We start from the raw sequence: 139,025 nt of genomic DNA, 5'->3' as shown, positions 1-139,025 counted from the left end.
CAGACTATTTCTACAAATAATTTTTCAGATACAATGATAAGTAAGCATATGAAACAATAAGAATTCACATGGGAACCAAGAAAGCTGAGTTCTAGTTGCTTGTTCTGTCAATAGATAGCTATGTTACTTTGAAAAAAAAAATCTCTTCAAGCCTCGACATCCTCAACTAAAAGTGGATTGGATAATATTATCTCTAAAGTCTTTCTTCACTTTGCCTCAGTTTCCTGTGAAGGCGTAAATAATAGGTACTGTGATAATATCTAAGTTATCATGAAGAACAAATAAAAGTGATCTGTGGTCCTGACAATGATGTAGAAAAAGCTTACGGATGTCTACATGGGTGCACCTGGGTCCCCTGTTGCTGGCCTCGACACTGATTCGTCATCAAGAATCAAACTTACATTGTTGTCTCTCATGTCCTTAGAAGCATAATAAATCAACCGTTGGACAATTGCATCATCCAAGATGTCAGTATTCTGAATAACAGAAGTGAGATGACTATAAATGTCTTCCTGTGAACACACAAGGGTATACATAGAAATTTCAGTTGCAAAACTAAAAGAATCAGATGAAGTCCAAATGAATAACACCATCAAACTAAACAATGCACCTCTACTACACAATGGATTTTACATATCTTTACTGGGGCTTCCTGAACATGGTATACATCATTAGGAGTCAAAGCCTTATATGTAAAGCAAAGTTTATTCTGACAACTATAAACTTGACTACATTTCTAAGACAAAATCTAATCGAAGGCAAGGGCAAACTACCTGACACATCAAAGTCTCTCGAAAATCACTGTTGTAGGGCACTGGGGGGAATGGAAATGGCCACCACCCTAATTGTTGCTCCTACACCAGGCAGAGACTATGGTATTAAGGAACACACTGTGATTCCCAAAGAGGCTGCTAAGCCATGCAAGTAGATCTTAAGGGAGATTTATAGGTCGTTGCTTCATTCCTGCCTTTGTGGAGAGAAAGCTGTGAATTCTTTTAGAGAAAGTTGCAGCCTCTGGGAATCGTGTGGCTTGACCAGACACTGCATGTGAGGGCCTCTTCTAAATCTTTTAGATGGCTACATGGCCTTGGAAGGTGAGAGACTGGTGATCTGAAATCTCCGTCAGCCTCAAGCTTGCTACCTCGAGGTCCTGTGCCCTTGTTCAAGGCATGAAATAACTCCCTTTGCGTAAGGGATCCCAATATGCAGTCAGCGTGGAGAACCACTGGATTAAGAGAGAAAAGTATAGGGAGCGTCGTTCAACTACATCAAATAATGAATGGGAGCATAATTTTGGAATCAGACAGGCTTATGTTTGGCTGTACTCCTGTATTCTTAGTTAATCAGTCATGTAACTTCTCTGTGCCTCACTTTTCTTAGTTGTCAAATGGAAATAGGGATACCTACCTCATAAAGTTGTGAGGAGTGAATATAACACAATGCACTCTTGTTTGGAAAGCTTCTAGCTCTCTACCTCCTAGATAAGTGTTCAATGAAGGGTAACTATTCTTATTTTACAGAAGATTGCTGAAAGCTTCAAATCCCAGAGAAAAAAGCTCTAATTGTGAAAGAGCGTTACAGATGAGAAGGGGAGATATTTTGGGATTTTTCCCCAGAGCCCTCAAATTATACAAGAGGACGGTCTAATCCACATGGTCGTAAGTCTGACATTCCCTCTCTTTCCACATCTGCCTGTATAACGTTGTGGAAAGGGACATTCTTTTGCTGCTTCTAGAACTGGATACTCGGATCCCTCAAATGTTAAATATCACTGCTTAAACATTATAATGACTTCCATTATAACTGCATTTTCTGCAAAATTGAGTGTCATGTAAGAAGCCAGAGACAAAAGAGCAAGTTGAAGCAAAGAAGGATGTATATGAAATGTTACGACAACCGTATCAGAAAAAGTGAATGGGAAAGAGGTTTTTTTCTCTGTTTCCCTTACCTTGCTAATATTATCTTCCTTGTTCAGTACGCTGAGAGTGAGGTTAATATCGCCAAAAGTCTCTAAAATGCACAGAAAAAGAATTGAGTATGTGCAGAAACGCCCTCCTGTTAATTACTATGCAATCGTTACAAAAAGTTTTTTCTTTTTAGCTCTCTCTCTCTCTCTCTCTCTTCCTCCCCCTCCTCTCTCCTTCTTTCTTTCTCCCATTCCTTCTTGACCTTTCCCCCTCTCCTCCTTAACTGCTAGCTCTTTGATGGCAGGAACCGTGTCTTATTTGTACTTCATATACTTGACATACTTGAAAAGAGCAGATGCTTAGTATGTTTTTCAAAATCTGAATTAAATTTGGAGGGGAAGATAAAAGATGCTAGGTTCCTATTTATCCCTCCAGTCATGTAGGCATCACCCTATACATATATCCTCTGTTGCAAGGCTCAGCTCTCAGAATCCATAAGCTGAATCCTTTCACCCGACTTGAGCATTTGAAGGCAAGGGTGTGATATTTATGTTTATTTCTACTTCTTCCTCAATGCCTCCTCCGTCCTCTTTTCCCACACCTTCTTTCCCTCCGTCTTCCCTTCTGGCTCTGCCAGGTCCCTCTTCTGGTCTCATGCTCATGGAATCTTGCTCTTTTCTGATAATGACCTAAATGTTTTTGACTTGCACTTTCCAGGAATGTTTGCATTTGAATAAAGCTCCCTGGAAAGCTGAAAAAAATACTTGAGTCAAAGGAATCGAGCAATTTCAGCCCACATGGTAAGTTGGTAAGAGATAATTTTGGAGGTGGTGATTTTCCACAAGCCTCCAAATCAAACAACATAGCCCCTTAGTACAGTCTCTTTCGGCAAAGCAGAAAGGCAACCATAAATGAAAATTGAGGGAAAATATTTCCAAAGGACTCTTCCAGTATTTAAGATTAAACGAGAAACTGCCTTTCTTTGTGTTGTAGCCACATTCTCCTCGGTCAGACTACACGTTTTTAAAGAAAGTAAGGCACAATCATCTGTCAGCCTCCTAGTCTATCATTGGTCCTTTACGATCAGTGTGATTTTATTTTTTGGAATAAAGGGAGAGTAGAGAGAAACAATCTTACTTCAGCATAGCTTTTCATTAAACTTTAAGGTGTACAGACCTCTCACAAGGACGCACACCGTCCGCCACCCGACTTATGCATATGATCACACAGACAAAACACCTAACTGCTCGGGATCTGATGATGCTTACCTATGGATTCCTCCATGTCCTGAGTTGTTGTTTTGGCTGTTTCAGGCTCTCTAAGAGACAGCACCTAAATATCAGTAATAGTAAGGCTAAAAAATCGAAGAAGCACGTTGGCAGTTTCTCATATAAGGTTCACATAAGGTTCTCTAGATGAAAATCCCTCCTCCACTTGATCGGCACAATGATCTGGAAGCTTCCAGCGATGGGCTGCTGTTGAGGAGGATGATGCTGTATTCTACCACTATGACATTTTCTTGCTTCTGAGCTCCTGCTGACCAACAAAATGGCTGCATCTCACCGAATATTGTCCCTTTGGTGGAGACCAGAGTATCTGAGAAGGAAGCAGTTAGAGACTGGGACTCAAACCATTTTTGTAAACCAAAGGAATTCCTCTCCCTAAACTTGGGTCCATTGAGAACAAATTTGGGAATGGTTTTCAGTGGTCACTTTACTGGCCTGGTGTTGGTAAAGCCTTTATGGTGATCTTATTGATTGTTCTACTTGGTGAAAGTCAGTCACACAAACTGGGCATGCTCAGTGGACTGGAATGCCTGCCAGGGGCAGTTGAGTGGAATGTCCAACTGACAGCAGCAAAGCAAAGCCTTGCCTGGCTTCGCTCCTGCTCTCCCCATCCAACCCTCATCATTGACTTGGCCTGGATCTTGACCTCACTCAGGCTCAGGCTTTTTCTCTGACTTCATTCTCTTTGTTTTCAAATCATTTTTTATCCAGACCTCTTGGCTATAAGGCTTTCAACTTTACAGACCTAAATGGACCTTATGGACCGAAATCTGGTCCCAATGCCCTCCTAACCCTTAATCTATATGACTGCAATTTCCAGTGTATGTCTAGATCCTATGTTAATGTGGTAGGTGTTAGAGGGAGTGGGAAGGGCTCCCTAGCAGTCTATAGGTTTGGATGTGAAAGGGGCTGAATGGAGGGGCATGTGATGACTCTCAGCTGTTGCTTCTTCTCCAGCTATCTTCCTTTCATTAGCGAAGTTTATTTCAGATTCATAGGCCAAATGTTTCCAACTAAATCTCTGAATTAATTTATCATTCTTTTCATAGACAGATATTTTTTCCCTGTATTTATTATAGAGGTCCTCAGCAGGCTGGTGGTCAAGAATATTTTCAGCTTCCCAAGTAGGCATCACTATTTTCCAGAGTGTGTCCACAAGTGCCTTGTAACAGGAATCACCTGTTGTCCTTGTTTAAAATGTCCACTCCCAGGTCCACCTCAGACCTGGTAAATTAGAGTGAGGGATAGTAATCTGTTTTTGTGGAGTACCCGTAGTGATTCTTAGGCTCGCTAAAGTCTGAGAAGGACTGGAGAAGATCCTTGCCCCATCACCCATTATGGGATAATTGAGAATTTAGCAGTTACCTGAAGGATGTTCACTGTGGTGGGGCAAGAACAGTAGGTGTTTCTCTCCAGCCCGGGACTCACCCATTGGAGGACAGGCCGAGAATTGGTGGGTCAGGGAGGTACTGAGGTGACGGGAGGCAGCCTGAAACTCTTAAGGTCTTACAGGGAAATAAAAACATTGGAAATTATGTGCTCTTAGAATCTTAAAGAACAACGTGCAATAGAATCAGTAGTAAGAAAGCTAGCCATTTAGGTAATTGTTATAATCAATTTCTTACTCTTTTTGTGAATGATGGCAAATGATTTTTCTGAATGTCTGTAGAGATTTCCTTGATTTCATAGAGAATAGGAAAGTTAGGAGATGATTGATTTATATTGACTTTGTAATTTATTCATCAGGGCACTCAAAACACATCTTTTGGCTAAATATTCTTTCAAATAAAGCACATTTACTCATTGATCTCTCTTTTCATACAGCAGTATTGCAGATAGATTAAAAAAGTCAAATTTCAAAACAGCAAATTTGCTGTCATTTTATTCCATTTTTCTGGGCCTACTTGTTGCATTTTCCTATTATTGCCCACTCTTCTCTTTACATGAGGCTAACACAATATGAGCTGGATTTCTCTGAAGCCCTAAGAGCATGCTAAACACTAATTCTCAGAGCTAATAGGATGGCATGTGCTAACTAATGAAGTATTGTTTCTAGATATTTGTTTCAAGGGAGCCTAAATTCAGCTTGCTAAAGAACTAAGAGTTCTCTCTGGGTATATGGTAACCATGCCCTTTCAGTGCAACTTGTCAAATGATACTGCCCCATCCCAGGAGTGCTAGGTTCCAAAGGAGGTGTTACCAGTAAGAATATTAATATGGCAGGAAAGGCAAAATATAAGGCTATGGGAGAATAGATATATGTAAAAATAATATCAAAATTTATAGAAGTTTAAATTTTTGTGTTCTTAATGGTTTTATTGTAAGTACAATTCATTTAAATTTTGACATGAGTCCTTTTATTCTTTAAGTGAAATGTTAGATTTTATAAAAAATATTAAAAATAAAATTAGGCCCTGTGTTTTTTTGAAAAAAGTCAATTTTAAAACATAAGCCTAATCCCTTATACTCTAGTATATGGAAAGGCAAGAAATATTAGACTGTAATTTCATGTCGAAGGAACTATGCCTCTGTTGCTAGTAGTCTCTCATTACCCTCTTTTTCTTTTCTCTTCCTTCTTCCTTCATCCTTCCGACCTCTGCTCTTTCCTGTCTTCTTCTCTCTTCTCCTGTTCTCTAGTCTCTCTTCTTGTTCCTGCTTCTCTTACTCTTTTTTTGCTTTCTCTACTTGTAGCAAACAATAACAACAAAAAGATAATTTCCAGTATAATTCACTTTAGTTCAAGTCATCACACATTTCCTGACTTCTTGTTAGGCCAGAAGCCCCATTATAGATGTGCTCGGATGTATCATGATGAAAGAGGCCACATCCTAACCTCCAGGAATTCACAGTCTATGGGGAGAAGCCAGTCCATTGGCACAACTAACTGAAAAATGGGTCACAGTAGTGATTGCTATGATAGAGGAGTAACAAAGAGCATGCAGGAGTTGTGAACTCTGTCCGCAGAGCACAGGGGTAGCATTTGAAGCGGTCCCTGAAAGCAGAGGCAAATCTTCTAAACCCTCAGGCAGAGAAACTCATCTTCTTCCTTCTCGAAGTAGAAGACAGCAGATCCCTAATTAACTTATTTCTTCATCAGCATAAATAAGGAGCATACACAATATTATTTTCTTGATCTTTTTCTATTTACTTACCAAGATTTATATTGTTATTGTGTCGCTGCAAATATACAGTGTTCAGCTATGTTATTATGATAAAATATATATTCAAGATCCTTTTTTTCGTGCCAGGGCAGGATTCATACATGAAGTAAAAGAGGAAAGAAGAATTAGCATGAGACTTGGAGTTCAGAAACTTGAATTATATCTCAGTTCTGCTTCAAACAAGCTGTATTAATCTGGGAAAATCAGTCTCTGGACTGAGTTTGAGTTCTCAATTGCAAAAACAGGAAGATGGGGTTAGTTGACATAAAGATCATTTTCTGCATGTGGCAACTTTGTTTTCACCTTCTTGGTAACACCCAAACCATTTGTAATGTTGTTCTTAATTCCTAAACAACAAATTTATAAATGGATTTTTTGTGTTGGGACCTTTTGTGGATGGGGAAGTTCTTAGACTCTTCCTGGAACAAACCCAGCATGGAGACTTTCTTCTTCCTTGCATTGATAGCAGCGGCCAGTGATGTACGGGGAGGAGGTTGTAGAAATGCCTCTGGACTGAAGGCAAGGCAATTGTCATGGTAGACAGCAAGGTAAGATACATGAAGACACCTCAAACTTAATATAATGAACCAGCCTCAATGAATGTTTCTTGGTTAATAATCCTCAGGAGATATTAGGCATGAATTGCTAATCTGAAACGTGTGTAAACAGCAGTTACTTTTCTGTATATTAAGCATGCTGCATTTAAAATTGAGACTATGGTTTCAAAGTCGTCTGATTAGGAATTCAGGAGGAGTTTGAGAATTTAATCTGGAGAAGGGATGAATTTATAAAATGGTTTCCCCCTCAAGTGATGGATGATTCAAGCCTCTGCAGATGAGTTAGTAATTTTCTAGCAAATTGTTTCCTAAACAAGTTTCATATTAGCATTTCTAGGTTCATTACAACAGGGGGCCAGGGGAACACAGCCTGACTTTATAATTTGGAGTAGGAAGAGAAACAACGGGAGCCCTTTACCTCTGAACACCGTGCCTAGTGGCCTGGCCTCATGGGATTTGACTTTCTGGAGCTCATTTGACCTTGGCCAGAGCTTTCAGAAGGACTAAATATTCACTGTCAGTTACCTCTTGGACGCTCAGGTCGTGTTAGTGAGAAATGAAACATCATCTTTTTGACCAAGGAATTTATCTTTGATGGTGGCTAGATAATTCAAAGTAGGATATTTTCATTATTTCACCTTTCCGTAATGAATTACTTGGGTTCTGTAACTGTCTAAATAAATAAATCTTAGAAAAAACAGTCGTCTGTGCTATATTTTTAAGAGTTAAAAGATATTTCCATTGCCTCTGGATGGTTATCTTACATTTAGAAAGAAAAATCTTCTCCATTTTTTTTATTAAAGAAAGAAACTGTCTCTGTTGTCTTTTGATTACTTTTGTAAGATTAAAAACATTTCTAATTCATGATTTTGGTGGTTTCAATGGTCTTCAGATGTGTCATAAAAATGTGTAAATTTTGGTGTTACACTGAGAATGTTTTAGAATTCTACAAATGTTCAATGAATTTTGTAAAAATAACTTATTAAATGAAACTGTTCAAAAGAATTTTAGTTAAGAAGTCATGGTAAAACTTCAAATAATAGGGCCTGGCCCAGTGGTGTAGTGGTTAAATTTGTGTGCTCTGCTTCGGTGGCCCAGGGTTTGTGGGTTTGGATCCCAAGAGTGGATATACACACCGCTCATCAACCCATGCTGTGGTGGTGTCCCACATACAAAATAGAGGAAGACTGGCACAGATGTTAGCTCAGTGACAATCTTCCTGAAGCAAAAAAGGAAGATTGGTAACAGATGTTAGCTTAGGACCAATCTTCCTCACCAAAAAAAAAAAAAGGAAAAATTCACATAATAAAATTCCTGGTTACCAGTAGCACTCAAATATGAGTAGAGATTTTTGCTGGAAAGAAGGTAAATTACAAACCCATACTCTGAACCGAGGATTGAGAAACAAAACATAACTTTCATGGCTGATCCTAGTGTTAGTATGTGTAAGTCTTTGGTGCTTCTGTGCACAGAGATGAGCACAGAAGTTCAAAAAGATGAACCTGGAAGGATGTTGCACTGAGTTATCATTAAGTTGTTGTTTTCTGTTATTTTGTGTGCATTGTTCTTGTTCTTGTATTTATAACTTAACCAAAAACAGACTAACCAGACCACATCCTTCCAGCAGCATTAAGCTAATTGAGGTCATAAGAGTATGGTTTCTGATTTGGGGAGGAAATGTTCTTCCAGGATTCTTTATGAAATACTCATACCCATGACATAATCAATGTAATGGTTAATTACTCAATTGTTAATTACCCACATATCAAAGTAATTGATTATGTTATCTGTTGCATTTCTCTTTTGTATTACATTTTGTAAAACAATATTCCTTAAATCCTCACTCTTCTTGATAGTATACTAATTCTATAAAAGCAAATATACTGATCATTTTTTTCTTGCTGTTTACAACCTAAAGTATGTAATTTCTAAGTCTGTTTCTATTTATTGATTCTTTTCCTCCTCTTACTGGTCATAGTTTCCCATTTCTTTGAGTGTTTTTTTTCCCACTGGATAGCAGACATTGTAAATGTTTTCTTGTCGGGTGTTGAATATTTTTGAGCTTTGCTCTGTCACACAGCTAAGCTACTTGGAAACAGTTGGGTCCTTTCCAAGATCGCTTTTAGGTTTTGTAAGGTGTAAGCACTGGCAGCCTTAATATGGGGCTAATTTGGCTTCACTTCTGAGATGCTATCCTTCTGAGTACTATCTGATGTCTCGTGGTTGAAAATATGGATTATTCTCAGGCCTGTGTGACCTTTGGGGACTATTACTTCTGTTCTTTTAGTGTTTTCCTCAGATGCCCTCCCTATTCTGTACTCAGCTGAAGACTGGAGGGGAATGCTCCGCAGATCTCTAGAACTTTCTCCCTTTGCAGCTCCCTCCTCTCCAGTAGTCTGCCATATAAACTCTATCCGCTTTGCCCTTCCTGAACTCCCAGCTCTGTAGCTTCAAGTCAGGGAGATCTCCAGGCTCCACCTGGTTTCCTCTGCTCTGTTCTGAGGCTTAGAAACTTTCTCTGGGAGGTCATCTTGGGCAATCACTGAGGCTAACCTCATATTCTTCCCCTCTCTCAGAGGTCAATGTCCTGCATTCACTGATGTTCAATGTCTGAAAACTGTTGTTTCTCATATTATGTCTATTGTTTTAGTTATTTTAGGTGGAAGGGTCAATCTAATCCCTGCTGCTTCATCTTTGCCAGCAGCAGGAGTCTGCCAACATTCTTACATATGTTTATGTTGTTTCTGTCTTCTGAACTCCTGCCACCTATTTTGCTGCCAGGAACACTAGTGTGTAAGTCAGGAATACATTTCCCTGAAAAAAAAAACAAAAACAAAACAGAAACCCAGAAAACGCTATTAACAGTGGCTTGTGTATATACAGTGTTTTATTGTTCTTATATAAAGATCCATCTGGGGACAGGTAGCCGGAAGTAAAGCAGCTGTTCACCGATCTTGTTCTGGATCCAGCCTCTTTCTCTTTTTCTGCTTTATTATCTTGAGCATGTGTTTTTGACCTCTTAGTTGCAAGATGGTTGCTATACCTCCAGACGTCATGTTTGTATTCCAAGAAGGAAAAAAGCAGAAGAGTACAAAGCTTTCTCCATGTAAGATTTTACATTTTTAATTTGAGAAGAGAAGACATCCACAGTGAATTCCATTTGCATTTTATTGGTAAGAATTTGGTCAGGTGGCTGTTCTTCACTGCATTGGAGTCTGGGAAATCATGTACTTTAGTTTCTAGGCCTCTCCAAAGAGAGAGGCAAGGGAAAAAAGGGGTTGTGAGGATCTTTTGGATAGATAGTCTAGAGTGTCTGCCAAAACAATAATCCTACTGTGTTCATTTAAGGATATACAATATTGCCAAGAGCCTAAATATGACTAGATCTGTGGGAACTAGACATAGTCACTTATTTCCTGTGTTTGGTAACATTTTCCTTCTGTGTTTGTCAGTTGGCCTTATGTAAATCATGAAGATTGAATAAAAGTAAAGGCAAGATGATAAAATTAGTTTAGGGCATAAAAGATAAATTCAAATGGAGACTATATCTTGTATCATTGTCCTAATTTGTTAGCTTTACTCTGATTTGATTTGTTTATTAATCTATTTAATTCAGAAGCTCTAAAAATTATTAATTTTCCTCTGGATCACACACATAGACAGAGATATACATGTACACGTATGTTTGCACAGATGCACACACACATGAACTTTGATGTTGTTGAGATGACAAAACTTAGGATAATACATTTTTCTTGCTTAAGAAATTCCAGTGTAATGATGTACAAGTGGAATCACACTTAGATTAGATGATTAAACAGATGTTTTGGCATAAGAAGCAAGACCTCAAGGGATAGACTCTAAGCATAATTAATGATCTTTAATATGCCCTCTAAGGGACTGGGTGTGGTTAGCTTCAAGGCTTTTGTTTTTCTCCTGGGGGATTGTAAATATGAGGTGAAAATTGAATTGCTTGAGAAAATACAGGAGTTTAAGAGAAAATGTAGTGAATGGGAAAATTTGATGGCTAGTGATTGAAGAAAGACTTTGGGAGAGAAAAGACATGTTAAATAAGATTTTATTTCATTTTTAAAAACGTGGAAAATACCAAACATATACAGAAGTAGAGATAATTGTATACTAAATGCTCATAGGCTTCCATCACCAGTTTCAGTAATTATTAAGATGTAGACCATCTTTCATTTATACCCCCTTCCACTTCCCCATTCATGGATTGTTCTAAAGCAAGTCCCAGACATCATATGATTTCATTCACAATTATTTTAGGATATTTCTCTAAAAGCTAAGGATTCAAAATTGTCCTTAAAGAAAAAGTAAGCATAATGTTATTACTATATTTTTAAAAATTAACAGGTGGCGTCCCACATGCCACAACTAGAAGGACCCACAACTAAGAATATACAACTATGTACCCGGGGGCTTTGGGGAGAAAAAGGAAAAAATAAAATCTTTAAAAGAAAAACAAGAAGGCATACTTTATTTGTTTATTTATTTTGGTGAGGAAGATTGGCCCTGAGCTAACATCTGTTGCCAATCTTCCTCTTTTATTTTTTTTCTTCCCAAAGCTCCAGTACATAGTTGCATATCCTACCTGTAAGTCCTTCTACTTCTGCTATGTGGGACGCCTGCCACAGCATGGCCTGATGAGTGGCATGTAGGTCTGTGTAGGGGATCTGAACCAGTGAACCCCGGGCCATCAAAGCAGAGTACGCAAACTTAACCACTACACACCACTGGGCCGGCCCCAGAAGGCAAACTTTAAAAAGCATGTGTGTGTGTGTTTCTGTCTGTGTATGCATGTATACGTATACCTTATTTGCATTATAAATTGGCAAAGTATCTCATTCACAAGTTATAGTACTTAGACAGATTTGTGGTTCTGAAGTTGGCACTTAAATATTTCCCTTGCCTGTCAAGAAGTGTCACTTTTAAGACTTATTAAATGAGTACCACATGCACATCTAAATTTAGACAGTTTTATTTAAGCAATTGAATTAGCAATTCTCACAAGGGTCATTTTATCTCAATTTGTGCTGGCTGCATTTATGTCTAGCATTCTCCATCGCAGGAGAGTCATCGGGTTTGTCTGAATATTTCTCTCATGCCTGGGAAGTCTCTCTCTCTCCTTGGGTGTGTGGTGGAGTAGTATGGATGGTGAGAGAAACTTAAAATTGGAGGACATGTTGGATGGTGGTAGAGGGTCACCTATGTCCTACTGTCCTAGGTCCTGCTGTCCTCCTCATACCCCCTTCAGTTCTTAGCAGGTGGCAACTTGGCCTCTGCTGGAAAACTTCCAGAGACAGGGACGCTACCATTTTCACACAATCAGACTATTCCCTTTTGACACAACTCCAATGATCAGAAAGCCCAACCTTATGAGCCAATTTCTTTCATTTTGGAAAGCCTTTGTTTGGCTGCAGATCTGTCCTTTGTAGTAGGAAGGTTCTATTCCTGTGTCCACATGATAGCACTTCAAGTATTTGAAAAGATTTCCAGAACCATTCTACCTTGCACAGACTTTTTCTTTTCTAGGAAAAAGTCTAAATGATCTCTTAATAGTTCCTCTAATAATTTGGTTTCCAGGTCTCTTACCGTCTTTCTCACTTTCCCCTGAATATTTTCTAGAGTTTAAAAGCCCCTCTATATTGAGAATAACCGATTACACTATTCCAGACTGTTGTGGACATTGAAGTTCTCTTAGTTCAGCCTAAGATTTAAGTCAGTTTGTTTTGTTTTTTTAGCAGCTCTATTACATTGGGTTTCTGTGCTCTGTTAATTCACAGATGCTTTTTGCTTGAACTGCCAACATACCAGATCTTCCCCAACTTATATTTGAGCAGAGGAGTTTTTAAAGCCAAATGAAAATGTATTACTCTGCTAAATTTTTTTTGGCTTATCATTCTGGTTTATTTTGATTGATTTGTCTTCTAATCTCCTAGTTTTTAGGAAAAATTCAAATAAAGTATATCTATCTTAAATGAGAGCAGAGAATTTAGCTTGTTTATTCATTTCTCTGTTTCCAGTTGTTAGAATAGTGCTAGACATACGCTGGAGGCTCAATAAATATTTGTCTAATGAACAAATTAAAAAAATAAACACTCTGAATAGTTTAGAGGCTGTAAATTGGGCAGTCTTAGCCATAATAATATTTAGGAGTTGGTAACATTGGCCAGCTAGTAGGGAGAGAATATGGGGGGATAGAGACATGTTTATTGAGGTGAAGAATAAATGTTTTCAGAGGGACTAAGAGAGTAGGCTTACGCTTACTCAGGAAGGTGGGCAAAGTTCTGAATCTTGGGATTTCAGGGAGGAGACACATACAGAACAAGTCATAGCTATGGATAACATGGGGAGAGAGATCTCTGTTCGGTAGAAGAAGTCAGTATGTGAGGACCAGGGAGTGTCCCAGAGAGGAGCACAGCAGGAGCTTGATAGTCTCCTACAACCCCAACCCAATGTGCAATTCAGCTACTAGAAGGAACAGAGCAGAATAACAATTAGTGGTCAACTACTTAAGATCACATAGGTTTACAGATGGGCCAATATAATCTGGAAGGGTAGGGGTTGGGGCTGGCACTGCAATTTGTGGATTACTACTCAGGTGCCCAAGATCTGCTCCTGGTGCATCAGATCTGAGTCTAATTGGCATGAAGAATACCTTGGGGGATGGGAGCGTCAGTGTTATGGACTGAATGTTTGTGTCCCCCCCAAAATTCATCTGTTGAAATCCTAATTCCCAACGTGATGGTATTAGGAAGTGGGGCATTTGGGAGGTAATTAGGTCATGAGGGTGGTGCCCTCATGAATGGGATTAGTGCCCCTATAAAAGAGACCCCAGAGAGCTCTCCCTCTCTTTCTGCCATGGGAGGACAAAAGAAGTCAGCAGTCTGCAACCTGGGAGAGGGTCCTCACCAGAACCCTACCATGCTGGCACCTTTATCGCAGACTTTCCCGCCCCCAGAACCGTGAGAAATAAATTTCTGTTGTCTACAACCACCCAGTGTATTGTACTTTGTTATAGCAGCCTGAATTGACTAAGAAAATCAGTAAAATAAAATTTTTCCCCAGGAATTGTGACTAGGAAACTGAGCTCCAGAACACAGGGAGGTTTTTATTGAGGTTATGATAGTTTACAACATTGTGACATTTCAGTTGTACATTATTATTTGTCAGTCATCATATAGGTTCACCCCTTCACCCTTTCTGCCCACCTCCCACCCCCAGCCTCCTGGTAGCCACTAAATAGTTCTCTTTGTGGGACAGGTAGATTTTTGATGTATATTCTGCTTTCATATTCTTCTTCCCAAGTCAAGATTGGCTTGGGAAAGGGGACTTGTTCAAGGCTGCACATAGGGAGAATTTGGAGAGTCAATTTCTAGAGATGGGGAAAATGGGGGCAAGGAAAATCAAGCAGGAATTGAAACCTGTAGCTGGACCCTAAATTATTGTGTCCTTATTGGCATTAATGAGCCAGCTATTTGAGTACTGATGCTCAATAAATTTACGAATTTTCTTTCTTATACATATCCGTCATAGAGTTCTCTCTCTTGACTACACAGGTGTGACAGTTTTTGTTAAATAATCTGTTGAAATAGAAACACACTTTTTATGGCACTCCTAATGAGTCTAAGAATCATATCAACAAAGGACATTCAGAGAGCCTAGAATGATGATCAGATTCTTGGCCATCATATCTTCCTTTTTCAAGATCTTACTAATTACATATTTACTAGTCTTCTTTAAACATCTTTGGGGGTATGAAACTATATTTTCATGATCCACCTTTCTCCCCTCCTTGAAAATTAGAACTTTTTCTCCCTGTAGCGTTTGTTTTGTTTTGCGTCTCTTTCATTCCCCCAAATTCCTAAAATGTTGAGGGTGGGTTCAGGACCACAGCTGCACTTTCTCTCAGTACACGGAAATGGGTCATCCTGCTTTATCCCTTTTATTTGATAACCTTGGAACTTCCAACAGCAGTGGGATCACTCTTTTGTATCCAGTTCTTTCCTTCAAGCATAGCCCTGAAAGCTCTGTGTTATTTCCTGCTTGCATGCCTCATTGTTTTCTGAGTTTTGACCATCTCTACACAATTTTTAGGGTATCTTATCTCTGTTTTGTATTTTCCTTTACTACGTGAACTACCTGAACTTTCTAGGTCTCGTAGTTCCCAACGAAGAGGAGAAAGGTCCCACCAAGGGGAGAATTTAAATGTTGCTCTCTCCCCTTTATGCCAATTCTTCCTCTGTACCCCTAATAAAAGCTTCATACAGTAAAATTTCACAAATAGGACAAGGGGAGAAAAGTCGTATTTATTGAGGACATGCTGTATTCCAGATACTGTATTTTAGTGCTTTTCGTTATTTTAGTATTTAATCTTCCAATAAAACTAGAAGGTGAGCATTGCTGTTCTTATTTCATAAGTAAGAAAACAAAGACTCCCAGAGGATGTGATGAAAGGGACTTGGAAAGAAAGATAATGAATTTTCACAGCCAAACTTGCTCCTCATTGTCTAGATTTGAGTCAAGTGGTTAAGAGGATGAAGTTTCTCTGTACTACTTGCCTCCACGTTTCCCTTTGGGGACCATTCTTAATTTCTATCCTCCTTGTGTTCTATCCAAGCCCATAAGTAGTTCAACTAAACTTGAATTTTCTTTATTCAGTCCAAATTTACTCCTGTTGTATCCCATGTTCTAAGGTAGCCCATCCATTTGGCAAGACAAAAATGGAGTAATCTGGTAAACTTCTCTCTGTCTGCCCTTGAGGTTCAATTGTTACCAATACTGGATAGATCTGTGTATTTTCAGAGGGACTTCTGGAAACCCAAGACCCAATCTAAAAGAACAAAGGTAAGAGTGCATACTCCAGCTATCATGATAAAATGGATTATATTGAGATTTCAGAGAGGAGTAAAGTCATGAAGACAGCAAGATTTTCAGGATCTTTAAAATATCCTGCATGCAGTGCCTTCAGGAGACACTCTGATTCTCTTGCCTTTGGCTTATATAGTCCATGTTGTCATCTTCAAAATGCTTTCATATACTTCATCTCATCAAAGCCGCACAAGGTAAAGGAGGACAGCTATTCTTAACTACATTTTACTGTTGAGGAGAAGAAGGCTTCCACAGACCTGGCAACTTGCTAATGTCTCCTGACTTTTTGCGTGTCTCTTGACTTCCTTTCCTGTTTTCCTTATTGAAACCAGCAGGTGCTCAATGTGTGTTGGAAAATGCAATTATTGAGTGTTTAAAAATTTTGTCGTTTGGCTGAACTCTGAGGAGTAGAACAAGATAAGGGCACTTCTGGGGGCTTAAAGGCGGAGATGAGAGTTGAGTGAATGTTATCTGAGAGCATCTAGATGTCATGTAGGAGGCAGCAGTGCACAAAGGGGGCACCTCACTCAGGAGGCAAGGGCGAATGAATGGGATATTGTAAGAGCAATAGTCATAAGATATTAACAATAATATAAGAAAAATATTAGTGTGTACAATGAAAAACACCCAAAATAGAAACTACAGTTCTCTAAAAAATCCTAGATGGTATATAATCCAGAGATGCGACTTTATTTTGTACCTTACTCTTCTGTCAAGAAAAACATGACCCTTTTAATTTACACCCAGCATCTTGGCAGAATAATGGCAATTTCCCAGCATCCCCCTCAGTTTCTGCTGAGCACTGACAGTTGGGATGCTTTTAATGAAGCTGATTATCATTTTGGCAGCTCAACAAGACTTCCATGAGAGAAGCAGAGTGTATGTCTTGGGACAAACACATCCCTGAGCTGTTTTCTCTTATTCATACAGACTACTCAACTTTTTTTGGTAGAAAACTAGACTAGAGTAAAAACCAATTGCTATATCAATAGAGCACTCTTAAGAGGTGTGACTGTGGTGCCTGGAAGCTGATAAGCTACATTTCCAGGTATCATATTCTTTGGGAGTCCCTTAGCTCTCCTCCCAAAACAAAAGATACGCAAAAAGCTAGAGTTGGTACTTGAGTGTGAATGTAGAAGATTTTGTGTCCTCTAAGGGCTTGTTTATTTTCATATTCCCTGTGCCTATATACCACCCTACACTCTGTATCAACTTTGATTGCACTTACTTCTATTTGTAATTATACTTCTATTTATTGCGTATGTGTTTGACACCTGTCTTCTCTCCATGAAGACAAGGACTATGTGTGCTTTGTTATCCATCTGTAGCCTTAATGCTAGCAAAGCACCTTGACTTGATTGTCCTTCAATAAATAGATAGCATTAACCAGTTAATGAATGAATATAGATTATCTGCCTGAGTATCATTTGTGAAATTCACTCCCCTTTATTTCAAAATCAAGTTTAACCAATATCAATCCAATGGTAAGCAAGGATAAGTCTTGATCAAATCCTCTAGACATTTCAGGCGGTCTAAAATTATGATCCTGTTTTAAATTTTATTTCCTTAAATATCTTCCTTCAACATTTACTTAGTGAAAATAAGCGGAAAAAGTGGTTTTTATTAAAGAAGTATAAATAGAAACAGATTTACTTATAAATTCACATGCATGACCAAAGCGAAATCAATGTTTAAAAATTTGTCAAAATGGGGGCTGGCCCCATGGCCGAGTGGTTAAGTTCATGCGCTCCGCAGCAGGCGGCCCAGTGTTTTGTTGGTTCGAATCCTGGGCGTGGACATGGCACCGTTCATCAAACCACGCTGAGGCAGCATCCCACATGCCACAACTAGAAGGACCCACAACGAAGAATATACAGCTATGTACCGGGGGGCTTTGGGGAGAAAAAGGAAAATAATAAAATCTTTGGGGAAAAAAAAATTTGTCAAAATGTTTTCTCTTTATCTGCATATTATAGAAACTGTTCATTTTCTCTTAAATGCATTTTCTCTTTTTCTATAGTAATTGAAGCTTTAGCTGGGTAGCAATATGCCCATAAAGACTACATTTCCCAGCCTTCCTTGCCACCAAGGAGTCATGTGACAATAATCTGGCCAATAGGATGTGAGCAGAAATGCCAGGATAATTCTTGGGTCATAATTTTAAAAGGAAAGGAGATTGACTCCTGTTTTCTTTCTCCTCCCTGTAGGCTGGAATTTGGGTATTGTGGTGAGTCCTTTTTGAGGAAAAGAGTGTCACCTAGGGATGCATAAAAGCATTGAAGGAGAGCCTGTCCCAGACTTTGCTGATTCTATGTACCAACCAGGACAGCCAAACAAAACCTATATGGAGAGAAATAAACTTCTCTGTGCATGACATCTTTAATTATCCAGGTTCAGGATTGCATCTCACTTTGAATTGTTAACTTGATGCTAAATGAGATTGCTCTTGTCTGTCTCAGATGTTCAAGAGAGCTTCGTCAGCACTGGAAGGCGTGTTTTCACATTTCTCTTCAAGAGTGCTATCCACTTTTGTAGGGTTTGTGTATGGAATGGTGTGTGGAAACACCAGTTTATTCTCGTGACGACTCAGCATCCTTTATAGATTGACCTTCCTATAATCTGACTCTGGGCAAGAAGATTCTATTTTTAAAAAGCAGAGATTTGACATAAAGTAGATTATTATCAAGTAAAAAATTACTTTTTTTACTCTGTAATAAATGACATTAGATGTTGCAATGATGGGGGACAGGGAATTTAAATGGAAATACAATCACTATGAATACCCCTCAAACAACTCCCAGTAATGGAGACTGAAAGCTACAGGCCTGTGAGCCAAACTTGGTTACCAGAGTGCTGTACAGTTTAATTTTTTTCTTTAAATTTATAGCCAAATATTTTGGTCAGATTTCAGATATAACAATGCTGTGTAAAATATAACCCTAGAAATCTCAGTGGCATGCAATCACAGACATCTATTTTTCTTGCTTGTGGGTCTACAGGTCAGCTGGAGTGGCTGTGCTGCAGGTCTCAGGCCAGCGGTGGGATCTGCTCCATGTGTCTCTCATTTGGGGATCAGAGGTTACAGTGGCAGATTTAAAGCTCTGGTTAGACACGGAGTTAGAGACATGAAGTACTTGTTCAAGCAAGTCATGTAGGCGACCATTTCTCAGTGGGGGAGGGAATTATACTCCGCCTCAAGGAAGTGGGTAATGAAATTCAGAACAGTAATGAAAACTCTACGCCAACAACATTTAAAAATGGGGATTTTCACATAAAGTTTGGAAATTTTACATAAAAAACTGGATTCTCAAATCTTAAAAATGGGAAGATTTATCACCTCTGAGCCCATATTCCCATATTTGCAAAAATTAGGTGGACTTGAGTATAGCTTTCTCCCTACGGATGAAACATGCTCTTTCAGTTAGCCAGAATCTCCACCACCCACGACTGCCATTTGTCAGCCCTCTTTACTCATCGTTACCCTTCTGGCTTCTAGAGGCAATTCAGTTTATGACCTGTTGTATAGCAGATGGGGCAAAATGCACAAAAATACCTCAAAACCCAACTGAAGAGTGTTAAGAGGCTATTAAACAAAGTGCAAATAAATTGCATGAGAGAACTGTGGGACAGAGATTATTTCTGGCTACTGGCAAGTCATTAGGATAGAATGAGAGAACAAATTATGGAACTCTTCGTTAAAGAGCGAAAATCAGGGTGGTATCTCAAAGCATGGGTAAAAGTTTGCTATAGAGCGAAAAAGTCTTCTTCTAAGAAGTGGTCTGTAGACACTAAAGAATATGCAAAATGGAGGCACATCCTGAGTGTCAGTACAAGGTTGATAATAAGAAACATGGGAAAATGTAGTTATAACTGATCTATTTTCACATTGTCATTTTTTCTCTTACTGAATGAGAATTAAGTTCTTTGGGAGAAGATAGCCTCTATATGAAACCGTAGGAATAAAAGATAAAAACTAGACAAACTTATCCCATGAGTTCTTTTAAAGTTGGTTTTCATAGGTTGAAATTTTTACATACCCCCTTCTTTCAGAGTCAGAGCTTGCCAGTCTCTTAAAAGCATGTCACCTTTGTCCCTAGAACGTCATCACCTTCTGTGAAGTCAAACAGCTGGTGATCTTAGGACTTATTATTTCATAGTTGCTTAACTGTGTAGAGTGGGGAACATTTTAATATTTCAAGAATTCTTACGAAACACTTCTAGGGTTAATTGTTTGACTGAAAAGTTTTTCTTCATTATGCACACAAGCAATATTCAATTTTTTTGTTAAGTTTTGCAATCTGTGGGATTAAATGAAAAAACACAGCCCAATTCCTGCATCATGCTGGGACACGTTGAGGGGTATGTTAGTCAGCTATTGCCGCAAAACTGTTGTGTAACAGGTCACCCCAAAGCTCAGTGGCTTAGAACAACAGCATTTATTTTCATTAATTTGCAGATTGTCTGAGAGCGGCTGACCTAGGTAGGGTGTGGCTGGATGGTTCTGCTGGTCTTGCCTATACTCACTCATGTGTCTGCAACTTGCTGGATTCAGCTGATCGAGGCAGCACGGATTTGTTTCATGTTTCTCATCTTCCCCCTGGACCTTTCTTGTGGTGTTGGTGGAGAGATAGTAGGGCAGCCCAGTCACGCAAACGCTTTCAAGCCCCTGCTTGCATTAAGCCTATTAATATCCCATTAGCCAAAGCAAATCACATGGCTGAGGTCAGAGTTTAGATATGGGGGTACTCTCTGCCAGCAGTGAGAGAGCCCTAGAAAGTTGCACAGCAAAGGGCATATATGCAGAAAGCAGTGAAGAATCAGGAGCATCAGTGCAATCTGCCACTAAAGCCCAGATCACACTCTTACTCAACATGTGTGCTACGGTACACAAGGCTGGAAAAATCAAAGTTTTTGGAATTTAAACAGACTTGGATTCACATCTTGGCTCTGCTTTTTACTTGCTCAGTTTTGTCAGCTCTAAAATGGGGATAGTAACAATACACACTTCTTATGTTGCAGAAAGTGCTTGGAACCTGGTGGGCACTTAATGAGTACTAGTCCCTCCCTCAAACATGCTTTCTTTCAAATATCTTTCATCTTGCTTTATGGAGCTATGGTTTATTTAGCAGACTTATGTTTTAATTTCTATCTTTAAAGAAACTCTCATCTGCTATTGTTTGATGTCATGAATCAAATAAGGAGAAAGACTCTTTTAATCCTACAAGAGGGATACAGATGAAGGATTCCACCACCATCATACCTCCCAGGAATGTTTCCTTCAATTATTTTTCAAAGCCTGCTCATTGAAACTCTCCTGGCATGAACATTTTTGCCAGAACATGAGTCTAAACTGGGTTATGATAGATTTGTGATTTTTTAATGAAAGCCATATAACTCTAAAAATAAACATGAATTACAGACACACCACAGCTTTCTCTGAGCCTGCAGCAGATTGAAGTCTAAAATAACAGAGAGATGCTGCATGCTGGGAGTGCATGAGGTGATACGTTTGGAACCAAGTTGACATTACAGAACTGGATGGAAACAAATTTGCTGTCATGGCAGAACTGTCAAGGGCTGTATTAAATTCCCCTCAAACAAACAAAAAATTATATCAGTTTCTAGAAGGAATATTTGAAGTGCTAAAGAATATATGCTTTGACTATGAAAGGATCCCAGTTCATGTAGTTGAGGCTGAGTGGAAGGATAAGTCCAAATGAAAGTTTAACTCAAAGTGAAAAAAATAACTCTGGAAATATATATTCTTGCTACTAGGATCATTAGAACTATTCGTTATATTTTCTTTTCCTGGAGCACTGCAATTCTTATTTCCTACAAGCTGAGTTAAGAGTGATATAATCACTCATTATATTAGAGATGAAAATAATCCATGACATTTTGTCAAAGTGCATCAGCAATTGGAGTGTACTTAGGAGTATGCAATAGAGGTCATCTGACTTTGAGGATAGTGTGGCCATCATTTGGTTAAAGTCAGCATGAGCTCCTGGTAGCTTTTTTTGACTTAACTTTGGATTAACTTAATATCAAATATAAGCAAAAGGAGAGAGTAAACTTCAGCAACATTCACTTGTAAAGGGTTAGTATGAATTGATGTGTATATATAATATTATATCAAATTGAAAGCTGTGGAGTAAGGAGAGTGCACGTGGATTCACAAGGCCTGTTTCAGTCCTAGCTATATAATTTATTAGCTGATTGGCTGTGGACAAGTCACCACTGGTAATATCTGTTCTTCTGCTTCTGCAGAACTGTTTTGAGTGTCAATGAAACAATACATAATGAGAAAGTTCTTTTAAAATGTTAAAGTGCTATAATTATATCTTTTAGCTGTCATGAAAACCCTTATTCTGGAGTGCTCTTACATTATCAGGACCTTTTTGTCTTTGAGTTTCCTTAGTTTTACAGCTTTCTTTTCAAGTCAACCAAATGCCATCCTTTAAAAGTATTTTCAAGAGTAAGTAGGCAGCATATACCAAGGGCTTTAGCCACACAGGTATTTGTCCTGTGTGACCTGATAGTAATTTCACAAATAAGCAATGAAACAAAGATGCTCATCACAGTGATACTTATAAAATAAAAATATTTTTAAAACCCCAATTGTTTGTTAGGGGATAATTGAATAAATTATGACACTTCACTATATGGACATTATGATAATTTTTAAAAATTAATGACAGGGCATAGTAGAAATATTTAACAACTCATATGGCACAAACACTCTTATCATATTGGATGCTGACCATTGTGCTGGAGTCGTTTTGGGACCCTCTGGCAGTGTCAGACATATTCCTCCAGTTTCTGAAATGTGAGGGAGTCTATGGAGGCTCCAGGGGTGGAGCCAAGGTCAATTCAGTAGGGGCATATGGAGGGCTTGGGGTAGCAACCATTTCCAACCAGTACAGAAATATTTCAATATTTTCATAACTGAAGTGGTTGGCATGCATATTCCAGCTTAATATCAGCCCATATGTGAGCTCCAAAGGATAGGATGCAAAACTGTATCTATAGTATTATTCCAATAAACTGTATTTTTACAGAGGAAAAATACTGAAGATAATATAATTACATTTTCTTCTTTATTTTTGCCCATATTTTCTACAGTGAGAATTTTTTTGACACCTTGACTGTTTCCAGGTTTTGCTATTACAATCTAGAAATGACATGAACTTTTTTCGTGTCTTCAGGTAAAATGTGTAGGAGCTTCTCCTGTTTTACACCCCTAGGAGTGGAATTGTTAGCTAGGAGGGTATATGGCTGCATGACTATACAGCGTAATATGAAAGTTTTCCCAAGTGTTATAATTATATCTCATCAGCAGAATATAAACAATCCCACAGATAGCTATTCTCTCACACTCAGTATTGTTAGATTTGTTTTTTCCTAATAATATGAGATACACTTGTTTTTCATCCTGACCTTGATTTGCATTTTCTCGTAGATTTATGAATGCCCCTTTCCAAACCTTGTACAGGCAGACGTTAGAGCCTCATCATGTATAATTTGAGGGCTCCTATGAAAATCCCCAAAGATCTCCGCTACTCATCTGTAACGTTATTTCACAATTAGAGATTTTTTCCTCTGGGAATGGAAGGCTTGTCTGGATCCATCAACGTTTTGTAAAATAATAATAGCTACCCTTCACTGAGCACTTATCTAGGAAGTAGAGAGCTAGATGTCTTCCAAACAATAGTGCAGTGTGTTATACTCACTCCTCATAACTTTCTCAGGTAGGTATGGCTATTTCCATTTGACAACTGAGAAAAGGGAGGCACAGAGAAGTGACATGACTTGCCTAACTAAGAACAGCAGGATTACATCAGAAAAAAATTTTATTCAAAAAATATTCTCCTATTCATCCTTCAATGTAGCCTCTTCGTGCAGGGCGGTACCTATACTTTTATCTCTTAATCCGGTTGTTCTCCACCCTGACTGCATGTTCGAATCCCTTATGCAAAGGGAGCTAGTTCACACCTTAAACATGGGCACAGGACCTCGAGGTAACATGCTGGAGGCTGTTGGAGATTTCAGGGTACCAGTCTCTCATCTTCCAAAGGCCATGTGACCACCCAAGAGATACAGAAGAGCCCTCACGCGGCGTCTGGCGAAGCCGCACAATTCCCAGTGGCTGCAGCTCTCTGCAAAAGGAAATGTTGGATGGGTAGTCTTTAAGTTACACTTAAGTTTTGATTCTTCACCAGCTCCTATTATATGTAAGATTTCCCTTCCTCCCTCTGCTCTTTCTTTTCCTTCTCTCCTTCTCTTTCTTTGTTTTTTCCTTCTCTCTTACATTGCCCAATCCCGTTACATTCAAACTTTCCTTCCTACCTTTTATTAAAAAATTCAAAAATGTTAAACCCCATAGGAAAATAAAAGATCTGAAGCTCTTTAATTTCTTTTTGTTATCTTTTTATTATTGAAATTTTCAAAGATACAAAAATAAAAAAGAATATATAATAAGGACCACAAACATCCCCTCATGGGTCCATCAGCCAGTGTCAGTACTTATTAACATTTTGGTCTTCTAATTTCATCTAGCACTCTCCACACACATTTTATTTCGTTTACTTTTTGTTTAGTTAAAGAAAATCACAGACATCGTACCATTTCAGTTGTAAATACTTAAGTTTGTATCTGGCATCTTTTGAAAGGTTTCAAAGTGTTATCCCTTAGGGTATTTGATCTAGTGATTGGAATGTAAGACAGCATAGGCGAGAATTCAGTGATTTAGGGGCGCTTTCTCAAACATGAGATTTAACACTCTGGCAAGGACCCCAGAGAAGGGGGAAAATTAACTGCTGGGGTGGTGCTTAGAAGCCAGGAGGAAGTTGTAGCCCCCCTTGAGTGAAACTGAAATACTTGAGTTGCTGAGGCAGATTATAGAGGAAGCAAAGAGGCTGAGGGAAGGGAGCATGCTGGAGTAGATATGTTACGTGAGGTCAAGAGACCCACCAGGAGATTGTATTACATGGAATGACTTAGAGGACATTCTGCTCATTAAGACCATCAGTTATGGCTGAGAGGGGCAGTCAGTGAGGATGCTACTTACATCCACCATCAGAAGAAGGCAAGAATAGAGGAGCAAGAGGCTGGGGACAGTTGCCTAACAAAATGATCATGATCCCCTGCTAGCCAATTTTTCCTTATTGAGCCAATTTTTAGTCTGGATCTCAATGAATCCAGGTGGCCAGGTCAAAAGGAAGGACCTTACAACGCCATGGCAAATTTATATTGTAAAAACACCTCTAGTCCTTCCCCAAAGGGACTGACAGCCATTTACTTGGGTTTCTGTACACTGGGAAAATAAGAATGTCAAAATATTTTGAGTACTATGGGACACAGGGTCTGAGTTGGCATAGAGACTCGAAGCATCATTGGAACCTCCCTGTTAGAGTGAAGACACACAGGAGCCAGGTAATGAATGGAGTCCGGGCCAAAGTTTGCCTTACACTGAGTTCATTGCTTGTCACTGAGTATATAATTGGAATTGACACACTTGGCAGTTGGAGTAATCGTCACACTTGAGTTTTTGGCCTGCAGGTTAAGAGCTACTACAGTGGAGAAGGACAAACATGAGACTCCGGAACCATGTCAAACCCCAGACAAGATATTAAATATAAAACAATCCTGAGGGGGTGGATATTAGTGTCATACTTAAAGGGCTTAAAGATATATGGTGGTGGTTCCTATCATTTCCATTTAATTAGCCCATCTGGCCCCTGCAGAAACCAAATGGATGCTACAGAATGATTCTAGGCTACTTCACTCTCATCTAAGTCATAAGTCTGATTGCAGCGGCCATACCAGACATGGTATCATTGGAAGAGCAAAGTCATAATGTCTCAGGTACATACTGTCTGGCCATTGGTGAATGTGTTCTTTTCCATTCTCAATAGAATAGAAACAATTTGTATCCATGTGGACAATAAGTCATTTAAAGCTTTGCCTTAGGGCTATGTTAACTCTCCCATCTTCTGTCATAACATACTTCAAAGAGGTCTGGACCACCTGTACCATCTAGATATCCCACAGAACAGCACACTGATCCATTACACAGATGATATCACGCTGATTGGGCAAGATGAGCAAAAGGTAATTAGCATGCCAGAAGCCTTGGTATTCCAGAGGATGAGAGATAAATCTTATACAAATCCAGGGACCTAACATTTCAGTGAAGATTTTAGAGGGTATAGTCAGGGGTGTGTCAGAATATCCAAAGTAAAGGACAAATTGCTGCACAATGCTGGATGGTCCTTTTTAGGTTCTGGAGGGAGCATATGCCATACCTAGGAATTGTGCTCTGGCATACATATGGTAACATGGAAGGCTGTCAACTTTGACACAAACACCCTTGCCCCTTGGCCATATAATCTAGCCAATACTATGGCACTGAAGTGTCCGAGATGAAAACGGACTCGTTATGGAGTTTATGGCAAGCCCCAGCAGAAGAATTGCAATGCAGATCTCTGGTGTTCTGGAGAAAGACAGAGCCATCTGCAGTGGAGAATTATACATTTTTTTGAGAAACAGCTCCTGGAGTGTTACAGAGTCCTGGTAGAACACTTGACCATGGCTACCAAGTGACCATGCATCCCTCATTTCCTATTATGATCTGGGTTCTGTCTGACCTGCCAAATCTAAAGCCGGAGAGGCCCAGCGGCAGTCCATGGCAAGATGGAAGTGGTATTTTCAGAGCTAAGACTGCAGGAATAAAAATGATACATCCAGGACCACATAGTAGGGCTTCTTTTACATAATGGGGATAGGGAGGAATCTACTAGAATCTAAGTGATCCAATTGGGTCTGTTTTGTTACTCTCTTACCTGATTGTAATTGTGAGTGGACAAATGCAGCAGCCCTGTCCTGAGAAGGGTACTATGACCAGGGTCTCAGATCTTTCAGGAATGAGGCTCTGGGTAATATTACCAAGGAAGCACTAAAACCTGCAGATGATAATGTAGGGTGAGCAAGCTGAGAATCGATAGTGGAGTGGGGAGACAATGAGCACCAGTTGTGGCCCCAAGACAATAATGACAGAAGCTATATGTTGTCCTCTTCCGTGTTCACCTGAAGAAGAAAGGCCCTAAAGAAGTTGCTTCTTGAATGTATGTGGAGATGTGGGTCCGTACAGGACAAAGGGTGGGCTGTGGCATTTAGGAGGTATGTTGCTCAGACCAGTCTTGATGAGAGAAGCTGCTTCAAGGAGTGTACTTAGTAGACAGCCTCCAAATACTTTGTGATCTGCCGCTGCGTTCATCCCACGGTCATTCTTTACTAAGGCTGCTTCTAGCAATGAGAAAGCACAGCAGAGCCCAGCCTGTGCTGTCCAGTGTGTGACTTATCTAATGCTCCATCTTTGCTTTGGGCTCCACATCAGCCTGGCGGAGACTTTCTCAGAGCTGCATCCCCCTCTGAGAGTCTTTCTCTGCAATCCTCCTTCTCTCGCCCTATTTTTTCACAGTATCAGATCTGCTTTGTGATCTGAGATTCCCCTTGCCTACTCTTTTTTCCTCTCCTCTTTTATTTTTGCCTGTGAATCTTTTGTACCTCTCTTTCCATCTTGATGCCTGCTACGTGGAGGACCCAAACTGACACAATCTAGTTGTTTCATATTTAATGTAATTACTAATATACTTTTACATTGATCTTGTTATTAGCCTTCTGGTTGTCTTAACTATTCTGAATTTCTTTTTGCTCCTTTTGACTTCTTTTAAATTATATTTTTAATTTTTGCTTACTCCCTTATTATCCTGTTAATTATATGTTTTTATTCTTATTTAGTCATTATGGATTTAGAGATTACAAAACATTCTCAAATTATTAAAGTATAATATAAATGAATACATTTACCACTTTCCAGACAAAGCAAAGACCTTAAAACATTTTAACCTCATTTATCCACTTCTCAAATTATGTGGTGTTGTTTTCATATATTTCTCTCTCCAATTTTCTTCATATTTTATTATAATCCTTACAAAAATACATATTGATTGTGTAGTCCATATTTACTTACCCACATATTAGCATTTCCATCTCAATCATTTTCCTTCTATTGAAAGAACAATTTTTGTTGTTTCTGTTAGTGCAGATCTGCTAATGATGAATTCTCCATTTATGTCTCTCTGAAAATATTTTTTTATCACTTTCATTTTTGAAAGGTATTTTGCTTTATATGGTATCTATTTTAGTAGATGCTTCCTTTCTGCTCTTTTAAAATATAATTCTGTTGTCTTTGGCTTCCATTATTTCTGTTTAGAAGTCAGAGATAAGTTTGGCTCTCCTTTGAAAAGTTTTTTCTTTCTTTCTTTCTTAGTAACACTGAAGATTTTTTTCTCTCTTTGGTGTTTAGCAGTTTGACCATGATGGACCTACGGGTGGTCTAATTCAGCGTTACTCTTAGAGTCCAGCTCTTTCAAGGCCAAATCAAGAGCACAGAAGTATTTATCAGGACCCCTCTTTTTGTGTGGTCCCTGAACTCAAATTGTGGCAGCCTCATGAACTGCTGTGAAGCTTAGCTCAGCTTCTCAACCCCTCGACTACCATTTTCAGAGTTGACAGATACCTCAAAGGGAAGAGCTTGCTTCTCTCTGCTTCCCTCTGCCTGGGTCTTGGTACTGCAGGCCCTCCTTCTCCTGGTAGCTCTCTGCTGTTCTCATACAAATTTTGCTTAAAAAATTTTCCAGATTTCGTAGTTGTTCTCCGGTGAAAGATTAGTCTGAAAAACCTGTTGCCATTGCCAGAAGCAGAACACTTTTGCGAGGCACTCAGAGCAATGTGCAACACTGTAGAACTATCACTATTATTATAAGAAAACTCAGAGGTGCAGGTTTATTTTGATTTGTTTTGTTGTGTACCAGGAATTTTTTTCCTGATCTTTTGTGTCTTCCTTTAATTCAGGAAAATGATGAACTATGTTCTCTATTCTGTAGTTTTGGAAGAATTATTAGGTATATATTGGAGCTTCTCATCTATTCTCCTTATCCTGTGTCGTCTAAGTTTTTATTTTTCTTTATGTTCTACATTTTGTTCTGGATAAATTCCTAACTATGATCCTTCGATTTACCAGTTCTCTCATCAGTTAGATCCTTGTTCTCTCTTTTTTTGTTTCAGTGGTTGTACTTTTCATCTCTGTGATTTCAGTTTTCCTCTAGCTCTACTTATTTTTGATTCCTATCATGCTGTCTTTGTTTCATAATTATTGATTTTGCTTTTGGAAATGAAAGCAAAATTCAGAAGTGACAGTGGAAGTTCACAGAGGAATGTCGAGCATTTGGCGCCATTTTATTTTCTCTTGAGATGTTTGTTGATTCTACAGTCAAGAGGTTGAGAAAGTAAGCAGATCTTTTAGTGGATTAATGGGACATAGCTAAAAATTGCAATTTCCTCCTTTATGTTCCTTATTGATATAGATGAATCAGTCCACTTAAGAATAGTGACAAAGGTACTCAATCCATTTTAGCTGCGGTTATTTTGTTGTGGATGTTATTAATATCATTATCCTTCTTCTCTTCCTCTTCCTCCTCATCCTCTCTATGGAAGAGAGTCCATAGAAGGATGTTTTAATATTTGCTGTCATTTTAGAATAATTTCTTCTGGTTTTTTTTTTTGAGCTTTATGACGTTCATTTTTCTCACGTGCTTTGAAATTTTTATTTGCAAGTTCATTTTGTGTAGGATTCATATGTATGTGTGTGAGCACTTGTGCGTGTTTCCTTTCTCTTTTGCCATGTGCATATCTCCGTGTTAGTATTTTACAATTCCCCTTTACCCAGTTGCTAGAATCCTAGTGGGGAATCAGACCTTATTTTGGTAACATGGGTCTGTTATCCTGAGAGAATATAAAAAATGTATTCCTGAAGCCAGCAGGTTAGCTTGACCTATGTTTGGGATCTCAAATGCTGCTACTCTCTCCAGATTGAGACGGGGTTTTTAAAAAAAGACTTTGTTCATGTCAAGGAGCTCCTGTTCATCTCTGAATTCATGCCATGAAACTGACTCTGGTTGTCGAAAATGTATGTGGCATTATAGTTTCTAATCAACCGCCTAGAAATTGATCTACATATTTGTTCTGGTTTTATTTTGAAGCTCAGTAGGTCTGGGGTCCTAACACAACTAAGTTCTCTTTCTGGTTATGAATATCTGGTTAATATCATGTAAGCACAAATACAAGTTTTAAAATATATGCAAATATTTTATTTGTCATTGTTTTGTGTTTATAATAAAGTTGTCTAATGCGTATTCTTATAATATTACTTGACTAAAATAAAGTATTATTGTTATTGTTGTCAATGGTACTAATAATAACAGTAGAAATAGAAGTAGTAATTATTGCAATGTTGGCTAATCTAAATGGTTGTCACCGCTTCAAAGTCTCAGATTTTTTCATTTGAACTGTTGCAAAGTCGGTGTTTGATTTTCTACATACACAACAATATTTTTGATGTCCATTCATATGTTTTTTGTAAGCAGGTAGGAGAAACAGTCATGCTCATATAGGCACATGAAAGCTCTTGTTTATAATAAAATAGCAGAAGAAATAGATCAATCAAATTGCCCACTTTTATTAAGGATTGAGAAAAGAAAGAAATACATCAAGTCACAACAGATATCTTGAGAGCCAAAAAGACATGTTATGAAATGTTATGAAAAAACAGATGCAAAAGTGATAATAAAAATTCTAAAACGTTAGCTCAATAATGGCAGTCCTTGTGGGTCATATGCTTTCAAAATATTTCATTATTATTTGATTATTTTCCTTTGTGAGTTACATAATTGGGTTGCATTTTTGTCCTTTCATTAAGCACATTTTCAAGAATTAAGCATTTAGAAACATTCAGGCATTTTGTCAAAGGCATGCTACACTGGTATCCTGCCAATTTTGGTTCTATATTAATACATTTAGAAATTACAAAACTGGCAAGAAACGTTTAAGCTGGATGCCTTCCTAATTCAAATATACACAAATTAAACATTTTCTTTAAGCATTAAACAATTTCATGAAACAGGTGAAAAATAGTTCTTTCTGTATCACAATTTTTTCCTGTTGGTTTCTTGTTGAATACCCATCTGAGTACATCACTGGCAGCTTCTACTTTATGATCATCCTTTTCTTCCTCTTTCTGTTGTCTGTTCCTTAGGTGATGAGGTTGAGGGTTCCTGGCATCACATCTTAAAGGAACAATAAATACATTAGGCAAGATAATCCAACTAATTTTTTTGGATTTAATTGTAAAAGATTGGATTAATTATAATCCCTGAATCACAATGCATTATCATCATTAGTTTAGTCATGGCCTTCTTTTAGCTCTTTTTTTGTTTATGGAATGAAATTTAGACTTCTATTTTACATACAAATACTCATGCAATTAGAAACACATTGCCATTTCCAATAAGTGGCTGAACAAGAGTAGAGTCCTTGAACAGGACTTGCCTATCTTTTGCTTATGTTCAAAGACAAAATGAAGTGTTACCAAAAATATTTGCATCTAATTAGCGGTAGTTGGTGTACTACATATATAAAAAAATCTGTTTTAATTGGCAAGAGAGTAATTACAAATATTTTAAAAATTGAATTTGAATGCCTTTAGGTATGATGAGCACTGAAGTTTCATCAAAGAGCCCCCCCTCTCCTCTCCTCATTTTTACCCACTTTAAATTTCCTGGCTCTGAAGGCACTTGTGTTTGCCACCCATCTTTAAAGCCTCAAAATTAATATTTGACTACTCTTGGAAACTGGGCTCTTAAACAAGATGTTTCTGTGCAGTGTCTGTGTAATACAGACAGACATAATACTCCTGAAAATACTTCATAGAGTATAGTCAGTTTAGTATGGTAGAGAGTACTGGAACAAGAATAAGGAGCTTGTCCTTGTTTTGTTACTAACTAGTTGGTAATCTCAGGAAAGCCTCCCAACTTTTGTAGGACTTCCCTCAGCTCCCTAACCTATTCTACTGTCGTTCTACCCAATTTTGCTCAAATCAGAACCCTCAGAGTTATCTTTGGTATCTTTCTTTCTCTGATCAATTATATTCAAACCATCAGCAAGTCCTATCGATTCTACCTGCAAAATATATGTTGAATCTAGCTACTTCTCTCTCTCTGTCTTCTATGACAATCCCAGCCCAAGCTACTGTCATCTCTCACCTGGATTAGAGCTATCATTTCTTAATCCTGCTTTTTGAGATGAAAATTGAATTATTTTTACTTTCGTACTTAAAACCATGAGATAGAATCAAATTAAAACGTTTTACCAGAGCCTAGAGGGCCCTGCATGATCAGTCCTTACCTTCATCTTCAATCTCATATCTCACTTGCTTGTATGGTCCAGCCACATGCACCTTATTTTAAAAAATTATATTTTTGAACATAAAAATCATACTTATTTTAATGTCTTTTCTCCTAACTCTAATATCTAGGTCACATGAGGACCTGCAGTTATTGCCTAATTTTTTTCTGTTGATTATTGATTTTATAACCATTATATGGTTCTCTCTGTTCACATGCCTAGTAATTTTTGGTTAAATATCAAATATCATGTATATTAAAAAAAAGAGTAGAGGCTCCATTTGGTGTTATTTTCCACCAGGGGAATTTTACTCTTTCCTTAGCTAGGCAGATAGAGTGCAGAACTGGTGAACTTAATTGGCTCCTTGTCTGAGCTGGGTTGAGATTGGGTTGTGGTCCCCCTCCAGGTCAACCCTGATCTTAGGGCTTGGTCCTCTGGGGCTTTTCATTGAAAGTCTTGTAGAATTTCATCTCCTCAGTGGTGAGACGTGGTGATTATTTCTACCCTGATTTTGAGGTTCGTTGGTTTGTTTGTAAAAAGACAGCTTTTTTGAGAAATAATTTATATGCTATAAAATTCACCCAGATTTGGGGACGGCCCCATGGCCGAACTTTTGGTATATTTACAGAGTTGTTCAGCCATCACCACAATCTAATTGTAGGGCATCTTGAGAGGTTTTGACTTAACTCTTCAGCCCCCTACCTCATGTGGCTTCAAGATGGCCAGATGTCTTGAGGAAGAGACTTACTCTGTATTGGTGCTCGTAAGTCTCCGCTTTTGTCATTCTTAGCTGATAGATCTGCCAATGTTCTGCTGGCTTTTCTGTCCCCCAGCAATGCATGTTTGATGGGAACCCAGGCTGGATTTCAGTCTCTAGATGTGCTGGTGTTCCCATATTGGCAAATATGTAAAAAGTGGCTGGATAGAGCCAGGATCATTTCTTTGCTCCCCCGAGGGCTCTCAGCTCTTACTTGCTGTTCTTTTCTTCCCAGGCCTTTTGCTCCAAAGCCCTGGGATGCTGCAGGAAATCCCTCTCTGCTTTGCTGAGGCCTCAGCTTCATGTTTTAGCCACCTGCTCTGCATCTTTGGAATGTCAGTGTTCTGAGGGAGAAAGTGGACACGTACCTGAGGCCATTCATTTCACCAGCTTTATCACTTAAGTCCAAAGATCCCACTGGATTCTCTGTCTCCCAAGCAGTGGCTCACTGCCTGTGCTTCGCCCTGACTCTTGGCTTCTAGCCAATGTCCAGGATCAGCAGGTGCCCCCAGGGACAGAGGCAGATCCTCAGTTCACCTCTTGAAGGCTCCTTATATGAAATCCTATCCTCTTTAGTCCTTTTGCGTCTATAGCTCTCTTATGCCTAAGTACTATGATTTTTGAATTTGTCTGGCTTCTCTTTTTGCTTTCAGCAGCATATTGGCCTCCAACCTGTGTGAAAGCAGAAGTCAAATGAGCCTGACTTCCTAGGTAAGCCCCAGACTTTCTCACCTCAGGGTCTTTACATTGGCTGTTCGCACCGTCTGCTACTTTCTCCCTAAGACTTCACATGTCATCTGGCTTCTTCCAACTCTGGAGTTCTCTTTGCAGTTTGTAATAACTTATTTATTAGTAATTAATAATTTACTTTCATCTTCTCCATAGTAATTTATGCTCCATGAGAATAAGAATCATGTTTGTCTCTAATAGTGCTTTTAGTAAGCTCTCAGTTGAATGAATAAATAAATACTGAAATGAATTAATGGATGAATAATTCAAAAAAGAAACAATTGGGCTTTATTCTCTTAGGGAAATTATTTACTTATATAGCTTTTAGTGTCACTGATAGATGACTTCCACATTTGTATTTCTAATCCAGTGTTTTCTTTATTTCTCCTATGCTTTTGCTTTAATCAACTAAATATATTTGATCACTTGCTGTGTTAATAGCTCTGTGCCAGTTATCTTGAGGTATACCAAGAAGATTTTTAACTTTCCTGTCCTCATATATATTGCTATCAATTTTAGTAGACACAATTGTAAAGCTTACAATACATTTTTATACATGACAGTTAAGCACATAGTAAATGCTTAATAAATAGTAAGTGTGTTAATATTACTGTGGTGGTTCTTCTTTAAACAAGTACCCTTGGTCAAGGATATTTAAAGCGACTGCTGAGAACTGAGTTTTGCTGGTTTTCAGGGGGCAAGGAACATATGACAGAATGTGTGTGACCTTTACCACTAATGGCACTGCTTAGTTTAGCCTACTTTTTTTGCTGTAGCAAGACTTTGTGGACGAAGGAAGCAGTTTGTTGATTTACATTCTGGTGCTGGCTCATTGTCTTGGCAGAGACCAGAAGAAATAATTCACAGACAAGCACTTTGAGTTGCACGACCTGAGGTGACTTCAGCACAGGGGACCTTGGCACCATCTTTTGAGTTAAAGGATAAATTGCGTACCCTTTACCATGACACATTCTGTTCTCTTTCACCTGAATCTCTCATAGTACTCTCATTTTACTCTCTATCATTTCCTTTCCTCTCTTCCTCACTATTTCAGAGCAGTAAGCAGTCTAGAGGTAAAGAGTCGGAATGAAACGGTCCCCTGAACAAGTGGGTGTGGATTTCTGTGATTCTCAAGCTTAAAGCTAAAGTTGCCAGTGCAGTTGGCCAAGCTAGAGGACTTGGACATGATGTTTATGGAACAAACTTTCAGAACAAGCTTCAAGTAGCCATGTGATCTTACTGCACTAGCACAAGCCTGGGAAAGTTCTAGAGGCCTTAAAGTGGATGTAAGAAAATGAATGAGGGATAGAGCTTGGACTAGGGCCCATGTTGAAGAACTCAGAGCAGGTAGGCAGTATAATTCCTGATATAAATGCCTGACTCAGCCTGGATCTGAGACAGTTTTCCTGATTGGGCTTTTATTGAATATGTGCTATTATCTAAGTTCTAAAGATTCTACTTTAGTACCTCTGGGTGGGACTTGGGAATCATTTATTTTTTTCTTTTAGGAAGATTGGCCCTGAGCTAACGTCCATGCCTATCTTCTTCTACTTTATACGTGGGACACCTGCCACAACATGGCTTGATAAGCGGTGCGTAGGTCTGTGCCCGGAATCCAAACTGGCAAACCCCGGACTGCCGAAGCAGAACACACCAACTTAACCACTGCGCCACCAGCTGGCGCCATAGGCTCTCCAAATGATTTTGATGATTACCACAGTTGGGAACCACTACCAGGAGATCTCTTACTGTTGCACAATGTCTCAACTTTCTGAAGGAGGTATCACTACCCTGATTCAACATCCTTCATTGTCTGGTATGTCAACAGGAAATTTGAAGCTTGGTTGTGGCATTGCTCTTCTATATTATGGTAACTAATCTCAAGTGAATTGCACACCCCCCTACATAGACACACACACACACACACACACACACACACACACTCTTCCAGAAGGCTAGTGTCAGAGCTGCTGCTTTGCTCTACATGACCTTGTCTTTAATCACAGTTGATCACTTTACTGAATCAGGACCAATGAGAGTCTTTCCCGGGGTTTTAACTTGAGATTCAGAGAGCCAAGGTTTATCCACTTATTCTTTCCTTACAATTTGGCTACCTTGTTTTCTACTATGGGAGAAAGCTTATCTGTGGAGAGGGAGAATAAAACAGAATGCATAAGGAAACTTAAGTATGATATAGGAGACAGTCCTGATAATATTCAAGTCTAAGTACTTTGGAATATCCTAGCAGCTCTGGTCCCATCTTATGGGGTCAGGAGCAAAGTGGTAAGGATACTCTTAGTATTAGTAGGGGTACGTTGATCATTTGCTTTGTAAAATGATTTCTCTTTACTAAAAAAGAAAAAGTCCCAGTTCATGGAGAACTCTAAATCTATCATGGCTAATGATATCTGAAATGCACCAGATGTGGGAGACCGAATAATGGCTCCCCAAAGATGTCCATGTCCTAATCTCCAGAACATGTAAATATGTTACCTTACATGGACAAAGGGGCTTTGCAGATGTGATTAAGTTAAGCATCTTGAAATCAGGAGATTATCCTGGATTATTTGGGTGAGCCCACTGTAATCACAAGGGTCCTTACAAGAGAAACTGGTAAGAGGAAGGAGAGAGAGAAGGAGGGAGATGCGATGACAGAAGCAAAGGTCAGAGTGATGCAATTGCTGGCTTCAAAGATGGAGGAATGGCGCCATGTATGAAAGAATGCAGGTGGCTTTTACAAGCTGGAAATGGCAAGGAAAGGGATTCTCCCCTAGAGCCTACAGAAGGAATGCAATCTTGTTGGGACCTTGTTTTCAGGTGAGATCCATTTGGACTTCTGACTCCCAGAACCATAAGATAATAAGTATATGCTATTTTAAGCTACTAAATTTATGCTAATTTGTTATATCAGCAATGGGAAACTAATGCACCAGATAAAAACAAAGCACAATTAGGAATTTTTAGTGTTGGCCAGTCCTGTGGTGCTAAGGGCAGGGTTTCCAGTGGCTGAGGATCTAGAAACGACACTCTTGAGTTACCCTCGGTTCAGTTACCCATAATTCCTTGAAAGCAAGTCCTGTTGTCATTGATTCTGTGCCCTTGCATTGACAGGCAGAGGACTTCGGGCTCAGACTTGGCCCTCCTTCACCATTCCTGCTCAGTCAGTCTTTGGGAAGGGAAGCAAGCAATAAAGTCCTCCAAAGACTAAAGACGTTGTTTAGAACTAAGAGCAGAAAGTCACAACAGTCTGAAAAATGAGCTCTCTCATCTTGAGTAGAATGGGCATATTTATCAGGTGAAGAAGACAGCCACCCACAAAGGGAAATTCAACCTCATAGCTCTACTGTTAACCTCTGTCTGCTCAGGTTCCGTAACTACAGGCTTGTGAACAATTAGGCTGTAATCATTAATGCTCAGTCTTGCATGATCAGCTGCTGTCAGCCCGTCAGTGCAGCCAGGAAAACACCTTAGAACAATTCTTGTTCATAGTTTAATGGAATCTAGTTTCTAAGGAACTTTTTTCTTTTGGTATTTTTGTCAATCTGCTTTCACCTAGGTTTTCAGCTCTGCAAGAGCACACAACTTGTTCAACTGATGGCTCTTCTTGAAGAGTGGGAGACTTTGCTCAGTTTCTTGGACACCTGTTATCTTTTAAATAGTTGTACAAACAGACATTTTGGAGTGCACACCATAATTGAGTTTTGCAGCATCAAAGCCTTATTTTGGATAGAAAGTGGGCCCATGCTAAAATACAACCTGTGTTCCAGGTAGGATCACAGTGCCTTGTTCTGCTTAGATTATTGTCCCTTACTCCAAGGTGGAAAGACACTCTGTTTTACTTGTGAGTATTTCTCTTCCAGACTGATACTGATGCATAGAAATGGAATGAGGTTGTCTGTACCATGTGACTTAACAGAAAATTAGATACTGCCTTGGGTTGTTAGCTGTGTTCACACATATATGATGTCTCACCCATGTTATGGTGGAAAGCCCATGGGTTCTCTTTTTAAATTTATTTTTAAATGTTTCAAATTTACAGAAAAATCTCAAGAATAATACAAGGAACTCCATAAACACTTTACCCAGATTCACCAATTGTTAACATTTTGCCACACTTCTTATTTTCTGTCTGTGTGTGTGTACATATATATGTAAAATAAAATGAATAATCATATATAAATATAATATATATAAATATACATAAGATATATACAAAAATATATCTTATATTTTTTTCCCTGAGCCATTTGAAAGTAAAAGATGTGGACATCATATCTTTTATTCCTTTTTTTTAAGGGCTTTTATTTGTTTATTGGTGAAGAATATTGGCCCTAAGCTAACATCTGTTGCCAATCTTCTTCTTTTCACTTGAGGAAGATTGTTGCTAAGCTAACATCTGTGCCAATCTTCCTCTATTTTATGTGGGATGCCACCACAGTGTGGCTTGGTGAGCGGTGCTAGGTCTGTACCCAGGATGCAGGCCTGCAAACCCTGAGTGCCAAAGCGGAGAATGTAAACTTCACCACTATGCCACCGGGCCAGCCCCCATATCTTTTATTCCTATATATTACATTGTGTATTTCCTAAGAACGGAGACATTCTCTTATGTAACTATTTTGGTTATCTATTGCTCTATAACAAACCAATTCCAACTTAATGGTGCAAAACAACAGCTATTTTATATTGCTTATGGATTCTGTGGGTCAGGAATCCAGAGCAAGAACAGTGGAGATGGTTTGTCGCTGCTTCATGCTGTCCAGAGCCTCAATTGGGAAGATTGAAACCTTTGGAGGTTTCTTAAACATCTGGAATCTGGAATCACCTGGAGCCTTCTTCATTCACACATCTGGTATCTGGGCTGGGATATTTCAAAATCTGGACTAAGCTGTGACTGTTCACCAGGGCCCTGACACATGGCCTCTTTATGTGGCTTGCGTTTCCTCACCATATGGTGGCCTCAGGGTTGTCAGATTTCTATCATGGCAGCTCAGGGCATGAAGAGCAAGTGTTTCTGTGAACAAAGTGAAAGCTTCAAGGCTTTTTTGACATCCTCAGAAGTCACATACCATCACTTTTGCTCTACTTCATTAGTGGAAGCAGTAAGAAGCCTGCCAAGATTCAAGTGGTGGGGAACTAGAACCCACATCTCAGTGGAAGAATGTCAGATAATTTGCAGCCATCTTTATAACCACAGTATCATTCTAAAACCAATAAATTTAACATTGATACTGTACAGTTAGCCCCTGTGGTCTTGAGTTAGACTGGCCAGGTTTGAATTATGTCTCTGCTTTTTACAAGATATATAACATTTGGTGAGTAACTCTGGTCTCTGACCTTTAGTTTCCTCATCTCTACGTGAGGCCTGTAATATCTATGTCTCTTAGGGTTTCTGTGAGGCTAAATAAAATAGCTCTGTGGTGAGTCTGGCACCTAGTAGGGCTTGGTAAGCTGTAGGTCTCCCTTTCACCAGAGAGAATTAAACAAGGCACTGACAACAGGCCTACAGTTATTACTGGTTCAGTGGGAAGCTTTGGAGGTGACTTTGGCATTCTAAGAAATAATGAAGAAATTCTTTATAAGCTTAAATTGTTGCCTTATAAGGTTCCATTTCTGAAGGTTCCTCTTTCCTTTGTTAGATAAAAGATAAGTATTTTCAATCAGGAGTGGGAATTCTCCATTTTTTGTAAACAAGGTATAGTCATTTTAAAAGAAAAACATGCTATCAATCTATCAACATCATGGAAATACAAACTGCAAGAACATGACTCATTTCTGAATCAGGATATCTTTGCCTATGAGTAGTTGAAAATGCAACTCAAAAATAACAATAGAGAAAAGTTATTATTTTCTAGTAAGAAGGCCAGAAGCATGGACACTCCAGAGTTGGTTAATTCAGGGGCTTAGTGATGTCACAAAGGGTCCAGATTCTATGCCTCTGCTGGAGCCTCTTCCATGTGTTGGCCTAGACCACAAATGGAAATCCTCTCATGGTGGCAAGATGGCTGCAGCAATTTCAAGCATCACATTCAGACTTGGCAACATTTAGAAGAGATCATCTCTTCCTGTGAACTCTTGAAGAGTGAGAAAGTCCTTCTAAGAAGCCTTCCAAAAGATGCTCCTCACCTCTTGTTCATCAGACTTGCATCACCTACACCGTCTAAACCACATGGGGAAGGGAAATGGGACACCCCTGATTGACTTAAACCAATTGCAATTTAATTTTTGGGTCTGGTGTTGGAATTGGGACCAGCCTCTTGTGAAATAGTGGCCATTGACAGGGGCATGAATAGATTTTGGGAGGTGGGGAGTGGGAGGGGTAATAAATAGTACTTGCTACAATATAGTAGTTAGATTTTAAGCTATATCCCAGTGTTAGAAATTGGAACGAAGAATCCATTTTTGTATATATGCATCTTTATAAATGCCTGAAGTTCTTTAGAATGCAGTTTTGATAAGCAATTTATGTGAAATATAATAGGAATAATTTGGTAATCAAGAAATATGAAGCAGATTTAATTAACTTTGAAATGGTTTTTAAAATAGTAAATGTTTCTAACATTTTATAAAACTATCCAAATATAATGAGTTTCTTAGAAAAGCATTCACCATTTTTGCATTTACGTTTCTTTTTAGCACTAGCAGGTAAACTCTCTATACAAGATTTATTTGGTCTTTGTCACTTTAATTTTCCACTAATCAATTTCTCTATTAAATTATGGATGCAATTAAGAATGTATTTAAAAACTAAACTTAATCATTCCCTTTTTCTAATTTTAATTTATTTCTGTATTTTTTCCCAAGCATAGTAATGATTACAGGCCATGTTCAAAGCAATAGCAATTCCTATTTACTCAATAATGCCCATAGAAAGCTGAAAGTGTTCTGGAATGTAATTTGGGGACATGAAAGAGATCAGCATCTAATGTCATCATGTCATTTGTTACACTTATAGACAGACAAGTAGGATAGGTAATAATGTAACAAATAAACCACTCCCCAATCTCAGAAAGGTTTACTTTTTGCTCATGCCACATACCCACAGAAGTTTGACAGAGTTCTCTAGACTAGAGGACTCTGCTCATGTTAGTGACTCAGAGACTCAGGTTGATGGAGCAGCCACCATTTCAAATGTGCCACAGTGAAAGGCGGGCTTTTGGGGAATCTTCATGCCAACAATTACATGTTTTGTCCAGAAGCTAAACATGTACTCCTGCTCACATTTCATTAGTCAGAACCAATTACGTGGTACCCCAACCCACAGGAGCCAAGAAGTATGATCCTACCAGGTCCCTGGGAGATGGAGAGCCAGCCACACTGGTGAGTAGCACTTTTGACAATTGCAAAGATGTATCAGTGTGAATCACTGCCTTTTGGTAGAAGAGGAGACGAGTCCCAAAGCAAGAATTAGTTTTCAGTTGTTATAAACAAAACGGAGATGTTTCAGTTAGGGTGGTGCTTTAGATCCTGGTGTTATTACAAATACAGCTTCACAGAGGAGACAAATTCCGGTCTCCTGGCTTTGAACTCTGATATGGCTTTACCCTCATGTTTTAGGTAAAATGTAGTCTTTTCCAAATCCACTATGTTGTTCCATCATGCAAGGGTGGTATTAAGCAAGCAATCCTTCGAGTGTTATTTCCAGCTACCCAGTTGAATTTGCTCTTCACTTTCTGTTTATGGATCTTCTGTTCATATTGCTTTGATATCACAGATTGTCAGGTTTTCAATTGTAAACATTGGGCCACCTCCATTTATTTGGCATGAAGGGTGATTCATTCCAAAGAGAACTTAAAACGTTTATGGCTGATGTTGAGCATTGTGGTCACGCCTGCGTGAGCACAGTGAACACGCACATTTCATCAGCTTAGTTAGATGTGGAGTCTGAATACTCCAGCCATCTCTCTCTCTTGAGCACGCTAAGCAAATCCATGGGCTCCTTAATAAATTGGGCTTCAAGACAAGATTGGCGATAGAGGAAGTGTCTCATGTGGTGGGAAATAAGAGGTGAAGTCCAGTCACTCTTCTCTATCGGCATTAAATGATAACACCCAAGTAGTTGAATGCACATTTTATTCTAGGCTCTTTAGTAGTTGCAATATATATATATTGCCAATCCTCAGAACAAATAGAATGAGTTGACTGGTATTGTCCCTATTTTCACAAGAGGAAACTGAGTCTCAGAAGAACTCAGTCCATGTTCAAACAGCTACTCAGTATCTCCAACTGTTATCAAACTTTGAGAATTTAGGCTCAATTTTATTTTGTTAAACTGTCCAGTTTTTTTATTTCCTAAGGATGTTATCGGTACCTGTAAGTTTTTAATAGTAACTCAATGCTTTCTATTTTGTGTAATACTGGTTTAAGTATACCTTTAAAATCTGCCCAGTATACCATAAACCTCTCCAAAAATCTCTGCATGATTATAGACCTAACTCCCGTGGCTTAGCAGGTATTCAGAAAATGCTTGTGAATGAATGAATGAATGCATGTGAGGCTTACATGGCTGGCTGAAAGCTACTACCTGCCTCGTGTGGGCAGGTCTAGACCAATGAGGCTGGCTTGAACTCCAAGGCCAATTTGTCATCAGTGTGTCTATACAAGCAGAATTAGCTATCTGTTCTTTTCACCTAAGTAGAAGCAAAAATTTTTAGGATGAGTTTTCATGCCCAATTATTAAAAAAAAATGCCTGCTGATTGTAGAAAATCTAGAAGTACAGAAAAATATAAATAAGGAAATGAAAATAACTCTAAATTCCAGAGATTTGTTCTCCCAATCGTTGTTTTTAAAGGCTTTCGTACACACACAATTTACATAGCTGTAATTATATATAGTATAGTAGCCTGGTTTGTCATCTTTTATTATGTCCTTTCCTATCTTTTTTTAAAAGATGCTTGTCAGTGGTCTCATACTGTCCCATCATATGGAGGGGCCATAATTTATTATTGGACATTTAGACTCTGTCATTTTTTGCTATTAAAAATAATGTCGTGATGAACATCTTTCTATATAAATCTTTGTGAGCATGACTTTCAAGGCACCATCTGTTCCTTGGAGTCCCTTGATTGGTGACACATACCTCTACTAACTGACATTTGACACGTGGAACTGAAGCTGTGCAGCTAGAACTTGTCAAGAAGACAAATAGGATAGCAGTGGCCTGTCTCACTCTCATGAAATAAAATGGATACAAGTATAATTTTGCAGGCCATTTGTTTGGTTAGAAGATTGATGCCTCATTGATTCCACACACAACGTATTCCAAAAGAATGAAGGTGACCTTAGAGAGAGCCAGCCATTTCGAATCCAATTAATCAAGCTTCAGGGTATTTGGTGCCCAACACCAACTGGAGACATCATGGTCTGTGAGATTCTCATTACTCAGAATTTGAATTGAGGAAGGGATGTGGATTAGGTTTAGCTTGTGGCTGCTCTTCTGGGTATAACAGAAGAGCTCAATCTTTAAAACTAAAGAAAGGTGATTGTGGGAGTTGCAGGCTTTTGTAGAAGGAGAAAAAAACAGTAACATATTCTAAAATTTAGAGAGCTTTACTAAAGCCTGCCAAAAAGAGGAACTCTTTAGTTAAACTTGAATGTCACCTCACCAGAGGACTGGAATTTTAAAATCATAGTCTTAGAGCTCTGCTCCTAGGATCTGTGAGATAAATAGCATTCTATCTATAAAATTCTTTAAATGGAGGTCTCATTTATTTTGTCAATATCTGGCAGAATCAACAAAAATTACAATCCATATTTAAAAAAAAGACCTGAATTGGTTTCCAGTTACTTAAGCTATAAGCATGAATGGTTGGTATTCATCTCTGGTAGCCCAAGAGGATAAAGCTGTTACCTCTCATCTAGAATTTATTTAATCTTCTAGGACAGCGTTAGAGATTCTAGGTCCAAATTCCAGGTATTTAATATGTTTCAGGTTTGCTCTCTGCTTCATGATGACAATTTTATCACTAGCTCTTAACACTTGTACTAAATTGCTATATTAATATTAATATCAGAGTGAAAAATTCCACTGGTAAATGGAATGCAAATCAGCCTAATGCAAACTTTAATGGATTAGCGCACTCAAAAAATCCTTTGAAACAAAGGTAACTAAAGTGGCAAAAAGACTAACTAATCACCATTAAAAGGGAAGATTGCTACAAGTAAAAGAATAAAACACTTTAAAGCAAGCATGACTGATTTTAATCAAACAATATGAGTGTAATAGCTGGTATAAACCTTCGATTATATTATGGGGTGCAAAAAGAAAACATTTTGTTTTCCCCAATCACAGTGCTATAGGTTAAACTGTGTCTGCAAAAAAAAGATACATTAAAGTCCAAAACGCTGGTACCTGTGAATGTGACTTGATTTAGAAATAGGGTCTGTGCAGATGTAATCCAAGTAAGATGAGGCCATTAGAGTGGGCCTGAGCCGACATGAGTGCTGTCCTCACAAGACAATGCAAATTTGGGTAGACAGATGTGCACAGAAGGAAGACGATGAAGACAGCCAAGTGATTATGGAGGCGGAGACTGGAGTGATGCATCTCCAAGCCAAGGAATGCCAAGGATTTCTGACAAACACCAAAACCCAGAAAAGGCAAAGAAGAATTCTATCCCACAGATTTCTGAGAACATGGCACTGCTGACACATTAATTTCAGATTTCTTCACTGTGAGACAATATATTTCCTTGTTTTAAGTCATGCAGTTTGTGGTACTTTGTTATGTCAGTCCTAGAAAACTAATGCCATGCTCACAGCTTTCACTATGTTCTGCCAAATTCCGGTTTTCTCATGCTTCATGTCTGGGACAGGCCATGTAGATTTATGGTCAGTTTCTGTTTTCAAAAGTTGGTCCAGTTTAAGTCTCTACTGTCATATCCAATTTACATCTTATCTCTTTCTCCGCCTCCAGGGTCAGCCAGGCTTGTGGATCTGAAGACGTGGGGTCCGGAGGGTACCAGGGTTGCTCTTGTCTGTTTATAACCCCTCTGGCATCATAGAAGTGATGGGGAGGAGCATGCCTCATTCTAGGACACTCCCCTCCCCTTGATCTGCTGGGTCTGGCTGTCTGGTATTGGAAGCAAGGAAGTGGACCCAGAAGAGATGGCAGGAGTTATTTGATGTAATAAACAGTGACGGAGCATCACCTCTGGACTTGTTCTTACTAAATCTGGTTCTATGTTATTGGTGGCTCCTGTGTTTCTTGGGGTAGTGTTTTGGTTTACCCCTACCCACTCTGTCCCCCAGAACTCCCTGTGAGAGAGGCAGCTGTGGCTCCTTTTGGTACTTTCCATAGGTTTATGTTCAAGACTCAGGATGGCCTCAGAGCTCCTGCCTTTCCTCTTCTCTGTATTCCTTCCTGCTGAGCCAGCAGTACCAAAGTTCTCCATTCCTTCCCTATGCCTTGGGATTCAGATAGAGCAAGGGCTGCACCCAGTCATGCCACACCACTCCCTGCTATGAAAATGGTGCAGGCTTCTCTTGTAAGCATCCTGCCCTCAGCACTCGCTAGGCAGGAAGTGGTCTTGTGCTCATGTAAGGGAGAACTCCACCAGTGGTATGGATCCACATCTCTGGGAACTCCTCCAGCGCCCTGCTCACCAGCGGCAGCTCAAAGATTCCACAGCATCCAGCCAGCGAGGGCAGGACCATATATCCTTGTGACCCCACACCCTACAAATGATTCTCTCGGGGCTTCAGTTGCCTAGCTTCAGTGGGTACTTTCAGCATCATCCTCCTCTTCACCAACGGGAGGAAAAGCACAGGAGAGGAGGAGGACTTTCACTATGAGCACTGCATTCATGTGGCTGCAGATCCCCATGGCTCCCCTCCCTCTGCCCATAGTCCTGCTGTATAGCCTGGAGAGGTGTGGGGCTGGTGTGAGAGTTGGGTACAGCAGTTCTGAGGAAAGTTCCTTGAATCAGTTGTTAGTGGCTTTCCTTAGGATGTGAGAGTATTTAATTCCTCTTTGCCCTCCATCTGGGGTCTTGGGAGTGCCAAAGGCTTGAGGCTTAAAAGTGTGGTCTGTACCACTCCTGTAGTGAGGAGGGAGTGGAGTGGCTTCCCTGGGAAAAAGATAGGTTACAGACTCCTAGAAAAAGAAAAGTTCCCACTCAGTTGCTGTTATACCAGGAAAATATGTTTTCTGTTTCTAGGCTTTTTCCTTTCTCATTCTTCTCCTTTGATATTACAAGATGTTTTAGATTTTGCTAACATCCTTTGATTAAGGAGATCGAAGAGGAGCTGCATTTCCTGTAAAACAGTCCAGTGTGGGTGCCACCCGGGAGCTGTAGCTCACAGCCCCCTTCCATGAGGTGGGAATCCAAATGTAAAACAGTCTAGTGTGGGTGCCACTAGGGAGCTGTAGTTCACAGCCCCCTTTCACGAGGTGGGAATCCAAATGTAAAACAGTCTAGCGTGGGTGCCACCAGGGAGCTGTAATTCATAGCCCCCTTCCACGAGGTGGGAATCCCAATGAGTTTTAGAGGAAGGGAATGTGTTTCCACTCACCTGCTTAGACATTGGCTGGCTAAGGTTTTGAGATCAATTAGTAATCAGGATTAGCTGGTTGATGATTCCATTTCTAAACTAAGTATTCTCAAATGTGATCCCCTCATGATCATCAGCAGTACTACCTGGAAAGTTGTTAGAAACACAAATTCTCAGGCTCCACCCCAGACCTACTGAACCAGAAACTGGGGGTCAGTCACAGGGATGTGTATTAACAAGAGCTTCAGGTGATTCCGAGCACACTAATATTTGAGAACTGCTCTTTCAAAGAATCTTCTCTTCTCCAATCCAAAACGACAATATGGGCGTCTACTTGACATGGCCTAAGACGAAAGATCTGACTGACTTTAAAAATTATTCCTTCAAAATTATCTTATGATTTTCCATCCATCACACACTTCAGCTTACAAGCTGAATCTTTTTTCTCCTTGCTAAGAAAATGGAATTCCAAAGTTTATTCTTAACTACTTTAAACAGGGTAATTTCCACTTGAGTGCAATCATCCTTAATGTGATGCTTATTACTATGGAATATTTGCTTGCATGAGATAAGGCTTAAGGATAGGATTCACCCTTCCCTGCATTATTTTTCCATACAATTATCACCATCAAACCTACTATATATTTTACCTGCCTGTTTTATTTTTTGTAGATCTTCTTCCACGTGAACGTGAGCTTCACGAGGGCTTTTGTCTGTTTTGTTCACTGCTGACTCCCCAGCACCTGAAACAGTACTTAGCCCATTATAGACATTCCGAAATATTTGCTGAATGAATGCATGAAGGTTCAGTTTCAAGAATGTGTTTTACAAGTTGTTGTAGATTTCCGTGTTTACTAATTCGCTGAAGGAAATTATGGTTTTTGTTCCTATTTCTACTTGTGAGGATGCTTAATACTGCAGGCTTCATAAAGTCCTTGGAAGTTCCATCATTTTAGTGCAACCTGAACAGAGGAATTTGCTAGATTGACGTGAAAGTTATTACCTAGGAGTGTGCTACAGGGGGTCATATGCTGGAACTGGATAGAGGAGGCTAAGACAGGAGAGGTAGGGGAGAGTAATTACATGAAACTAACACAAGAGAATTTGTCAGTAACTTCTGGGCCTGCCAGTCTGTTGTTTGTACAAGAATGCCCTTTTGTAGGGATTATTTTTGGATGGTAAATCTGTTTATCAGTAATTGTGTTAGACCAAACACCTCCCAGGATGCAGTATTTCCACTTTTCTGTTGGCACATCTTACAGCTCCTATTTCACAGATGTTCACTGTTTTCTTACTGGTTGATGATCCCATTTTGACACAGTAGAGTTGGTGTCCACCCTTGAAGCACTGGGGCGGTAGTAGGCAGACACATTTGGAAGTGGGGGCTGCAATGAGAGAGAGAGACGGTGTGACTCACCACAGTGCTTTAGAATTTGATCTCACCTAACTTGTCCCCAGAGTGGTGAGCACCTTGGTGGCAATGAATAAGAAAGCTGGAACACAGGCGATGACTCGAAAGACCCAACCATTGTTGAAAGGAGTGATCTGGATGTAAGAGAGCAGAGTGCACTACTAAGCCAGTAAGATTCAGGAGTTGGGCTGTCTCTGACTCCTCCCTCTCACTCACTGCCCAGATCCAATCGATCCCCAAGTCCTGTCAATCCATTTCCACAATGTCTTCAGTCTGTCCTTTCTGTTCTTTTCTCATTGGCATTGACAGAATACATTTATAGTTATCATTTATTAAGCATGTACTGTGAAACCACACATCATGCCAAACACTTTATATGCTTTATTTCATTTAATCCTTACAGCAAATATATGAACTCATGTTATCACACTAATTCTACGTGTGAGGAAACTGAGCTCAGAAATTAAGTGATTAGCCCATGGTCCCACAATTAGTAAGTGGTAGAAGCAGGTTTTAAGTCATAAATGACACACAGGCTTGAACTCCTTAACATAACTTACACCACATTTGTTGATTTCTTTCTAGAATATTCCTGGGTTATGCCTGGGAATCTGTATTTTTAATAAGCAGTAAAATTGGGTGCTTCTCTTATGAGGCTTGGTTTCAGAACCATCCAATCATTTCATAATTCACATAAAACTTGTGTTCATGAAATAGTTTTAAAATGATTATTTAGGGGCAAAGTTACCAAAGCCAAGTATATTAAATCAATTTTGAGTAAAGGGATATAGGCTCATTCATAAATACATGCATGTTTTCATCAAAGTTCAAGGTCCTCCACAGTTTGCCCTCGATATCCCTTTGCAACATTATCTTTTCTGCTCTCTCCATTCCAGGTAGATCAATTCTCTCTCTGTTTCCCCAAAAAGCCCCCAAAGGTGGTCAGTTTTTTCCTTTTGTCCATATTATCCTCTTTTTTTTTGCCATACTGATGTGCTCTTTACTACTTTTTCCCTACACGTCCAGTTTCTACAAGTCGCACGTCCTCCATGAACCATTTCATAGCCACTTCACCCCCACACCGATCTTTCCTTTAACTAAACTTTGATGATGTAAATTTGTCAATACTATATCTGACATTTTTATACTTTCTTGTCAGCCAGCTTTTCATATGTCTTTCTCCCAAGACAATTATAAGTGCTCTGTTTGAGAGCTAAGATTCGTCCATCTGTATGTCCCACTCAGCTCTTAACAAGGTGCTCAATTAATTGTGCTTCATCAATTGATTTCAAATTCTGAATTTCGGGGGGGGGGGCGGTATAAGTATCCAAATATAGAAGTGTATCTGATAGATCTGAGATAATTCATGTTGCCAAAATATCTGAGTTGGCCTAAAAAATCAGCAATGATGTCATTAATGAGTAGCTTCTTTTGGGTAGATGTAATTTCTTTCCCATGTGTTTCAACTGATGGGAGAAAAAAGGGAAAGGAAATGGGGAGGTGCTCATATGCATATGCTTCCTGCCCTTGGTGGGAAATACTTAATGAAAATGCATGCATTTCCTTTCTATGCGCTCTGTCAACTGGCTAAAGAAGATTGTAGTTATGGAAAGTCTTGTCCATTGCTGGAAAGGACAGGGTTTGGCAAAGGACAGGAGACTATTTCACCTCTGGAGAGGAAGTCAGTTCCCTAAGCTTCTGGAAAGACCATGGTCACTGCTCTTTTACCATAGTTATGGCTTAAATGCTCTTAGCAAGTTTATTTTCAGACTACCAGCACCCAAAGGCATTTCCCACCATCTCTACCAATTCATCCTCCAACACACAGCTCTCTTGCTTCCAGCCTTATGAAACCCTTCCAGGCCAGAAGATATTTATCTCTCTTACAGCTCTTATCACATTCTGCCTTGCATTAAAGTTCTTCATGCAATTACTTTGTAAAGTTACTTCTCCAAGTACTGTGAACAATTTGAGGATATAAAGGCCCTTTATCTTCAGACCTCTCACCATACTTGTATAGTGACTTCCACATATTGGGTACCACATGGATGTTGGCTGAGTAAATCTTCTCCTCCTGTTGGTTGATGGTGGATATTTTTGAAAGTCAGACAAAACATTTAATAGTCATAAAAATAGGCTCCTTGGGAAGCCATTTGTGTTCTAACATTTGAAAAGTGAACTTCATGTTATTTTGAAGTTTCATTTTAAACTCTTTCGTATTTCATTTTAGATAGGGAGGAAATGAGTAGCAAAGTACACAATGTAATCAAGAACACAATTTAATCAAAGTGACATTCAACTCAAAATTAATAATATCCCAACTTCCCATGAGTGGGTTGGGTATAAAATACATTTTCAGCTTTCTCTCTCTTCCTGAATGCTGTGGTTTGTACACGGATGCCGTTCTCTAGTGCTCCCCGAACAGAATTCTCTGCCCCCTTCACTTTCGCTCACCAATTAGAGGAGGCTGGCAGAGGCACACTATCTCTTTAGGGGGAAAAATACTCTCAGGTTTCTGATTGTGTGCAGAATCAAAGAATATTTTAGATAACTTAACTCTCTTCTTAAGGAAATGTTCATGTTTTAGTTGGATTATCCTAAGACATTCTGCTCACTTGAGCGATATAGGTTAAGTCTTCAAACTTTTTAGTGTTATTTTTTAGACAAACTTAGACTTCTAAAGACAGTGGGATTTAGATAGATGTACAGTAATGGGTGATAGTAAAGACAAATATTTTGATGAAATTGTAAGCTGCAGATTATTTTTCATTCAGATAGATTTGAAAAGAATAATTTGTGGGAAAATATTTAAAAAACAGAAAGAAAGTCTCTGTAATAGAGGAGTTCCATGAAGACATTTTCTCCATTATACAGAAGGAAGAATGGAAGCTAACAGCAAACACCTCCCACATACTTAGACTACACACCTATTGTGGTATAGACAGGGACCACTGTCATCCTCCCTGTTGACCAAATTCCTTTTATTTTCCATATGTATTTTTGACAGTAATGTCCTTATACTATAATTTGCAGGGAAAAAGTTTATATTTTAAATACAAAATGATATTGCATAATACTTTCAGCTCTTTTCTACCATAAATTATTAGTTCTCAGAGAGATGTCAGCTGGGTAATGATGTTGGTCAGGCAGCCAAAAAATGAATAGTTGTATTTATCTGCAAGATGATTTAATACTGATTAGAAATGGGCAATGTATATCTCAGGCCCTGGTTTGCTGTCTCTTATGTGGAATTGTCTTGTTCAGATATGGAATGAAGTTTGGAAGCCCCAGACATTGACCTCCTGAGTTGCCACCATCAGATGGCCTGTTGACCATGCCACCTATGTCTACCCTCTGTCATGAGTTCAATCCTGCTGCCTGCCAAGGGAGTGGGATCTTGATAATCAACTTTAAGTGGATCAGGAAGGAAGCGGATTTGGGTAATAAGTCCTCTCCCCTTTTCCAGGATCAAACCGAAGATCATTGGGCTGGAATGTGAAAGAAGAATCAAGGGGAACAATAAGGTTTTTATCTTTGTTTTTGCAAAAGTAAGTGGTTTCAGCAAAAGTTAGATGTAACAATTCAAGTTTCTATTGCATACTTTGTGCCTTGATTTAAGATAATTTTTTGAAGATGTGTCACAAGGGAAATCTAGCTGCCTATTTGAGTTCTGTTAAATCCCGATATTCAACCCATATTTATGTATTATATGAAGCTTAGATGGGTTATTTCAGGGTCAAACTTCATCTTAGAGCAAATGTACTGCTGTGAAGTTTCTGCTTCTAAGAAATTCACAAATGAAATTTCAATAGCCAATATGCTTATGGAAAGTGGAAATGTAACGCTACTTCTTGAATATTAAATTGGCAGAGATATAAAGGAGTGATAACTCCAACATTTGTGAGGGTGTGGGATGGCAGTCTTTATTATATGTTGTAGAGAGAAATATAATATGGTCAAAATATTTCTGGAAAGCAGGTTAATACATTGTATCAACAAAGACTATATTTTAAAATAATATTTAACTAGAAATTCCATTTTCTGAGGTATATCTTAAGGAAATAATCTTAGATTATAGATTTATCTGTGATAAATTTGTCTATTACAACACTGTTTATAATAGTAAAATATTGGGAAAAATCTAAATGCCTAAAAGAAGATTGGTTAAATAAATCACAGAATGTCCACATGGGCTTTTGTAGACATGGAAAATTATGTGGCAGAATAATATATGACAACATGGAAATAGTTTCAGAAATAGTTTCATGATATATTAAGCAAAAAGCAGCAATACATAAAATAGAATATAGAGTATGATCTTATTTTATTTTTTTTTTAATTTGTAATATAATCGGGGCCACTCTTGAGGTGTGTGAGGCCCCAGGGAAAAATTTTTTATGTGATGCCTCGCTATATAACCAGTTAAAGTCACTCTGAATTAGTGTCAGCACCATAGTAGCAGTCGAATCTCAAGCAATCTTAAGAAAAAAATACCCTGCTGGCTGGTGGCTCACAGGCTGCTCTCTGGGTATGAAGGTCTAAATCTGAGCCAGGATGACTCTATAGGTGGACTCACAGAGCTCCTTGGAGCATCTGGTTGACCTCATGCATAGCCAGAGAGAGAAGCAGTAGAGGATCAGAGAATGTTCCATGAGGGAACTGAGGCCAAGAGCAACCCTGTTTGAAGTCAGGGTGTCCCGCCTGAATAATACTGTCAGCCTTAGCTGGTCCCAGGCACTGCAAGAGGACTTAAAAAACATTGAGGAAGATACTTCCAGCAATCGGTTCCATGAGGAACCCAGCCCAGGCTCAGGGCGCTCTACCTATGCTGGCCCCAGCTGGTCTCAACTGCCAGAGAAAAACTTAGACAATTTTGATGAAGTTCCTCCAAAGTTGGGGGTGAGAAGAGTGCCTGAAGCACGAGCTTGGGACGAATGCTCTTCTTACTGGGGTCTAAGGGTGGTACGGATTATATATGCATAGAAAAAAGATCAGGAAGATTTACACCAAAATTGTTCGTTATTTCCAATTGTGGGTAGGTTATATTTTTCCTTTCTCTTTAAATAATTTTATAAATTTTTTTACAATGAAAAAGAATTATCTTTCATTAAGGAAGGGTTATTTTTAATAAAGAGTGTATAAATGTAAGTAAGATATATCAGCTGAGATGAAGGTTAAGTGAGAGTATTTCTAGTGTGTGGTCACCACTGGAGCTTACCTGAACATTTTTCCCAGTCGTAACAGGTGTCGTAGGCACAGGATTCTTTCTTTGTGCTATTGGATGAAAGTTTTGTCCTTTCAAGACCCCATTGCAGCTGTGGACCATCTTGGCAGGAACCAACATGTAGAAAATGGAGTTGCTGATAATTTAAACATTTCTTGGCCAAAAACTTACAAGTGGGTGAAGTAAAGTAATGATCGGAGTCTGTATCAAACACACAGAGATCTTCTGAATAATGGCTGCCCAAGAGATGAAAGCAAGCGTTTATACATGAAGACCAGAAAAAAAGAGACAGCATGTAGCCAATTTAGTATGTTAACAGCCAGTTTTCTTCTCCCTGCTTTTTTCCCTCCTGATTTCTCTTCTTTCAGTTCCTCATTTCAACTTGCCTGCGCTGGGATTCATCTTTCTAAATTTCTCTTAATCTTGATATTATTCCTAATTGCCTTCAAATTAGTCTGAATTCTCAAATTCTGGTAATCAAAATCTTCCATAATTAGACTCCAATCAACTTTCTTTTCTCGACTTATTTTCCCATCCTCCTTAATCCCTCTTTATCACTTGACAATTGTATTGATAATTTTCTAAACTGCTAAGATTACTCTTGCTTTGCTGCCATCTCATGCCCTGCTCAATCAGCATTGCATTCTTTCCTCTGCCTATCTGTGTCCACTTCAATTCTTGGCTACACTGTGAATCTAACCCTGATCAACCTAGCCCACAGAAAGATGCGCCTCCTCTGAACTCTATCACACTCATTGATTGCAACCCCAGAGTCTTATATCATTATATAGCTTTGCAAATGTGTTTGTATGGTAGTTAAGAGTATGAGCTTTTAAGTCATTCTCTGGGTAATTTGCTTAATCTCTTAATCTTAATCTCTCTAAATACCTACTCCCAAGAGGTAACCAGTGGCCACAGCCCTTCTCTTGCTGAGAGGACAAGAGCTCCTTGATTGCTCCAAATTTGAGTTTCTTCTCTGATGTCAATTGTAGAGTTAACAATTAGTGCACCAGTGTGTAAAATTATTTCCAGGAACTAGAGCCCATAGCTGAGAAGAAAAGGTTCTAAATTCAGAGAACTTAAACTATAGGGCCAGCCACTCCCATAAACACCTTCGATGCTGTATAAAAGAGAACTGAGGACTATAGAAAGAGGCCAGAGAGGTAGGAAAGAGCTGAAATGCAGACGTTCCAGAGGACAGTCTGTATTCTCAGACTTGGTATTGTGAAGATCAAGAAAGAAGTTTCCTCTTTGTTAAATGAACAATGTGAATGTTGTAAGTACTCCTCAGAAGGCCATCTGCTGAATGAGGAGACTCCAGCAGCAAGAAGCTACGTGGTGGGCCACCTGTGCTGAATGCTGAGAAAAGTAGATAGAACCACCTTTGGGCTGAATTACATCAATGGAATTATACAGGAAAACACCCTGTGATGTTCTCCAAAATGAATAAATAAATGTGTCCCTGCAAGCAATTGTTCATCTGCAGCACAGAGGAACATGATAGCCAATCAGTGTTAAAAGTGATATATAACAATTGGGTGGCGTCTGTTGGCTTTGAAGGAGGGCAGAATAAGCCGCCCCCAAATATGCCACTTTGGCATATTGATTATTTTGAATTAAAGTTACCTAAGGAACAGCCAGTGTAAGAAAGACTCTCTGATCCTCCTTTGTTTCCCTAAAAGCAGGAAATAAATCTCCTTTGTGGAATCAGTCTCCCTATACCGGAATGGTAGAAGGCACCCTTATTGCCTGAGATAGAGAATTCAAGGCCAAGAAGAATGTGTAAACAAACTTTGTTACTTCTTCATTAATTTACTACCCCAGGCCCTAAATCCTTTATTTTCTCAAATCTTAACAAATAATTGTTTCTGTGTCTACAAGGTATAAAAGCTGCCTGCTTTGGTCACTTCTTTGAGTCTCATATCTTTGGGGCTTCTGTGCACATGAAACTAAATTTGTTTTTCTCCTGTTAATCTGTCTTATGTCAAATTAATTACTAGACCAGCCAAAGAACCTAAAAGAGAAGAGGGAAAAAGTTTTCCTCTTCCACAGCTTCCTAACCCAATGCCATTCTTTCTCCTCCACAGTAATTTAACTCTAACTTTATTTAAAATGCCTACGTAGCCAGCCGAGAAACTGCATCTCATAGCCTCCCTTGCAGGTACATGTAGCCATGTGAATAAGAGAAGGTTAATAGATGGAAGCAAGTGATGGGTCTTCCAAGAGCTCTTCTTAGAAAGACAGGATGTGTCCATTTTTAGTCTTCCTTCCTTCCTGTTCCAGCAGAGCAATCTTGGACCTTGAACTAACTTTAGGGATGGGAGAACAGACAGCACAAAGGAGTCTCAGTCCTGTCTGCGATGAGAGAATCGCCATACTAGCCCTAGCTGCTTACCTCTGCATTTATTTTGTGAGACAGAGAAACAAAATTTGATCTTTAGCTAATGCTAGTTTGGCTTAAATTTGGCTGAAAGTAGCCCTTAAATTAATAAGCGCCCTCGACAGTCCCGGGTTTGTTTATGTAAAGAAGGGGCAGTTACAACAAAGAGGAGATAGCCATCTAGTCATGGCAGTCACAAGAGAATATATCATTTTTTTCTTCATGCTTCAGGATCTCTACCCCAACATGAAATAATAGACTGAAAAAGGGGTGTGTGTGTTTGTGAAGTCCACACTTACACTACTTTCTGTACTGCAAGTTTTTGGAATTACAACCTTCCCTAAACTTAGAGGGAAGAGGAAGGCTTCAAGATGATTGAGTCTGAAGTTTTCAAATGGCCGGGAATAAGTCTTTATAACCAAACTGAGACTGTGTTGATAAACAAAAGCCATGCAAACTTAGGGAATTGAGCTGAGAGATAATTAAGAAACCTTGCTACCTAGTGGGGAAGAAGGAATTCAATAGAGCACAAGGCATATCAGTTACGTGAAAAATTAATATGTTTTTTGTTTGTGCATCAAGAAGCTCAGCTTCTCCATCAAGCTGGTTACACTACACTGGTTTTCCAATTTCCAAATAAGTCCACAGAGTATCTCTTACCTACAATCTTCTTCTGGAGACATGCAAACACATTCAGATCCCAACTGTTTTTGTCCTGGCTGACAACGGCCCTTTAATTTTGTCAGAATATCTGAAACAAAAGAAAAGGGAGTGAAGAACAGTGCACAGCATAGATTCCAAGAGATAAGCTTGAATTTAGGAGAAAAAGCAATAGTGAAAGCTTCTCATGTATCTCCTGGAGTTAGTGCCTTTGTTTGGCTTTTCCAAATAATGCTGTCTTGAAATATTCCATCTGGAAGGTCCTTTCTAGGTCTCATGAGCTGTCATTTTCCAACCTAAAATTCCTGCTAAGTTCAGATAACTGAAGAAAATGGAATTAGTGAAAGTTTTGTTTATTCATCTTTCAAATATTTACTGAACAACTACGATATTCCCAGCACTGCAGTAGGTTCTGGGGATAGTGGATTGAGCAAAATTTGACCCAGATTCTGTGCTCACAGAACTTATAGTCTGTAATACTAATACAAAGAGAAGTGCTGTCATTATTAGTGCTCTTAAAGAGAAAGCATATAATCAAGACAATTGATGTAGCTAGGAAGGTTAGGAATGGTAAAAATGGGAAGAGAAAAGAGAGTGTTCAAAGCAAAGGAAACATCAGGCATAAAGTGCTCTGAAGAGAGGCAGCATGTGACTTTTCTGGAACTGAAAGAAAGCCGGTGAGGTTAAAGCACAGGAAAGTAAGATCATTTTGGCCAGAGAGGTGGGTGTGTGGCAGGCTGTGCAGGGTCTTAAGTGGCTTTTGAACAACTTTTGTCTTTATTTTATCAGCAGTGGAATGTCTTTGGTAGGTTTTAAGCAGTGGGTGGTGTGACAAAATCAGGTCTGCATTTTGAAAAAGAAATTAATTCTGGCTTCTGTGTGGAGAGTAGATTTGGATGGGCGTGGTAGTCAAGAGGATTATGGGTAGACAATCTGATGATAATTTGGACCAAAGTGCCAGAGATGAATATGGAAAGAAGTCGATAAATTTGAGACATATTTAGCAGGTAAAATGGAGGCTACTGCATATTGTGGGTAAGTTATGAAAGTTGTAAAATATGATTCTTAGGTTTCTGGTTTGCATAAGACAATGAATATTAGTGGCTTAACTGAAATAGAAAATATTAGAAGATGCTTAGCTTTAGGGAGGGGAGAGTGATGACTCAAAATCTCCTTTCTGCATTGAATTTATAGTATCTTTAAGACACTCAAACAAAATAGATATATAGGAATTTGGATATTCAGGTCTAAGCTCAGTGAAGAAGTCTGTGCTAAAGATTTAAATTTGTTATTAGTCTATGGAGGATCATTGAATGTGGGTATGGATGAGATTCCCCAGCAGGAGAGTGTAGCATAAGGTGAGGAGACAGATCTGAGCCTTGAGGAACTCCAACACCTAATGTCTAAGCACAAGGAGGACCCTGCCAAAACTAGAGGGCAATAGCCAGAGAGGTAGAAGCTACACAAGACGATGTTGTATATTGGAAGCCATGGAAAGAAAGTATATGCAGAAGAAGGTCAACACTATTGAATGTTGCTGAGATGTCAAAGGAGATGAGGACCAAAATAATGTCCATTACATTTAGCAATATGGATGTCAGTGACAGCAATCATGTAAATGGTTTTTGGAGGGTAATGGCTTGAAAATCAGATTTTCTTATAAGAAGAATCAATGGAGAAATGCAACTCCTAAATGTAGCTATTTATTCCTGCATGATATTCTAGGCACTGGGATAATATGGTGGGAAAAAAAATAAAAAGAAAGAACAAAAACAGCAGTGGTTATTTTTTTCAAGAACCTAAAGGATAGTGGAAAAACAGACATTAATAAAATAATCATAGTAATGGATTTATAATTAAAGGCTCAGATAAGTACTTTGAATAAAGAGAACCTGGTTCCAGGAGATCATACAGCAAAAAGAGCCCAACTGACAAATGTAAGGAAAGATCCAGGAGGAAATGATGCTTGAGCCAAGATGAGCAATTGAATAATGTGTATGTGAGGAATGGAGATAAAAGTAGAGGGAAGAACACTTGGGCATATTGTAGGAGAGGGGAAATCCTGTTCATCTTTGCTTGCATTAAGGCCAATCCAGAGAAACTTTAAACTGGTTAAATTGGACCTGGAGCTGACCTCCAGAACCTGTTGGATGAAAAAACTTCCCTGGTCTGAATCTGACTAATTGAGCATCCACAGAACCACAATGGCCTCTATAAGCAACTAATTGTCAAAGGAAAGCAATAGGCAGCTATAGCTAGATATCTGACACACTAGATGGCAGAACAGGAGACCCAGCTCACGGTTTCTCCTCTTAGCCTCTCAGGTAGAAAGTTTAATAAGGGAAGGAGGTTTATGTTAGAGGCAAAAATAAAGATTTTAAAAAATTGGTAGGTTTTCTTTTTTTGCTGCTATTTCCATTTCCTACTACTATCCTCTGTTAGGACTCTCATTCTATCTAGTGAGATTTGGCTCAGAACTTTCATGAACATGGAGACCTATAGCTGCTGGTAAGGCCTCAGATATTAAGATTTCCACTGATAAAGGATTGTTTTTCTTTGGTTTCTTGTATAACTATGCCTCATTGTTTCTAAAGAGGATCAACTTTCAAGCCATACAGAGAATTGCTCTCACCACTGATTTGAAAGTGTCAGTGATCATGTGCAAGAAGCATTTGCATGAGTGCAACGACAACCTGACTGGGTATCACGCTGAAGCAGGAACTGGCCCTCAGCTGCCCACACTGCTCGCCCTGCAGTTTGTAAGCCACGTGGAAATGAGAACATTGTGATCTTGGAAGTGCCTAGGGCAAGAGGATCTTCTGGAGGTGTTGATTTCTCAGAGGACGGGGAAAAAAGTAACTGTGGAGGAGTGCAGCATCTTATTTCTTCAGGAAGCAAAATGGTTTGTCACGTTGGAAGAACGAAAAGTCCTTCCCTGACCAAAAGATGGCCTGAAAGTCTCTTGGCTCACAACTCCCCCCACAGTGAGAGGAAAGAGTGTTCAGTTTTACTGATGATTTTCTTTCTCTTTCTGTGACTCCTCTCATTGATCTTTCTGCCATTGTCATTAGAGAGAAAGTATATGAGATAAGATATTTATTTCCTTTATCTAGATGTAGAACATTTCATTATCTCTCAGTTTGGATTATAATTTCAATTTCTTTTCCAAACACAGAGCTGTGTGTGTGTGTATTTGTGTTGTATAGAGAAGAGGATGCTACCTAAGATGCCCAGAGGATCCTAATTTTCTGAAGCCTGTGGTTCCTGAACACATCCACCCCTGACATAGATGATCAGGGGTCAAGTGAAACCAAGACACAGCATTAACCTGAAGCTCTCTCAAATTTCCGTGGGATCTCTTTATCAATAGTTTAAAGGTTACTTAACAGCTTAACTTTGCCCTCTTTCCTTCCCACATTGTAAAAGCACAGAAGAGAATAAAGAAAGCAAGACGGCAAAGAGCTGTTGCAGGGTTCCTGTTCAACTCAAACTGTCTGACCTTGGGTCTACTTTATTCTCTCTGTGCCTTTGGTTTTTTCATAAGCAAAATAGGCCTAATTATATCTGAGCTCAGAAACATCCTCAAGGACTCTCTGATTTAAAATGAGATGCCATTTGAAGAAGCGTGTTGAGAAATTTGGAAGATATGAATTAGTAGAATCTCTCTTAACTCTCGTCCAAGTTACTGACTTGCCAGCCTGACCGATGTTCTCTAGTCCTTCTGTGCCAGCTGCCTGTCTGACACCGAACTTTAAGGTTTCTACCGTCCTCTCCTCTACAGCTTCACACTTTTTCTCCCACCACCCAAGAGTCGGTTCTGTTTACTTCCAAATCTATTTATATCAGTTGTTATTGTAATTGTGTGAGTTTATTAAACATTATCAGCTGATTAAAAAAAGGAAGAAAAAGGGAGTTACTTTTATAAAAGCGAAGTTGAAAATTTTGAACAATTAAAAGTGATTTTCAAAAATTTGTTTTGAATTAATTGTGGATGAGACTTCCGGAGAAGAGTAAAGAAAGACACATAAAACATTTAAAAGCGGGGCTGGCCCGGTGGCGCAGCCGTTAAGTGCACACGCTCTGCTTTGGTGGCCCGGGGTTTGCCGGTTCGGATCCCAGGTGTGGACACGGTACCTCTTGGCAAAAAGCCATGCTGTGGTAGGCGTCCCACATATAAAAAAGTGGAGGAAGATGGGCATGGATGTTAGCACAGGGCCAGTCTTCCTCAGCAAAAAGAGGAGGATTGGCAGTAGTCAGCTCAGGGCTGATCTTCCTCAAAAAAAAAAAAAAAATTTAAAAGCATTCTCTAGTCACTTTGCTTCAAAAGTGCCTTTAAGTTTTCCCCTCTCTTCAAAACAATGGTTGCCCTCTCTGCTCACATTTGTGTTAGCTAAGAGAGATTTTATATAGACACCAAATAGTGGGCCTTCCCCAGCTCAATGACAATCAGAATCAGGAGATGGGACCTGGACAGAAGTATTTTTCTAAAAAAGTGCCTCACCTGGAACTAAAAAACCATTGTTTAAGAGAAACTGGAATGGGAAACATGGTATGGGATAATTATGTGTTTGTTTTATTAATTTGAAACTCTAATCAAGAGATCCTTTATGAAATAAAAGGCCTTGTTCTTACATTGGAAAATTGGTGAATAAATGTGTATTTCTATGTTTTAAGTTAAAATAAAATGCTTAATTATGTGTGTACTACTTTTTTATAGTTTTCCACTTTAACCAAATCTTTAGGTAATTCTGACTTTAGTCAATTCTGATTTTGTTAGACGAGAGAGCTTGCACTCCCTCAAAATATTGAAGCATTACATTGGAAAAGAAAATTGACCTCGCTCTTAAAATTTGAAGATATTCACTTGATCGATAGCTTCTTATTTGCTGCCCGACCTCATCATCTACACAGGGGGAAATACAACCTAGATGGTCAGTGGAATCTTCTGCTTTCTCCCCCAACTTAGGAAATAGCATCACTGTAGATGCCACACTACCAGTCTCAAGGGACACCCCCTTAGCAGATCCCAGAAGCCCGAGCTGCTACTCACCTTTTTCACAGGTGAGTGAGTCTGAAATGGGTGGCGTCCAGGAATCCCCACTGCATGTGTACCTTGACGGCCCAGCAACAACAAAGCCTTTAGGGCAGGTTAGCTCAATGGATTCACCAATTTTATATAATCTCTGAAATGGCGAGACTGTCAGGACTTCCTGCACGACTGGCTTGAGGCACCCCGTCCCTGCAGGCAGAGAAAGAGTGCAGGTGTATTTAATGGAGCAGATTCTTCAATGGATGTAGGCAGATTTTATGCAACCCAAGAGGCAATTTTATTGCCATTTACTGCATTGGTTCAGCTCTAATGCCACCTTTGGATCAGAAAACATGGAGGTTGAGGATGCTAGGTTTCCACTGAGAAACTCCTTTTAGTTCTGTTGTCTGGGGTCCCTTGCTAAGAAACTGGCTCTAGATACTTCAACTTTCATTCCATTATTGGGACCTTTTCCTTTCAAGAAAGGATCTTCTTCCTTCTTCTCCCCAGTGGGTTTTCCCAAAAGCAAATCACCACATTGTGGGGGACACTGAGGCAGGACATTCTCATTGACGCTCATCTCAACTTTGCGCCATGGTGTCCCATGATAACTCTTTGGAGTTCCCGTTTGAGGCTTGTTTGAATCTCATTTGGACTTTACTGTAACACGGATGTGTGTGGAGCCTACAAGCTCATCCTTTATTCCTCAGCAAAAGATGTGAATGTGCCTCAAGGAGAAAACTGCGTTTCACACAAAATCCCATTTTTGATACACAGACTATAAGTATCATCTTCCTGGGACTCATCAATTTGCATCAATTTGTGCATCAGGCGAGGCAGATGTCTGTGGTTAGATGCAGTTAGCAGACTTCCTGGATTTCTTTTTAAGCACATTCTTCGCAGTCCTGTGTATATGAGGCTAATATGCTGGGGCAGGAGAACCGAAATATGAAGATGCTTTGAAATCTAATTTTAGCAGATGAATCCTATTTTCTGCTTCACTAAACCTTTTCACCGGAGTTACTAAAAAAATGCAAAATGTACTGATCTAAGGGAGTGATCTGGCTCTATTTATATCGGGCACATTCATCCTTTAGAGTAAGTCACGCAAAATGTTTGCCCAGTTCTCACGTTGGCATTCCACATCTCCTCGCCTCCAGGTCCTGTCTGGTAAGCATCTGAAGTACTGGTATCCAACAGTTTGGAACCCAGTAAGGCATGAAATTTCAACTTCTTCCCCAACTGAGTACAGTTTCTTTTCATTCTAGAATTAAAACAGAAACCAGCAAATTATTAATGCTATGAATAATAGCTCTGAACATCTTGGGGTCATCTTTCAATACCCTCACTCCTGTTGTCTTCTTGGTCACAGATTCCTTTCAATTTCCACTTCTAAATATCTCTCAAAGTTCTCTCCTTTCTTTTGCCATCATCACTGGCTTTGTTCACAGCATTTATTGTCTCTTACCAGGACAGCTTTCGAACTGGTCCATCTTCTAATCCATCTTCCATATTCCTGCTCTAAATTGATTAGAGTTTTTTTTAACTTAAAAACCTGCTGCCTTCTGTATATGAGATGGCCTGCTATTGCAAGAATAAAAAAACTGTATATGTACCTTGTAGTGGCTATCAACTGAATAAATAATGTAACCTACATATGCAGCAAACGTAGCAGTTGCTATGGTAACAAATTGACTACAAATCATTTAAAAATGTTACTCAATTCCTAACAACCCAGTGGGCATTATATATTTTCCCAATTAATGGGTAATTAAAGTACAACTACCGTCATGTGGAGGTTCACTATAATTTTAAAGATAAAGTGGGTCTTATATTCTTAGCTTGGAATATTAGTTTTAACCCATTTTACCATCCTCACCTCTTGCCATGTCCTCCCATAAAATCTGTGCTCTAGCAAAACAGAACCATCTGCCATTCTTTGAACACAATATTCTCTTTCACGCCTCTATGTCTTTACCTGGCTATTCCCTCTTTTCTCAACACCCTCTTTCAAGACCCAACTCAAAAAGAACTTCCTCTGTGAAAACTCCATTTTCCCAGCTTCATGAGGTGTACTTTCCTTTCAGTCCTGGGGGCAACTTGTACAAAGTTCTGTTTTATGGTGTTGATCACATTTATCAACCCCACCCCCTGATACTTGAGTGGCAACTCCACCGCCAGGTCTCTGTCTCATTAATCTTTACACTGGGCTTAATAACTCTTTGCTGAAAGAATGCAAAAGATTATTCTCCTTAGGGAGGCAGCAATTTAACAATCTTTTTCCTTACTGAGCAGGAGAAAAGTACAAAGAATTGACCAGAAGTTATTCTCTGAGAATTGAAGTTGGGAATTTTGAAGGAGAGGAAAGCTTAATCGTCAACTTTTATTATTACTTGCCTGCATGATTCAACCTGTCTCCTAGAAGATTCTTAATTTCCTGAATACAAAATACTATTCTACTATTGGTTATGAGTGTGGGTTTGCTCCCAGGAGAAATGGAATGATGAGTAGTAGTAATGATTTGGATGTTTTAGTTCAAGGCTGCACATTTTTTCTTGCATTCTTCCTGAAATAAGTGACTACCCGAAGATTCTGCTTCCATTTCTTTTGTGAAGCTCTAACCTATTAGTGTATGTGGCAGCCATCGAGCTTGGACCAACACATCCGCCAGACTGACTAAACAAGGAAACCTAACCTAAAGTTACTGTCACTTAGGGGTAGGACTTTGTCTTGGTCATTGAACAGATATCTTCTGCAGTAACATAATTGTTCCAACCTAGAATTAGGCATAACTGCCTCTGTTTGATTCCGTAAGAAGGACATTTTGCTACTAGAAATTCCAGTAGGTGCTCATTAAGAAAATTAAAATTATATTACTTTTGAGTAAAAACCATTGTCAGATAGGGGCCAGCTTGGTGGTGTAGTGATTAAGTTTATGTGCTTTGCTTCTGTGGCCTGGGGTTCGCTGGTTCAGACCTGGGGCATGGACCTACACACTGCTCATCAAGCCATGCTGTGATGGCATCCCACATACAAAATGGAGGAAGACTGGCACAGATGTTAGCTCAGGGCCAATCTTTCTCAAGCCAAAGGAGGAGGATGGGCAAGAGATGTTAGCTCAGCGACAATCTTCTTCACCAAAAAACCAAAAATTATTGTCAGATAGAGATTAGGCCTTTAATAAAAAACAAAATAAAACAAGGAGTGAATTTCTTCATGAAAATGGAAACATATAATCTAATTTTACAGAAGGAGTCATTAGAATAATGAACCATTGTTTAAACCCTTTGTTTTCAAAATTAGAATGTTGATAATTTTAACAGTTTTTGTAAGCAACTGGCATAAATAGATTAAAAATTATTTGTATCTGGATCTGACAAAATGTAATTTTGAGGATAATGTTCTAGGTCAGAGACTGGCAAACTTTTCCTGTAAAGGGCCTTGATATTCAATTGCAGGCCATATGGTGTCTGTCACAACTACTCACCTCCGCCATTGTTGCACGAAGCAGCCATAGACAATATATAAATACATGAGCATGGTTGTGTCCCAGCAATACTTCATTAAAAAAAAGAAAAGAAAATAGATGGCAGACCAGATTTGGCCTGTGGGCCATAGTTTGCTGACCCTTGTTCTAAAAGATTTGTTCCCAAGGTATGGCTTTTGAACTCATAGCGTCAGTATTACCTGGAAACTTAGTAGACATGGAAGTTTCCGGGCCCTGCCCAAGACCTGTTGAATCAGAAACTCTGGGAGTGAGATCCAGCAATCTGTACTTTAACAAGCTCTCCAGGGTATTGTAGAGTTTGAGAATCTGCATTCCAGAGTAAAGACTAATTGACATTACCTCACTCCAAAATATTTCCTACCCTTAAAGCCTTCGGCATGGTATCTTTCACATGGGCAGAAGACAGATGAGCAGGGAAGAGAGACACATTAGTCCAGACTATGCTCTGTGGATATTTATTTGCTGGCCTTGGCAAATCGAGGGTTACTGATCTTTGAACATAAATATGATACAGTTGGAAAAAGATTAATTTAAAGGCTTTACTGAGTTTAAGAAAGGTAAAACTAAAAAAAAAGGTAAAAAGGTAAAATTGATTAGGGAGGATGCTTTCTGTGATCAATTTTAAGTATTATGTGTCTCCTGAAAATTTATCTCTAAAGTCACAGACTTGTCTGACAAAAAATATTTAGTTGTTTTTAATCATAGAAACATATTGTGGCTTAGCGAAAAAAGATAAAGTTAAAGGGTATTAAAACTGTATTGATTGCTTAAAAGTTCTGCAAGTTTCTAATCTAATAAGACTAGAACAGTCTATTACAGACTCAACACCTCCTATGATTATGAACTAGATTGTCTCTCTGATAACATGCCTTTGATAGGGGATTGGTTTGCTCACACTCAGAAATAAACAAACAGATCTTAGTTGCAGATTCTTACAAGTCATCCAAAGCCATGTTATGCTCAAGTTCTATTCTCCAAACACACAAATGTGCCATTAGCCTAGGAATGAACAGTGCTGAGGAACACAAGGAACTGGCTATCCTTTGGTCTAACAACCAGGTATGAAGACACCTCCAGGGAATTCAAGACGGAAGAGAGGGGGTGCGTTTCTAAATATTACTTTTTACTTTTTAAGTCAACAGAAGATTATTAAACTAGGAAAACAATAACTTCAAATAAAAAAATGCATACTTTTTAAGTTCTTTTTTTTGAATTCCAAACTGAAAGTAAAGGTCAGGATGCTCACCCGGATAAATCCATTTTCTGGGGGAACTGGCTGAGGACACCCTGAATCGGACTCTATCTCAGGAAGGTCTATTTCCTTCACGTCTTCATCATCACTGATACATGGTTGTCCACTAAGAGGGAAAAATAAATATGCATGTATGTATATGCATATATACACATACATATATATGTACATATATGTGTATGTGTGTAAATATATTATAGAGAGAAAACATCAGAGAGAAAGGGGTAGCAGCAGACCCAATACCTCATTAATATGCTGCGTTGGAGTCTGCACAATTCTAATTATTTCTTTACTTAGCAGTAGGATAATAAATATCTTAACTCTTTTTGTCAGCGGGGAAAATGACCCATTCCTCCCCATTACCGGCCTTACGTGTTCTCCATTATTGAAAATGTGCAGCGCTCCTCTTGCCGCCTCTCCCCCTCACAGGGCTTCCCTCCTCGCTGCGGGGCAGGGTTGTTGCACTGTCGGGTCCTTGATCTCTTATAAGTAGCATCGCACGGGCTCCAGGAAGACCAACAACCCCAGTACCCATCCACCGCAGCTGAAACGCAGGGAGACCCACCCACCGGTCACGTGGGCTTTGAAGCCAGGCCAACTTGGTTTCCTCACTTTATTGCTATGACTTCTTTGATGGAATATCATAGGGTTATTGTGGTTAAGAAGTCACCTGTGGGAAGGGCCTGGCCCATTGCCTGATGTCCCTTTCCTGTTCCCACAGCCTGAATGAAATGGCAACAATCATGAATCATTTTGAACTATCTGTAACACATCACACACACATGTATGTGCATGCAGATATGTATAAATATGAACTTCTGAACAGAATATGCAAGATATTATGTTTTTAAAGGTAGTAAAATATATTCTCACTCCCATGACACATCCCCTTTCTAGGCAAGATTGCAGGTAACCATGAACACTACTTAGTCCTGTAAGAAACCTTTGATGTGGATTATTTCATCCCTTATTACAAAGCTACGCTCACTCTATGTTACAATACATAAGAGGCTTAGAACAATAGTATCACATATTTTCTTATATAGTAGGTTTTATGACTTTATTTTACGTTGCAGGAGTTGTGCTGTGTATCTTTGGGTACATCCTGGCATACCCATTTTATGGATGAACAGACTGAGGCATAGAGAGGTTAGATGACATTCCCAAGGTCACATAGCTGGTAGGTTACAGCTGAGACTCACCAGGGCTGGTTGACTGTAAAGTCTAACTTTTTACAGGCTTGTTTTCCTTGTGAGAGGAAGTTGCTGATAGAAATTTTGTTTTGTTTTAATTGGCCAACCTACCTAGAATACCTTTTGGAGGGGAAAAGGCATCCACTTCACAGTAAATTACTGATACTTACTAGATTTATAATCCGGGGAGCGTCTCTCGCAGTTCTCGCCGTATGTGCCGCTCTGGCACACACACAGACATTCGGTCCCCGAGAGCGTGGGGCGGCCATTATTAGGGCATGGAGCACACTGGCAAGGGTCAAACCTGGCTGCATATTCTCGAAAAGCTTTCCTGAGGTTGTTCCGTCTTGTCACCGCACAGGGGATGTTTCTTACCAAGTCCATGATGGGAGCAAGCTAAGAACAGATGGCAGAGAGGAGGTCTAGTCACAGTCCCGTCCCTTTGGCATATGTTGCCATCACTGCCCAATTTTCATGGGATGAGACGCAAGGCCTGGAAAATCCCACACTTCAAAAGGATTATTTGTAGAATATAGTCTGTCTGCCTGTCGAACCAGTGGGGAAAAGCCCTCTCGATGAAGGCAGGGCAATTTCTCTCCCTTCTATAAATTGGGTAGAGCAGCTCTCTCCAAGATGAGCTGGCTTCTCTTGTCCCTAAAGTGTGGCAGCATGACGTATATGGAGCTTACTTTCCCTGGCATTCTATGACAAAGGAAGCCTCACGTGAGGTGTCGCTTACTTGGACTTACATCATGTTATTTATCAAGCATCACGTGCATGCATTGAGGTCCTGAGACAGGTGACCAGCAAGAGGGAGGCAGCTCATGAAGGCTCTGCTGAGACCTTGTTCAGTTTGACTCAAGCTGAAAACTGCAGAGAGGTTTTCTGTGTTCTTTGTGTTTCCAGGGACAATACTTTGACTTTTGGTGGGACCAGATGAGAAAATGTGAAGTGGGAGAAAATGGAGAAATGAACTTGCTGGTAGGATGAATGGGAGAATTATTGTAACAAAGAATGAAGCTAACACAAAATCAAGGCTCATTTTACTAACACTTTAAAACCTCAAAGGAATGACTCTCTAGTGCACTATATGACTCACAAGTGCCCAGATGGGCGGCTGGATCTCATTTTCCCACCATAACCTGTAGAGCCCAATGTATCTTCATTTCACATGTAAATTACTCTACTTTCATAGTGATGGAACTCCTTTATCTTCGTTTAAATGAAATGAGCAGAGTAGCTTCTTTGGGGGCTTTTTAAAATGTGCTTATGTTTTGTGGAAAACTGGCTCTAAAAGGCATATGACTGATATGTGGGCATAAACAGATAAGTATTGCATAAATAATAAAAATAATCTTTTTATGTAATTACAACAAATATAAAACTGATAAAATTTAATCAATGGTGATAGAAACAGAAAGCCAAATGGATCTAAAATCCCATTTATCCCACAGAGCTATAAATGAAGATTTAAGAGTGCTCATCCAATAAAGAGTTGGAAGAAAAATAGAGAAATCAGATTTATTGTATACATGGGGAGATGAAGAGTGCTATTCAAGGCAAGTTTGAACAGTTTTATTCACTAAATTCCCTTTTCTAGTATTTTATCTATATTAGAGATTCTAAATACTGCACTTGAAAATGCTTGTTTGAGTAGCAAAAGCAATAGATGTGTAATTTCACATTTTTTAAAAAGGTACATTGTGCATGCACCCTAAAGAAAGACATTTCCTTTATCATCTGAGAGGAAAATGGAAAAGGAATCGTGTGATGTTCAATTTGAGCTGCTAGAGAACCACTTTAGCTCTCTTACCCATAATACTTTATAATCTTACCTCAAAGTCAATCACAGCAGGATTTTCCTTCACTGATTCTAACCACTCAGAAAACACTTTCTCCTCGGGCCCAGAGCTCCCTTTCTCCCACACCAAAGCTGCTGCATACTGACTCCTCCCGCCTCGAACCAGGGATATGGATTTCTCAGCTCCCTGCAAAAGCGAACCTGCAAGGTGTTTCAAGAAAATTACTCATTTTATTGCAAATTCAAACTTCAGAGAAGAGCCTATTTGCACAGGAGGGAGAAGTAGAGAGGACAGGCACGTAGCTCCATTAAGTAAGCTAAGCGAAAGGCAAGCAAACGCTCCTCTTGGTCCCTATAGGGAGTTTAATAATAGAAATGATAATAACAGTGAGAACAGCTACCATTTACTGAGCAGTTTGTATGTGCCAGGCACTCCGCACACACTATTTTAGGTAACTGGGAACAATCCTGAGAAGTAGGAATTATTACGATTATTACGAAGATGGACATTAAAGCTACAAGTAATCTGGCCTGGAACACGTGGTTACTAAGAGGGGGGCCTGGGCTGCAAATGCAGCCATGTCCTGCTCTTTGACACCAAACCTCTCGCTACTAATTTATATTAGCTCATCTCTTGGACCTCAGGAATAAAATAAACCATGTGATTCTGATATCCGATCAGTTGACTGCCATGCCAGAGACTTCTAATTACAGAAAAAAGTTGATAGAACGCTTTTAAGCTTAAAGACAGGAATAAAAACACAACCAGTCAAAGAAAAAAAATTAAACCTCAAGTTGAGAGTTGGCACAATGTTTCTTTAGAGGCAATGACATTTAACGTACACAATACAGATCTTTTATACAAATTTCCAAGACAATTCCTATTCACTAGCGGGGTCTTTAACTGACATGAGTAGGAGATGAGTAATAGGAAATTGCATCAAGAAATGAAATCATATGCCATTCCAGTGTGGGCAAAGACCTGGAACCAGTGGCAGATTCGGCATGTTCTGGAGACAATGCATGTGAACATCAGTTTGAATTGAAGCTGAAGATTTAGGTAGGAGAGGAACAGAAGAATAAAGAGGATGTGGATGTAAAGCCAGGGAAACTAGACTTCATTCTTTAGGTTTAGGAACAACTGCATTCTCTAGAAACGTTGAAAGGTTTTGAGTTGGGAAGTTGACGCAACTCAAAATATTAGCAATGTGTCAACTGGGCAGCAATGGAGAGTTGATAAATCAGATTGGAGACTATTGCAATCATCTCTGATTTTGCAATGTCCTCCTTTTATTCCTACAGGCTGAAAACTATGGGTCCATATTTGACATTTTATCATCTCATTGTTGGATAGGTTTTATAATTGAGTATCTTTTTTTAGTAAGTACTCAAGAATGTATATTTCCAGAATTCTCTCGTGTTTTGAAATGTCTTCCTGTTACATTTACATATGACCACAGTTTTTTCCTCTTTCAGAAATTTGTGGATATTCCTCTATTGTCTGGTAGCATTGAATTTTGTTATGGAGAGTCTGAGGTCAGCAAGATTTTGTTGTTGTTGCTGTTCTGTAGGAGGCTTGTTCTTTCAACTGAGATACTTGAAGAATTCATTTTTAAAATCTTTGTATTTAGTAGATTAACTAGAATTTGTCTTGAAGTTGTATATTCGAACAATATTTTTCATACATATAATCAAGACAAGTTTCTTCCTTTATTTCAGGGACACATTATATAGCCTTTTTTAAAAAAACAGTTTTTCTGTGTCATTACTTGGGATCTCTATTTTGGGGACACTATTTCCCATATATTAAATTATATTTGTCATTCTGAGTCCATTAGATTTTCTTTAATAACTGTTAATATCTGATTTTTTTCTCTGCATTTGTTATGAATTACTTTAGATCTTTCCTATGTGTGATTAGCTTTATTAATTTTATTCTCAGACAATTATATTTTCTCCTTGCAGTGTCTAATTTACTTTTAGCTATAATGGTGATATTTTTCAATATTTGTTTGTCTTTGTACCTTAGCTTTAAAATCTTCCTTTTCAATTAATTCTTACATTTAATCTTTTTGTCTCTGAGCTCTTGATTTACTGAATTCACATTCTTATTAAATCATTCTATTGCATGAAAAACTGCTATAGAATCTGTTTCCATTCTGGTTTACATTATTAAATCATTTGTCTGCTTTGCATGCTGTTCCCTTTTTTCGTTTTTTGCTGTAATACAAATGCATAGTTGTCAAGCCAGTTCTCCTTATTTCTCTTATGCTTAACATGGGTATCTACATGTAGAACATCTATATATTCTGATAATTAAAATTATCTATTATTATTATAGTAAATATTATATTTTTATTTGCTCTTTGTCTGTCTCTCCATGAGAATATAAGCTTCCTATTTTGGGATTTTCTGCTTCCCTTTGTTCTGAGCAGAATGAGTAGCAATCAGTCAGGCAGAGTAAGAGAGTAAGAGAACTTTACACAGAGGAAGGAGTTATTTATAATAGCAAGGCACAGGAGAGAGCATGACTTATGTAGGAGAATACATAAAGTTTAGCTAGGCAGAGAGAGAGACAAGGACTGATCTTTAAGGCTATGAGAAACTATGACATGTTGAAGACATGAGAGTTTCAGGATAAAATTTGCCTTGGAGAAGATTCCTCTCATAGAAAGTATGTAGAATCGATTGGAAGAAGCAAGACCATAGGCAAAGGGACCAGTTGGGGGCTTCTGTGGCATCCAGGTTGGAAATAAAGAATGAGGGCATGCCCATGGAATGAAGAGATGGGGATAACTGGGAGAAGTATTAATGGGGTAGAATGGTTACTTATTGGATGTGGAGGCTAGAAAGAGGGAGAAATCAAAGACAACACGCAGGTTTCTGGCTTTGCTGCCTGAGCCTTTTTCACATACCTCCCTTGGATCCTTGTCACTCTGTATTTTTAATGGTTGTTTATAGGTATCCTTACTTTGTAAGCTCCTTGATAGGAAGTCCTGATTCACACCCATCTTTACGTCACAATGCCTAATATTGAGTTCAGCCCAGGGGAAGAATCAACAAATATTCGTTAAATTAAACCTAAGTATAAGATAAAGAAAACCTTAACCCTTTCCTCTTGTAAGTAGCACTAATGATTTTATTTGCACCCTCTTCCCACTGATGCGGGATCAGTGAGCCAAGGAGTCAAAAGAAAGATTTCTTGGACTCTCAAGGTCTGGCAGTAGTGCTCTTTTATCTAGAGAATAGTGTGGAATAGCATGGGGACAGGACCCATGGGCAGTGGAGAACCGCTGCAAACATGGGTTGAGGATAGGGCTAAATTTAAGTCATAGGTATGTGAGTTATCTCTTTAACAAGACAAAGGAAAGAATATGTAAAAAAAGTTGTTAAAATGGTATCAGTGCAGGTGGGGTCTGGTTATTGCTTGGTCTTTTAGATAACTTTTAGATAAGAATCAAACCAGATTAAGTAAATGGCTGAAGCCACCATCTTAAATATTATTTTTAGCTAAAGACAAAGGAGGATGTTGGGGGTGAAGGGGGAGTCGATCATGGGAGATTACCACACAAGTACAGTAAACAAGATGAAACAAGATGCAGATTGAAGTTCTTGCCTTCTGCATTGATAAGTTTCTAGAGATAAGGTCATCCCCCCTTCTTCCTGGTGCAGAGAGGGAGACACCTTTACAGATGGAGATTTCCTTTACAATGTAAATGTCTCTTAACAAAGGGTAAGTAAATTCTACTCCTCAGAGCCTCCTTCCCATCTGCAGTTTTTAAAAGTAACCAGCCCAAAATAATCCTCATCACCACCACACATAGAGCTCTGAGGTAGATAAACGAAATGAATGAACAGTTAAAAAATAGCACAGTCATGTGCAATATGGTACTTAAATTACTGCCGGCCTCAGGACACGCTGGGTAGGCTGCTAAGAGAGAGTACAGTTACCTTCATATTTCTCTGACAGCTTGTTCGTGGTGCACCGGTGTTCCACTTTTGTTTTCTTAACAAAAAGAAAACGTTTCTTTGTTTCAATCCGGATACAGTGTTGGACCTCTTCCTCTGTTAGACCTGGGAAGTGGAGAAAAAACCAAAAACCCTGAGGATGCACCATTGAGAACTCAGGGAAGATGTGCATGAGGCTCTGGGCACTCTGGGAGCTACCGGTACTCTGTAAGCTAGAGAGATTAACAGCTTTTCCCTACAGATTCTGTCCTTTACAGGCCCTGAGATGGGCTGGAACGGAAGAGGTATCTGTGAGTCTCTGCCATCTCCCCCTTCAACACTGGCCCTTTAAAAGCAAACCTGGGGTCACTGTGGCCCTCCCATGGGGATCATGTTGGCCTCTCCCTTTTGCCTACACACAATGCACCTCTAAGCCTGCTGGTCCTACCTGCCACTGCCACCGTATAGCCCAGAAAACCCAGAGATGAGCACATGATCTGTTTTGTGCCCCAATGTCAGGTCTTTTTTCTGGGACACAGCTGATTCTGTGAGACCTGAGGTCACTTCACATTTTTCCCTGTTCCTCACTGAAAGTAGACCTTGTTGATCATCTCCCTTCCCCTGAACACTCACTCTCGTACTTCTCTGTGCTTCTGCTCCCTGGCTCAGCTGCTCACTCCATCGCTACTTCCAAACCCTTTTGTTTTGCTCTCAGAAATTCTCACGTCCTGACCTATGAACTCCTCTTTTCAACGTCCTCACTGGCTGTTCTATCTCCTTATCTTAATTCAAGCCTGTACTTGACATGTTTCCCCTATTGTCTCCAAGGGAGGTTGGTACTGCCTCATTCCCAGCCCCTTCAGATATAGGAACTGGGGTTGATATCTTCCTAGTTTTCCATTGCTGCTTCCATAGCATGACTCTCCATGGTTTCATAAGTCTTGTAAAAACCCTGATGCTTTGAGGCTCAGGCCATCCAGCTCTAATAAATTTATCCTCATTCTTCTTATCTTCTACCAAACTTCCAAGCATCATTTGTTGAAGATTTTGGCATCTGAATCACTTTTTCCCACTATAATGCTTGCCATTTTTCTCAATGACTTCAAAATCTATGTGGATGTGAGGGATGGAGTAGGACCGGGCATGGACACAAGTCTGGCTATTGGTAGGCAGAGTTGGGACTGCCTATTTAGGATAATTTGAGAAGAAGCAATGTTTCATATTTCTCTTTTTTCTTAGTTTTTTTAAAATTTTATTTTTATTATTTTTTTGAGGAAGATTAGCCCTGAGCTAACACCTGCTACCAACACTCCTCTTTTTTGTTGAGGAAGACTGGCCCTGAGCTAACATCCATGCCCATCTTCCTCCTCTTTATATGTGGGATGCCTGCTACAGCATGGCTTGACGAGTAGTGCATAGGTCCACACCTGGAGTCTGAACCAGGGAACCCCGAGCTGTTGAAGTGGATTGTGCAAACTTGACCACTGCATCACTAGGCCAGCCACCATATTGCTTAATAGCTTCCCAACCTACCTGATCTGCTACCTGAAACATCAAAATTAGAATCCAGGTTTTTTGATGTTTAAAGTTGCCTTGCAAAACATAAGCATATGAGAGAGAGAGCTGTTAATATCAGCTTTTAGGCACCTTAAAGCAAGGAAGTTTATCAAACACTGATATTTAAGTTGAAGTTTTCCCCATTTTTGCAGGGAAAATTCACTCTGAGCGAACATCTGTTGCCAGTCTTCCTTTCTTTTTTTTTCCTCTCCAAATCCCCAGTACGTGGCTGTATGTCATAGTTGTAAGTCCTTCTAGTTCTTCTATGTGAGCCGTCACCACCACATGGCTACAGACAGATGAGTGATGTGGTTCTGCACCTGGGAATTGAACCTGGACACCGAAGCAGAGCATGCTGAACTTTAACCACTAGGCTGTCAGGGCTGGCTACAAATACTGATATTTAGGGTTGGAGTTTACAATAGGCAGGAAAGAGTGTTTTTAGAGCTTGAGGCACAGTTTGGGTGTGATAGGGAAATTGAAAGCTAAAGGCACTGATCACTGAGAAATGAGGCTGAGGAGATGGGGTTGGGGTCTGCCTACTTCAAAGTTTTTTCAATAGTTTGACACATTTGAAGAGATGCATTCTAAGTTGGGAGTAAAAAATTCTTGGTTTGAAGCCCTCATGTTTCCTTTGCATCTTTAACTTGGCCAGGCTGAATAAATACAAGTCATTTTGTTTTCTGGTAAGATTGTTCTTATAATGGATCAGTCAAATGTTTAGGCCATGTTAGGAATTTAATGCATCTATAGGGCACAAGTCCTATCCTTTTCCTAGTCTTTCATTAGGTTTTTATTATTTATAAGTGAAAATTATGTTTTATGTGTCCGATTAACTATAACATAATTAATCAACTATAAACTTAGTTAATTTCATTTTCTGAGGGTTATAGAAAAATCCTTGAAGATTTGAATGATGAATCCCTCTTATGAGCCATGATGTTGGTCATGCAGGAATTAAAATGTCACGTCTTTATCAGAGAACTTCCGTCTGAATTTCTTTCTTTTCTTCCTCGCAATACCGTGTGTCCTGTAGTTTACTGCCTAACCTCCATCCACACTAACGACAGAGTTGCTTGATGCTACAGCACTCAGCCTCTCAAACCTGAGCATCCCTCTGATGCAGCACAGGGATGAGTATTCTGAAAATCTCCTCAGCTACTCTGACTGGCAAAGGTCAACAGTGTGACTCAAAAATGGCATACTGATAAACAGTGGGGTGAATAGTTTCTCTCCTCCAATTCAAAGCAGAAAATGACTTCCTAACAAAAGGAGTTTAAAATTACCATCTTGCATATTATGATATTTTAATTGTTTAATGTTTTCACTGTATTCCTGAAATTCTTTTCACCTTGCACACTGAAGCAATGTCAACTTTTATTCAAGGTTTTAAATTGACTATGGCACACTGAACAACAGAGGAATAAATCAAGGGAGGCAAATAACAAGCAATTTAATCGTTTCCTTCTTCTTGAGGGAGAAAAAGGACTATGAAATATTCAAGCCATTTTTTGGAAACTAATGACAAGGGATATAATTCTTATTGAATAAAGTAAACAAAAACTAAGCCTATACTCTAGTTCCATGTAATGGCCAGATAAGGGGAAAAGGAATAGAAAGAGAAAAGGGAGGAGCCCAGAGTGTATTCATCTAGAGAGTGGCCAAAAACAGGTAAACACACCCACTAGAGAATTCCAGTTTATTGAGATTTGTTTCTGTGTGAATGTGCTTCATCTTAACCACAATTAAAATTGCACACCAATATTATTATTGTGACTCAGAGAAATATATATATATATATATAAGAATATATATTATATGTAAGAATGTTTTATTGAACATATTGAATATACCTATATATATACACACTATAAATACTATATATAGCGTGTGTATGTATGTGTATGTGGATGTGTAGGGTTATATATTTTTAGTTCCTATCACATCTCAAGCTCCCTTTCTTTCCCTTATTATGCATATCTGTTTGCTGGTTTCTATTTATAGAAAAAGAGAGGGCAGGTAAGAATAGGTAAGAATGTTTTAGTAGGAAAATGCAGCTCCTCCCTTTTCATTTTGGTTATGGGGCTTCAGCTATTAAAATGCTGGGTGGTTGATTAAAGATTCACATAGTTATTTAACTGACCTGATCCCAAAGCCTTTAGAAGCTTTGCTCTGAATGTATGATAAGTATAGCTCATCCAGGGCAAAATTATTCTCTAGGCTACAGCAGCAGTGACCAGCATAATTTCATCCCAAGGGTGAGATGAAATCAAGTCAAGGGGCAGAGATTTCCCCTAACCATTTTTGCTCAGCATTAACATTGATGCTATTCTCAGTGGCAGAAGACGTCCGGTTCATCATGCAAACGTTGCTTCAGTGGAAAGGATAACTGAAATGGGACATAAGGGACAGGCAGTGTGGAAAGCCCATCACGGCATAAATCTTTTGGATTTCAGTAACTCTGTCAGGTAAAATGTTTTTAATACCTTCTTACTGAAAGTCCTTCTCAAAGACATTTATTCCATCTCTTCTCTTAGGAAGCAGATCATGAGGGATATCTGGTCATTTAATGTTTGGAAGGACTCAGGGCAGTCACACTGAGCATTAGTATTTGCCACAGTGAGGTGTAAGAACAGAGCGATTGATACTCTATTGACCCCTGGGTTGGCCTGATGTTGTCTTTTTAAAGAAATTCCTGGGTTCTTTTGTATGAAAGTTACATGATGTAGAATTCTGATTCATTTCGGGGAAGTGGCCAGTGGAGTTCTAGTTACCGTACAGTTTTCCCAGCCATGTTCTCAAGAGACACATGATAGAATCATCACAAAGACCCTACGTCATTTCACACAGGAATCTGAAAACAAATTTATCCTCAGGAGCTCAAGCTGTAATAACAATTAATATTGGTAATTTAAGATAATACTTAAGAAACCAAAATTTATTCATAAACCAAGCTTTATATTGTTATTTTATGCGTAAGCAGAAAAATATCACTGATTATATCCCAAGATATAAAGTTGCAATCTTTCCTTAAACAAAAGTGCTTCTCATTTGGTTTCAAGTTTTATCAATGGTAGGTGCATATCTGGGCTACATTAACTCAGCCTCTTGCCAAGTCCTTAACTGCTCTTTCATCTTATGCCCTTGGCTTTTAGTTAAACTCATTAAAAGAAAAAGACTGCTAGTGAATTTGCCATATTTATTGATCTATAAAATTATTATCTCCTATACAAATAGTATAAATAAATTATCTTTTAGAATTTAGTTCCAGGACACATTTTGTTTTCCTTGAGATAATGGCATGTGTCTCTCTTTTTCAGTTACCACCCCTGTGTAGCTTATGTTGTTCCTAGATGTCAGGAAATTCAGAGACAAAATCTGATGCCCAGTCAAAGAGGTTAAGCATATTTATTTTTCCTTCTTTTTTTGTCTTAATTTTCTATTTTTATTTTGTGTGCTTGCGTTGTACTTTTTGGTTGTTCTTCATATTATTTTCAAAATAAAGCAGAGTCTAATAAAGTCAATAAAGAAGAAGAATTAAAATGATAAAGTGAAAAATGTATTGCATGCTATCATATCACTTAAAAGAAATGAGGGCTGCAGCAAGCATACCTGAGTTCCTCAGTTCCTCGCTGCTGTACTGATAGAGGAGGTCATACGCGCCGCCCAGGGAGCCGGAGATGAAATAGTGAGTCCCGAAGTCATCAAATATTCGGCTATACAAAGCAGAGTTGTACTCTAGAGGCAGATGGTTAAGTGCTTTCAAAAAGACATCAGAAAGCTGCAGATCTTTAGTTTTCATTGTGAAGTTTAAGACTTTTATCACTTTATGGATCCTAATAAAACTCGAATCCTAAATGGAAGAGGAGAAAAGAGGTAAAAAAAAAAATAAATAAAGATGATTAAAGGTAATGAAAGCTTGAGGTATCAAGCATTAAATGTCATCTATTTATCCTTAGCTTCATTCCAGTCATAGTACGCCAACAATTTTAACTCTCAATTGCATGTTCTCATGTACAAAAGTATAATTTTCATTTTATTTTCCAGCACCTTTCCATGAGGTGCTCTTTCAAAGTGCTGAACAGACAAGATTATCTCAATAACGTAAACTGTGACTGAGGCATATGTTATTCTATGGGAAAGAGATCAATTATCAGAAAAATAAAATTTTCTCTCTCGATTGTCAATTGTGACTACATCCTTACGAAGTTTTTACTTAGAAGGCCTTGCTAATGCAAATAATTTAAAAAGGATCATGTAAATTTTCAACGGGAAGTTATGCAACTGAGATTCAAGTCATACCCTGTCACTAACTGGGAGAAAGCCTTTAAATTTTCCAAGCCTCAGTCGGCTATGAAATGTCACCTGGTATACAGCTCTCGTCTGTGTACCAGGTGACATTACATACCCTTTCAACTCCAAATATTATGATTCTAAATTACTTAGGGGGTAAAATTAAAGAAAATTGTTTATATTCTCTCTCTTCCACCCATGAGCAGAAATATTTGTTTGAAGATTGTATTTTTAAATCATTTCTTGTTATTGAGGTTCATTTAGGATTAGGTGGTTGTTACTACGTTCAAAATCTCACTCTGTTAGAGTCCCTTCTACGTATCCATTGAGTTTTATGAGTGCAGCCATGTAGACTATTTTTTTAAAAATTCTGTATACTTTATCTAATATCTCAATTTTAGCAAATTGTAGTGTTTGAGTAAGAGTAACAGAGAAAGGAGTATATTTTAGTGAAATAACTTTATTGTGGTGGTAAATTATTAAACAGCTATCTTCCTGTATGTTTAATTAGGACAGCTGCGTAAACAAAAGAAAAAAATAATCACAAGAAATGAAAAAGAGTCATCATTTGTCCTCCACTCTCTCTCTTTTCCTATATCTCTTCCTGCCTTCCTCTTTCCCTCCTTCCTACCTTGTTGCCTTCAATATATTTACATTGCTCTGCTATCTCAGGTGCTGTGGGCCCAGAAATGAACAAGGCAGACAAAGTTCACGCCTTTGCGGAGCTTACATTTTAGTAAGTGTCCATTAATTCTATTTTTAAGTTTAATACTTGAATTTTTTCATAGAACCATGGTTTTCAAAAATTGGAGGGGCGTTGTGCTTTTAGTAAGAAGCACACTTACTCACTGAGTCTCTGAAATGCCTGTTCAGACAGGGATGTTAAATGGGCGGTTCAAAATTTTCAGGTTGCTTTAAAAACTAAATTGTGGAAAATACAAGTGAAATTTGGGTAACTCAACACATCACCTTCTCTAGCATTCCACTTGCCAGTGCCTGATGGCTGGAATAGGCTATTTTAGACTAGAGAGTTATGTAACAGTAGGTTGTTAACCACGTACGATCTATTTCAACACTTTGTGAGATCTCGCTTTATTTTAACCATCTTTTTGTCGGTTCAATTTTGTAAAGTAATTCAGAAACAGCACTGAATCTTACTGCAATAATTGGTATTTTGACTTTGAAACAGACTGCCCAACAAATGTTTAGTCAGATCAATCATTGACAAAATAAATAAATAAAGCGCATTAAGCTCCACCAAAGGGCATGGATTGATTTTCAAGTTTGTGGTAACTTGTTTTCACTATTTGAAGACTTAAGGTTGCAGTGGCATTTTTGATTTAACCTGAGATTTCCTTATTCTGTTCAGATCTAATCAAAGATGTTGGGTTGAATCATATTAAGTGGACAATTTTGTGAGTCAAAAATAGTTGACTATCGCAGTTTCATAGGATCCAACCAGATACTGCGAATAGCCCAAAATGTTTCCACTTTGGGGCGGACTATTAGAGGATCAAATAACAGCTGTTTACTGACAGATAAGGGTTTTACAAATGTCCTCTAATATGTTTGAAGCACTTATAAACTAATTCTGTGAAGCAAATCTTAATGTTGAGACTGAGATCTGTCTATCTATGTCTCTTTCAACATCTCCATTTCCCTCCCCATCTTTCACTATATTTTTAGGCAATTATTTCCAATCCTGGATACGACATCAGAGTGAGCTGGGGGACTCAAAAAGAAAAAGCCAGAATCACATGCCCGACCCCAGATATTCTGGATCAGGAAATTAAGGGAAGGGCCTGGGGGTGGGGGTGTATATTTTTACTTCCCGGTAATTTTATCTTGTCTTAAGAATATAATTTGGTAAGTTTGAGGGACACTCTGTGACCCATTTGAAACTGAACTAATAATCTAGTTATAAAAGGAATCTGTTTTATTCTCTTTTTTTCTTACATGTTCATATCAGTGGATCGTGCCGAACTTAACCACTAGGCCACGGGGCTGGCCCCTAGGGTTGACATTTTTAGATATATGAAGATTTAGGGAATATACCTTGCATGTATCCTACCTGAGGAAAATATAAAAATATGACAACTGAATGAGAACAAGGATTTCAAGAAAGAGAAGATGAGAAAAGAGGAGACAGTGAGGAGTAAATGGGATATACATATATGCACACACATATACATACAAATACATATATAAAATATAACACAAATGTAAAATACAGACTATTAACTTTGAATTTACGTGTTATGTGAAGAATCTTTAAATAGAGAAGACAAGAGTCAGAATAAAAACAAATAAATATATATAACATAAAAACAAATACAAAATGATACCTATGAATAGCTTGGAACACATACGTTTTGAACTATCTCAATAAAACTGAGGGTTTGGAGGTCTGTGATCACGGTGGTGGGGGAGTAGGGAAGTGAATGTGTTCTCAAGGACTCAAGGAAACAGTGAGGATGGGAGGTGGGGAATAGGTAAATAAAACATCTTTTTGGGGACTATAGACATTACTTCATGTGACAGAAGAAAAACACAGGTTTAATTATGCTCGTTAACTAGAGAAAGGTAACTATAATCAAAATTTCAAAGTTTAGTAGAACTTCCAAAATGACCAAAAGGATAAGAGGGAGGAGATAGAAATGTGACAAAGACAGAAAAAGTAAAGAAACAAGAAATAGCAACAAAATGAAATGAGTAGAAAAATTAAAGATGGAAGAAATGTGATCAAGTGTTTCAGTGAGTATATTAAATGTGAGTTGGTTGAATTTCCCTAGCAAAGGCCTGAGACTGTCAGATTACACTCAAAAAAGCAAAATTCTGTTACTTGCAGTTTATAAGAAATAAACCTAAAACAGTAAGACAAAGAAAAGTTACAATAAAGAAAACACAACCCTAAACAGAGCAAAACGCATGCAGACAGGGAGCATCATTATACATATTACCTCTATAACTTTTAAAGTGAGATACAACAAGAACAAGACATGAAACTATTTAAATCTGTGTTAGAAATCTTACTGATTTAATGTGAAAACTCTCCCCTTCTCATTGCATGATTGCTGGAATTGGCATTAATTTTTAGGAAAGAATAAAAAGATCAAGAACCACGTGTATTACCTTTTTGTGGGAGGCTTGAATAGCTTGTTTGAAGGCAGAGCTATGGGTAGAGATTTCACTTCTTTTTGAGGAATAAAAAACAGGGAAATGAAAATTGCTGCTCCCTACGCCTGAAGCTGAGGCTTGTTGATTTTCATTCTTTCCAAGGGGAATTAAATCCTTGTAGAAATCTGTTTCCAAATCATCTTCTTTAGTTTGTACCTGGAGAAAAATCCATATGAAATAAAACATAACTTAGGAAATACCAGAGCTACTGTGAAGATCTGATGCAAGAATCGTTCATTCATTTATGCATTAATAAATATTTACTGAGGACTCGTTTTGCTAGGGAACAAGGAATAATGTTAGTCCCTGCCCTCAGGGAGTCAATAGTTTAGTTAGGAAGAAAGACAATCACAGACACTTAATTCAATGTGACAAGTGTTGTACTGTCAACGGGATTGCCACAAATATACAAAATCCAGAGAGGCAATACCAGGAAAAGCTTGCTCAAGGAAATGACTCCTAAACTGAGAGTTACTGAGGTGATAAGCAACGAGGACTATTTTCAGTCTGCCTATTAATTTGATGCAGTTTGAGTTTAATTTAAGGTATCTTTCAGAAAATTGAGGGCTAGAAAAGGGAAGGGTAGGTCCTGTCTGCTCTGGTTCCATTCCCATCCCCTTAGCTTTATTCAATGTTGGGCATCAGCACTCTACTGGCCATGTCTACAAGGCAGAGGACAAAGAATAGATTGGTTCTGCCTGGTGGCGGGTTATCAGTCTTCACTGACTTAGTCTGGGAAGAAGAGAAAAAGCCAGTGGGACTTGACTTGAGCTATGAGTAGAGCAGGATGTTTTCCAACTACAAGTTAAATCCCTGTTATGGTTATATTGGTAAGAAGACAACAATAGATACTTTTTTAAGTTGAAAAGTAAATTGATCGAAGAGTATTTCTTTATGTTCAAGATGCTTGTCTGGTTTGCAATGGAAACAACCTCTTCTTGTTTTAAAATATTCAATATTAAAATGCACTGTTAGGCAAACCACATGTCACGATTAAATAGCCTGCAAAATCAGTCAAAGAAAGACAAAATAACCCAGTTGCAAGAGTCTTGCTCAACAGGAAAATACGGTCCAAAATTCAGTGTTACTTTCAGATATTGAAGTGCCTGCTGGTTAGCATTTAAAACGTCCACATTTTGTTTTTTGGAAAGTATTGTATTTTGAAAGTAAGCTCATTGATTGGTTGTTTAGGAGCTAGAAAGCATCCTCCAACATAACAATATTATATGTAAATGTTTGGGTTTTAGCTCTGTCAACAAAGCCTATTCAATACTGTACATCGTAAGAGTAGTACCATCTTTGACAGGATTCCTGATTTTATTGTTTCTTTGGAAAAAAGTATCTTCTGAGCTCCTATTCAGGGTACCGGCAAGACCTCTTCCACCTCCCTTGGTGTTGGTGGGCCCTGGGGTTAGCAACTTCTGGATCTGAAGGGAGACAGCGGGTAGTTTCTTTACCTGGTCAGAGGCCCCTCCTTACTCTTGTCACTTCTACCTCCAGGCAGAGATGGGACTTCTCAGGGCCAGTCTTCCAAAAGGTGTTGGAATTTGGCAGTTCCCAAGGACATTTCCCACACTCATTAATATGTACATTAGATGGTTTTAAATTGAGTTTATCAAATTGGAAAATACCTATAGTTATATGTATATAAAGGTTTTTTTTTAAAAGGAAATGTTGAATGAATGTTTCTGAACTTTTACTATCCATAAATATCTCAGAAATCATTAGACCTTCAGAAATGCTCTCCAGCATGTCAAATTTGTAGGCATGTATGTCACCATTAAAATCATGTCTTTCCTGTTTCTCTTACCATAAATTAAATGAAGTAGATTGTTTACTTTAGTTCGACAAGTATGGAGCACTTACCATGTGTAAAGCACTGGGCTAGATTCTGGGAGTAGGCATGATACTGCTCATTACCACTTGGGAGAACAAACAGAAAACCAAACCAACTTATAAGATGGGAAGGAAGATAAGCAGAGCTACCCCCAATATATTTAGATTCATCTTGATTTTTTTAGAAGCAGGCACTTTTTTATGTCTAAATTTTGTGGTTACCTGAAAGAGCTATCTACGATAGGAGAAAATTCTGAATAAATGGAGCTATTTATCTGTGTGGGTATATATCACAGCTGTATGTTCACTGCAGAAAGCACAGACTCTGTGACACCAGCCCTGATATCAGTTTCCCTACATTAAACCCAGCATATATGGGGTTAAAACCAAAAGCACTCCTCCACTTCCTCTGCTTCTCTAAGTTACAGTCATATGTAAATGTCAGTTTTTTAAACCTTTGTATCCCTGAACTTCACAGGGCAAATAGAAGTTATGAATGGTTAGAGCCCAGGTGGCCTCATGCTAACATTTTGGCTGCTTTCCAGTCCTTTGAAGTTTTATTACAGGGAAACTGATATCCAGAGACTATCAAGAAGCGGAAGCTGGGGACTGGCTGGGTGGTGCAGTGGTTAAGTGCGCACATTCCACTTCGGTGGCCTGGGGTTCACCAGTACAGATCCCAGGTGTGGACATGGCACCACTTGGCACACCATGCTGTGGTAGGCATCCCACATATAAGGTAGAAGAAGATGGGCACAGATGTTGGCTCAGTGCCAGGCTTCCTCAGCAAAAAGAGGAGGACTGGCAGTAGGTAGCTCAGGACTACTCTTGCTCAAAAAAAAAAGAAGCTAAAGCTTCCCACACCCCAGTTCCTTGGCTTCCTGGCACCATAATCCACCATCCACTGTGGAGGCAGACAATGAAGGATATTCACCTGTGGATTCCCTTATCTCACCATCCTCCTTCCTACAAGCAGCCTCTCAAGGCCAACCGCAGGCTGGTGGGAAGGCACGAACCAGCAAGGTCACGTGCTTCCCCTCCTCTACCTAAAACCTTAAACAAAAACCCTACCTTTTTTCCTTTGAGCAAGTGGATCTGAGTTCTAACAAACTCCCATCTCCTTGTCTGGCGGTCTTTCCTTGTCATAAACCTGGTGTTCCCATTTTTATTTTGGTATCTTTCTTGTGTGTCAGGTAAAAGAACCTGTGTTTGGAGCCGGTAATATCCAGAGTTTGGGAAACCTCGGCTTGAGTCTGTAATCCACTATTTACTAGCTGTTTGACTTTGGGCAAATTAGTTATAGTACTTTTTTCATCCGTAAATTGATGATAATAACACTGACCTCATTGGGTTGTGGAAGGACTAAACACCAATGTATAATAGGTGATAAAACTGTTCATTATCTTTTTATCCTGTCCCTTCATTCATCACTAATTTTACATTGGAAATTCAGCTTTTAATCACCATTGGCCTTGGAGTGCCGCCATGATAGGCTGTCATACCTCAAAGTTGACACTTTCCAGATTGGCCGGAACACGGTATGGATTACTTGCTTTACTGCTTTTGACAGTTTTACATATTCCTCCAGTGAAAGAGTTAGCAAGGACTTCTCCTCTGGGCTCTCCTGCCAGAAAATGAAACCTAGAAACAAAGTAATTTTCAAGAATTCAATAGATGTAGAGCAATCTTTAAAATTTACCTTACTTATATGAAAGAAATTCTTCTTTTAGACACTTTTGACTCATGACGAATGACTTGAAGGAAACCCCATTTTTTCTAGTCTATAGTGAAGCATCCAGAAAGGGCTGGAAGCCAAAACTCAACCCTTTTGGCTCTGTTAGATCTCCTTATTCCACTCACTTAATTGTTGTCGGCTTCCAACATGAAATAAAATTTGAGTTTATAATTATTTCATGACTTACAAAGCCAGTGCAAACTTTGGAAGCAGATTATGAAACAAATGATCACATAGTTAATGCCATTCTGGGTCCACTTCCTTCTGTATGGTACAATAAAGGAATTCTCATAGAGAGTTAATAATGAGATAGTAATAGCAATATTTTAATAGAATGGTAATAATATTACTATTGCTTTATTAGTAACTGTAATAATATTTAAAATTTATTTAACAAACGCTTACATACTATTACTATAAGTCAAGCACTGCTTGACCTATATTTAATATTTATTATATTTATTTAATATTCATTATAACCATGTGATGTAGGCATAATTATTATACCTATTTTGCAAAGGAGGAAGTTGAAGCACACAGAGATTAATTAGCTTTCACAAACCAAGTATTTAAGAAATTGTTTTGTGGTAGATGAAAAACTTCACCAGGGTGCTAATAGTTTTCCAAATTCTTATAGGTATTTTTGTTCTGTGAAAAAAGGAAGTTTTTTTGACAAAAATTTTGGTAATATTGGATTACATGTGATGAGATAATGGAAAATATATCTAACGGTCCCTGCTCCCAGTTCCTGGCGCAGAGTTCCTAAAATTCTTGTAATTTCCTGAGTGAGAAGAGCACCAGCAGCATCTTTTGTTCTAATATTGGTCTTGAACCCTAGTTCCTGCCACAGGGCTCCTAAATCCATTGGAATTTCCTGAGTGATAGCAGTGTCTTTTGTTGCAATGAGGTGACTTTTGGTGGGCTCCTGGATAACGGTGGGTCGCCAGAAAGACCAAGCCATGATTAGAAGCTTGGCTTTTGCAGCTTCACCCTCCATTCTCCAGAGAAGGGAGAGGGCTGGAAATGGAGTTAATGATCCATCATGCTTACATGATGAAGCCTCCATAAAAATCCCAAAAGTACGGGGTTCAAAGAGCTTCCGGGTTGGTGAACACACGGAGGTGCTGGGAGAGTAGTGCTCTGAGAGAGGGCATGGAAGCTTCACTCCCCTTCTCACATATTTTGCCCTACTCAGCTCTTCTATCTGGATATTCATCTGAATCTTTTATCATATCCTTTGATAATAAACAGGTAAACAGTAGCTAAACTGTTTTACTGAGTTCTGTGAGCCACTCTCAGCAAATTAGTCAAACCCAAGGAGTGAGTTGTTAGAACATCTGGTATGTCAGAAGCACAGGTGACAACCTGGACTTGAGCGTGGCATCTGAAGTAGGGGGCACAGTCTTCTTAGACTGGGCCCTTAACCTGTGGGATCTGACACTGTGCCCAGGTAGATAGTGTCAGAATTAAGTTAAATTGTAGGACACCCAGCTGGTGTCAGAGAGAATTGCTTGGTGAGAGAAAACCTCACACATCTGGTGTCAGAAGTGTCATGAGTATGGTAGTAGTGTGAGAGTAAAAGAGGCACACAGGAGGAGAATTTGTATGCGAGTTACATCTCAATAAAGCTGTTAAAGAAAGAAGTGATTCCTGTGGGTTCTGTAAGATGCACCTCATACTCAGCTGCAAGCATAATTTGAGGTTCATTCGCATCCATATTTGAGTTTGTATCAATAGGTATCTTAGGGACGAAGTATGAGAAGCTGGTCTGGGAAGAACTTTCTAAACTGCTTAAGTTAGCGCAACAGACACAAGTGTTCAAGACATTCATTTTTGTTTTCCGAGTTAAGTGGGATCAATGAGGGAAAAAAGAACTGTTGAACTCAGACTACCACATGCTGTTTACTTATTGTGTTTGTCGCAAACAAGAAAGGGCTTGAGAAAAATGGGTCCCAGTTCGTAAGGAATCTGTGAAGGTAGCAGCTGCTTGCAGAGAGCCTGAAGACAGGATTTTTGTGCACGTGGCTCTATCAGAGCATGCCTGAGGACTCTTTTAGGTGTTAAGTAAACTATGCAGCAATTTTCAGCTCTATTCTTTCTCCTTCTGTCTGTGGTATTGAAATTGACTTTAAATATTTTGGTGTTTCAAATACATCAAGGCCTTTAATATTTTAGTTTTCTAAGTTGCTTTTATCTAATTTGACATTATGTGTCATATCTTGTAACTTTTTGAATAAAAAATTATATATATAAAAATATGCATTTGTGTGCATGTATGTATGTGTGTGTGTGTGAGTGTGTGTGTATGCATTTGTACCTTAGCTGAGCGTGAGAAAAAACAAACAGTATGCTATTATTGCCTGATTCTTCCTTCAAGTTTTAGACCCGGTGACTGATGTTGGCAAGGTAGGAAAGTTGGTACGTCTTGTTAAATTCTTTCTTGGAGAGATGCCATTTAAAAAGAGGTACAGCCACCCAGGAAGCTATCTTTTGTGGGTAGACATGTGTAGGAGAGGGGGCAGAGATTCTGAGGCCAGCAGATTAGAAAGAGATTCCAGTAAGCAGTTCTCAAAACTCCCAGTCCCTGGGGAGGCAAGCAGAGGACTGGCTGTCCTGGAGCCAGCAGGTTTTGCTCATTTCTGAGAATCCTTGGAACAACAGCTCTGGTTGGCAGAGGGCCACATGGTCCTTCTGCCAAAGTACACACAGCATGTGGTCCTCCCCATCTGCAACTCTAGAGTCTAGACCAACTGAACAAGAGGTGAGTTTGGAATGTCACCCCTCATCAATCAGAACAGTAGAAAATGTGATTATCAGTGGGAGTTTTTGGCTGAGGTTTTCTTTCCGGGGAAGGAAAAAGAAGGAAACCATTTCTGCACATTGATAAGATGTTGTTGAAACACCCTCCTTGAAATCAACTCTAATTAGGAATTCTTAGGGCAGAACTTCAAATCGGTTCGTAGCTATCCAATATACAAATAAGGAAGCAGCAGCCCAGAGACATTCAATAACGTGGTTATGATATAGTGAGTTAGTGCAGAACTGTGGCTAAAGTCTGACTCCCCTTCCTTCCAGACTAATGGCTGTTCCATTTTACCGCTGTCCTTGAGTTTGTCCTTGAGTTTCTGGTTTTTATTCTAATCAAAAGAGATTGTATTTGCAACTGTTGCTGTTTGTCTTTTGTGCCCCAAGGTTTCATATTATGCCAGCCTGGCAGCATAAGTAAAGACTTAAAAAAGTCCAATGCAAAGCAATAAAAGCCTATAGCAAACTACTCGCTTTCTGCCCAAAAATTGAAGGGAGAATTCTTAACCATGGGAACAGGAGAGTACAGGAGATTATCTTTACTTATTTTTCTTATGCTTCCAACTAAGGCTAAGCTCTTCTGTGTTCATTGACTTCTCTTATATTTCCTAAAGTTTTCTAAGACATTGGCTCAGTCTAATGAACTTAGAATCCTTTGTCAAACCTCCAATGTCCTCATGATCTAAAATAGGAACATTAGAATTTCTGAGCACTATTCAAAGATTGAGAGGGTTGTGTGGTCTACCAAGGTTTCTTCCAGTATGTTTCCATTTCTAAAGCAGATGTAGTCCTGAATCATAATGAGATGGTGGAAATAACCTGGGTTTTGAAGTCTGGATTCGAATCTTGGTTCTACCTTTCACTAGTTGGTAGATTTGGACAGGTTATTTAAGCTTCCTGAAGCTCAGTTTCCTGGTTTGTAAGTTGAGCGAGTAGAACTCAAGGGTAACACAGGTCTGACCTTCTGCCTTTAAACTGTACCGGAGTACCCATGCATCACACAGGCCATGTGAGAGGAAGCTCGGACCCCCTAGCCATGGTCACTTTACTTCTTGCTCTCTTACCTTTTCACACCATTGTTTTTTTTTTTATCACCCTCTTTTCTTGTTTGCCTAACTCCTTTCCTTCTGGCTTTGTCTCCCATTGTTAATTCAGAGCTTGCCTCTCACTCCTGAAGATGGTTTTGCTTCTTTAGTGTTTTGACTTTTAATAGAGTCACAAGCATACTTTTCTGATACCCTCGACCTCCATTATCAGTGAGAAACTGCACTTCTCTGAGTGGTTACTCACCCATTAAAGACCCAGTCCCAGGAATCCGCCCTAGCACCTCCCAGCTTGGCTGGCCTCCCACCACTTTACCCTCATCCACTCCAGAGCTGTCAGAAGGATATATGAGAATTAAAACAAACAATATTTATGAAGGGCCTGTAACATTGCTGGCTAAACTAAGTATGAAAGTGCTAAGTTCTTTTATTCCCTAGGGGTGAGGATCCTGGCCACATGCTGCCTTAACATGGTAGCCAAGTGTCAAAGACAGGGCTGGTGGAAGTAGTAAGAGGATAATGAGGAAGATGGACAATGATGTGTCTCATTGTTTCATTGCTGCTTCTGACTCATTAGATCTGAGATGCCGCTACTGCCCAAAACAATGAAAAGATATTACATACCCAGTGCCCATCAACTGGACACTAGGGATGGGATCATACTTCCGTGAGCATACTGCTTTTTTTCTCCCACAATTCCTTTCATCTGAGTTGTCTCCACAGTCATTTTCTCCATTGCATTCTAACTTGCTGGCAATGCAGCGGCCTGGTCAAGAAAAACAAACAACAAGATTGACAACAAATGGTCAGTTATGAAAGCAATTATTGATTTGAAACATGCAAGCTTTAAATTTCAAGAGAAACTTGAGAGCAAGTTTTCATTATTTTTGGTAAAGATTTAGGAAATATGGAAATAGAGTGAAAAACTGATATTTTCCCTTATTTTTTAGGATAAGAGTCATTATAGAATTATTCAATCCTCATTGTGCATATTGTCTCAAGTAAGAGAAACAATTCTAGAACCCCATTTTCACTGCAGTAAGCTTATTGCAGAAATCATGTTCTGTAGGAGAAAATTAACAGTAGGTTCAGAATTTGTTTTGATTCAGGATAGCAGACTCAAGGTCACTGTTTTTATTCAAAAAACTATAATTTGACACCTACTCACAACCACAGGTACAAATAATACCATGGCTGAATCTCTAAAATTTTGTGTTGAGTGAAAGAAACCAAACACATAAGAGTCATGCCATGTGATTCCTTTAACTGATGTTAAAGAGCAAGAAGAGTGATTAACTGGAAAGAGAAAAGAAGGAACTTTTTAGGTTTACGGAAATTTTCTATATTAGGGGTTATTTACATGAGGGTATCCATTTGTCAAAATCAAATAGCACACTTATCTGTGTTTACTATATATAACTATACATCTTTTATTGTATATATTTACTATATATAATTATTGATCATGATTGTTTTACCATATATAATTTACTATATTTAACTATTTTTTGGACAAGTTAAATGCCTTGGTACTACAGCATTAGGTAGCAGGTTAAATGAGTAAATTTAGAAAATAGAACAAACTCCACATACTCAGATAATTCCCATCCTTTTTAAGCTTGCTGAATTTCATAAGGATCCTTGGAATCAGTGTGTACCCACATATTACGGAAACTGAAATGCCTTAGCTACTATGTACAGTGACAACCCCTCTCCTGTCCCTCAGCTTCTTGCCGATAATCAGAGATGCTAACATCTGTACCATTATGTACAGGTCTCACTGGCAATGGTTAAATATTTTACTCAAGATTATCTGGTTAACTATTTTAAGTTGTGATCAGCATCTCATTACAGCTATGCACGACTATTTTGAGCAACTAAAGTGCTTGGGGAGATTGGGTATTCTGTTGAATTAAAGGATTTTTATTAATAGAGAGTTCCCCAGAAAGCATTTGGTTTCAACTGTTTTAGTCAATAATCTTCACTAAGTAGAGTGTAATGAAAGTAATTAAGTCCTCCTTTGATTATTTAAAACCTTGCATTGTATCCAGACCATTCCTATAAGGAATTAGAGTTATGGGCACCACAATCAAACAAGACTGAAAATATAGAAGGAATTGAGTTTCTGTCACTACAAGACATAATCTGAAAGATGCTCTGTTTTTGAAATAGCACATCTCTAGTTTTTTGTTTGTTTGCTTTTTTCAGGGCAGAACAGAATGGGTAATTTAGTTTGAAATAGAGATGTTTTTTTCTAAAGAATAAAAAAGAACAAATATTACATTTTTAAGAAGTTTTGAACCTGGCACTTACAAATTTAATCAAAAGCTAATTTTTGATATGATTATGCAAAAAGAATCCCATTTTGTGAGTAGAGGAATACACATGCAGGGTACAGTTCTCACCAACCTAGCTTTGTGAATGGGTATCAGACATGTTAGAATACAAGAGATTCTATCCACTTGGTACTTCTAGGGGTATTGGAGATGACCTATTAGCAAGGGTATGGATCAAAGCAGGAGGACACCTCTTGAGTAATGTTTATGAAAGTGTGGCAGGAGTGATATAGGTCTAACAGGGCATAGCTGAGAATGATTCCAGGCTAATGGAAACTCAATGAAATAGGAAGCACAGGGGAGAGAGACTGTAAGCCGTGAATACGTCCTATAGCAGAGAAGGAAAGGGAAAGCGGAAGGGCAGTTTGGATAGTGCAGGATTTGCAGAAGTCAGCGTGTTTTAGCCAGCACACACGTTTGTACATTTACAGCAGGAGCTATGTAATCATTTAGAAATTGTACGAGGTTTTCCTACTTACTTGAACTGATTTGTGTTACTGCAAGAGTTTATTATTTTTACTACCAGCGGCAAATTCTCTAGTCTTAATGCTTAAAATTGTGATTTTGAGAGAGCAGTTGGCATAGTACACGGGGATTAATCTCATGGGTAATTCTCAAAGGTCCATGTATACATTAAAATAATATATTTAGTCTTGGGGGACTCTGACTAGCAATCATGAGGGAGGAAAGGGAAGAGGGGAATGCTTTAGGATAGAGAGTTCTTTGTCAACTGAGGGCCAAACATCATCCTAAGTCAGACAAATGATGATCCATCCAACCTTTTATTCCCTTTGAGAGTGGCATTATTGGACGTTTTTAGAAGAGCACAGTAGCATATCACCTTCAGTGGAATATTTAACAACCAATAGGCCACGGCACAACCCAATGAGAATGGATGCCAACCACCATGCCAGGGATTAACTAGTTAGTGGCTGGGTCCTGGGAAGGTCTAGGTATTCCTGGGGAAGGGATCCGGACAGCAGGGTAAGGGTCACTAAGAGAGCTCTAGGTAGCAACTGCTTACCAAACATTATTGATGCATTTCAGTAGTTGAGTTTTTTATCACTTTCTGTGGGGATTTTGCTGATGAACTACAGATAAGCCATGCTTACACCACTAACTTTCCTGAAATCACTCATTATGAATTGACAGCCCATTGGTGTTTCTCAGGCCTTCTCAAACTTGTGAATATTTTTGACCTAAACAAAGCTCTTTTGTAATAAATTTCACAGATTATTTAACCATTGAATAAAGGACTTCTTCCTGGTAATTTGCTCTAAAAACTATCCTTCAAGGTTCAAATAGTTTTATTTCAGTTCTAAATCTTTTTCTTAACATTCTAGATGTATTGCTTAGGTCTGTATTCCCCTCAGCTATTGCCATCAAGACTTTTCTCATATTCCCTCTTTTGTCAACTTGTGAATGACCTTATTCGTGTAGGCATGATGTATATCTCCCTTCCCACATCCCACACTCGTATCTCAGGTTTGGAGGAGCACAGAGGGAAAACCCTGACGCCAACATTCCTATATGACATTCAGAAAAGATTGGAAAAGCTGAAGGGAGGAAGCAAGGAGTAAGAGGAGAAAAACATTAGATCCAAGGTCTGGGGTCAGTTTTCTATGGGATTTGAGATCTGCTATCTTATTATAAATATTTTACTTTTCAATGTATTCCAGACTACACAGAAATGGTATGGATTTTACTCATCTTAGCTCTGCTTTTATGTTAACTTCAAATTGACTATTTAGATAAGAAGTCAGTGAACTATGGCTGATGGGCTAAAACTGACCTGCTGCCTGTTTTCATAAATAAAGTTCAAATGGAACACAGCCGTGCTCATTTGTTTATACACTGTCTACGGGAGCTTTGATGCTACATTGCAAGAGTTGAGTAGTTGCAACATAGACTGCATGGCTTACAAAGCCTAAAATATTTACCATCTGGACCTTTACTGAAAAAACTTACAGAAACATGATCTAGACTGTTCAAAATGATGGCCTTCAAGAGCTATTAAGAGGCAAGAGAATACATATGATTAAGCAGTATATTCAAGATTTGATCATAATCTAATGATACTTAAATATCAGAATTTATGAATTTGAATGAGTATTGGACTTGGGAATGTTGCCACTGTTTAAATCATTTTCAATCTTCTCTTTTGAAATTACCTTTGGAACCATTTGATGGACCCTGAAGAAAATTTGTTAGATCATCTCTAGTCATCCCCCTGACATAGTATCTTAATATTTTATTTTAATAAATTATATTGAAAATCTTTTTAATCCATCATTCCTTTTCAATTGCTTATTTTGATTATAGGTTTATGCATATTAATAGCCAATTTCTAAAAGTAGCTGCCTACTCGTCCTTTTCTTCCTCCTCTTCTCTCCTCCTCTTGCTTTGTAGCAGTGTGGGGACTTGGGCACCAATACTTGATGAGCAAATGAACCAGGTAACTGGTCAAGATGATTATAGTTTGACAGCTATAATTTCACACATAAATAGCTTGGTAATTGGTAGCATAACACCCCCGTCTCCCCATGCTTAAAATAAGGTGGGACTTCTCTATCATGGCTTTTATTGGTAGTCAGTTGGAATAACTCTATTTAGTCAAGTCGTTTTTAATAGAGGCTGAACATTTTCCAAAAGTACATTACCACTGTCACAGCGGAATTTATTCTTGCAGTCAATCTCTTCGATTTTGCAGAGCTTGGACGGAATGCATGGTCGAAAGGTCATCAGGGGCTCCGAACATGGTTGTCCCCCAAACTGACTGGGCTGCAAAATGGATCTAACCTTAAACTGAAGGGAAAGGAGAGAAAGGTGAGTCACGGTCAAAGCCAAAACATATCTGAGAAAACTTGGCTTCTCAATCACAGTAGTGATTTTTCCTAAGTGGTGTTTCCTAAATTAACTAATGACTTTTCCAATTCCATTATTGTGTGTGCTTACGGAAGTCATCACTTCTCTGAGCCTCAGTTTTCCAAACTGTACACTAAAGAAGTGGGGTAAAAAGGATTTCTAAGACTTCTAACTCTGAAATCATATGAAAATAAATAGAATCAAAATTAAATGCAGAAATATTTACTGAGAGTGTCCGAGTACAGTAAATTCTTCCAGGTAATAACAATGGCTCTTCTATATCTCAAGGAGAGTGTGAAGTGATAAATGTGAAAGGATGTGGGGGTTCTTTTGCATAAGGAAGTCACCATGGAAACCAAGGTCGACACATTCTTAACAGCTGAAAAGAGTGAATAGTAAAAGAGTCAGGGAATGATAGAAATATGATAGGATTAAAAAGTGCTGACTTTAAAATCAGAAAAATCTAAGTTCAAAATGTAGCTCCTCAGTGCTATATTCTTGGGCAGATTGCTTAACACCTAACGAGCTATGACATCCTGACCTGAAAAATGGGTAGAAAAACACAATGTGATGTGAAGTTTGAATCAGGTGATGTATGTAAAGGGCCTACAAAAATTTCCCTCAGAGATGGAGTGCTCCACAAATAAGTTTCTTTTTCTTCCCTGATGTGAGAATTCTCATCACCTGCCCTGACTGGAGTCCACATGGGCCACCGCCCTTACAGGAATGAACTTGAGGTGGGTAAATAGTGCAGCTGGGAACAGTAAACAAATTGAGGGACTTTCCCCCAGGGAGAGGGCAACTGGAGGAAGGGCCAGGAGTCAGGCTGTGGATTGACATCCCTCATTTCCATCCGATTTTAAAGCTTGGACTGAAATCTCCATTGTCTAGCCCTTGCTTGTGCTTTCTCAGCTCTCAGAGAGCACAGGCAGTGGAACTCAGAGCTGGGCAGGTGCAATACCAGTACTGGGGACAGAATTTCCTTTTGTTGGTTGCAGGACAGGAAAACATGTAAAATGAATCCTCCCCCACAACTCTCCAAAATTGTTAAACGGAATTTTCTCTCAATGGAAGCTAGGACAGTTTGTTTTCAGAAATTGAAGAAATTCAGCATTTCTGTGATTATTGAGCCTGTCAGGGAACAAAAGCCATTTTATTGTGATTCAGATTTCCTGAATATGCCCATATGGCCCTTACCTGTTTTTCAACACAAGGATCACAATCTGACCAAGGTCCGTAATCTCCCAGGAGGCAGTTGATAGGACAAGTTTGCCAGTTACATTCTCTAGTCTCCTGCTTGGTGCAAAGCTGGTCACAAGAGTTATCCAGATAGTACTGATCTATTACTATTTGTCTATAACAGTAAGGAAAAAACTACTTAGAATGAGTGAATTCACTGGGACTCCAGCCCCATAGGAAAAATATTGTCGAGAATTAACTACAGTGAATAAAAGAAAAGAAGGTTTTCATGGAAAATCAGGCAGGTTGGCATGTGTGCAGTTCTTACCACTCAGCAGAACTCAGGATTGGGTGCATAATTTGTGGGGCCCAGTGCAAAATGAAAACGGGGGGCGTCTTACTCAAAAATTATTAAGAATTTCTAGACAGTGATGGCAGAGCGTTAAGCCAAGCGCAGAGCTCTTCTAGGTGTGGGGTCCTGTGCTACTGACAGGTCACACATCCATGAAGCTGGCCCTGATGGAATTCCTGGAAGGGACTGGATAGGAAAGAAAAGAGAAGAAAGTTCCTGCAAATTGCTTAAAAGATGATAACACAATGTGATAAGTATAATGATTGAGATGGAGTCAGAGTGCTGTGGGGCCAAAGATTCAAACAGAATATGACATGAGAGATAGATCTTGAAAAATTCATATGAATTCTTCAGGCAACAAAGGAAAGGCTATGTGGAGGGGACAGCATATGCAACAGTTGAAGATGGAGGAGCCTGACGTGTCCATGGAGGAGCTTGTGCGCTGGGCCTGAGAAGTGCGTGGTTGAGAGGGACTGGATATTTGTTGCACTTTATTTGGTAGGCAGTAGAGAGCTACTGAGGGACTCTTGAGTAGGGGAGTATTATAAACAAACCTGTTTTTACATACTTAGTGGATGGTTTATTGGGGAAGTCAGTGGGTGATTTTAACGAGACTCACACTACATAGGCAAAAATAGTTTTCTAAAATAGGTCTCTAAAAAGTGCTATAATGGTTAAAACACATTAAATATATGTCTTTCTCCCCCATGTCATGTGAGCATCTCCATGGACCAGAAACATCTAACAGATTTAAAGAAACCGATTTAAAGAAATGTGGGGGACAAGTAGTCTGAATTGGTGAAAAGACTGAATTATTAAATGCCATCAAGTAAACATAGTTTTCTTGCCTTCTTGTGCATGCCAACAATCAAGCTAATAGCTAACAGTGCCACTCAATTGAGGTTCCGTTAGACTCGGTTTAATAAGTAGAAAATTCTCTATAATGAACTCACTAACTGCACGCAAGCAGAGTTATATGCTGATTGAAAAAAAGCTTGAGTGGTGAGTCTAAGTAAGTTAAATAGTCAACTGAAGATATTACACAGATTCCTAATTAAGTTTTTTTGAAACTCTTCAATTTTATGGAGAGAACAAAAGTAGACTTCATTTCAACCTTATATGGAAAAGACCTCAAATTCCATCCAAATTCACGAGTTCTCACTTTAAGATATTGTTTTTTTTCCCATTGCTTAGTGTGGCATTTTTGATATTGCTAACTCTGTCCTCCAGGGTACCCAGGGCACAAAGGAAAGCTACATAGCTCACACTCACCTCCATCTGCTCTGGGTTCCAGAATTGCAGGTCTTTGAGCAGCTAGACCACTGAGTCCATGGGTAATGATCACAGAAACAGGCCTGGCTCTTGTCAATCAGAGCACTCAGCAGGATGAAATACAGGATGGAGTGTCTGGCCATGCCTTGAGAGCCCCCAGGCCCTGAGGAGGAAGGATGTAATACATATCCAACCTTATCGGGGTAAAACTTTACAAGTTATTTTCAATTACAGACTCGAATATGATCTTAGAAAACATCAGCATCTCCCTGCCTTCCTTAAGGCAAGTTAACACCTATAAATTCACATGCTCATGAGTACAAATCCTATTTCTTAGGGTGGGTATTCCCATAGTTACAACCTCCAGGACTAGTAAATTTCTCTGAACTGTTAGTGATAGACTGTAAGACAAAATATGTAGTATATGTTTGTATCCTATTTCATTCCAAAATGGAAATTCTTATATAATCTTATACTTTTCAAAACAGCTGCTCATTTTCTGTGGGTAGTACCCTCAAGTACCTTTCAACTTTGATACTTTTCCGGGACTGAGGAAGGAGTTTGGACCATTCCTCTGGAAGCTTTATTTAGCTTCCCGGCATCCTGGAAACCCGCTAAAGAGAGAGTTCACTGTCCAACTGTCTCTACGTATAGGGTCACAGAAATCAGAGCTGGAATGGATCTTTGAAGCTTCCAGGTTAAGCTCCCTCATTTTATGGATGATGAAACTGAGGCTTAGGGAGGTGCGGGAATGGTGAGGCTACATGCCAAGTAAGAGCCGAAGACTCCACATTCTTGGATGAGGTGCGTGGCTGCATTGAATTTCTAATAACACCAATAATTGTGTTACTGGCTCATCTGGATGCCTAGAGCTCCACCACCCAGGCCACAACAGCGTTTATCCAGCTGTGGCTGCACGCTGGAGAAAACTTTGACCAGTGATTTCCAACGGTGTGCTGTGGAACCTTGAGGATCTGTGAATTATTGAAAGGAATTTTCAAAACCATCTCTGCCTCCCAATATTGTTATTTTGATCTTTACATCTCTAACAAAATATGCAACATGACTAGATAATATAGAAAATGCTGCTGTAATTAATATTTAATTTTTATTTAAAGAAGTAAAATGCCATTCATCTAATTTCTCTATGTCTCAGTTTTATTATCTATAAAATAGGAATAATACTTTTACCTTCTTCATAAGGCTTTTGTTAGGATTCAGTGAGAAAATTCATGTAAAGTGCTTAGAATAACCATTGGCATAAAATCATACCTCAATAAATATTAGCTTTCAAATTAGCAATAACACTTAAAAGTGTTACAAATTTAATTGTAGCTGTTAGTCATGCATTTTTCAAAATTAAGGGCTCCTCAAATTACAACAAGCATCACGTGAAGATAGAAAATATATTTTGATGTTAAGTAAGGTTATTCATATTCAAAGTGATTTAGAAATATGTCCTTAGTCGCTTTTCATCTCACAAATAAAATAGGATCTCCGACCATCTTATCTGAAATTGTAATTCCCACCAGTTTCCTATCTCCTTCACTGCTTTATTTTTCTGTTATATATCTCCCCCTAATGTATAAACTAAGTTTAAATAAATAGCTCCTCTTTCTTTTCTCTTCTTTCACTAGAATGTAAACACCATGGCAGTTAATCTTTTTTTGTCCATTTTGTTTATTTCAGCATTTAGGAGAATGAGAGCAAGCATCGTATATAATGAATAAGTATTGTTGAACTGGTGGAGTGTAGGACAATGTTTAGAAATGGGTTTTAATGAAATCTGAATAGTGTAATTTGGGTCCATAATTATGGCCACTTCTGTAATACTATTTTTTTTTTTTAAGGATTGGCACAACTGTTGCCAATCTTTTTTTTCTTTTTTCTGCTTTATCTCCCCAAACCGCCCCCCGTATGCAGTTGTATATCTTAGCTGCAGGTCCTTCTAGTTGTGGGATGTGGGACGCCGCCGCAATGTGGCCTGACGAGCGGTGCCATGTCTGCGCCCAGGATCCGAACCCTGGGCCACTGCAGCGGAGCACGCGAAATTAACCACTCAGCCACGGAGCCGGCCCTGTAATACTATTCTTAAAATTTCTGTCAGATTAAGGATATTTTCTAGACTTTTGGGAAATGAACTCATCTGTTCAATTGTTATGCATCATTTTAGCAAGAGTGATAGTTTGCAGTATAGCTGGTTTAGCTTTAGTTAGTTGTAATAGTTGATTGAAATAAAAAACTAGGCCTCTTGAGATACAGCTTTACTTTTAAAACACTTGTAATTTGTTTAGTCAGTACACTTCTTATTTATTTGATAACATTTGTTGTGTTCTAAAATATACAGTGGACCGGCCCAGTGGCGCAGCAGTTAAGATTGCACGTTCCACTTCTCGGCAGCCCAGGGTTCTCCGGTTCGGATCCCAGGTGCGGACATGGCACCGCTTGGCAAGCACCATGCTGTGGTAGGCATCCCACATATAAAGTAGAGGAAGATGGGCATGGATGTTAGCTCAGGGCAAGTCTTCCTCAGCAAAAAAGAGGAGGATTGGCAGTAGTTAGCTCAGGGCTAATCTTCCTCAAAAAAAAGAAAAAAATATATAGAAATCTATGATGAAGAAAATTAAGATGGCTTATAATGTAACCAACCAGAAAACTTCTATTGACATTCAAAAAATACAAATAATGTTCCCATATTTGGAAATTTTAAACAGAACAGAAAGAAAAACATAAGGCCTGAGTTCTCTTCTACCTGTAGCCAGAACCTCTCCCCACACATAATCACTGTTTTCTCTTTTTATAGGTAACCAAAAGAGGGAAAATTCTCCCATACATCACCTTACACACACACATGCATGCATGTGGTTTAAATACATACACGAAAAAGAGGAACCATGATGTATGCTATTCTGTACTTTGCTTTCTTCTCTTCAGAGTATACATTGAAGATCTTTCCATATTAATATATGCATATCTACTTTATTCTTTTTAATGGCTGCATAATTTTAGACCATATGGATGTATCATATTGGATTTAACCATTATCCTATTTGCAGACATTTAGTATAGACACACACTGCAATAAACATCTTTGTATTACATCCTAGCATACTTTTGTATTATATCCATTGGACCAACGGGTGTATTCCTAACAATAGAATGGCTCAGTCAAATGATATGAAATTTAAGATATTGATAGATATGCCAAATTGCCCTAACGAATGTCTCAGAGGGTGAGTTTCTGATCATATTTTAATGTGGTCATTTATGTTTCTCAGTTGTGATGAAAGGATATTTCAGTAAAAAAAAAAAAAAAAACTGGATTCATCATTTTATAAATCTTCACTCAAGCCAAGAGTTTGAAATCGGATATAAGAACTGTTTCTCCAATATGCTCAGAAATTAGAACATTTCTTCTTAATAAATCAGTAAGCTTTCTGAACTCTCCTACAAGCTCAGAGAAAAATGCTAGAATAAAAGTGACCAAATCCGTTGACATATGGCTGAATGTGTCCTTCAATTTAAAATGGAATCAACACACGTTTGAGTATCTATTGTGTGCTGCTAGGCGTTGAGTGAAATACAAAGAAATAGAATCCATTATCACTGTCTGCAGAGGGTAGACGGCAACTGAAGATGCTTCTCAGGCTTTTTATCCAAACTTTCTTATCCAACTCATAGACAAGCTACTACAGCCCTAGGCTATTTCAATCATAAAAATCAGAGGCTCCTTTAAAGATTGCTGAGCTTGCCTACTGATTTTAGTTCACTGATAAGTAACTTACCTTTCCTGGTTTTCCTCAACAGCATAGAACCACAGGACATTGGGACAAGACTGTCCAGACAAAATTTAGGCAGTGATCAGACAGAATAGTGTGAGTCCTAATCATCAGACTCAAGTCCAGACTGGGTGGTTTTTCGCTGGCTTCGGGGCCCTTGGGAGCCAAGGCTCCTAGACAATGTGAAGTCTCCCCGTTAACTGCTAGACAGACCACCACCCCATCCCCCCACCTCCAAATTGGGATCTTCTTATACACAAACCACTTCAACAAAGAAACCTAAACAGAGGGGTTTTTATTGTGGTTTATTTATTTGTTTTTTCTTATTAGATTTTAAACAGATAGCTATCTTCCAGAATAATTCCTTCAATTGTAGGCAAAACAGATTCTTAGAGCATTTTGTGGAATCAGCATGTAAATGAATGGGAGAAGTTGAATTACCAGAGATTACCAGTTCTCAGTTCTCAGCAGACACTATCTGTTTTAACTTCCAAAGCTTGGAAAGTATATGTGGTTTTTATTCCAATTCTCATCAAAAACTGCAAGGACAGAATTCTTATACAATATCCTGATCTCTTCTTTGACTATAACTGTTTTGAGGCAATTTGGAAAATGCTATAAATTAAGACGATAACATCAAAGCTTCTTATTTTAGGAGATGCTAATAAAAGAGCTAACTGGTACCTTTTCCTTTTATAACATTTTATTGTTATGAGGAAAAATTGTTTTATGTTAAAAGGATAATTTTCACTCAAATAAAGATAATTACTTCTCTATTTTTTTAATTTCCATGGCCCAGCATATAATATCAAATGGTTCCTTATTTATTCATTTCCAACATCTCTAGGCATTTTGGAGACATCTGAAATTACATGTGGGCATTCGACCCATTACCAAACAAACATGGAACAAAAGAATGTTCAGTGAATAGAGGAAGAAAGGAAAAACCTTCCACTGCAGTATCATGATAGAAGAGCAGCAATTCTGCAGTTTTTTTATATTTGCCATTCCCTCTTGAACTCTAAAAATCAGTGGGCCCATTGAAGATGGCTTTGTGAGCATTTAGAGAATTCTAGCATAGAGTGAAGTCCATCTTATTCTGACCTGTCACGTTTAGAAGTACTTGAGTCACATGAAAGATTCGTCCATAAAGCAGTTCGGCACATCTTACCCGACAGGTTCAGAGGATGCTCTAGTTTGCCCCCAACTGCAGGTTCTTCCTTTTCGTCTCCTTGTAAATGTCTCGAATCCCTTATTTCTTATTGTTTTCTTTTGTGCATGCCCCAGAGGCTCAAGAAATGATATTTACCGTTGCTAGGACAGGCTGGGGAGCCCAGGCACATGACTGGTCCTTTGGCTAAAGGTTATGTTTGCTTTACTTCTAACTGTAGTTTAGCTCATAGAAAAACTTGATCTTAACAGGGTAGCTCTCTGGCAGGATATTTCTTTAAAAGACATAAACCTTTGGTTCTTTTGAGATTTTAGCAAAGTAGTTATTTCTTCTTTTAAAAGAAAGACAAAGAAATGGCTATAATCTGAGTTATGTATTTTAATGCAAGAAAGAGTAAGTTTGTTGGAAACACAATCTACAATTCTGAAATATTAAGGTTACAAATGAAATCATGATGTCACTCACCTTTAAACAGAGTTTGTGGTGTCCGGAGAGCTAATCTGCAAATAGCTGTGGAAACAATAGGTATTCACAATGAAAAGAGTTTATATGAAAATCCAAACAAACTTTCTTTCGCTATTGCTAGCTAACACAAGACAATGCCATTATGTCCCAGAGACCCAACACCACCTAGAGTGTTGTCAAAACAAACGTTCTGTGGAAACTCTGGACTTTGCAAATGATTACTTCAATCAGCAGTAATCCTGAAACTCTGAGCAAGATTTTACACAGGGGCCTGAATTTTCAATGATTTTCCCGTTCAAGAGCTATTGCAATACATATTGCTGTTGCAGGGAAAGAAATCTCTGACTCTATTTTTAAAAACCCTTTAGAATAAATTGCTTAAAATTGCCTTCCCCTTTAGGAATGCGTCCATTTAATTGAAATATGTACAGATTCTTACTTTTTTCTGATTCTAGAATATTTATTGAGGAACATTTAGAAAATATGGAAAAGCGTGAAAAGGAAAATTAAAATCATTTTTCATAAACAGACAAAACTGCTATTAATATTTGGAGTAAATACTTTCAGTCATATAACATATATATGTGTGTCTCTCTAAGTGTACACATGAACACACATACATATGTAATTTTTTAAATGACGTCATACTTTTTCTAAAGATTTCAATGCACAGAATTGATCACATTCCATAGTTTACGGAACTATATCATCATTGGTCTGTGTAAGGTCTTCTTTTACCCTTTCTTCACTATTTCACCCCAAGATCTGGTTTCATTTCTTTTCCCAGATTAGTTACAAGTGTTAATGTATTTGATGATTGTCCTTACATAGGATTACTTAGATATATGTGTATCCTTCAAAAATACAAAGTCTCATTTTCCACGTGTATTTTGGTAACTTACATAAGTGGTATTTTGCTAAAAGTTTTATTTGATTTCTTGCTTTCTTCATTTAACATTATGCTTCTGAGCCTTACTCAGTGTAAATCTACTGCAGCATGCACATTTGGTGTTATCAATGGTATTTTACTTATCCACTCTTATTGTCCACTTTTATTGCCTTCAACTCCCTGCAACTCTAAACACAATATACTCTTTCCTTGTGAACCTGTGAGAAAATTCCTAAAGACTTCCAGGTTGCTTTTAGAAAAATTATACACGTCTATACTCTTACCAGCAGCCTGCAAGGGCTTCTCATTAGTGAGTTCTTACTAGCATTTGTTGTTTGCCAACCTACTGATGTTATATCTGATGTATGTAAAGTGGTATCTCCTGGTTATTTAATCAGCAGGTCTCTGATCAATAGTGCACTTCAGCATCTCTGTATTCTTGCCAGACATTCTGTTTTCCTATCTGTGAATTAACAATTCACATTTTCTGTCTATTTTTCTATTGTGCTTCTTTACTGACTTTTGTTAACTGATTTTCAGGTGTGCCCTATACATTCCAGGTGTTGATGCCTTGTAAGTGTTGGATTTTGCAGATTTCTTCTCTCAGTCTGACACCTATGTATTATTTTTACCTATGGTGTCTTTGATCGAAGAGAAAAATCTTAATTTTAATGTAATCAAATTTGTCTATTTTCCCTTGATAGTTTTTGCTTTGGATAGTTTTTTCTTTTGCTTAAGAAATTACTTTGTTTAAAAAATCTGAAGTCACAGATACGTTCCTAAATTTTCTTCAGTTAGTATTATAGTTTTATATTTCAAAAGGAGTTCTTTAATCCTCTGCATTTATACTGTATTTTTATAAATGATGTAAGGTAGAATAAAGTAAATGAAACTAAAACCAAAAAACTTATTCAATAGATGCATAAAAACATTTAGTAAAACTCAACACTTACTCAAGATAAAAAATTTCTTCAAATTAGGAACAGAAAATAACTTTCTTAATCTGACAGAGTGTCTCCAAAAAACTTGTAGCTTACATCAGAGTTAACAGGAAAATATTGAATCTTTTCTTCATTAGATCAGAAAAGAGATAAGGATGCCTATTATCACCACTTTTATTCAATACTGTGCTGGAGTTCCTATCCAGTGACACAAGGAAAGAAAAGAGATAAAAGCCATGACATTGAAAAGAAAGTAAAGAAAATGATATTACTTGTAGACAATATGATTGTGTATGTGGAAAATTCAGAATAATCTATAGACACGTATTAAAAGTAATAATTTAGTAAAATTACTTGATACAAGTTTATTACAGAAAAAAATGTTTTCATATATCAGCAAAACCAAATAGAACATTTAATCTGGAACATTTCATATAGCAATGGTCAATCATCTTCTTTATATCTAATGATAATTATGCTTCTATGAAGGGTTCGCAATACAGTTTGAGATTGGCTAATATAGATTTTATGCTAAGGTGAAACAGAACAAAATAGTGCAACAGAAAAAAGACAACTATAGGGATCAGGAATGTGGACACCTACATTTTACCCTTGATTCTGTAATAACCAGCTACATAATCGTCAGCAAGTCGCTTTACTTTGTGGAAACTCTTTCCTCTGGTAAAATAACTATGTTTCACAATTTTTTTCAAAACAGTAGAAAACTTCTTTTAAAAGTATCAATTATATTCTCAGTTTGGAAAACAGCTAAAAAAATATTTCTTAGCTGAAATTTTCACCATGCAGTGGAGAATGATTATCTCAGCGAGTCTAAATATTCTTCGAAGCACAGCTGGGAAACCACTATTCTAAAGTAACACATTTTAACACGCATGGTAGCTACTTGTCCACAACCTGAGTAAGTCAGGAGTCTCACTTACAGTTTCTTTTCTTTCTCCTGTACTGTATGAAGAATTTAGAGACTGGAATTTCAGGCTAAGAAGGAAAGTCGAGTGGTGTGCCACAGACCAGCGCTGAAGACCCTTTGGGGTTGGGTTAGCAGTTTTACGCTTGAGTATCTGAGAAAATAAGTAGAGAAAATATTTGGTGACTGGGCAAGAAAAAACATTTCATTTAAGCATGTTCACTTCTTTTTTCTAGTTGGTTATCTGAGGTCCTAAAATTAAATACATTTTTCCTAAAGTCATTGTGTTTGCAGCTAAGGGCAAATGCTAGAAGACAACCTAGAGAGATGAAAGTCAGGAGCCAATAGGATGAGCCTACACAGGGTTTTTTGTTTGTTTCTAGAGAGGAAGGTTGGCTCTGAGCTAACATCTGTTGCCAATCTTCCCCTTTTTTTTTCTCCCCAAAGCCTCTGCACATTATGTACATCCTGGTTGTATATCATTCTAGTCCTGCCATGTGGGACGGTGCCACAGCATGGCCTGATGAGCAGGGCTAAGTCCACACCCAGGATCCAAACTGGCGAACCCCAGGCCGCCATGGCAGAGCCTGCAAACTTAACCACTCGGCCGTGGGGCTGACCCCTTACCCAGGGTTGTTAAGCAATGTGGACTATGAGGAGCACAGAGGGTGAGAAAGTTGTGTGCCATGGCACGGCAAAAACAGGTAGAGAGAATTGAATGTGGCATGGAGGAATTCTGAGACGGAGAGCAACTGCCTACGACCCAAGTACTGGAACTGACCTAGCATCTTGTGAGAATCTAGCGTCTTTTCTGTGATGTATTTGGGTCCCCCATCTTGGGTCCTCATGAATGGTTAAATGACATATCCCACTCAGGGTCATTTTCTGGAGCAGCCATTGAGGCAAATGTAGCCTGATGCTGTTACAGGCTCTTAACATCAGCCCTGATATCAGTTCCCCACATTGAACCCAGCGTATATGGGGTTAAAACTAAAACCCACCACCCCCTTTCCTGCTTCTCTAGCTCCACTCACATGTAAATACCTGTTTCTTTAAACTTGGACTCCTTGAGCTTTACAACTAAATGGGAGTCACAAATTGTTAACAGCCCAGGTGGCCTGGAGTTGGAGGCACACTAAAATTTAGCTAATCATGTGTCCTTGAAGTTTGCCAGGAAAGCCACTGTCTCAAGAAGATCAAGGAGCGGGGTCTTCCCAGACCTCAACTCCTGGACTCCCGGCGCTTGAACCCGCCTCAAACAGGAAGACAAGACAATGGCGAAGGACGCCCACCTGCCATCCTCCTATCTCACCATCCCCGCCGCCTGGCTGCCTGCAGCCTCTCAAGGCCAAACGCAGGCTGGTGGAAAAGCACCGAGCTGCACAAGCTACATGTTCCTCCTCCCCTACCCAAAACCCCAAATAAAAATCCCTACCCATTCCTCATCAGGGAGCTAGAAATTTTTGAGGCATGAGCCCTTGCTTTGCTCCCTGTGCCTGGCATAGTAAAACCTTTCCTCTTCCACTCAAGACTCTGTTCTCGTTATTTGGATTGGCATCGTGTTCAGAGACCGAACTTTCGGTTACAATGCCTGTTTTGTAAATAAAGTTTTATTAGAATAAAATCACACAATGAATCATTGTCTGTGGCTACTTTTACAGCCGTCGAGTTGAGTAGTTGCAACAGAGACTGCATAGCCTGCAAAGCCTAAAATGTTTACTGTCTGGCCCTTTACAGAAAACATTTTCTGAACCCTGCAACCCCGAGGGAGGGATTTCTGGTCTGATCGTTACAACCACAGTGTCCAGTTGGTTTTGGGAAGTAGAAGTAGTCTTACATGGGACTGATGAATGGGTGATTGTTCCAGAGCTAGGAATCGAATGCTTGTGTGCAATTATGTTTAGGTCGGCCTCTGTGCAAGAATATGAGCGCTCTCTAAACAATATTTGGATGTGGGCTGCTGAGAAACAAAGCGTACTTCGAAGTTCACCAGCTGAACCGTTTAAGCAACCGAAGCCTTTTGAAAGTGTTGGCTGGTGACATGAAATACCGTTTCACGCAAAATGCTCCATATTTTCATAATGTAGAAAGTTGCTAGTGAGCTTAAATGCAGACTGACCTGTAGAAAAGGCCTTTAATTATAAAGGAACAGAAGAGTGTAGGAGGAAATTAGAGCCAGGACATGAAAAGCTAAGATGGAGCAAGTATCATTTTTCCAGAAGGAGAAGATGTATTTTGTTAAAAATCTTTATTCCTCTCTTAATGATGATAGATTCACAGCCAAGTGGTATTTTTTGCCAAGAAAATGACTCCAAACATAAGATAATGAACAGTGGAGGCTGCTGACTATCTGAAGGATTTTTCATATGCTAAGTATTCACATGCCAACTTACCATTACAGCAAAAATACTCTAATACCTCATTAGAGCCAAGGCTAATGACCCCGGTCTGTTTCACAAACCTTTTAGAGTGTACTTTGTCAGTCAGTGTATGAGCAGATAAAGTGAAATTGCAAATTGAATTATTTCACTTGGAGAATTATAGATTAAAACTCTCAAGAGGACGAAACAGAGGTTTGGACCTCAGGCTACCATGTTCTTTTTCTCTTTTCCTTTGCTACTAAAATTAGTAGAAAGGCTAAATTGACTACATTTAATTTCTTACCATCTACTCATTAACTTCACTCTTTTTCAGTCTGGGTTATAAATACAACCAGGCTACAAGAACTATTCTTTCAATGACCACTAGTACTCTCCTAATTGCCAAAATGAATGACCACTTCTCAATCCACATTTGGCTTCTTGGACACAGTACAAAACATGTGTTTCCTCTCTTTCCTCCTTCTGTGATTCTCTTCCTACTCCCATCTGGAATTCTATGCTCAGCCTCTTACCTTTCATCAGGTGTTATATCTGCTTCCATGGCTTTATCCATCACCTTTGTGTTGATTGCTTCCTAGTCCACAAATCTGCATCCTAATGTTCACTAATAGTATCCAAATAGAAGACCATATCACAGTGATGGCATCCTCTCTCCCCCACTTCCTCTATTTTACTAGATGCGAAATCCTGTAGCTGTTGTCTCTGAAGAGCCTCTTGTCTGTGCACTTCCCATCTTTTCTGTCTCTTCACCATGCCTACAGCTGCAACTTCACTTCCAGACCCAATGAACTCACACCTTGAAGACTGCACAGTGGCTCAACTGGTCTCTGGGCCTTAGGACTCCTTCTGTAATTCCTCCTAAACTACTCTGCCAGATTAGTCATTCCAGAGCTCACCTCCCAGCCCCACAACTCTACTCAAAATCTCAATGTTGTTCTTTTCAGAAGACCACTGAACTAGGAAAGAGCCCTAATATCTAATATCTGAAACCCAAGCCATTTGATCCTACATAACATCTGTAGATATTTTTTTCTCTCCTTCCTTTTGTATACTCCATCATCTAGCCAAATTGGATAACTTGTTATTCTTCAAAATGGCTACAATTTCTCCTGCCATTGTATTTCTTGAAACTTTTTCTTCCTCAATTTCAAATTCTGAAATAGTAGTGTATTTTATATCTGTTCTTCAAGGACCATTCCAATAAACACTTTCACCCTTAAGATCAGATATTGTATGATTCCTCCATCCTTTAAGCTTACATAGTTCTTTTTACCTCTTATGTAGAACCTGATATTGCCAGATATTATGATTACTTGTATGTTGTATTATCACCTACTCTCTATTATTCCATTTAATATATTCAAAGTTCCTTAATGACAGGTCCTGAATAATATTCATATTTATAATTGATTAACTTAGAAGTAAAATAAATGTTGATTGAATTGGGTTGTCTATACACAATGAATTTGCAAGAAAATGGCTGAATTTTACTTTATGCCTTTACATACATGCCCTCAGGTAAAATTCCACTATGTAAGTTCTCACTCATTTGGCATAAGAGGCAATGATCTTTCCTGTAGCAATGTGCTCCAAGAACTGTTTTTATTTACGTATTTGCTGAATTGTTGAGTGATCCATAATGATGATAATAAATTGAATAAGCCCTTGGACGATTCTTTGGAATGAAAAGAAAATGAACCGCTATTTAGGCTCCTAGTCTAAAACTAGTGTAACATAGACATCTATGTAATAGAAATGTAATTTGAGATCTAAAAAAGCAAACCTCTGCAAATTCTTGCCTCTTCTAGGATTATAGAGAAACTTGGATTAGATTTTAATTCAGGGCCTTCTGGGAAAAGGCAACAAAGCTCATTGAAGTCAAATAGATCTTGCCAAACCTCTTGGGTCATCTTTCTAGTTTGCTTCTTGATCTCCAGTTGTCCCGTGCATCTTGACCACTGTTAACAAGGAAATTTTCTGTCTTATTCCATTTGGACTGCTGAAACAAAAATACCATAGGCTGAGTGGCTTATCAAAACAGAAATTTATTCCTTAAAGCTCTGAAGGCCGGAAAGTTCAAGATCAGGGTGCCGGCAGATTCAGTGTCTGATGAGAGCCCCCTTCCTGGTTCATAGGTGGCTATCTATTCTCTATAGTCTCACACAGTGGAAGGGGCAAGAGTGTTCTCTGAGGTCTCTTTTATAAAGGCACTAATCCCATTCATGAGGGCTCCATTCTCATAACCTGATCACCTCCCAAAGGGACCACCTCCAAATACCATCACCCTGGGGATTAGCTTTCAACAAAAGAATTTTACGAGGACACAAACATTCAATCTACAGCATTTTCCTAAAGCTCCAATATGATGAAAATAACAATCTAACACTTGGGTAGCATTTTATGGCTTGCAAAATCCTTTCTAAGTGCCATAGGAGCAATAGTCTCTATTCACCTATACTGATCAATCCATAAATATTCACTGAGCACCCATTACACACCAGACATTATGTTGAGACTTAAAGATAAAAAAAAAAAAATAAGTTTGGTTAGTTCTTTTAGGAACTTTAGTTAAAAGATAATGGTAGTTGGATAGAAAAAATGAATGTGAGAAGTACTGAAAATTATAAGAAATCTATCACAGGAATTATAACCTCCCTCGTGCATGCAGTTGCTTATTCTTTTGTCTATTAGGTCATATTCACTATAATTACTGCCATTAACGTTATCCAAAGGCTTTATTCATTCATTCAGCAAAAATTTACTGCAAGGCACTATTGTAGACACTGAAACAGTGAACAAAACCAAAAAAACAATATTCTACCTTCACGGGATTTACAGTCTATTGAGCAGAGGAGAGAGAAAACAAGCAAAATAAATATGCGAATTATATAGGTTTTTAGAAGTATCTATTTAATATTTATTAAAATATTGTATCTTCTAAAAATGCAGGTCATTCTCTCTGCCTCTATTTTCTCCTGCCCCTGTGCTCTTTTGGAGAAAATCTATCCAGTCTTGTCTCAGAAAAGCTAATCCTATAGGACCTGTTGAGTTGGCTGCAGGTCTCATGATTCTGCGTCTTGGACAAGACAGATGCACCAGGATTGCATATGAGTCAATTGAATTTCATGTGTTAAGGTTGGAGATTGGGACTCGGTGACTCTAGTTAGGCATAACAGGAAGTGTACTTAAGTCATATGCAAGGAGAAGCAGAGAAAGCCTTTCTGCAGAGAGAAAGAAGAACGAAGTGGGAACTTGAAGAAATGTGCCGAGAGAGTGTAAAGTAGTCCCTCATGAGGCCCAGCAACACTTTCTCCCCTTGAATTCCTTAAGGTACACGATTGTCTTTTAATAAATTATATTTTCTTGCTTCTGATACTTTGAATATATTTTTGTTTCTTACAAACAAGTGATTTTTAACTAAGATATATTTTGTAATTTTCAAACAACTGCAATTTCAAATAGTTTCAAAAGAGATGTTCAGAGACTTTCCCAACTGTATGATATGGCACTGCTCAGTCAGAGTGAATTCAAGCCATGTATCCCGGCTGATGTCAGCCCTGAGACCTGTCCACTGTTAAGTCAATGGTGCATATTGCCTGCTTTCCATGAGTTTCATACAACCACAGCAATTGTAGAAATTAACAAATTAGTTAAATATTTACTAAAAATGATTTACTCTACCTCCTAGGGTAGTGTGGAAAGAAGCACCTAGAAATTGTGCTTCAAATCAGGACTGCTTCCTTGAGGTAGGGTCATCTAGGATCCATCTATAATATGGAAGGGAAGAGGCTGAGAAAGAAAGGCCAGCCAAAGTTCAGGTATGGCTATTGAGAGAGCTTGGAGTGGGCTCTATTGAACACTGTTTATCCTCTGGGTTGTGAGTAGCTAATAAATGAGGCACTGAAAGCAATGAAGGGATGTCCTTGAATATGAGGTCCTTGACATAGTTCTGACAAAGAGCTTTGAGGGGAAATTTTTATTCTGAATTCTGAGGCTGTGGAAAACTACTGAGAAGCAAATGATAGCAGCGATGTGGTCCTCTGGGCATAGAGAGATACCTGAAGCACGGAACAAAGGAAGAAACAAGTCCAGGTAAGAGATCACTGGGGTCTTGGTTAAGTTTGTGGCTGTGAGGCAAAGGAAAAAATGCTACGTCTGGAACTGTAAACAACTGCAAGTTTTAACAACAGTCTAAGAATAAAAGGCAGAGATAGAGCACATCCTCTCTTGGAGACTTGGCTCACACAAATAAATACCAATTTTTTTCAAGTTCTTCAAGGCGGGAGTTGTTTCATGAGAGACTAGAGGGCCTACCAAGCCCATTAACAGCGCATGCACAGCGTGTTTAGCCCCGCAGTGGAAGACAGCAGTTTCCAGTCACCCTGCTGCAAATTACTAGGTCTGCGGCCAAAGCAGAGAGGAAAATGAAAGAAATGGAACAAATTCAAGTGTTTAGGGAGGTCACTTTTTAAAATAACAAACTCTGATGAATAGTTGTATTTTTTATAAATGATGACAAGAGACAGTCTTACAGTGATGAAAACCTCAACTTCTGTTGACATGGGATAGGGTGTGATACAAGGACAATGAGTTTCCTGATTTCTTGACATTTTCCAAACACTTGCAGACATGAGACTAATCATTTAGCTGTGTTTATTCTTTTTATGACCTGATAAAAATGTCACTTTTTCTTACCAATGTATCAAAGCTCAGTCTTAAGAGAGTTGATAATGAACTCAAACTATTTCCCAGCCCACTCTCAATTTGAAAGTATTTTAAAGATTGGCACCTGAGCTAACAACTGTTGACAATCTTCCTTTTTTTTTTTTCCGTCTTTTTCTCCCCAAGTCCCCCGAGTACATAGTTGTCTATTTTAGTTGTGGGTCCTTCTAGTTGTAGCATGTGGGGTGCTGCCTCAGCATGGCCTGATGAGTGGTGCCATGTCAGCACCCAGGATCCAAACCAGCAAAACCCTAGGCTGCCAAAGCGGCATGTGCAAACTTAACCACTCAGCCATGGGGCCGGCCCCTGGAAGTATTTTAAAAAACCTGTTTTCCAGGCTCATTTTGGAAATATTCTTAGAGTGCCTCCCATAATTAGGGAATGGATTAAACTCTAAATATAATTGTGAATAAAACAAATATAATCCTTGTTCTCATCAGCTTACTTACAGTCTACTAGGTAAAACTGATGTTAAACAAACACACACAAAATGTATATAGTAAAGTAAGTCATATTTTTTAAATAGTAACTTTAAAATATATAATAAAATATGACAAGTTCCATAAAATAATAGAGTGCTATGAAAAAGTATAAAGGATATGGAAATTTACATTTGGAGGTCAGTAAAGGCGGGAGGACAAACATTTGAGCTAAGGTTTATTAGATTAAAAAGGGTTTAGTAAGAAGAGTGGAGGGAGACAGATAAAGAATGAGTTATAGAATTATTTTCTTCAAGCTAGAAAGGACCTTGAAAGCTTATTGTGACTCCCCTCATTTTTTGGCTTTACTGTGGTATAATTGACAAAATTTTAAGATATTTAAAGTGTACATCATGGTGATTTGATGGTACTATTGCAAAAGAATTCCCACCATCTAGATAATTAACACATCTATCACCTCATATATTTCTTTATTCTTTGGTGAGAACATTCCAGTTCTACTCTCCCAGTAAATTTCAAGTATGTAATACAGTGTTATCAACTATAGTCACCATATGTTACCTTAGATCCTCAGATCTCAGTCATCTTGCAGCTGAAAGTTAGTACCCTTTTATCAAACTCTCTCTATTTCTCCCACCCCCCCACAGCCCTGGTAACCACTTTCTAGTCTTTGTTTCTAAGAGTTTGCCTTTTTGGTTTTTTTTTTTTTTTTTTTACTATTCCACATATAAGTGACATTATGCAATATTTGTCTTTCTCTGTCTGGCTTCTTTCACTTGCATAATGCCTTCAGAGTTCATCTATGTTGTCACAAATGGCAAGATTTCCTTCTTTCTCATGACTGAGTAATGTTCCATTGTGTGTATATATATGTGCCACATCATCTTTATCCATTCATCTGTTGATGGACAGGTTGTTTCCATATGTTGGAATATCATGAATGATGTTGCAATGCAAATGGGAGTGCAGATATCTCCTGGATATCCTGTTTACATTTCCCTTTTATATACATACCCAGAAGTGAGATTGCTGGATCGTATGGTAGTTCTATTTTTAATTTTTTGAGGAAGCTCCACACTGTGTTCCATAGTGGCTGCACCAGTTTGCAGTCCCACCAACAGTGCACAAGGGTTCCCTTTCTCCACATGCTCCCCACATTTATCTCTTTTTGGCAGTAGCTGTTCTAACCAGTGTGAGGTGATGTCTCATTGTGGTTTTGCTTGCGTTTCCCTGATGATTAATGATGTTGAGCACCTTTTCATGTACCTGTTGGCCATTTGTACAGCCATTTTTATGCAGGCAAGGTGTTACTAATAAAGGAGAATCTAAGGCCCTGGGTAACTTTAGTGATTAGCCAAGTTAATGCAACAAATAAATGGTAAAAAGAGAATTAGAGGTCTTTTGCTCTCTAGTGGAACTTGTTTTACTTTGTTCTTTATTATCTTTCAGTATCCCCATGGCCACCCCAAATCATTCTGTTACATCTGTTTCCCTTTAATAAACTTACTAATGTTTTATGTGTAATCAGAAAAAAAGTTCTTTGTATAAATTAGACTAAACAAAGACCAAGGATCTGATAAGCATTCTTGGCAGTTTAATTTTAATATTTTGTTAAAACATTTTCTTTATTTTATTAAAGTAACCTATTTATATACCTAAAAAAACAGAAACAAAAGTCTTCAGGCAGCAAACCAAACTTCATCCTTTCCCACTTCTTCAGCCTTCTGTCCAGTACCAGTCATGTTCACATTAGAGCTGCTTTTCTTCTCTTTTAATCTCTGTATTTCTCAGTACTAGTATACTGTATAAGAGTTTATTGAAAAAGTCAAACTCCAAATAACTGCATTTATCCTGATCCCAGGCCTTTATGCTGTAGTTTTCATGTAAACACCACAATACACTGTTATAATTTTTGCTTTAAACTATACATGCACAACAGGGATGGCATTGCCCTCAAGAAGATGAAAATTGGTTGTGGTTAGGGGCGGTGAAAAATTCCTAGGTATTACAGTAGTCTGTGACACTGTAAAGCTTAACCCTATCCAACAGAATCTTATTCCTTAGAATTTAATTTCTCTTTTTGGGTTTTCCTGGGTGTCACAAGAGCAGCACTGACATTGAATTCATGGAAGATACACAAAATGTATACAAGATCAATGTGAAAAAACTGTGGTGAGTAGATGGCTTCTTTTCTTTGATTGTTTGTTCTATCTTGAGCATATTGCAAGAAGCAGCCCACTCGCGTCTATTGGTTACCATTGGCTGCCTTGTAGATGTTGTTTATGCTTGATCCTCAGTGTTTTTGTGTGTGACTTGGGTTTTCAGAATTAAATAAAAATTGTTTATATCTTATTATTCAATTCTATAAAGGCTATTCAACCCATCACATCAAGTGCTGAAAAGAAAAAAATGATGATATCCAAATGAACATCTAGCAGTTATTTAAAAATTATACATTCTTATGGCTGGCCCCATGGCCTAGTGGTTAAGTTGGGCATGCTCTGTTTTGGCAGCCTGAATTTTGTTCCCAGGTGCAGACCTATGCCACTTGTTGTCAGCCATGCTGTGGCTGTGACCCACATACAAAATAGACGAAGATTGGCACAGATGTTAGATCAGGGCGAATCTTCCTCAAGCAAAAAGAGGAAGATTGGCAACAGATGTTAGCTCAGGGCAAAATTTCCTCAGGAAAAAAAAAATTATTTTCCCATATCAAGGAAAAATTAAAGGAGCCAAGAACATACAATGGAGAAAGGAAAGTCTCTTCAATAAATAGTGTTGGGAAAACTGGACAGCCTCATGCAAAAGATTGAAAGTAGACCATTATCTTACACCATACACAAAAATTAACTTAAAATGGAATTAAAGACTTGACTGTAAGATCCAAAATCATGAAACCCCTTGATGAAAACAAGGCAGTACACTCTTTGACATGGGTCTTAGGAGTAAATTTTCAAATACCATGTCTATTCAGGCAAGGGAAACAGAAGAAAAAATAAACAAATGGGACTACATCAGACTAAAAAACTTCTACATGGCAAAGGAAACCATCAACAAAACAAAAAGACAATTCCTCAAATGGGAGAGAATATTTGCAAATCATATATCTGACAAGGGGTTAATTTCCAAAATATATAAAGAACTTACATATCTCAACAACAAAAAAATGAGCAACCTCATCAAAAAATGGGCAGAAGATCTGAATAGACATTTCTCCAAAAAAGATACACAGATTGCCAACAGGCACATGAAAAGATGTTCAACATCACTAATTATTGGGGAAACGCAAATCAAAACTGCAGTGAGATATTACCTCACATTTGTCAGAATGGCTATAATTAACAAGATAAGAAATAACAAATGTTGGATAGGATGTGGAGAAAAGGGAACTCTGATACAGGGCTAGCAAGAATGCAAACTAGTGCAGACACTATGGAAAACAGTATGGAGATTCCTCAAAAAATTAAAAATAGAAATACCATATGATCTAGCTATTCTACTACTAGATATTTATCCAAAGAACATGAAGTCAATAACTCTAAAAGATTTGTGCACCCGTATGTTCATTGTAGCATTATTCACAGTAGCCAAGTAACCCAAGAGCCCATCAATGGATGAATGGATAAAGAAGATGTGGTATATATATATATATATATATATACCACACAACGGAATACTACTCAGCCATAAAAAAGGACAAAATTGTGCCATTTGTGATGACATGGATGGACCTTGAGGGTATCATGCTAAGTCAAATAATTTGAGAGAGAAAGACAAATACCATATGATTTCACTCATATGTGGAAGATAAATAAACACCTAGATAAGGAGAACAGATTGGTGGTTACCAGAGGGGAAAAGGGTGGAGGTAGGGTGAAACAGGTAAAGGGGCCCAGATGTATGGTGATGAATAGAAACTACACTATTGGTGGTGTTGGGGAAGTGGGAGAATCCCACCCCCTCTTTTCCTTAAGGTTCTTATGGCTGGTCAAATAATTAAAAAGGCAGATTAGCAGGAGAAAATAAAACAAAGTTTAATAGCATGTATACATGGAAGAAACTCAGGAGAAACTGAGTAACTCAGCTAACTGGCCGAGGCTGCCTGTTTAAGCATCTTCAGCTACAGACAAGGAGGATGTTTGGGGTAGTGATTTTGAGCTTTAAAGGGGAGGAAGGCAATTCACATGGAAATGGAAAAGCCAATGTTTGGTAAATACAACTTTGATAAGAGCGGGCTTAGCAAGGATCCTCCCAGTCTCCCGGATACCGACAGTTATCTATGGTGATGGCCTGTCCTGGGGACAGGTCTTTATTTTAAATTTCTTCTAGGAAGTTAGGGGGGAAAGGTCAAATGCTCTTCCTGAGTCTGAGCCTTTATGGTCTTCATCTCAAAATAATCCGCTTACCAGAGTGGTGCATCTTGGGGCAGCCTGCCCTGAATCCCATCAGTGGTAAATATGATGCAGTCTATACAGAAACCAAAATATAATAATGTATACCTGAAATTTACACAATGCTTTAAGCCAACATGACTGCAATAAAATAATTTTAAAAAATTTAGTCATTCTGAACACTGCATTAAACAAAACGAATAAACTTTATATTTTTTATTTTTATATATAAAACAGAAATACAACATATAAACAAGTATACAATATATCTTAGGTATTAAAATTTTATTGGGGGGGTAGTGAGTAATTAGGAAAAAAATCTAAAAAGGCTCCTAGGGGATGATAATGAAAAAAAGTTGGGAAACTGATTTAAACTGTTAGATGTATTTTAAAGAAATTAAGTGGAAAAACTAGTTTATTTTTATGTATATCCACATATTTATCATTTCTGCTGTTCTTCATTCCATCTGTATGATCTGCTTTCCCAAGCCTGGGGTCTCCTGCCCAAGGAAGATGGGGAGGGGGTTGTTTATCTTGGTGCCTCCAAGTCCTTTATCTCCACAGGGATCTGCGGGTGAAAAGTGACTTCTCTCTGATATTCACCTCTGTGTGCCCTTTAGTATTGCTTCCTCTTCCCCAAGTCATGTACCATTCTTCCATCTGCTTCCTAGTTTCCAAAAGGTGTTGAAATATTATGTCTACTGAGATCTCCTCTATTCTCCTTGTCCTTCTGGTTTTACAACATTTTATTTCTTTCATGTTCTAATGAGAGATTGATGAAATAAGTCTATATGGCCAATTGTATGTTCAATAGAAATTCATGTAGCCTTTTAAATGGGAATAAATTTAACCTCTTAACAACATTCATTGAACCAGACAGTTTCTCTATTCTCCTCCCCCATCTTAAGAAACTTTAACATGCATAAGTTCTTTTGAATTTCTATTGTCAATTAAGCTTTCCAATCTGTTTTGATCACAGATATAAAGAATACAATTTACAAGAATGTGAAGGAAAGATTTGCATTCAGCCTAAAACTGAACCTGCCTCAGGTACGATTGTAATAAACAACGCTTTGGTTTTTATGGTTTCTCCTATAGGTGACATTTAGGGATGAACAGGCCTTGTTACCTCGCTGGGTACTGGAGGGCTATATGTCAGAGGAGGAAGGAAAACAAAGAGAGCAGGAGAATTAGTTAGAAAACTGTGATGATTTCATTATTCTACAAGGACTAGATGATTGAATGAAACTCTGCCTGAGACAGCAGAAAGCTCTGATCTGCTGCTTTTTGTTAGGACTCTGGCCCACTTCCGTCATATTTCAGAAAATTCCTTAAAAGGAAAAGTGGCAGAGAATTTATCTTACCATCATGAATTTTCCTCTTGGATCTCTTGGTTTGCTACAGTAGTTCTCACCTTGGTTATTCTCTTTTTAATTTTAGCCTTTAGAGTTGCTTTTCTAGGGGGTTTGGTCTGATAGGAAGCATCTGCTAGAGAAAGAATCAAAAGTCAAACACGCATAGTTTCTGACTGGTAAAGTAGAGACTGTGTTTTGTGGAATTTTGGAAAGTGAGAAAAGTAAAAAGAAAAATTAAAACATCACCCAACATCTTCACCTGATTATTTCCTAATGATCTTTCTCTTTTCAGCCTCAATTAACTTCTTCAGAGTCTAATAAGCCCTCATTTATATTAAATTAGATGCTATTGCTGGCATTTTGGTTTTTTGTTTACAGTTTTCACAATGTGTTATTATATATTTCTTAGATTATTATTTGTCTCCTTCATTAGATTGTTAGTTCCAGTGTGGCAAAGATTATGTCTGTTCCTCTCTGTAAACACAGAGTCTATCACGGCCTAGAATATAGAAGGTATTTGATATTTATAAAATGTACTTTTCTACCAGTATTTCTTCTTTATTCAATTAATATTCTAGTATGTGTATAATATTTATCTGCATTTTAATCCTCATTTTTTAAATTCATTTGACAACATATTATAAAAACTTATCCATATGAAGATTTTCTTCTAGTACTAGCTTAGTCACCAATTATTTGACCTTGGGAATATCAAATAACATGTTTAGGGCTCAGTTTCCTCCTCTGTAAAATAGGGTAATGGTCATTGCTGTAACAACTCATTCTGGTAGGTATCAAAACTAAATGAGACCACTGATCTGCAAGGATATTGTGGCATAAAAGATATTGGACATGAAATTGTTAAACAATGATGCCTTAAACTGTCGTTACCATTGTTGCTTGATGGATGGTCTATAAAAACTGTAGTTGGGCTATACCATGTGAGAGATCCATGTTTAATTCAGATCTCTAAGGAAGGTGTAACTTTTTATTGACATCACAGATGAGGAAGCTCTTCACACATAGAATATTTACATCATGGCAGAGGGAGGAGTGTCACAGAGCAATTGGGTAAGAAAACAACATAAAGCTAAAACAAGATGCAGCTATTCTTATTACAGAAAAGTAGGCAATTAGCTTTTTGTAGAGCACTTTAGAGGGAGGCAAACACATCTGCAAATGTAATAAATGCTCAGTTGCTTCTAAGTAAGTGCATGAGCAAAAAGAAATAATTGCAGTTATTAATAAGGGATGAGAAGGAAAAAGAGCTCTCCTGTCCTCAAAGATTTGAAAGAAGAGCACTGTGAGACAAACAGCAAAACCCACATGAGAGCAGGTCATTTGTTCTAGCTATGCTGGATTATCATCAGGTGATATGAGCACCTCATCTGTGTATACATTTACAGTTTAGCTAATTCTTTTATTAAATTGATTTCTTATTCTCTTTTGGTTTAATACGCATATGGCGGTATTATCACTATCGAATATTGCTTCAATAATTTCTGCAAATATTTATGTTTCCTTAATAAATCTCTGAGATTAAATTAAGACCTTCAAGTATTGCTATATATGATATCTGGATGGATAGACTTTGTTTAACCATTAGAGTCAAGACTTGGTAGCCAGAGCTTGCAAAACTGGGTGAATAGTGTCACTTATGGAATGCTTTCCCACAAGGATCATTCTTCCCAGAAGAACTTCACATTATCTCTTTTGAAGCATAAAAGTAGAACACCATAACCGCAAGCTATCAATATTGACACCCTCCATAGTAACTAGATTTTTGTCTCCATAGTAGAAATTCTACTTACCCATAATGTTCAGGGAAAAATTCTAGCATTTCCCATGAGTGAAACTTTGTTATTCTAAGTTTCTTTTGCTTGGAAAATGCTGCATAATTTGGGGAACTAGAATCCTTTCATCAGAGAATTTGCCAATAAATGTATTTCCCAAATGCTCGTTCTCTTAAATTCTATCTGGCGAAGTGGCCATTTAATCAACAGATGAGAAAATGGAGATCCAGTCTAGAGTTTAACTGGAGTAGGACTGAGTATAGGAGCTGGAAAAGACTGAAATATTCATTAGTCTGTGGTTTCTCCAATTTTATAAGTGATTATCAGTGACTAATGAAGCAATCTCCTACCTCCTCCGTATCACTTGTGGAAACAGAAGTGCAGAGACTGTTCTGCTCTGAGATTGCTGGATTAAGGTGATTCCATTTGTTGAAGATGCCAAGGGAACACAATTACTCATGTTCATTAATTACTAGGTTCAATCAAATCAGCTTTATATTGAAAACTAAGAAAGTTATGAGGAACAAGGAATGCCAAGGTGGTAAAATATGGAAGCACATTTGCATTTGTGAATTATTCAGAACTTAAGATTGACAATTATTGCTACTCGTGGCTATAATAACTCCTCACTAATGGAACCCTATTAATTGGAGTTTGAGATGATTTGGAGTCTTGGCTGAGATTTGTCCTTTTATTCATTATGAAGATGGGGTTTGAAAAGCAAGTTAGTAGTCAAGCAATGAGTATACTTTTGTAAAGCCAGGTTCTCTGCTGCCCTTCTTTATTAGATGCTGCGACAAGCAGCATGTGTTTCCTAATGGGTATTATCGTAAAGCCTTAAAAGACCAGATGGAAAGACTGGTTCAAGATGAATACTAGCTGTGGATGCTTAGTAACTAGGTAAGACAAAGCACATCACAATGACAAGCAGCATGGTGCGAAATGACAATCTGTGGATCAGTGGCCCCATCCCACCACCTCTATGAGTATTTGCATGGATGTTGAAATGGAGAAGGTAGAATAGAAACCCTACGACAGGGCAAAAACAATTTTGATAGAAAGTTTAAGTTTTGAGATGACTGAATATTTACCTTGAACAATAATATAATTGGAAAGATTTAGATGTTTTTCTTCAATCATTGAGTTAAGGTCAGGAAGGCAAGAAGAACTCAGAAAGTAAAATTACATTTTGAAGTACATCTGAGTTCTGGAAAGTGAATTTCAATTCCTCTATAGCCAGCACACACTTGTAAGGAGAATGTTTCCTTATTTAAGAGAAGAAGCTTTTCAAAATTCTCTCTATAAGTTATTACTTATTTAAAACAATAATTTATAAATTATGTTTCATCCCAAGATAGATTTTTAGCCAAGATTTTCCTTTAAATTTCTGTCTCATGTTTGCAAAAGCCTTGAGAAATCCCATGTTTAAGCTTTCAGTTACCCCCAGAGGAGCATGTCTAAATCTGAACTTGCTATTCTGCTTCTTTATCCCACCAACAGATCCCACAACTAATTGTTCCGTATCTAATAGTGGTGTCACAATCGTTCCAGTTCTTCTGACTTATGACTTTGCTGTAACCATTTGTTTCTTCCTCTCCTTAAATCTGTGTGCCCACTCAGTCAACAGGCCCTTTCAATTCTGTCTTCATGGTGTCTCTTACATCTCCTTATTCCTTCTAATTCCTTCTGTCTTAATAAGCCAGGTCCCTTTCGCCTCATGTTTAAATACCTATGGTAGCCTCCTAGCTGATCTCTCTACCTTCTGCCTCTGCTCTTCATCTTTCTAAAAATAATGTTGGTGTTATCTTCTTAGTAGCCTTCGTTCATCATATCTTAATCCACAATGGCTCTCTGTTAGCTCTATCATTGAGTCTAAATGCTCAGCTTGGCAGTCACCGTCAACCAGTTGGTGGTTTTTAAGAGAGTATTATAAGTTTTTCATACTACAAACTGTATGTATTGGCAAGCAACTTGCCTTTCTGTTCTATTCACCAACTACCTACTTGTTGGCTCATTTCTCTATTCTTCTCTGCCCTTCTCCTAAAATTTCCTCATCTCCACTCATGAGAAAAGCCTGTATTCTCTCAGCTAATATCTATCTCTTCCCCTAACTTTCCTGACCTCTTCAACCCACAGGAAGAAGTTCTAGCTCAGAATATCTATAACATTACAATCTGCAGCATACAAAATGTCATATGATTAGACATTTTTTTGCTCTGTCCATTATTTATCTCATATTTAAAAGCAGATTTTAAAGAACTTGAGAACAAAGTTTAGATTTCCTTCTTTTATATTCTCCATAACACTTAGCATAATCTTGGGCATATGTGGTGATATTTTAAAAAATGTATTTGAAAAGCTAATTATAATAATTAATTAATTAACATTAAACAAATCTTATCGCCCTGGTTTATTGCTCAATACATTTGAGGACTAAAATTTTATTCCTTTGAGGATATGTCATTAAGTGAAGCCAGTCTAAATTGAGACGTTTACATGAAAATGGAATTTTTCAGAAGAAAAATCTTAAAACATAATGTGCTACGGATTAGCACTAAGTTTATTTTTGTGATTCTGTTTTAGTCGATATGCTTGATTTTATCATAGGGAAATAAAACTACTGACCCATCACCAACCCATTGACCATCCACTCAGTTATTTTGCCATGCAGGATTGAGTATTGACTGGTTTAGTCATTCACTTATTCAGGCAATGTAAATCAGACACTTGTTTTGTGTCAAGCATGGGTCTAGGACCTAGGTATGTGGCAATGTAGATACAATCCTTTCTTTCACAAAGTTTAGAATCTCTCAAAAAGATAAACAATAACGAAAAAAACTAAAATACTATGGAGGCAGCGGAGCAGTGAGGGTAGGAGAGCTGGTTGTGGAGTTAGGCTCCTTGAGTTTGATAGCGGACTGGCTCAAGGGATTCTAAATGTGTGATACCGACAAGTTTCTTCCCCTTACCAAACCTCATTTTCTTCATTTGTAAACTTGGAATTAATTTTGTCCTCATGAGAATCAAATAAAACAAATGTAAATTGCTAGAACATACAAGCCATCTAAAGTACTGACAGTTAATATGTATAGATAAGTTTGGAATTTTATTATAATAACAATGATTAACAGTGTAATGAAGGAGAAATTCAGGATGGCAGTGCAAGGGCAGAGAGTCTAGGATCAGCAAGGTTTCCCCTAGGAAGTGAGAAAAGGAGTGGCCTAGAAACTAAATGTTGGGATAGGAGGTTGAGTTAATCCACAGAGGAAGTAGAATTTTACAAGATGGGCAAGAGTTATGATCTGGAAGAAGGTAGGAGGCGAGGAATGCAGACAAAGGAGAACACCAAGCTTTATTTCCCACCTTCTGGTAAATTTGGCGAGTACCAGCTACTACTGGGGAAAGGTCAGGAGAGAGCCTAGTTTTATTAAGGACAGCAGATCAAGAAAGCATCAAGGCCAGAAGAGGGCTTGCTTAGAGGAACATATTTTACCTACAACATACGAAGGACTAATCTTGAGTGTGATGTCAATGAGTGATGGAGCAGGAAGTGGCTCAGGCTTCAGGCAAACAACTAGACTAAGTGTCACTAAAAAAAAATATATGGATTGGATGGTTTTTGTGTTGACACATCTTATGATTTATGAGTACATTGTTTTTCTCTTATTTTGTAGTGTTACAAATAACTGTTCACTTAGCAATCCATTATGCTAAAAAGTTCTTGTCCTTGGCCTTTTTAAGCTTGTATAGTGCTTGATAATGATGCATCATGTTTTTTAAGTAGAATTTTTTGAATTTAGTTGCTTTATATATATATTTTAAAGTTCTTTTTGATTTATAAAGCTCTTTCAGGAACAATGGGACTAGTTACTGAATTAGACTATTATTATTTAGTCTATCTCCTCTCTAGAATGTGGGTGTAGCAATAGCTATGAGTGGCCTACCATATCCTCTTAGCTCACCTCTCATACACCAAAGCCTGCTTCGTGAAGTCTCTGCTACTCTCTCCCTGAGGGCTATTTAATGACCCTGAGAAGGCTCTTAGCCCATACAAACGACTAGCCAGAAATGCAAAGAGTTAATGCTGCTGGAGTAGCCCTCAACTTTGGACAGTTAGGGAGTTGGTGGAAAGATACTCTCACTTTTTCTCACCATAGGTGAAATAACTCAGAGATGTACCACATTCTCTTCTACAGATCCACAGTGGAATCAAGCCCCATTTCCCCACCCTGCTAACTAAGGTGACAATCATGTAGTTACCAAGGGCAGAGAACCTTGATTACTCCATTCACAGCGCCTCCAGAATTATTTTAATCATTATCTGATGGATCAGAGATTATCACCGTGTATTTTAGCTCAGTGTGAAGGTTAAGATCTTCCCTTTAGTAAGGAAATCATAACATAGTGTTGGGATAGACTTTAATCAACTTGATAACATCAAATCTTCAAGAATTTTGGACTGAATAGTAGCGCAATCCAGAAAGAAAGATACATAAGAAGCAAACAGTGACTAGTCCTGTCATGGGTTTATGTGATTTCTGCTACTGTGGGTCTCAGTAAGAGCATCTTAGTCTCCTAGATAATTTTAAAAATGAGTAGATAGGTATAGAAAGATTACATCTCTTCAGTTTTTACAGGAAATTGGGGAAGACCTAGAGTTTCGGTACACAAATGTTCACGTTTGTCCCCTGGTTATCCCTATGCTTTGAGAGGCCAACCAGAAATTATCTTTAACAAAGGATCAATATCTTCAGATGGCACCAAAGGATCCACTTTTATCATTTCATACCCTTGGTAGAAGAGAAGTTGCACTCTTTTGGCTGCAAGGAACTGAAATAATGGCTTCCTTAAAGGAAATTGTATATAGTGGGACAAGAGTGTCTCATGGAATCAATGGCAGCCATGAAACCAGTGTACGTCTCCACTTCTCCTTGCCTATCACGGGCATTCTTATACCTCCACTGACTGGCTTTCTCTGTGTGTAGACTATGAAGGGGAAGATAGCATTCCACAACTGAATATACATGCTACAAGTCTATCAAAGGTAAAGACAAATTGGCAGTCCCAGTTTTCCAGAGGAGAGAATCTGATTGGCCAGCTTGGTCAGGAGTTCATTCATGGTCCACCGGGGGATTGCATTACTGTAAAAAGCCCATCATTACAGATTAGTATCTGCAGAGAAAACAGTTCCCAAAGAAGGGAAAAATCATTGTGAAAAGGTATCTAAGCATCTACAAGTTGAGATGTGTTAACAGAAAGGGAGGGGAGGTGTTACATTAACAATTTGAAAAGTTACTATCATGATGTTGCTGTGCAGTAAAAACAAATAATCTGTTAAATGTGATTTAGGCTTAAGAATCTTAGATATCTGCAGGCCTCAGATTGGGCTACATTATACAGACTGCTAAGCTTCTCTCAACTCTCACCCCTTCAGTAACTGAAATCGGAGGGCCCCACTGCTGATAAAATTTTGTGGTTTGGCACCAGCTAATCTGTGTATCATACACTTGGTTTTTTTCAATCTTGGATTGAAATCCAAGATTTTTCAATCTTGGACATAAATTCTCTGGCATAAAGCTTGTCTGGTTTTATGCTAAGATGTCATACCTCTAGAGACATCAATAGTCTCACCAACTGCAGCATATTCCATACCAATCTTCCTTTTTCTTGAGCTTCTATATCTATGAGCTGTTATAAGAGAGGCTGAAGGCCAACCAATTCCTTGATAAAATGGAGCAGGTTTTACAAATAGGTAAAGGAACAATTGCCTCATGATATAATATCAGTGGGAGGTACCAACTCTCACTGCCCAGCAAGTTCACCTTGGCTTTTTTTTGTTGTATCTCTGAGCTAGGCTTTCTGCCATTTAAATGAAGGCTTTAACATTTGCTATACTATAAATACTACACAGGGTAATGCTTCAAACTTTTAGTGGTTATTATACTTTCATATGAATGAAGTATCTGAGAGAAGTCTTCTTTAAGTGTAAGGCAGAGTTATCAGCAAGAAAATAAAAGCCACTAGTATAGAATGTCCACAAACAGTTACCACCACCTCTACTCATCCATCTGCAACTGCTCAGCCTCCCATACTATTGACAGTTTTAACCGTCTATTCTCCCATCTAAGGCCAACATGTCTACTGGATCCCATCCGTTCTTGCTGGTTCAGGAAGATTTCACTGACGTATCTCCCGTCTCTTTTGTTAATGATCAAATTCTCTCTCTCTGTCTGATGATTTTCTTCAACATGCATGCATGCTGTCATTTCCCCCATCTTAAACCCAAACATGAAACAAAAATAAAACAAATTGGTAACCCTACTTCAGCCTCCAGCTACTCTCCCATTTCTCTGCTTATATCTTCAGCAAAACTTGGTCATCTTTTTTATGCCACTCTTTCTTTTTTTATTATTTAATCTCCTCTTTTTCTTTGACAGATATGATTTTTTAAAAAGAAACAAGCTAATACTATCAGCATAAAAACTTTTTAATCAAATTTAAAACTTCATATGAGAAAACATTTTTACATAAGTGTTAATATTTTTTCTATAAAACATTATGTTTCTACCAAATCATAAAACTTGATATGACTTTCAGGGAAAAAACACCGAAGAAAAACACCAAGGGATGTTCCTCACAAGTGAAAAATTAAATTGCTTTAATTCCCCTGATCACTCTATAATAACATATTTGTGATTATTATATCTTGATTATATCAAGATTATATTAAATCTTGATTTACAGTTCTCATTAATGTATTATGAAAAAAGAAAGATAAAGCAAATTTGAAAAAACATTATTTTTGTCTTGCCTTATGAGTTTAAAAATCCAGAAAAGACCTAAAAAGTCAAATTTTGTAAATTTCTTTGTTCTACATGCAATTGAGAAGAAGGATTTTGACCCTTATGCAATTGTCTTTAGATTCGGGTATTTGCATTGTAGTAGTTTTATTTTATTTAATACTTTTATTAACTAAAATATGAGGCAATCACATTTAAATGAAAATGGGGAGGTTAGTTAATATTATAGGAAAAGCTTCAGACTGAAAGGTGGATCAGCCCCTTTCTAAATGTTAGACCTGGGGCCCCAGCTGTAGGGGATGAAGGGTGATTCCCCTACCCTCTAGGTTCTTCTGGCTGGAGTTAAAGAATTAAATTGACATGAGACCGTATGACAGGAGAAAACCAAACAAACTTAACAGCATGCATACATGGGAGAAACCCAGGAAAACTGAGTAACTCACCAACATGGCCAAAGTCACCACCTTAAGAACTGTCTTCAGCTAAAGACAAAGGAGGATGTTGGGGATAGTGGTTTGGGACTTCAAAGAGGAGGAAAGCAATTCACATGGAGATGGAAAAGCAAATATCTGGTAAATAAATGTTTGCCATGCCTTGCAGAGACAAGGGGACATGGAGAGGACTTTGATCAAAGGGGCCCTGCTAGGTTTCTCTCTGCCTACCACTCCTCGTTTATATCATACTCTGGTTATCTATGTTCATAGCTCCTTCCTGGAACAGGCCTTTTATCTTAAGTTCTTTTAGGCAGTTAGGGGGAAGTTCAAAGTTTCTTTCTGAGTCTTTTGTTCTTAAAAATAATCAAGCCAAAGAGAGACATTTTAGGGTGGCAAATTCTGATCCCTCACACGGTCACTTACATGCTTCAATGCTCTAGTTTGGGGATAATACCACCAAACCTAGATGGTTGTTGTGAGGATTATTTAAGATAATGTCAAAGAGGTTTTTTTAACATAAAACTGAAGTGTAATTCAACGAACTGTAATGTAATAGCCTAAACTCAGTCCAGAGTCAAATAACGTTTTTTATTGAATTATCTACTTCACTCTCCAGCAGTAACTCAAAAAGTTGAGAACACAGAAACACACAACTAAAACTCAACCTCACCATAGAAGATTACAAAAACGTGTCACAAAAAAGATTACAAAAATTACAAAGATTACAAAGATTACAAAAAAGCTTGCAAGAGGGCCCGGCCCCCTGGCCCAATTTGTGCACACCGCTTCAGCGGCCCAAGGTTTTGCCAGTTTGGATCCTGGGCGTGGACCTAGCACCACTCATCAAGATGCTGAGGCGGCATCCCACATGGCACAACCAGAAGGACCTACAACTAGAATATACAACTATGTACTGGGAGGCTTTGGGGAGAAGAAGAAGAAGAAGAAAAAAGATTGGCATTAGCTCAGGTGCCAAAAAAAAGCAAGCTTGCAAGGGATCCATTTTATTTGACAGGTCTTAAAGCTAGAGACTTGTTGAATGAAAGTAACCATGTCTATACATATGCAATGAGATTAACCAAGATGTTCATGGGTTTTAGTTCAGCAATAAAGAACTGGACTCTGGGTCACTATCACAGATGAGAAATTACATCTTGAAAGCTTTAAAAAAAAGAATGTCATAAATTGGTGTTGCCTTTAGGGGATATTTCTCTAATGGACTGGAAAAAATTACTTACTCAACTTAAAAATCACTAAATCAAACATTTAATGAAATTTTAAAAAAGATATGAATCCAGCCTTTGTTCTTTTTAATGGAGTAAACAAAAGATAAAAATGTTTACTTGGCCAAGGTTGAACTAAATGCATGGCTTATTTTACCCTCCGTTCTTTGGTCCATGTATGGGTTTTCTAGAGTCTCTTATGTTTATTCCATCATCAATGTAAATGATGTCTGTCTGGGTTCTTAAGAGGGATAACTTTAATTTTAAATCCTATTTTTCAGGTCTAATGCTATTAAACCTCCACAGTTGTCCCAATTTTGAGCACTTGAGATTACAAGAAATTTTTTTCTGAGATTATAGCACTATTTTCCTATGATAAGATTTAAACAGTTTCTGGCACTTTACCACCTCAAATAAAACCAGAAAACCCCTTGGCACAACCATTGAGAATTTAAATTACCAATTGCTTACAGTGGGCATTAGCTACAATTTTAGGAAGAAGAGATTTCTGTTTCCTAATTAGTTCATTTTATTGGCTTAAAGTTGCACTGCAAAAAAAAAAAAAAAAAAAAAAAAAAGAAGAGCAAAGAAAAAGACTATCCATTCTAATGGATAGTTTGCTAACATATCCCATATGTCATACCCACTAAGAATAGGGACGCCATCAGTTCACAACAGGGGTGCTGCTGGCGTTATAATGTGAGTGACAGTTCTTCATTAAGCCAGACCTTCTTGTACATAGTGAGGGTTATTCAGCATCTCTGGCCTATACTCACTCAATGCCTGGGGCAGTCCCCAGTCATTATGACAACCAAAAACCTCCTCCACACATTTTCAAATATCCTCCAGGCAGCAAAGCATCCCCAGCTGGAAACCTAAACCTCAAAGGAGGAAGAACTAACTTTTCTTTAATGTATCTGTTTATTAGCCACTTACAGATAATGATTTCTAGGTTATTCACAAGTTCTAGCCAAACTTTCCTATAGTTTAATTTCTTTTCAAAAATAATTGAGGCTAACATTTTTTTTTCCTTCCACTATAAGCTTAATACAAGCTCTAATACTCAAATGTCTTTCAAATTCTCAGTCTGGGCAAATGGAGTGGTTTCCAAGTTGAAAACTGAGCTGGCATACACACAAAACAGCTTTGTGACTGTTACGTAACTTGCTGCAGGAAAAGATAAGTTGCAAATACTTAGGAAACCGAGTTTCAAAAACATAACATCAAACTTCTTAATTAGTACTTTCAGATTCTCCTTTTCAGTAAATTCAGAATTGTTCAGTAAAACAAAACAAACAAAACCCCCACAACATCTCTCATCTTAAACACAAGTCTTAAAGATGAACAATATGAATAAGGAGAAACAGAATGAATAAATGAAAATAAGGAGTTAGATTTGACAAGATTGCACTTCAATTAGTGACGACAAGACACTCCACAAAGGTTTGCCTTCCAAATGTGTAAATCAAATCTCCATTCACCTCACATAGACTTTGTCCCCTAGTACTCATATTATAAAAGACACTGTGTATTAATGCACTATAAAACATAGTCTATAAAACTTAATTACTGCCTTAGCCAACTTTCATCTAAAAATCTTTTTTTTCAAACCAGCCATTCGAAGAAACACAAACCTCACATGCATGCCCATCAACAAAAGAAAGAGAGTAATAAAAAAAGTGGAAAACTTACCATTTACCTATGACTTGGAATACCAGCAGATAATTCAGCACAACAGCCAAACCCAGAGTAACTAATTTCATATTTCATGTAATGGGCTCTCAGCAGGAATCTCAGTAGATACTCTACCAGATTGTTTAGGTCAGAAACATTTCTCTTCAAAAGCATTCTAGTTTTTAAGACGAGTTTCAGAATAAAGTTTAATAAGTATTAAGTTGAAAATAAAATTAAGAGAGACTCGAATATATTTTAGGGAAAAATTTCTATATACTCTAAATCTGATTTAAAATGTCTATATTTTTGTTTTCTTTTTAAAAGAAATAGAAGCACAAATATGTTGTTCTGTGTTTTGCTCCCACCATTTTTTTAAACAATTACAAATTTTTTTAAAGGATTGGACAAGATGCTTTCCTCTTTTTTTTTTTTTTTTTTGGTGAGGAAGATTGGCCCTGAGCTAACATCTGCTGTCAATCTTCCTGTTTTTTTTTTCTCTCCAAAGCCCCAGTACATAGTTGTATATTGTTGTTGTAAGTCCTTCTAATTCTTCTATGTGGGACGTTGCCTCAGAATGGCTTAATGAGCAGAGCGTAGGTCTGCACCCAGGATCTGAACAGGCCAACCCTGGGCAGCCAAAGCAAAGCTCTCGAACTTAACTACTGGGCCACTGGGCTGGCCTCCAAACAATTACAAATTAAACATGAAATAACTTTCTACTTCAGTTTTTAAAATTCATGAATTCAGGAAAAGAACATTGGAGTTGTATCTAAACATTTAAAATCTATCTCACAATTAAACTTTTTAAGTGGTGAAACTTTTAAAATTGTTTAATGGTCACTTATCAATACAAAAGATTTTAACATTTTTTATTGAATTTTTAAGGAGATTTTTTAATAACGATATCACTACAGCAGAGGTGGTGGTTTTTCCTGCCTTCAAATTCTCTTTCTGACAGGCTTTGGGAATGTATAAAAATTGAACAAAAAACATTCCGTTGAATTAAATATACTAAATGCTGTAATAAGCAAGACACATTCTTTCTGGGCGAGAAAAACTGCTGACAAAAAAAAAAAAATCCTGTCAATATATGATAAGTGAGCAAGCAAATTCTTTCTCTTCGTTTTCTTTCTTTCTCTTTTTTCTCTCTGTCTTTTCCTCCCTCCTTTTCCTTCCTTCCTTCCTTCTTTTGTCCTTGCTTCCTTTCAAAATCCACTTTTCCTAAAGTATGTTTCACAAAACTGGAATTGAAGAAATAAGGTGGGCAGGGAGGAGGGGAAAGTTACAAACCAAAAACAAAGAAGGATAAAATTGTAGCATGCCGACAATTTACAAAGTTCATGGTCATACTCCAAGATGGTAGAAGCTGCTGGAAGTTCTGTAACTTAAAATGGAGCAGGAGGGGCAGGCCCGGTTGCCCAGTGGTTAAGTGTGTACGTTCCGCTTTGGCAGCCTGGGGTTTGCTGGTTCAGGTCCCGGGTGTGGACATGGCACAGCCATGCTGTGGTAGGCATCTCATATATAAAGTAAAGGAAGATGGGCATGAATGTTAGCTGAGGGCCAGGCTTCCTCAGCAAAGAGGAGGATTGGCAGCAGATGTTAGCTGAGGGCTAATCTTCCTCAAAAAAAAAAAAAAAAAAGAACAAGAGACCGTGTGCTGGTAATTTATACATCAATAGTCCCACTGTTTCGTTTGAAAAGGAAGAATCCAAACTTCAGATAGGTTGGCTGCAAGATGTTTGCTTTTAAGGATCATTTGACTTTTTAAAAAGTCAAAATACAAATTTCAAATGATATCTCTGAACAATATTTACTCCCTTCAAGGTCGCTTGATTTCCTCAAAATTCACGTTCAAATCAAAGGTGAGCTTCACTTGAGTTTTGCCTTTGGCGCTATTTTACCTTCTCTCCTCTCACCCTCATCCTGCCCAGCTTTCCTATAGGTCCCAGCCTCCTGGACTTCTCAGTTATTTCTCTCTGAACACTGCCTAGGCACTCAGACTTTGTGGGATAACTCCTGAAGGTAAAGTGTCCTTACTTTTACAACTCACAAAGATCTAAATTTCCAAGAAATCTTTCTTAATAACCTACTCTATCAAAAAATCTTGCCTCTCTTTATGGTTTTGGATTCAAGCTACCTAATCTTTTTTTTTTTTTTTTTAGGAAGATTATCCCTGAGCTAACATCTCTGGCATCTTCCTCTATTTCGTATTTGGGTTGCCACCACAGCAATGGCTGACAAGTGGTGTTGGTCCATGCCCAGGATCCAAACGCGTGAACCCGGGCCACTGAAGCAGAGTGTGTGGGAACTTAATCGCTATGCCATGGGGCTGGCCCCAAGCTACCTAATTTTAAACAAACTTGCTAAAGAGCTCTTTGGGGGTCAGCGTGTCCCCCTTTCAGGTAACAGTCCTGTGTTTTAACAGAGGTCACTTGGAGCCATAACACAAATACAACCAGGAATCCCCTCTCCTAATATCATGGCACAAATACATGCCATTGGTCTCAACAAGGACCAACAGAGACAATATACATGGTTTTATTATCCATCCCCATCACTGGAAACAGCATGAAACACCTGCGTTTTCTGATGTATGCTTGGGAACTTGTGGTGTAGGGGCTTAGCAAAAGCATTCATAGCAACAAAAGGCAGACTATTAATTTTCCTTTCATAACATGAACCAGAATCGAGTCATGGGAAACCAATTTTGAATCTGAGGCAGATAGTGTTTTCTATATCCTGCTATTATTTTTCTCTCCAGCATGTGCTCAATGAAGATAAGTCCTGTGAATAATTATCTGACTTCATAAAACCATTAGGCCAGGTTCCAAAGAGGTACCACAGCTGTGCTAGGGTCCAGATAATAGAGACAGAACAATGCTTAGGGCTTTTCACATCATCCATCTCTACCATGAATAGTGCAGTGGAGAGAAGTTAGGATCCAAAGTGGAGTGGTCCCAACTTCTCAGGGTAGGTATGAGACGCCAGGGGAATGGGAGCCAGTAAGTAAAGTCATCTAGGAAAAGAGTCAAGAGAACTGTTCTATCTCCTAAAACCTGGAGATTAGGATGGTTCTTTCAGTTTCTCCCTAAGTGGAAGGAATGCAACTAAGATGTTCCAGTTGACTTTAGCTTCTAAGGTAAATTCAAAGTGCAGGATGAGCTCAACGATCCAGGAGCACATACTCTGAATTCTCTCTCCGGAGTAATCATGGTAGGTTAAACCAAACCAATCCTTACAACCTCTGTAATTCTCTCCTAGAAAGGGCTAGGAGTTGGCTAATGTGCTGCTGCCTATATTGCCTCCTCTGATCAAACTGCAGTGTTTTGTTTATTTAATTAATGGCTTTCTTCCCATTAGACTTGCTGCCGTCACCAAATGGAGATTTCTCAGCCTGCCAGAGGGATGAGTCTGGCCTCTGTTTGTCTCAAGGACTGGTCTTTTGCTTTTTCTCTCTAATTTTTTAAAAGCTGTCTTAAAGACACGACTTCAGGCTACATTAGAAGCAGAGGAAAATATCAGCAAATCCCATTGAGAAGAGTAAATGAACGGCATCAGGGGTTTGTGCCCAAAGGTCAGTTTTAATCCAACTGCATTTCCGTTTGGGAGTTAGAATCAGGCTATTTTTTGAAAGATCTAGGTCTTTTCTTCATTTTTAGGTCAAAAGAGATAAGCTTGCTCACTGGGAGTCTATTTTTGAAATAAACTAAAGACTTCCTATCCAACTCAAAATACAGGTAGAGTTAGGCTACATCTCTATAACATCAATACATATAGAGAATAAGAGTGAAATATTCACTCTTTCTCTCAGATGATTGGTTTGTATGATATTAAACACATGTGGTGCCTAAATATTGTCCTGTCTTAGAATAGATTTGTAGTAGTACTTGGGAAAAAAAACATGAGACAGGCCACAGTAAGATAAGAGTTATATATTTAGAGAGAAGAGTGAGCGAGTGATGAAGAAGACTTAGACAGGGAGATTTGATGGGTCTTTTGTGGCTAAATGATAAGAAATAGCAAAAAGACCAATGCATCACTACTGAGCATAATTATGTTCACCACTGCTGTGAGGAGTGGCTGTCTCCCACTGGTTTCTGCTCTGGTTTATAGCGTATTCACACAAGTCTTGACTGAAGTTAAAGGAAGATCTAATTTGCACAAATATTCATCCTTAAAATATAATGTCAACAATTCCTTAATTTGGGAAATTTTGAGGAAACCATCTGCGGGCGGAAAACAGCGGCTCAAAGAATTTCCATAGTGAACCATTTTGATATCAACAAAAAAATCATTGAGGCAAAAAGGGAAGCCTTGTCCCTGTTGTCTTACTTTCATTAAGGCAGATGGAATGTTTACCTATTATCCAGGGCAGATCTGGAAAGACCATTGAACCACTTGAAAAGAAATGTCTTTGTGAACGAGAGGGCAGGAGAGATTTCAAAAGCTTTTCTCTGATGTATAGCAAAATCTAGCATTTCTTTTGGGAGGAGAAGAGCTTTAATTGCATTTTGCATTCATCCAAAATGAGAATATAATGTTGTGAGGATGCTCCAGCAAGGCTCTTTCATTTAGACATGGGCACTGCCTGGCAATCAGAAAGCTGGACTCTGGTTTCAGCTCTGGTGACTGTCTATGGGACCTTAGACCTTAGAAAAGGCCACTAACCCCCTGGCTTCAGCATTCACATCTATAAAATGTAGAGATTGGCTCTAAGATCCTTTAGACTGCCAAAATTCTGGAGATTTATGTTTCTCTCTGACAGCTAAGGGAAAGAAAAGATGGTCATAGAAACCATGTCTCTAGTACATTTCTTGTTGGGTATGAGTAATAAAAATTTAGGATAATACTGTGGTTTCAGTAATGAAGAATTTTTGCATTTGTGAACAACTGTGTTTTCTGAGCTCACTCCAATTAGGAATTATAGCGCAGATGGAAATAGGATGTGTAACTGTATGTCTTAGTGTGTATATAGTTATGGTCTTCCTCCATGGCTGAAGAAGTATGTGTCAACTGATCACTATACAATTTCCACAGGTTGTGAAGCAAAGAGATGAAAACTTTCTTCACCAAAACATCACAAGAATTCTGGAGATGGTAAACAAAATGCAATAAAACTGACAGGGCTCTGCCATTTAACACTTCAGTGGGCAAAGAGATGCTAGAACAAAATGTCTTTCTAGGCAAGCATGTCTGTGAACTGTGGAACTTGTTGGCCTGGCCCGCCTCTGCCAGGAATAAGCTGAGTGAGGTGAGATAAGTCCCTGAGTCTCTCTGTGTCCCAGTTTCCTCGTCTGTAGAAGAACGGACTGGAGTGGATGCATTCCTAATCACTTTCAGGCCTAGAGTCTTAGCACTGTAAGAAGAGATTAAAATGAAGTCAACTACAAATTAAGAATGTAAACAAATCATACAGATGCATATTTCAAATTCTTAAGAGAATAAGCTCTTCAAAGACATTCATTTACATATAAATTATTTATAAGTTAATTAAAACTCATATAGAGTCACAAAACTTTAGACATAAAAGAGAACTTGGCGATCAGTACTAACTGTTGTAAAACTGTATCACACTTCTTTACGAGTGTGCCCCTTGCCTTGTGTGTTCTTTGAGGACATAAATAGTCTTGTGTTTCTTTGTATCATCAGTAAAGATATAGAGTAGAGACTAAGTAAAGATTAATTAAGTAAATTTTGCGGAGGAAGAAACAGAAACCCTGAAAAGGTCTGCTAAGCTGCCCGAAGTCACACAGGTGGCCAGAGTGGAGCTCCTGCCTCTTCTGAGACTGAACCCAGGGAGGGCTAGTTCTTCTTTAAGGCCAAATTGAGAGAGCTTTTCCAAAAAAGCATTACCAGCAATGGCATCTATTTCCCCAAAACAGGCCTTCCAGGGAGTTTAAGGCAGGCCAAATAAAACTGAGCAGAGAGTAAGGTACAAAATAAATATTCAATAACTATGCATTGATTGATTTAAAGCTGAGTCAAATTACATTGCCTTCTTAAAAGCAATAAAGTTGTATTTCTGTGGTAGCTTTCCCCAAGATGGCTGCCTTTATTTCTTCTCTGCCTGTATCACCTGCCATTTCCCTGTGAAAGGATGAAGTCTGTTCCTCCACCCCTTTGAATCTATCCCAGTCTGTCACTGCTTTGGCCAACAGAGTACAGCAAGAGTAACACCACATCAGTTCTGGTCCTCATCTTTAGGAGGATAGCAGCTTTTGCCCTGGTTTCTTGGAGGCTGGAGCCATCATATATAAAGTCCAGCTTCACAGCTGACAAGGCCCTGAGACTACATGGAGAGGGAGAGGAGCCCAGCTGAGCCCCATCTTCCTGTCATCCCAGGCACCAGGCATATAAGAAAACCTTCTTGAACTGTCCAGAACAGCTCAGCTTCTTGCTAAATATCACAAAGCAACCACAGTCAATGACACATGGAGCAAAAGAACCACACAGTTAAATCTTACTTGAATTTTTGGCAGGTAAAATCTTGCGATATAATAAAAAATTGTTGTTTCAGGCCACTTAATCTTGGGGTAGTTTATTTTCAGCAATAAATAACCAAAATAATTCCTTGTTTAAAAAGTACATAACTCTACGTTTATAGTCCTACATTTTCCATAAATGAAACTCTTTTCTTATGTCCTACTGTTATCCCAGATTAATACAAGTTAGAGAGATTTAATAGCGCTGACCAATTTCAAGCTTGGCTATGTTAAGAATTTGCCCAGGATGGCAACATTAGGAAAAGCTACAGCTAAATTTACTTTGTAGAAAATAAGTTCATTTTAATGAGATTCATGGTATATAAGCTACAGTATCAATTTCTTTCCCCATAAATGTAGCTCTACCTTGTTTATAGAGAAGTCAATTGAAGCAGTAAAAATTTGCCCAGTACAGGTGTATGTGTTTGGGGAAAAGCATCCAGAGAGAATGACTGTCATTTGTAGGCTGAGTACTATCATTTCCTTTCTTCCTCTTTTATTAATTCTTTATTTACCACTCCCATTTTTCACTTCAAACATCTCATTCATTTATGTATGGATTCTTTCAGAAAATTTTTATTGAATCCTTACTGAATTCCTAACATAGTCCTAAGCATTGGTGAAGAAATTATGTTGGCTAAGAGGTAGACATGTCCTTCAAGGGGCATGCATTCTATTAGGGAAGACAAGTGTATTAATAAATAGGGCCCTTAGGGTATAGTAATTACTAAAATGGAAATACAAAGGAGAACGGGAGCTTGGAGATGAGCAACAGTGCCTACAGAAGTAGGGAAAGTTATTCCAGAGAAGGTGAAGTTGGATCTTAAAATGATAAATTTTGCAGACAAAGAAATGGTAAAGGACATTTCAGGCAGAGGGAATGACCTCTGCAAAGGCATGAAAAAGTAAGACAAAAATGGCAAAACTTCCATTGTGAGTGTAGCAAAGGATTGATGGGAGAAGGCAGGGGACTAACAGAGTGAAAACACTTATGCCATGAACTTACAATCAATTGCTCTTTGCCCACTGCTCCCTAAGGGGCCTACTGAGGGAATAGCATCCCACCAACATCCACAACCGATTAGACGGGAAGTGGCTACCTGGCCCAAAGTCAGTCCATCTTTTGGCTTGACTGTGACCAAGCAGATTCTCTATCTCAGATACTTGCCTTAAGAGATAGGGTGAGTGACTATAGCTGATGATATGGTATTGCACACTGGATCAAATAGTCACGTAGACATGGGGGTCAGCTCTGACCTCATGGCAAGCCAGAGCCACTAGCAAGTTAATGCTAGCGGCAACAGAAATACTGTAGGCCTTGCAGAGTCTGTGGATAAGAAAATGGAGCTGTCAAGCTGAGAGAGGCAGAAATGAAGCAGCGTGCAATCAGAGTGAAAGTGAGAGTGAGAGAGATGTAGACGGAGACTCAGGAAAAGAACCACTGGGAGAAGATTATTTCTGAGAGAACGGTGTGGGATCAGACAATTAGGCCAAATGTAGAGACATCAGCCAGGTGAGGATTTTGTTTTGTCCATTGGGTTTGACAATTATTACAGACCTCAGAAAGAATGTAGTCTCAGGGAAGACGTGGCCAGACTCTAGACAATATTATTAGGAGTTCTGAGTCTACAGGAGTGTCTGTGAAATAAGGCAAATGAAATACTATGGGTACTGATGATGTATTCTGTCAACTGGGGAGGCCATGGGAAATGGCTGCAAGGATAAGGGGATTCAAAACATGTTCAAAGGGCCACCCATCTCAAAGTCTGTTACAGTGGCATGATCTTCCCTTTTCTCCACTCAATTTCTCCTAATTCGAGAAGGAATTGAGCTCTGCATTCTTCTGATCTGTTGTCTTCTCTTTTCTTAATGATCACAACTAACCTGGTAATATTCCATTGACTTTGCCTATGTATAACTCAGCTAGTTCCCACGTTAGTATGACTACTGCTCATATATTGAAAGATTGGATGCAGCACCTCAGAAAACTTTACCTTTCAAAGAAACTTGTGTAGCCGGGGGCCATGGAGAGATGGAGTGGAGCGAGCTAAGTTTTGCGTTGTAGTTTTTCTACCGTTGGGATCCTCAGTGCGGCTATGCTCCATGTAGGCTGTAGCCACAAATCTAGTAGAACAAATGCCCAAAACATAAGGCTTATTTTCTCGTGCTAGCACAGCAGTTGATGCTTTATCCACAGCAGTCCTTGGTTTCTCTTTTATCCTG

The 139,025-nt window shown here is 38.5% G+C and overlaps 2 protein-coding genes and 1 long non-coding RNA gene across 8 annotated transcripts in view; 1 reads left to right on the top strand and 2 right to left on the bottom strand.

The window, feature by feature from the left end:
- The window catches only part of MROH2B (maestro heat like repeat family member 2B), a 56,560-nt gene extending 52,809 nt beyond the window's left edge, over window positions 1–3,751 (bottom strand). For both annotated transcript variants that reach the window (XR_011430120.1, XM_005604293.4), the window contains exons 1-3: window positions 3,176–3,751; window positions 1,949–2,010; window positions 402–512 (exon numbers count right to left, since the gene is read on the bottom strand). Coding sequence is in view for 1 of the 2 variants with exons in the window: in XM_005604293.4 (XP_005604350.2) it covers window positions 402–512; window positions 1,949–2,010; window positions 3,176–3,191 (189 nt within the window). In the remaining variant the exon portion in view is untranslated. The remainder of the gene's footprint in view (window positions 1–401; window positions 513–1,948; window positions 2,011–3,175) is intronic.
- A 36,602-nt stretch (window positions 3,752–40,353) lies between these two features.
- Window positions 40,354–102,601, bottom strand: C6 (complement C6). Of its 5 annotated transcripts, none has more exons than XM_014734894.3 (18): window positions 102,353–102,601; window positions 96,938–97,100; window positions 95,332–95,488; window positions 93,930–94,074; window positions 89,558–89,699; window positions 84,853–84,991; window positions 81,470–81,670; window positions 77,657–77,897; window positions 72,491–72,613; window positions 68,574–68,740; window positions 66,909–67,134; window positions 65,918–66,089; window positions 65,540–65,651; window positions 61,917–62,049; window positions 60,807–60,995; window positions 55,757–55,847; window positions 52,711–52,952; window positions 40,354–47,466 (listed from the first exon to the last, which is right to left on the bottom strand). In XM_014734894.3, exons 2-18 carry the CDS (start codon window positions 97,078–97,080, stop codon window positions 47,285–47,287), a joined length of 2,805 nt encoding a protein of 934 aa, XP_014590380.2. In that variant the 5' UTR covers window positions 97,081–97,100; window positions 102,353–102,601; the 3' UTR covers window positions 40,354–47,284. The 5 variants fall into 5 exon arrangements, with proteins under 5 accessions (XP_014590380.2, XP_001496433.2, XP_023481470.2 ...); XM_001496383.5 differs by lacking the exon at window positions 102,353–102,601 and adding an exon at window positions 101,888–102,115; XM_023625702.2 differs by lacking the exon at window positions 102,353–102,601 and adding an exon at window positions 101,821–102,057.
- Window positions 102,602–111,452: 8,851 nt separating this feature from the next.
- On the top strand, window positions 111,453–137,655 carry LOC138919707 (uncharacterized). Its single transcript, XR_011430119.1, has 5 exons — window positions 111,453–111,580; window positions 114,760–114,822; window positions 118,021–118,091; window positions 133,681–133,894; window positions 135,358–137,655. It is a non-coding gene; the product is annotated as an uncharacterized lncRNA (long non-coding RNA).
- The last annotated feature ends 1,370 nt before the right edge of the window (window positions 137,656–139,025 follow it).

Source organism: Equus caballus, chromosome 21, assembly GCF_041296265.1.
Source record: "Equus caballus isolate H_3958 breed thoroughbred chromosome 21, TB-T2T, whole genome shotgun sequence".
Classification (NCBI taxonomy): Eukaryota; Metazoa; Chordata; class Mammalia; order Perissodactyla; family Equidae; genus Equus; species Equus caballus.
This window is presented reverse-complemented; position numbering and strand designations above follow the sequence as displayed.

Bases quoted from the DNA above. Each gene is read 5' to 3' on its own strand.
- C6 (XM_014734894.3), bottom strand. From the start codon at position 97,080: ATGGCCAGACACTCCATCCTGTATTTCATCCTGCTGAGTGCTCTGATT. The intron at 72,614-77,656 runs GTATGCTTGCTG...TCCACTTCCCAG, and splicing joins CGAGGAACTGAGGAACTCAG to GTCTAACAGAGGAAGAGGTC. The intron at 55,848-60,806 runs GTGAGTAGCAGC...CTTTTGTTTCAG, and splicing joins CTCACTCACCTGTGAAAAAG to ATATTCTGACAAAATTAAAG.